Genomic DNA, 144,179 nt, shown 5'->3' with positions numbered 1-144,179 from the left:
GTTCCAGATAAGTGGAGCACCTGTTGTTGTTATTATTGTACCTGTTATTGTGGCTGTTTCCTCTGTCTGAGCCTGGGACCTGAGTTGTAGTCGGGGTTCCAGTCGGGATTGCCCAGGTATTGTATTTCCCTCACCCCTGTCCACTGTTTGGTTCTCCTGTCTCCGTGGGAGTTTGTGGATAGAGTATGAGACCTCTGGAATTCCTCCTCTGCTTTCTGGAATCTCGGTGGGTTGTAGTAGTATTCCTCGCTGTGGCTGTGGTATGGGGGGACCTGGTAAGAGGGACAAGCTCTGGGGCTCTGGTGGTGGTCGTTGTTCTTGTTCTGGTACTGGTGCTGGCTTTGGTATTGGTGTGGTGGTTGATGTCTGTGCTGTCAATATTGGTCTTCCTGAAGAAACTGGTCTCTGTGATGGTGCTGCTGCTCCTGGTAGCTGAATTGTCTGTGGTCCTGGTTGTCCTGGTAGTCCTGTAATTCGTCCTGTAGAACTCTCTGTCAGTTCTGGTTGCTGCTGTGGCTTATGTTCCTGTCCTGATCCTTCTGTGATGTCAAAGGCTTCTGCGGAGTGTTGATAACCAGAGGGAATTGGGATTGTGGGGAATGAGATGTTGGCGGGGCAGTCTCCTGGTGGTCCTGTATTGTGCCCCTGTCCGGTTTTATGCGAGGATCTCCCCTGGGAAAATCCTATTGAGGTCTGCTGGCATGGTTATATTTTCCCTTATATCCCCTGTAATAACTAAAACCTTGTCTGTTGTTGGTGATATTATTATTGTACCTCCTAGTAAGTCTCCCAGGATCATCTGTGTCCAGTTGATCTTGTTTCATTTTATTAATATTTCTTTCTTTAATGGACTGCTCATATCCTTTCACTCTTTCTTTAAGTAGCTCAAATTTAGCATCTAGGTTATTGTGGTTCTCATTTTCCAATGTTGTTTTTAAAGATGTGATGTCAGCCTTTGTAGCTTCCTGCACACTAAGGTTGTTCCTTACTAGCAAACGAGTACGTTTGTAGCTGGCATCCTCTAAAATATCTTCCCATTCCTTGAAAGTGAATCATCCATATTTTTCCACATTGGTCTTTTGTTCAATCTAAGTCCCCGGGGTAGTCTCTTCTTATCTTTGCTTTGTTGTAAATAAATGTGTTCCCAGTAGAGACCCTGCATGCATTTCAGTTACTTTTCTAGTTTAGAAAAAGTCTCTGAATTTATATTTTCTAGGCCCATTCTTCCCTGTCCATTTTCTGTATCCGTTTGTATCTGATCTGCTTCTGTATCATTCCAGATAGGTACAGTTAGCAAATCTTTTAGCCTGTCATTATCCATGTCTTAAAATGCTGGAATTCCACTCCGATTCAGGGATCCTTTAACAGAACAAAAACCTTGGTCTCAGAAACCAAAGTACCAACAAAAAACAAGTAATCTCCGTGGTATCCCCGAAGTTTCAAAACAACCCACTAAAGTGTAGTGGGTCTAAAAACAAAACAGTGTAAGAAACTTCTCTGTGTGGAAGATTTTCAGTCCATATATGAAAGTTATCAGACCATAAAGCCTTTACAAAATATTTGAAGTCTTTCCAGTATTGAACAACATTTCTACATTCAATGAACATGTGAACCCAGTTGGCCTCTAGTAATTCATCACATTTCCAATATTTACTTTCACTGTTTTTGAGTACAAGATTTATTTTACGTGAAGAATAAAAACTCCTGTTAATAAATTTCCATGTATACAATCTCCAATATAATGAAGAAGAGGTACCATACGTAGATTTCAATCAGTTTTTGAATTCATCAGATATTTGTTCTCCATTAATCTTTACATAGTAATTCCAAAAATCTGAATCAAACTTCAGAGTGTCTTCTCTTAGTATCTTATAGATAGGTGAGATACTTAATTTTTGATCATCTGTCTTTTCAAGACACCTAATAAAAAGCTGGATCAAACTAGGTATGGATTCAGTCTCTAGGTTGATTGATACTCTCATTTTGTTTTCTATAAACTGCCATAATGAGTGTATAAACAACCAACTGTCTTGACTATTATCAAAACTACATAGAAGAGAGTTTAGTGGTTTAATACTCTTATTTTCAATAAACTGATGCCAGAATATCAAGTTATTTTCCTTTAATTTTTGCATCACATTGATGTTGAAAGAATCTAGGCAATCAAGACAGTATGCTATAGGGAATATAAGAAATAGGGATTGTTTAATGTTGTAATTACAAACAATTATATTTTACAGTTATTAAATATTTGATTGATGCCATAAGAAAAATTATCAAACTTCTTAAATAAAATTCATGTAAAAGCCAATGAACTCTACTTATTCCATATTGTTCCTTAAATTGATTTTCTATAGTTCTGACATCACTTATATGAATTTCATGTATTATTTTCCAGCCAGATATATAGGTAGGTGAGATCCTTTGTAATATTACATTAATTATAACTGATTTGGAATAAAGATCTAAGCTAGGAAATGCTATGCCATTACTGTTCCATACTCTAATGTGCTATTTAAATGCAATCCTAGGCTTTAAGGGAAACCATAAAAATTTCAGTAGTGTGGAATCTAATTTTTTAAATATGTTTTTGGGAGGGGGTAGCATCAATGACTGTATATAAAACAAAATCTTAGGTACAATTATCATTTTAATTAAAGAGAGCCAATACTCCATTGTGAAGAACATTTGATTCCATCTTTTGATTAGTTCACTAATGGTGGTTATTAAATTATTGTAGTGTAGTTTAACAATCCGCGTGGTGCAGCAGTAGCATTGTTGCCTCACAGCAAAGGTTCTCCCATTCTATTCTCGACTGGAGTGCGGGGAGTACCTTCTGTATGGAGTCTGCATGTCCTCCCCACAGTTGGGTGGGTGTTCTAAAGACATGCGTAAATGGGTGTGCCTTCGTTGAAGGTTGGATGTTGATCTGGCATCTCGGCATTTATGAAAATCTACTGCCAATCATTAGCGGACCGGAGTTCCGCTGTGGTGACCCCTAACTGGGAAAAGCCGAAAGGCAAACAACAACAAGTGTAGTTTAACAGACTCCTTTCCATGTACACTTTATACTGGCACCCAAATATTCTAATACATCATCCTCCCAATTAAACAGACTATTCTTTCTTAGATTTTTGTTGATCTTTTTGTTAATTAGCACTGTTTTGTATTTATTATGATTAAATTTAAGCCCTGAAATTCTTTCAAACTTGCTTAAGGTACTTATAACATCATGCAAATAACCATCAATATCACCATCAATATCACCCAGTGTTAACAATATATCATCAGCAAATAATTGCATCTTAGGACAATAGTCCTTATTAACTTGAAAGCTTTTTATATTTTACTTGTTTCTGATACATGTAGCAAAAGATTCCATTGAAAGAGCAAACAATAACGGTGATGGACAACCTTGTCTAGTTCCCTTGAGTATTTCTAGTGGTGAGGATAGACATGATCCGATTTACACATATCTCCCACTATAGATTTTCATTAATAAGTTGACAAAATCTAAGGAAAATTCAAAACCAATCAGAATTCTTTGTAGATAAGACCAACTAATAGAATCAAAAGCTTTTCTATGTCTAGGCTGATAATAGTTGTTTTTAGTATTTGCATACTATGTCTATTAATGATAGTAATTTGTTAATGTTATCTTACACTTTTCTATGAAGAATGAACCCTGTCTAATCATTATGTATTAGATTAGGTAAATTTTCTTTATCCTATTAGCTAATATTGTCATGAAAATTTTATAGTCAGTGTTTAGTAATGAAATTGGCCTATATGAATCACAAGATTTGGGGTCCTTACCTTGTTTTAAAATGGGGGAGATAATTGAATATTTCCATGATGGGGGTATTATACATTTTTGCTTAACCATAGTAAAGGCACTCATCATTTTCTTTATTATATATTCAGGAAAAATCTTATATAGATACGCAATACCAGAAGTCTAAACCTCAAAATGCATGCACTCGAGGGACTCCTCAGTATGGAGAAAACTGATATGTGTGCAGTAACAGAAACCTGGTTTAAGGTTCCAGAGAGCACACCAGCACTACCAGGTTACAACTCATACCATACATTTTGGCCACACATCCCAAACCAAAATACAAAAGGCAGGGGCGTATCCATATTCATCAAGGATACCCACACCTCCAGGTTAGTGGCACAGCACGATGCATCAGATATCATCCACGTGCAACTAACAATGGGCAAAACTGCAATTCAAATTGCAGCTTGATTTAGATCACCCATGCCCCAGGACCCCCATTCTGCATTTCTGGAAACACTGGGAAACATAAAGGTCCTACCAAACACCCTAACATTGGGTGGTTTCAATTACCCAAACATTAACTGGGAGAACTACTCAAGTACAAACTCCTTGCCCAACTTTTCCTAGAATTTATAAACTCAAATGCCCTGGTTCAACTGGTCAACACTCCCACCAGAGATGACAACATATTAGAACTGGTGATCACCAACATGGGCGATCGGTGTTCCACACCAGAGGTCAACCCCTCGCTGGTTAGATCTGACCATAAACAAATCACTTTGGATATCCATATTCTGCCCCCTCCCCCAGACAAGAAAGCCACCATGAAAAACTTTTCAAAAGCAAACTTCACATTACTTAAAACCGAGGTGGAAAGTTTCAAAGCCCCCATGCTGAAGGATAACACTGTCCAAGCTGCAAAATCCTTTACTAATGCATTCTATGGGCAGCTACAAGAATGCATGGATCATGCCATCCCAAGCAAAACCAAGACTCACTCCTCCAAGAAAAGGAAACCAGTCTGGTGGACTCCTGCCATAAACAAGCTATACAATAGAAGGAGGAAACTAGTACAGAAAAAAGTAAAATACCAAGAAGGGAAGACATCCCTGATCAGTATCAGCAAGAAACTATGATCCCTCATAAAATTATCCAAGGCGAGCTTTGAAAGAAAAATTGCCAAGGGCTCCAAAGATAACCACAAGGCATTCTTTAGCTATGTCAAGAATCTAAGTGGCAATGCTCAGATCTGCTCTGAGTTAGTGCAGAATGGCACAAAATACACTGAACTGACCGATATCGCCAACATCCTGGCAGACAGGTACAGTGCAAACTTCACCCCCATCTCACCCCCAAAAGGACCCATAACCATACCAGAAGAATGTAGAGTCCCTGAAATCACAGACATTCAGGTTAAAACAGCCCTCTCCAAAGCCAAAAACGCAGCATCAATGGGACCGGTCAGTGTCCCAGGCTGCATCCTTCATGAGCTCATTAGACGCACTAACCCCTCACCTAAACACACTGTTCAACCTCAGCCTCTCCACAGGCTACATACCCATAGAGTGGCGCACAGCAACGGTTATCCTACTCCACAAAGGTGGAGCCACAACAGACCCTGGGAACTATTGCCCTATAAGCCTGACTAGCTTGGTCTGCAAAGCTATGGAGCGCATCATCATGGAACTCATTAACAGAGACATTGGGAACCTCCAAACACTGGACCCTACCCAGTTTGGCTTTGTTAAGGGCAGATCATGCCTCCTAAACCTGGTGGACTTCTTTGAGACAGTTACCAAGGATATAGATGAGGGAAAGGTGGTACACACAGCCTACCTAGACCTCGCTAAGGCCTTCGACACCATTCCCCATTCTGGTATTATAGACAAGCTCACCAGCCTGAACATAAACCCCTATGTCACAAGATGGGTTGCCAACTGGCTCAAGGACAGAACCCACATGATGACAGTTGTGGGAGCTAGGTCCGTCTCTAAACCGGTTACAAGTGGTGTTCCCCGGGGCTCAGTCCTAGGACCCCTCCTGTTCATCATATACTTCTCAGAGGTACAGGCAAACACAGGAGGACTATGGCAGACCAAGTTCACAGACGACTGTAAACTAGGGGCTATAATTGACTCTCTGGCTGACACAGACATCCTCCAAAAGGGTCTCACTGAGATGGATACCTGGTGTCAAAATCATGGCCTCAAGCTAAATGCCAAAAAGTGCATAGTCATCCCCTTTGGAAAAAACACAGCACCCACAAATGACCACATAGGTGGCAGTCCCCTAAATACAGAAGACGTAATAAGGTATCTGGGGACCCAAGTAGATAGTAATCTCACCTTTGATAATCACATTGTCAAAGTGGTTAGAAAATCCTTCTACATGGCCCACCTAATCGCAAAAGGGTTTGCATCCAGATCAAAAGAGGTCATTGTGCCCCTCTACTCATCACTCATCAGACCCATCTTGGAGTACAATGCCCCATTTCAGATGTACCTTACAAGACACCTGCAACAGCTGGAAAGACCACAGAAGTACCTCACCAAGAGGATCAATGGCCTCAAACAGATGCCCTATGCAGCTCGACTGAAGAAACTCCAGTTGTACTCGGTTGCATACCGTCTACTCAGAGGTGATCTCTGCCTGACATACAAGGCCATGTCCAACCCAGAACTGATGGACATGCTCCACCTAAAGAAAACTTTATCCCCTTGAGCCACACGCTCTAGGGATCTAAACCTTACCACAACAATAAATAGGACATGCTGGAGAGATAGATTCCTGTCCCAGAGACTTCCCATGCTTTGGAACAAGATCCCAATCTACATTAGGCAGAGCTCCTCGCTAACACTCTTCAAAAGAAACCTTGACGAGTGGATGGGAAACAGAAAGTTTACCTCAGGGATCACTTCAGTGGCTCTGCTGGACAGAGGCACAGGGAACTAATCTAAGGGGACGGCGAAAGCCAACACATTCTGGCTAAGCTTATAAATGCCTTTGGGCAGATAGCCTAGTACCCACCTATGAACCTATAGTTCAGGAATTATTCCATCCAGTCCTGGAGATTTATTATCTTTAACATTTTTTATTTGCTCTTTCACGTCTGTTAGTGTCATTTGTTTATTTAGTATGTTATTTTGTTTCATTGACACCTTAGTAGTTTTATTTTCTTGAATAAAAGTATTTATTACATTATCTGTCTCCAAAAGTGGTGTGTTATCATTTATATCTTTATAGTAGTTTTTGAACATCTCTAAAATGCCCATTAAGTTAGATATACTCTTAACTGAACCATCACTTTTATATTTAATCTCATTAATAAGATTTTGATTGTTTATTTTTTTTTTGGATCTTACTGCTATTTTATGTAGATATTTAGGATTTACAGCATAAGATTGTAATTTCAATTTTTTCCAGGTTTATGGCTACCTTATGATTCAGAAATTCTAAGTATTTTTGATTTAACTTAGCAATTTCGTTATGTGCTACTTTATTTGGTTTTGTATCCATTTTTATCTTGCTATGTTTTTTTGTAAGTCTAAAAGTTTTGTCCCATTCTCTCCTTTTTTAAGGTACCAAGATTTTATTCTACCATTTTTTATACATATATATATATATATATATATATATATATATAAACCAATGAGAGACCAAGACAAATTGTTGAAGAACACAAAACGAAGTAGGCAGCCAACAACACCACAGGTCCGGGTAAAAAGAAAACACTTCTTTATTAAATTAAGTGCTTTCGTCAGACACTTCTGACTTCATCAGAATACAAATTAAAAAATGCAGACACTGCTTAAATAACCCAACCCACCTTATACATTAGTTACATCATTTCATCCCAAGGAAATTAAAAATGCATAACATGACAAAGTAAAACATAATTTTATATATATATAAAACTATAAAGGTGTCACATAGTATAGTATCAGTCACTTCACCATTATCATTTGTTTCCATAAACATGTCTATTTCTTTCATTATCCATTCCCTAACGTCTTTTAACTTAGTTATGTAAGCAGGAATTCTCTGTAGAAATCTTATATCATCTGTATGCGTAGTTAATGTAAAGTTTATAGCATTATGCTCTGAAAGTGGACAAGTCATTATACATATGTCACTTATTTTTGAGTATATATTTGATAGAAAGACCTTATCAATGTTTGTGTACCACACTGATATGAATAGTGAGTATAGAATAAGGAATAATGTTGTCTTAGTCCATGTATATCTTTAAGGTTCATCTGGTTTGTAAAGTCATTTAACTTCTTGGCTTGAGATGTTAGTTTTATTTTACCATTTTTAGAAGTATCATTGCCTGATAATAGGCAGTTAAAATCACCTCTTGCTATAATTTAACCTTTTGCATTTAAAGTAATCGGGTCCAGATATTTCTCAACATATTTATTACTTAGCCCTGGTATCCAGTATTTATTAATCAAAGTATAATACTTCCTATTGATTTCCAAAATAACCATTCTTAACATCCCATCTTTATTTACAATTGTATCTATACTTCTTGGCATAGTATAAGTATTTTTCCATAGAATAAGAGTGCCCCTTTTCTTAGTCTTAAAACATGAATCAGCCAGAATGGTATAGTCATTAAATGAGTATTTTCGTAGGTCTTTTTTAACAGATGGGTTTCCTGCAAAAAGATGATCTGGGCTTTACGCATCTTGATATATTTAAGCAAACCAGCTCTTTTGACATTATTGTTCAAACCATTAATATTTAATGATAAACATTTATAAGCCATTGACTATGATGTGTATGTTGCTACTTACTGAAAGACCTTTCTTCTGTGTGGCCTTGAAAACTACTGAAAACTTACTTATCATGGATGTATAATGTGTATTAAGCACTACTTTTAAAAACCAAAAATTATTTACAAACACATACATAAAACAAAGTTTCTGGTTTAGTTAAAAACTTAACTAAACCATCCATCCACCACCTCTCCAACACGAAAAGACACAAATGATCCATCTATGCTTAGAATATAGTATAAGAACAAAAAAAGAAAAGACTTATGAAAGCAACTAAAGAAATCTGAGTCCATGAAATATACATTAAAATGAATGTCCGATATAACTGAGGCTATATGAATATGTCACATATAATAGCACCTCTGTAAGTAGATATGTCAGAAATACACATCAGATCAAAGTATGTATAAACATTAGAAGCTGAAGGTTAAGAAGATTGTCAATATTTCCCAGACTTTTCAAGAAACATCAGATGTCTTAACCATTTTGTCAGTCATCTAACATTTTTCATGTAAGGATCTGCTGAATATATATATATATATATATATATATATATATATATATATATATATATAAAACACTTATTACAAAAAAGCCTCACAACCCTTTGTTTAGTTACTAAAGGTTTTGTTATGTAACATAAGTCTGATGTTAATATGCATAATGAGTTTTCTAATGCAGGTCCTAGTTCATTTGAAGTCATTTAGTTACTAAAAGTGTCATTGAATCTGCAGAATGTATTTATCTATAAAAGAACATAGGTTTTTTCAAAGGAGTTAAACACTTATATCAGAACTAATTATTTACCATTTAAAGTATCTAAGTGAAGGATAACAGAAATTCAAGAGAAAAATATTCTAAATACAGTCATTTAACAAGTTCAAAAGGTCAACTGATGTCATCATTATTGTTTCCTCAAGCTGCATCTCCATAAACTTGTTAAAAAGTATCTAAATAGGCTCATGCACAGCAGATGTTGTCTCTAGTGAGAAAAAAAGTATTTTTGGTGGGAAATCAAATCTTGAAGCTTTTAGAGTTTTTTTTTTTTTTTTGCTTTCTGTAAAAATACCCAAGCTATAGCTCTCAACCTCCCATCTCCAGAATGAGGAACACTAGCCCTCATAATGTGGAACAAATGGGCAAAATGTGGAACACATACTAATGGCTTACTAACAACTTTAACTAGGAAGGTCATATGATGGTTAAAATATGCTGGTTTTACTTATAAAGAAGATCTTTTAATGAATTGATATGATTAATTTCTATTTGCCATGGATTTCACTTAAAAAAATTCCTAACACTGAATGTGTGACAGACTCTTTCAATGTGGAACTTTGAAGAACTTTGAGGAACATGAACTTTTTAAGACTCAAATGAGGTACATTCCTCGTAATAAGGTACACTTGAGAGGTATGACCCAAGCTCCCCTGTCAGTGCATGTCATGAATCTCCACAATGAGAACAGTCACTCAGAGCACCAGTTTCCTCACAAAACATCATGAAACAATTAACTCTTTCATATAAAAACAGCTATTTAGAAGTAGCGGCTACTCAAATCTGAAATAATATCATAAAATTTCATTTACCCACCAATTAACTAGACCAGAGGAAAAAAAAGAACCTAGTATATAACTTATATTTAGCCATCTATAAAACACCATTAATGTACTGTATTAATGTTTATGTGTGTCTAAACAAAGAGTATAAAACATCTAGTTAAAAACACTAATCAGAAACATATTGTCAATGCACCACTGAACGACTAGAAAAATGTATTTTGGTATTAAGTCAAATTATATTATTACTGAAGAATTAGAAGACATATGCCATTTGCAGTTATTTAAAGGGGAAAAGTATGTAAAGTACTTATAGTGGGGAAAAGAGAGAAAATGAACATCAATAGCAAAAAGGAATAGGAAGAGAGAGAGAATGTTATTTAAATACTTAGTACTATATGTAATTAGAAGAAGTATATATAGAAAGGAAAAGAGAAAGTTAATAATAAAGATGATTTACATTACTTTACAGTATATAGATTTTCCAGAATCAAATATATTAGGATTCCTAAAACAAAGCTTTTAAAATTAGAAGGAATGTATTCATTTGTCCTTTAGTTTCTTAGTTTTGTTTGCTCCTTCCTTCACAGACCATCCATTATTTGTTGCCTGTCTCTTCGAACTCTGGGATGCCCATTCCATCTCTTCTATGTCCAACAGTATTTTCTTCTTTTGGATAAATTCTACTGCTTTTTGTAGGGAATCAAAGATCTTCACTCCTTCTGGCAAGGTGATTTTTATTCTTGCAGGAAAAAGAATTTGAGCTTTAATATTGGCTTTTTTCAAGGGCTTAATTAGAGGAATACACTCCTTTCTTCTGGATATGACTGTAGAGGTGTAGTCATTGTCAAAATGAATAACTTTTTCACCCATCTTGATAGGGGAATTAGTCCAAGCTGATTTCAGCACCAAGTCCTTGTCTTGTGAGGAAAGAAATCTAACTATTATAGATCTGGGGTCAGATGAACTCAGAGATGAAGCTGGATTTGCCAGGAAGTGATGAGCCCTCTCAGTTCCAAAAGAGAGGGATTCAGGCATGTTTAGTGCTGATGAAAACCACTTACTGAGGAATTGAATCATGTTAGCACCCTCTTCCTTCTCAGGAATTCCATATATTCTTATGTTATTCCTCCTTGATCTACTTTCAAGGTCTTCCAGTTTCTCAATCAGCCTAGTGTTTTGTTTCAGAAGAAATTCATTGGATGTTCATTTTCTGTCAGTCTAGTATCCAGGTCAGTTACTGTTTCCTCTAATGCAAGAATCTGTTCAGATTGTTTTTTTTTTTACTATTCCATGTAGAAGTTCCAGTTGTTTACTGCATTCTTATCCATTTTGTTTTCAAATTGTCCATTTTTAGTGACAGTTCTTGGATGTTTGTTATTATAAGATGTAGTTCTTTCTTCACTGCACTCTCCTGGTGTGGGTTCTTCACGTTGCTCATGTTTTTAGTGACAGTTCTTGGATGTTTGTTATTATAAGATGTAGTTCTTTCTTCACTGCACTCTCCTGGTGTGGGTTCTTCACGTTGCTCATGTTTTAGTGACAGTTCTTGGATGTTTGTTATTATAAGATGTAGTTCTTTCTTCACTGCACTCTCCTGGTGTGGGTTCTTCACGTTGCTCATGTTTTAGTAACAGTTCTTGGATGTTTGTTATTATAAGATGTAGTTCTTTCTTCACTGCACTCTCCTGGTGTGGGTTCTTCACGTTGCTCATGTTTTTAGTGACAGTTCTTGGATGTTTGTTATTATAAGATGTAGTTCTTTCTTCACTGCACTCTCCTGGTGTGGGTTCTTCACGTTGCTCATGTTTTTAGTGACAGTTCTTGGATGTTTGTTATTATAAGATGTAGTTCTTTCTTCACTGCACTCTCCTGGTGTGGGTTCTTCACGTTGCTCATGTTTTTAGTGACAGTTCTTGGATGTTTGTTATTATAAGATGTAGTTCTTTCTTCACTGCACTCTCCTGGTGTGGGTTCTTCACGTTGCTCATGCTTTTAGTGACAGTTCTTGGATGTTTGTTATTATAAGATGTAGTTCTTTCTTCACTGCACTCTCCTGGTGTGGGTTCTTCACGTTGCTCATGTTTTTAATGACAGTTCTTGGATGTTTGTTATTATAAGATGTAGTTCTTTCTTCACTGCACTCTCCTGGTGTGGGTTCTTCACGTTGCTCATGTTTTTGTGACAGTTCTTGGATGTTTGTTATTATAAGATGTAGTTCTTTCTTCACTGCACTCTCCTGGTGTGGGTTCTTCACGTTGCTCATGTTTTTAGTGACAGCTCTTGGATGTTTGTTATTGTAAGATGTAGTTCTTTCTTCACTGCACTCTCCTGGTGTGGGTTCTTCACGTTGCTCATGTTTTTAGTGACAGTTCTTGGATGTTTGTTATTATAAGATGCAGTTCTTTCTTCACTGCACTCTCCTGGTGTGGGTTCTTCACGTTGCTCATGTTTTTAGTGACATTTCTTGGATGTTTGTTATTAGATGTAGTTCTTTCTTCACTGCACTCTCCTGGTGTGGGTTCTTCGCGTTGCTCATGTTTTTAGTGACAGTTCTTGGATGTTTGTTATTATAAGATGTAGTTCTTTCTTCACTGCACTCTCCTGGTGTGGGTTCTTCACGTTGCTCATGTTTTTAGTGACAGTTCTTGGATGTTTGTTATTAGATGTAGTTCTTTCTTTACTGCACTCTCCTGGTGTGGGTTCTTCACGTTGCTCATGTTTTTAGTGACAGTGCTTGGATGTTTGTTATTATAAGATGTAGTTCTTTCTTCACTGCACTCTCCTGGTGTGGGTTCTTCACGTTGGTCATGTTTTTAGTGACAGTTCTTGGATGTTTGTTATTATAAGATGTAGTTCTTTCTTCACTGCACTCTCCTGGTGTGGGTTCTTCACGTTGCTCATGTTTTTAGTGACAGTTCTTGGATGTTTGTTATTAGATGTAGTTCTTTCTTTACTGCACTCTCCTGGTGTGGGTTCTTCACGTTGCTCATGTTTTTAGTGACAGTGCTTGGATGTTTGTTATTATAAGATGTAGTTCTTTCTTTACTGCACTCTCCTGGTGTGGGTTCTTCACGTTGCTCATGTTTTTAGTGACAGTGCTTGGATGTTTGTTATTATAAGATGTAGTTCTTTCTTCACTGCACTCTCCTGGTGTGGGTTCTTCACGTTGCTCATGTTTTTAGTGACAGTTCTTGGATGTTTGTTATTATAAGATGTAGTTCTTTCTTCACTGCACTCTCCTGGTGTGGGTTCTTTAAGTTGCTCATGTTTTTAGTGACAGTTCCTGGATGTTTGTTATTATAAGATGCAGTTCTTTCTTCACTGCACTCTCCCGGTGTGGGTTCTTCGAGTTGCTCATGTTTTTAGTGACAGTTCTTGGATGTTTGTTATTATAAGATGTAGTTCTTTCTTCACTGCACTCTCCTGATGCGGGTTCTTCACGTTGCTCATGTTTTTAGTGACAGTTCTTGGACGTTTGTTATTGTAAGATGGAGTTCTTTCTTCACTGCACTCTCCTGGTGTGGGTTCTTCACGTTGCTCATGTTTTTAGTGACAGTTCTTGGATGTTTGTTATTATAAGATGGAGTTCTTTCTTCACTGCACTCTCCTGGTGTGGGTTCTTCACGTTGCTCATGTTTTTAGTGACAGTTCTTGGATGTTTGTTATTATAAGATGTAGTTCTTTCTTCACTGCACTCTCCTGGTGTAGGTTCTTCACGTTGCTCATGTTTTTAGTGACAGTTCTTGGATGTTTGTTATTATAAGATGTAGTTCTTTCTTCACTGCACTCTCCTGGTGTGGGTTCTTCACGTTGCTCATGCTTTAGTGACAGTTCTTGGATGTTTGTTATTATAAGATGTAGTTCTTTCTTCACTGCACTCTCCTGGTGTGGGTTCTTCACGTTGCTCATGTTTTTAGTGACAGTTCTTGGATGTTTGTTGTTATAAGATGTAGTTCTTTCTTCACTGCACTCTCCTGGTGTGGGTTCTTCACGTTGCTCATGTTTTTAGTGGCAGTTCTTGGATGTTTGTTATTATAAGATGTAGTTCTTTCTTCACTGCGCTCTCCTGGTGTGGGTTCTTCACGCTGCTCATGTTTTTAGTGACAGTTCTTGGATGTTTGTTATTATAAGATGTAGTTCTTTCTTCACTGCACTCTCCTGGTGTGGGTTCTTCACGTTGCTCATGTTTTTAGTGACAGTTCTTGGATGTTTGTTATTATAGCATATAGTCTTTCTTCACTGCACTCTCCTGGTGTGGGTTCTTCACGTTGCTCATGTTTTTAGTGACAGTTCTTGGATGTTTGTTATTATAAGATGTAGTTCTTTCTTCACTGCACTCTCCTGGTGTGGGTTCTTCACGTTGCTCATGTTTTTAGTGACAGTTCTTGGATGTTTGTTATTATAAGATGTAGTTCTTTGTTCGCTGCACTCTCCTGGTGTGGGTTCTTCGCGTTGCTCATGTTTTTAGTGACAGTTCTTGGATGTTTGTTATTATAGCATATAGTCTTTCTTCACTGCACTCTCCTGGTGTGGGTTCTTCACGTTGCTCATGTTTTTAGTGACAGTTCTTGGATGTTTGTTATTATAAGATGTAGTTCTTTCTTCACTGCACTCTCCTGGTGTGGGTTCTTCACGTTGCTCATGTTTTTAGTGACAGTTCTTGGATGTTTGTTATTATAAGATGTAGTTCTTTCTTCACTGCACTCTCCTGGTGTGGGTTCTTCACGTTGCTCATGTTTTTAGTGACAGTTCTTGGATGTTTGTTATTATAAGATGTAGTTCTTTCTTCACTGCACTCTCCTGGTGTGGGTTCTTCACGTTGCTCATGTTTTTAGTGACAGTTCTTGGATGTTTGTTATTATAAGATGTAGTTCTTTCTTCACTGCACTCTCCTGGTGTGGGTTCTTCACGTTGCTCATGTTTTTGTGACAGTTCTTGGATGTTTGTTATTATAAGATGTAGTTCTTTCTTCACTGCACTCTCCTGGTGTGGGTTCTTCACGTTGCTCATGTTTTTAGTGACAGTTCTTGGATGTTTGTTATTATAAGATGTAGTTCTTTCTTCACTGCACTCTCCTGGTGTGGGTTCTTCACGTTGCTCATGTTTTTAGTGACAGTTCTTGGATGTTTGTTATTATAAGATGTAGTTCTTTCTTCACTGCACTCTCCTGGTGTGGGCTCTTCGAGTTGCTCATGTTTTTAGTGACAGTTCTTGGATGTTTGTTATTATAAGATGTAGTTCTTTCTTCAGTGCACTCTCCTGGTGTGGGTTCTTCATGTTGCTCATGTTTTAGTGACAGTTCTTGGATGTTTGTTATTATAAGATGTAGTTCTTTCTTCACTGCACTCTCCTGGTGTGGGTTCTTCACGTTGCTCATGTTTTTGGTGACAGTTCTTGGATGTTTGTTGTTATAAGATGTAGTTCTTTCTTCACTGCACTCTCCTGGTGTGGGTTCTTCACGTTGCTCATGTTTTTAGTGACAGTTCTTGGATGTTTGTTATTATAAGATGCAGTTCTTTCTTCACTGCACTCTCCTGCTGTGGGTTCTTCACGTTGCTCATGTTTTTAGTGACAGTTCTTGGATGTTTGTTATTATAAGATGCAGTTCTTTCTTCACTGCACTCTCCTGGTGTGGGTTCTTCACGTTGCTCATGTTTTTAGTGACAGCTCTTGGATGTTTGTTATTATAAGATGTAGTTCTTTCTTCACTGCACTCTCCTGGTGTGGGTTCTTCACGTTGCTCATGTTTTTAGTGACAGTTCTTGGATGGTTGTTGTTATAAGATGTAGTTCTTTCTTCACTGCACTCTCCTGGTGTGGGTTCTTCACGTTGCTCATGTTTTAGTGACAGTTCTTGGATGTTTGTTATTATAAGATGTAGTTCTTTCTTCACTGCACTCTCCTGGTGTGGGTTCTTCACGTTGCTCATGTTTTTGTGACAGTTCTTGGATGTTTGTTATTATAAGATGTAGTTCTTTCTTCACTGCACTCTCCTGGTGTGGGTTCTTCACGTTGCTCATGTTTTTAGTGACAGTTCTTGGATGTTTGTTATTATAAGATGTAGTTCTTTCTTCACTGCACTCTCCTGGTGTGGGTTCTTCACGTTGCTCATGTTTTTAGTGACAGTATTTGGATGTTTGTTATTATAAGATATAGTTCTTTCTTCACTGCACTCTCCTGGTGTGGGTTCTTTGAGTTGCTCATCTTGAGATCTCCAGAAGAAAACTTCTTGACAGGAATAATTAAAAAATTCTCTTGACTATGTATTAATTTTTAGAAAATAATAAAGAGGCTATGTTAATCTATCTTTTAATATACTTTTAGTTAGATTTTTCTAAAAATTGAAGTATACTTCCTGTCAGGATATTAAAATCTAAGCAGAGCTATGATTTTTCTGCTGTTATCAGACTGGCATCTTGGCCACGCCCCTCATAGGTAATTTTCCTGCTCTAATGGTCCCTGGCAACACCCCTAGTTGAGTACTATGCACAGCTCTGGAAGCCATGGAACAAAGACATCAGGCGACTAGGAGTCCAGAAGAAAGCCAACAGAAAGGTGTGTGTAGGATGGTAGAAAAAGGGTATCACCTGAAACTAGAGGAGTTATATCAGTTCTCAATTTTAGTACATGGGAGAGGTGAATATAATAATGGGGTATAAGATCATGCTCAGAAGCTGTGAAGACAACTCTCTAAAGAGGAAGGACAGAGGATGAGGGAGGGGCACAGGAATTAAAATGAGGAGACCACTACTTCCTAGGGCTGCAAAGATATATATTCTTACAGAGACAGTTGTAGACCTCCTGGAATGATCTTTCCAGAATGGGTAGTGATGGGAGAATCCAGAGAAGCATTCAACAGGACATGAGAGAGGTGAAAAAAAGGAAAACATGGCATGGAAGGATGAGGAGAAATAAAATGTTAAATGCACTTAAACAATAAAGACACACTCTTGCACTGTTCTCTTGACAATGACTGGATTATAACGTATACTGATTGAATTAATGAATGCATAGACAAATCAGTTCTAATAAGCCAGAGATATACTGGGAAATTTAAGCACATCACTCTTTGGCAGAGCTATGACATGAATAAACATTACAATAGAAAAAGAATATGGTACATAGTTTATAACAAAAAAAACTCAGCAAATTCTAAAATCAGGGTAAAAAAACAACAAAACTCTTGACAGAGTAATTAAATGTTAAAATAAAATATGAAGTAAACCTTACCACAGTCAAAAATCAATATCTTTTAATTCAATATATAAAATTTAAAGGTAAAAATGAAGATCAAAGATCAAAAAAATAAGCCACCATGGTGGAATCACAAAATCAATTGGATGTATAGCAGGAGAAAGAAAATCATGGCAAAAATTAGGCGGTGCAGCACCCAGCAGGATAAAAGCACTCTCATTAAACTAAAACAACTCAGAGGACAAATAAAGTCTACCAAAGGCAAATTTGAAGTAAGTTTGGCCTCAAAGGCCAAGGACAACTACAAAGCATTCTTTGGTTGTCCGCAACCTCAAAGGCAATACACAATTGTGTGCAGAACTCATGGTAAATGGAGCCACCTATGCTGAGCCAGAAGATATAGCAAACTTCCTGGCTGATAAATTTAGCTCTAACTTTACTCCTCTCTCCCTCAACCTTCCCTTAGGAAATATCATCAAATATAACTCCATCTACTAAGATTAGGGAACAGGTCTTTAATGCTGTCTCTAAGACCAAGAACACTGCATCTATGAACCCAGACAATATCCCAGGATGCCTTCTAAATAGCACAAAACATGACCCATCAGAGCCTCTGGAATTACTGTTTAACTATAGCCCCCAAACAGGGTTCATGCCTCATGAATGGAGAAAGGCAGCAGTCATCCCTCTGCACAAAGGTGGGCCATCTACAGACCCTGAAAACTACAGACCCCCCAAGTCTCAATAGTCTTATATGTAAAGCCATGGAAAGAATTATCATGGAAATGATCAGCAGAGATATAGTAAAGTTAAGACACTGAACCCAACCCAGTTTGGTTTCGTCAAGGGCAGATCATGCCTACTCAACCTGGTGGATTTCTCTGAGGTCACCAAAGCAATGGATGAGGGCAAAATCATTCACAGTGCCTACCTTAACCTGGCCAAGCCATTTGACACAATACCCCATATGGGACTGAAACTCAAGAGGTTAGGTACAAACCAGTATGTCACCCAGTAGATAGCCAACTGGCTCACAGACAGGACCCAGTAAGTTAGAATTGGGGAGTCCACATCTACAAAGAGGTCAATCACAAGTGGAGTCCCTCAGGGATCAGTCCTTGGACTGCTCCTTTTTGGCATTAATTCTCAGAAGTTAAGGCCAATGTCAGTGGTTTCTGGCTTACTAAATCTGAAAATCATTATAAATTAGGAGCTGCCATTGGATCTCACACTAAAAACCAAAAAGACAAAAAAAACCCAACTGATACGAAACAAACAAAGCCAGTGGTAATCTCCAAAAGAGTTTGTTAACGCTTTCGTTGAACAAATAATCCAACTTCTTCAGACACAAAATAAGGATAAACCATTCCATTTAAAATGTTTCAGCAGGAAATGACATCAGCAGGAAATGACAACACAAGTGGTCAAATTACTCATAAAAGATATAAATGTAAGATGCTATGTTTATACAAAACTAGTATAAATAATTTCATATAAAAAACAATATAAAATGTGACAATCAACATGTGGAAAATTATATAATATATCATCATTACCTCCCAAACAAAAAAGTTAAAAACGACTTTTTACCTTTGAAGTGTTTTCAGCCTTAAAATGCATTTCAAGGAGCAATGTTCATTGAGACCTGGAAAAACAGAAGCATTTAATTTAAGCTGCCAATATAATTCTCTACTTTTTAAGAATAATTGCCATGGACCACTCCTTTTATTGTTTACTTGCTCAACAACCATATATTCAAAGGAATGACCTTCATATTCCATGACATGTTTGGCCAGGGTGATATTACCATTTTGCCTGCCTATGCTGTACTGATGTTCATAAATTCTGTCTTTAACATGCCGATCAGTCTTTCCAACATAAAATGCAGCACAGCACTAACATAAAGCAATGTAAACAACCCCAACACTCTCACAATTAAATCTGCCTTTCAAATAATAAATAGTAACAGCAATAAAAAAAAACTATTTGACACTTTAATGAGATGGCAGCTCCTGCAACACCCACATTTAAACATACCAAATCTAGCACTATGGTAAACATTCAGATTCTCTAATAAATTTTTAAGATTAAGGCCACATCTAAATATCATACTAAGGCCATTAGTTAAATTCTTTCTAACTGAAGCATCCTCTGTAAATGAAACCCAATTCTTAATGAGTATATTCCTTAAAGTCCACAGAGGTTCTTCACCAAAAGAATACAGGGCAGAAGTAATATGTCCTATGCAGACCACCTCAAGGCCCTATCCCTGTATTCATTCTACAGGCTTTTGAGGGGAGATCTATGCACAGCATACAGGGCATGTCAGACACCACTCTGATGGACCTCCTGCATGTCCACAAAACAAACAGTACCAGAATTACCCATTCTAAAGACGTAATCATTGCCTGTGATATAAATAGGACCTGCTGGAGAAAGAGATATATATTTCAGAGACTACCCTGTCTATGGAACAGGCTCCCCATCCATGTGAAGCAGTGTTCCTCCCTAACCCAATTCAAGTGCAGCTTGGACATCTGGATGGGAAATTCATCCCTGGTTTGCCACCCATGTCTCTAATGGAAACAGGTAACCTGTAAATGATTAATCTCACAGGCCCATGCATATACATATCAAGGGTATCAGAACTTGTCAGAGATTTGGGATGCATGGCGAGGCTTAAAAAGGCACTTGTGGATGTAAGCCTAGTAAACATCTATGAACTAAGAACATAACAGTATGCCTGCCTGCTGCCCGTACCACTAATGTGAGTTGCTGGTTAAGTAGAGGTAAGAGGGGGGTTTATGACTCATGTTGGACCTTAATTACGTGGGGATGAAGGATTTCCAGGTCTTTACAGATATGGTGAAAAGATAAAAACAGATAAAATAAAGAATAGAAGTTAAGGCCAAGTATGCTTGTCCCTTGCATGAGTTCTTGGATGCATGTTGGTAAGAGGGAAATAAATGCTCCTGACGAGTACTGAGTCAGGATGGTGACCCTCAGAAACCATTATCATGGTTGCCTCAGTGAGAGGTTTGGTCATGAGTATGCAGTACAGAAAGGTAGTTACACCACAGGTGAGTATATTACAGAGGTTTAAGAAAGAATGGAGACAAGGACAGCAGGGGAAATTACAGAATTTTAAACTAATGCTGAGGACAGTGTAGTTAAGAGGAATGCTTGATACAGCATGGTGGCGGGCTAATGCCATAAAGTAATACAAACAATAAAGACACTATTCAAAGGTGCTGAGGAAAGGAAGATAAGCGGACCGCTCGTGCGACCATAGTGAAAGGGTAGAATGTGTCCTGATCTTTGAGTGGTAGTCATAGTCCTAAACAGAAGAGTAGACGAATAAATATAAAACACAGTAAATCAAAATCAAAATCACTTGAAAAAGCATGAAAAAAATGAAATAATGAAAAACATGAAAGAATTGAGTGTTTGAGTTTTAAGGGTGAAGTCACAGCAGGGGTTGTAATTGTAGTGCCCTACAAGGGAAATACGGTTTTGTTGAGAATTTCTTAGTCTATAGCTAATCTGAGGGTCCTTAATAGAAGAGATTGGAGTCAAGTTTTCTCTGGTTCAGAATGTAGTTGATGGACTGACTGATGTTGGCCAGGTGTTCTTCCTGTTTGGAGCCTGAGCTGCCACTCAAGTTCTTTATTTTTGAGTTTGCCATTGGTACTTCCATTCAGAAGTGTGGCTTCAATTTTGTCAATGAGGTGGAATGTAAAGATGCACTATTTCAGTTTTTATTTAGTGTATTTGGCCACTGACATGGTGGGTGTGCAGTATCTGATATCAGGATAGTGGCAAGCAATCTTTGTTTTGAGTTTATTGATAGATTTTCCCAAATAGAAAGCCTGGCATGTAGTGCACTGTGCATGGCAGGCAACTTTGTCATTGTTACAGTTGCTGCAATGCTGACTTGGGTATATCTTCTTGTTGTTTGAGCAGACAAAGCTGTCTTGGCTTCTCATATATTTACAATAGCTGCATGGGGGAGAACTGTAGGGGACGGTTTCTCCCTGAACGTTGGGTTGCTGGGAGGACTCAGGGTGTTCTATGTAGCTTCTGATTTTCCTGCTTTTGTGGATGGCAAACTTGGGTTCCTGTGGTAGTATGCTGTTCAGGTTTTTATTTTCCGTGAAGTTGCAGCAGTTGTCAAATATGAAAGCCATAATCTTGCCATAATGATTGAGTTGGAAAGGGTCATACTGAGGCCCCCAGTTGCTGCGGAATGTTGATGTACCAGAGTTCCCTGAGCAAGTTGTGGGTCCTCGATGAATGAATTGTTGATCATGGGGTTCAGAATCTGAATTAAGAGCCTTTGGCTATTACCCTTGTCCTTTTAACTTATGCATGTTCCTGGTGAAGGACTCCAGCTCTTAGAAGACTCTTGCAATCTATAAGCCCTGTGATTTTAGGGTGTTCCTTATAAGTCTATAGAGGTGCATGTTAAGTAGGAGGAGGTTGATGTGGGTGGTTTTTGATAAAGATCATTGGCAAGTTGCCATGTGTTCACATTTTTGCTGATCATAAGGTCCAGAAAGTTTACTTCTCCTAGCTGTAGTATGTTGTGAATCTCAAAAAGTTTGTGGAGTTGTTGATCTGGTCATACAACTTCTCTAGTTCCTCCAAGTTGCTGTTTCAGATTGTTAAGATGTTGTCAATGAACTGAAGGCAACATCCCATGTGTGAGTAATGTTGCGAGTCATAGATAAATTCAATTTCCCATTTTCCAAATTATGTGTTCACAAGGCTTGGAGCTATTGTGGCTCTCATGATAATTCCTGTTTGACAGAAATAGTGGCCTTCAAATTGGAATTCCTGTTTGACAGAAATAGTGGCCTTCAAATTGGAAGTAGTTGTTCTTGAGCAGAATGTTGAGGAGTCTGCCAAGCAGACTAGTTTTACCAGATAAGAAAGCCCATTCCTTACTGTACAATAAATAAATTCTCCTCACCACTACTAAATACACCGAGGGTAGACAAATGAACAAAGAAAAAAGACCTTGGGTGTCGTCCACAGCTTCAGGCTTCAGACCGTTAAAACACAATTTATTAATCGCTTAAAAAGTGAAGCTGACAAAATGCAAGCTTCACTGAGATGCTGAAATAATTAGCCTAGTAATTAACATCCTCAACTTCAGGCTTCAAGTTGTTAAAGCACAGTTAATAGATGCTTTGTACATGTATTATTGCAACTGAATTAAATGTATATGTTTTAATAGAGGATAATGGCACAGCAAAGGTTAACTTTAAGAAAAATAAGGGAAATGCAAATAAGCTGTTAAGCCATTAAAACAGCACACCACAGTGCTGAATAGGATCGGAGATGATAGGTCTGCAAAAGAGCCTTTGTTCATTCACTAGTGAAAAGAGGGGTGGTCCCAGGCACAGCCATAAACATTTGGAGGTGTATTGTGGCAGTCTATGCTAAATTACTGTGTCAGACTCAAAGGAGAATATTATGAGAACCTAGAGTCTGGTAACCAGATGAGGTTATTCTGTCAGCACTCTTGGAAATTATATTTTACATATTAAAAAGATAAATCACAGAGTATGCTGTTTGGGAAGCCCGACTAGAAAGACCCTCACCCACAGCATCTTGCCTTGCTGTAGTAAGTAAGTTAATTAGGGAACAGTAAAATTCTTCTAGATTCAGTCAGGAATATACTGAAGCTTAGTTTAGAGATTTTTTTTTTATTTGGATGAGTCTGTCCATCAATGTTAATTTCAATATTTTCTGCAATTTGAACTCTGAGGTTTACAGCAAATATATAATCAATATTTTCCTCTTCTTTTATTTATTATTAAATATATTTAAACTTTTATTGTGGCTGTTACTACACAGTATAATTGGACACCCTTTGTTAAGGGTCTTGGAGTAGCTGACTGGTTGTCTGGTGGCAGTGATAACTACCTTATAATCTGGGCAGAAGGGGGGCATAGCTAGTAAACTTTGCCAGCCTTTCCCAGAGGGTGTGTGTGTGTGTGTGTAAATCAGATCTCTCAGAGTGTGTGTGTGTGTGTGTGTGTGTGTGTGTGTGTGTGTGTGTGTGTGTGTGTGTGTGTGTGTGTGTGTGTGTGTGTGTGTGTGTGTGTGTGTGTGTGTGTGTGTGTCAGCTACTTGGGGCAGGGACACTAAGCACTGGGTTTACAGACAGGGTGCTGGATGACTTGGCTTGGACACTCAACTGAGAAACCAATCCTACACCTGTACCAGTGGGAAATCTTACTGGGGACTTGGAGGGAAACAGATATACAGACATCCAGACCCCAGGCTGAGTATGTTCCCTGTGTGCTCTTAAGGGAAATCGTATTTGATGCAGAGAGGTCTGCATCTGGAAATATTGAGTTTATTTGTATTCCAAGTGCATATCCCTCCCCAGTGTCAGGGATGAGGATTCAGGCTCCTTGATTACTGACCCAGCATGGGGATGATGCATATTGGTGGCCATCACCCCTACCTCCAAGTTACATGGCACTGATGAACAATGAGTACTGTTGCTGGAGTTTTTGTGCTAGAGACATTTTAACAGACTTAGTCTGTGACAAGAAATATACTCTGACATTCAACTTGATGCCTCTGATGCCTTGGGATCTTCCATCTTAAATAGCCAAAAGGTTCTTATCTATAGTTTGGGTGAAAGCGTGCTGTCCACAATGACTACAAATTTACCTGTTCTATGCAGACTCAACTAGTGGGTGATGCTTCAAAAACTGTATCACCTAGGAAATAAGCATCTGTAATATTCTAGTGCAAATCTTAATGGCTGACATGTCTATCATAGCCACTGTATCTGCAGTATTCAATGTATAGTGGGCTGTGAGGAACTCCATCATGGAAACTATTGACCAGATCATTTCCATGCTCTTATACCTAACAGACATAACAAGGAAGGATAACATTCCCAAGGTTTGCTTCACTGAAGAAGTCCAGAGATGTGACATACTAAACACAAGATTAAGGGATGTAAAGCCTAAGGTAACCAAGGAGGAAATCTTCTGGTGAAACTTGTCCAATATCTTGGACTCCTTATCCAGAGAAAGAGTTACCATATGGCTACACTTCCAAGCCTTATGTTAGGCTAAAACAAACGCATATGTGTAAATGTGTAAATGTGTTGCATTGTGTATCTAGAAACGAAGTATAAACCAGTGAAGGTTCTTCCTTAGTTAAGGTGCTTGCAAAATACAATACAGCATTACTTCAGGGCAGATTTCAAGGACTGAATGCCAAACTGTTATGTCCCTACAAGCATTAAGCAGACATACACTGGTGATGACCTAGCATGCCCTACAGATGTTCATGCAAATGTAGTACCTGAGAAAATAGGCTAGTGATCATTTGGCAGTCTTTATGAAGTAAATCGGAAAAAATCCTGTCCAGTGCTCTGTTACACACTCCCGGTTGTCTGCCACTATATGGTGAAGAAGTTCTCAAAGTCCACTATAAACATAGTCAAACCAAGACCCCTACTCAGGTAGGGGAGTGCCTATAGGGATAATCTCCATGCTCACTGCCTAGAAACAGACTGCTTGGGGGGAAGATTTGCAGTGATGTAGGTCAGACAATTTCTACTCCAGATCCAACTCTGCACAGTGAGCAACTGTCATGACATCATCTAGCTTTTCAATCACATGTATGTCTGAAGATATAAACTTGACTGACAGCATGTCAATGAAGTGCACTTGTCTAGTCAGGTACAAAAACAACAACTTACTATAAGCCTGATATTCCTATAAGCCCTCTGCTGGGTCTATCTGCTGGCTTCTTCCATTGTTGACAGCAATATGGTATTAATACAGGCCTCAGTTTTGTGATGTCAGTGTTATCAATCTGCAGTCCTGAGAAGTTGAAGTGGCAAGAACCTTTCATGTTGTGTGAAATAACATCTCTGGTTACACTGACCTGTGAGTTGACGACCACAGTTACAGTTAGATAGCCTACATTTTTTTCAGCCATTGAATATGAGAATGTGCCAAATGCCATGTTGCAAAGATATTTGAATGGCATTAGCAACTGAAATTATATCCATAATCAGTGGGTGTATACTTCCCTTAAATCAGATGTAGAGGATGTTGTACATAGCTAACGAGGAAGATCAGTGTAAATTTGGAGCTAAATATTTTTAGAACAGGGGAATTAAAAGGCACCTATTGCTTTTGTCAATGTATTACTGCTACTGAAGATGACAATCAGTCCCATGAATTCAGACGATGCACAGCTGGTTGCCTGCAACACTAGCATTTCAGAGCCATCGAATCCCTGTCTCTGAGGAGCAGTGGAACAAGAGTTGATTACTATTAAGGACAGTAAGGGTCTCTCTCTCTCTCTGTAGCAATCATAGCTGAAGGATGAACTCCCCCACATATAAAAGAAAGGTTATCTTTTTTGTCATAGTAATTTCTTTCAGATTGCCTCACACTTGGTTTCCTAGGATCAGTCTTCATAAAACAGTCTTGTAATAGAGTAGTCTTTATATACCCTCTATCTTGTATTTTCATAATCTGTCATAATTTACTACTTAAGCAATAACCGATGATGTGGTGTAGTATATTGAAGATTTACCCATGGCTGGTGTGGTTTAAGCACAAGGGTGAAGCCCGAGTGATTAAAGACAAATGTGGGTAAATTTCAATAAACCACAACCACGGAGTCAGTTATTGCTATTATACAATGACATTATTTAAAAAAAAAAATACTTTTCTTAAATAATGTCTTTATAATACGGTGCATTACTGTTCTTCCACTGGTTGTGGTATACTGCTTCCGTGTTTTGATGTACTGAGCATGCGTATGGGACTTGCATCCCATGCATACCCAGTACATCAATGTTTTGAAATGGAAGCAACACAGAAAAAGTCTCTGTTGCTACGTTTTTTCTTTTCTTTCTTTTTTTTGTTAAAAAAAAAAAATGTTTTGAGCACTTTATACCAACAGAAAAAAAGACTGGACATTTTTCCATTGGCATATCGTGGGATTTACAATGGGTACACTTTTCCAATCAGCATGCATGTTTTGGAATATTAATGGGGGGGGGTCATTGTATAATAACATGTTTATATTTCCTTATGGCTAGGATAAATCTGAAGCAGCACAAATAGGAACTAAAAAGGTGTGGTGTGAACATTTCAGACTTACATGGATATTCTACAACAGCAATAACTAAGCTCATTTATTAGTTGTAAAAGTTTTACATAAGCAGACAGTAGAAGACAGCTGTAATTTTAATCATTTGGAAAATAATTCATGGTATTTGGCAAAAAAAAAAAAAAAAAAAGTAATGGTGCACTTACTTGTATTTAGCATACTGTTTACTTTGTCCTTGCAGGCTCACTTATTCGTACAACGTAATTTCCATAAACAGTCTTAATAAACCTGATCATCATACTAAATGATTAGGTCTCCTCATGATAATACATTCAGTTTAACAGTTTTCTACTGTTTCCAAACAATAATATGCAGAATATGTATGCGAAAGCTATACAGTTTCCTTTAATCGTACCGTCAGTGAAATATACATCATACATCTGATATACAACAGAAAAATAGAGGGAGATCTTTCAAAAATTACCCTAAAAGACCATTTTAAATGACATACAGCACTTTTTACTGTTCTTATCAAATGTTTCAAGTATAAACATAAAATCAGGTCAGTGTTAAAGACTGAAAAGTAATAAAGCATTATTTAATTACATCAGAAAACTGAAATGAAAAATTTGTGACTGTAACTTATCATTAATCAATGGTATGATCATCCTAGTCACAAGACATAGCAAATGCGCTTACAGAAAAACCTCATACAGATGTCACAATAAACACATCGCTTACAGAAAAAAAATATGTAAATGTTGCAAGAACATATAAGTATGTCAGTGTGCTATATAGATAAGGAGTTATATTCCTTATACAAAAATGTGTGATTCGGCACACAGCATTAGTATACATTTTAGTTATGACCAATATAACACAATGTATTTTGGAAAGACAGCACTTCATTTGCTTTTGTACTTACTAGAACACCCAGTAAAGGATGTTATCCAGTATAAAGAACTGGGAATAACCATGACTGCTAACCTTTCCTTTGGCACACATCAAATAGGATCCATGTTTAAAATTCTTAGCATAAGAAATTAGATGCATCTTACACTACTATACAAAACATATTAGGCTCATCTTGGAAGTACAAAAACATGTTTTATATATACAACACAGGTCAGTTGAATTATCTTGACAGAGTACAAATAAAATTCACCTAGAGGATTTTACTTATAAAAGATGACAGTTAAAATCATAGCTGCAGACACCTCAGTTTATTTACTGCTCATTATTCTTACATCAGTGGTAAATGAATATCTGCCTGCAAAGTTTTTCATGACCCATATCTGCCTACAAAGTCTTTCATGACCCTAGTTTACAACTATCTTGGACATAAAAATGTACAACTGTTGTTTGACAAGAAGACATCAGGCTGTAAAGATTGATTTAGTTAAAAGGAGGGCAATTACATCAATCTTCTTTTACACAAAGTATTGTTATGAAATAAATTATCACTTCATATTAGAGACATTAAGAACTTAGACTGCTTAAAAGACAGCTAGATTTGGGGGCTGGTGACAAATTGGTTAATCCAGAAACCGTGGAGTGAGCATTACTAGATGGCCATATGAACTTAATTCTGGTACACAACTTATGATATATATATATATATATATATATATATATATATATATATAAGAGAGGGTCACCGACAATAACTGGGAAAAGTTCAAGAGGTGAATTTTAGTAGCCATGTCAAAAACACATAATAATGCCTTGTGATCAGTGACTTGATTATAATTCTTTCTGGGCATGGAGCTTTACCTGTTCCATATACTGCTAGATAAAAAAAAGCACTAAGTGTTTTGCAAGTTCATGTCTCGTGCAATAGAACAACTCAACTGAGTTGTCTTTTTCCAGATATCGGAGAGTAATCATAGTGCCCCGTGCACTATACAGCTATTATAAATAGACAGCTATATAACTATAAGCAGATAAATATAGAATATGAATATGAATACAGATGCAGATATACGAGATACAATTTCTAGAACAGATATAATAAACCATTACAAAATATCTGTAAGAAGCTACTGTCGAAAGCGCATCCTGAAATGCAAAGCACAGAAATACAACTTGATGGTCAGTTATGAGCTAGGAAATGAGGCAGATATATCAGTTGTGCTGCACTATTCATACTTGGTTGTCCAATAAGTAGATTTGTTTGCTAATGAACTGGAAGGTAAATGGATCCTATTGCAATTGTTAGTGGCAGCCCAGAAGCTTAAAGAGTTTGAAAATTATACTGAGACATATGAAGAATGCAAATCCAGAAAATCTGTGAAAGGCTGATGGTGAACAACTCTGTAGAGTCTACATTTAGTAAAGTTATGGGCCTATGTGAAGAACAAAATTTTTCATCTTTACCAGATTTTATTACTCAGGATATTAATGAGCATTTCCAAGGGGGGGGGTATACTTATGTCTTCTTTGACTGTAATGTATACTTGTAAAAGTAAAGATTGACCTTTATTAGTACACGAAGATCAAACAGGTTTTATAAAAGGAAGAAATACCTATGATAATATTAAAAGAGTCCTAACATTAATTGATCATAAAACTTCGAAGCATACATCTGATTATAGTCTCCTTAGATATCAACAGTGCCTTTAATTTCGTTAACTGGAATTACCTACTTTTAGTTTTAGATGAATATAAATTTTCAATAGCTTTCAACACACTAATCAAATCCTTATATGAAAACTGTCTAGCCTATGTTAAGTTAGGATCCCATAGATCTGGACCTATTACAATTATGAAAGGAACTAAACAAGGGTGCCCCTTGTAACCTTTGTTATTTGCATTACTGATAGAACCTTTTGCAAATAGTACTGGATTAGATGCTAGTATTACAGGCATACAAATCACTACAGCCTTAAACTTAAAACTTCAATTGTTTGCTGATGACATACTTTTGACCTTATCTAATTCAAACTATTACTTGTAACCACTATTTACTCTATGTCTACTTATCAAAACATTTCTGGATTACAGTTTAATGAAAATAAAACAAAAGTTTTACTTTCAAATTGTAAAAGAAATTATATAAGCAAAAAGTTTTCTAAATATGTTGTAATGGATGGCAGACTTAATTATCTAGGTATTTACTTATCAGATGGCTTAAATGAGTCACTCTTATTCAACTATAATATAGTATTAAATAAAATTGAATTAATGATGTCTAACTGGAAAAACATTTATTTACAATGGAAGATATGTTATTTCCGATCAAATCAATAGTGTTACCTAAGGTATTATACCTCATACAAGTGTTTTCTCTCCCTCTTCCCAGACACATTATACAAAAATGTAATAAACTGATATTAAATGTTCTATGGTTTCCAAATAAACCTCAAATTGCCCTAATTACTTGATGGACTGGGAGGCAGAGTAACTAATCTATCAGATATAGAGACATATGTCCACTTTTCTGTTGTTAAAAATATAACATTGTGGTTAAATATATCTTACTCTCCTATATGGAAACAATACATGAACAGATCTGGTTAGAATCTATACAATCTCAGATTCATGATTGCTTTTCTATTTTATCAAATCCCTTCTACTGGATGCTTAAAGATAGTATCCTAGAAAATAAAAACTGAATTCCATTTCATTCTATAAATCTTACATGTAAATAATCCTAGAGTCAACTCTTGGTTCTTCTTACTTCTTCCTATAGCCTTTACATCTAATAATCTTGAAATATTTCAAACCTACAACATGGATACTCTGAGAAAAGAAATTTATTTTTGGCATCAATTAATAGAATTAAGCAGTGTCTACCCTATTAACCAAATCATGAACAAATACAATACAGACAAGGACATGTGGTTACTTCTATAATCTCTAAGGCAATATATCATAAACAAGATAGAATTAATGCAAATTTCTGTTAGACATGACAATCCTAAACCTAATTGAATATGTTATAATTACTACTAATCAACCTTTTCAAGGAAATAATTATTTATCTAACATTTATAAAAATTAAGAAAACAAAAATATATCATACAAAATCATACTGGAACTACCTTGCATCAGTAAATGGTCATCTTCTAACAGATAATGATAAAAATATATTCTTAAATCCTCAAAACACTCTACACTATCACTTGGAGACTTTTACACAGGAGTTTTTTTTATACCTCAAGCTAGCCTTGATGTTTGGTAATGAAGACATATGCTGGAGATGTGAGATAAAAAGATTAAATTAAAATCAGATTGGCAATATATTTTTTATGAATGTAAATGCCTCAATGTATACTGGAGTAATATTTTTTTTCAGACTGTCTTCGATGATAACTTTCAATGAACTAAATCAATGGTTTTATTTAATTCTCCTATACGCAAGTGTGTTCCAAAAAAAAAAAAAAAAGATTTTCAATTATTTGGACTTAGCTATAGCTCGTAAGATCATCACCATCAATTGGAAAAGTGTGCCTTCTCCTTCCTAAAATGAATTTAAAAATCTTGCTTTGGTGGTTGGTCGCATGGAAATCACTCCTTTAAAGAATAGAACTACTCTATACTACAATATCTGTTTGACAGTAATGGAAATATCTGAGAAAATGGACAAGAATATTCATTAATATGATTTATATTCAATACGGTGATAAAGTCATTACATAATCTGTTTAGACACCAGTGTAAATAGTTTTACTATGTTATGATGTTATATAGTTTTATGGTTGTATAATTTGTTCTCATTTTTCCATTTTCTTTTTATGTATATATGATCAATGATATATTGTATTCTGCTTTCTTCATTTATTGTTTGAAAGATGTTAATTTAATGAAAATCAAATAAAAATATTTTAAAGTGAAGATCCCTATAGAAAGGGAAACAAATATAGACTTACTTTCTATTAAAGGGAGCAAATAAGAAATTAACTGCATATAAAGGTTGATTTCCAAAGCAGGTTAACTCAGATTCTAATCTTATATGAAAGACATGGTAAAAATGTATGTCCCATAAATTGCATTGTGAAGTTCAAGGAAAAAACATGAGATTTCTTATTCTGACTACGAATGCCAAAACAAATAGAGAAGTTCATAGATGTGCTGTATGTAATGCTTATAATACTACTAATAATAATAATAAAGAAGCTATATAGTGTCATATTGATTGCCACAACCACCATGGAGCAAAGTTGGAGCAGACTTGGTTTAGTGACACAAATCAATATATCTAAATCTGTATTGATTATCATATGCCCTGTAGTTGTGAAAGTACCAGATACTACAAATAAATTAAAATCTGGCCTAGCTTTTGGGCCTTTCTCCCCATTGTTTCTTGGTGTTGTTTTTGCTTTGTGAGCTAAGAAACTGAAAGCTATGCAGTGATATGGCTTGTTTAACTCTGCATGTATACATAGCTCTCAACCCAGACAAATTTAAACAGAATCAGGGACAAATCCATAAAAAATCAGGGACATTTAAAATGTTAACACTATTACCTTGAGACGCTGATAGACTAAGAGAATATGAATTAATATACATTTTCTGAAGTTAAATAAAGTATATAACTCTTAATTATTGTCATTATTTATCAAGTGTAATTCACCACCATTTCTCCAAACATCACCAGGTTTAAAAGGGACAAAGCTAAAAGGTCAAAATCAGGGAGGTCCCTGAAAATCAGGAACAGTTGAGAGGTATGCATGTATATGATAACATATGGAAATACATTACTGTGACCATTATTTACTGTCTTCATAAATCAGAAAAAAGAGGACATAGGAAGCTGCTATCTCTGTTTTTTTTTCCAGACGGAGGCAGGAAAATAGGCTGTGCTTACAAACATCTGATCATCACACTGGCTTCTTGGGGTAGAGAGAGAGAGACTGTGTGTGTGTGTGTAGGTGGGAGGTGGATACAAGTTAGTTGGATGTGTGTGAATAAACTATTATTTTGGCTTTTGTTTGTCAGCATTTTATGTAATCTTTTCACAAAGAAGATGTACAGTATCCTATGAGAATTAACACACATGACTGTGACAGAATGCAAAGGGCAGAAAATGTCTGTATTTTTTTTTTAATGATCATAGGGAAAACAATCCATGCCTTGACTTCTAAAAAGTTAAATTATTGCAATTTCAAAGTATCCTTACCAATGATGACTTTACATTTATTTCACTGTAAATATGGTTATTTCTTTTGTACTACACAGACAAATACATATGATTTAAAGTTATAAATACATTGTCACAGTCCCAAAAAATTGCATTGTATGCAGTTTTTCACTGGAAAAAGTGCAGCATATGACTTGTAATCATTTCACAAGTTAAATTATGGTCATGAATGAATGGTACATATTTGTCATTGCATCATAACTAATATTCATATACATTTCTGAAAGGAAAGTATATCTCAGCTGACCTACTACAGTTTTGTTTGTGTCTCTGATCAAAGCTTGTCACATGGGTTGGACATTTATATTTTTTCTGATAAAATCAGAGCAGAAGCTGCTGGTAACTTAGCTCTCATTTTCCTCTCCATCAACAACTGCAAAGGCAGAGCCCCTGTGGGTTATTGTGGTATGTCTATGTATTCAAAATGTGAAATATAACAGTCCTCCTTTGAGCTTGCAGCAAAATGTTATCACTGATTTTATTCACAGATTTAATACTAGTCTCCGCTCTTCAACATTTAATTGAGGACGTCTTGATGAAGTTGTAATGTACTACAACTCCCACCTGTTGTGAGGAAGCTTGAATTTCTTGAATTATAAAATACATATTAAGGAAAAAAATAACTTCAATAAGGATATAACAGGTGAAAAAGTATATTGTAATTCAGGTTACTTATACCTGTATTCAAGCCATGGGAATAAAAGAAATCTCAAGGCATTTTACTCCATGGTCAGTCTGGAATTTTGTGAGGATCACTGCATTTTGAAATTTGTTTTTTTGTTATACGTGTTACATATTTGACATTTTGTTTATTTTTTTACTTTTATTTTTTTAACCATCAGCTCAATCTATTTGGAATTAAGGCAGATCTGAATATCACATGCCCTTTCATTACATTTTGCAATTCTCTTGTATGTCTTGGATATTGTGTATATTAGATTATGGGGCTGCTTTGGCAAAATCTTTATACTAGATTTGAACATTGGTTTTTGTGATTCGACTTTTGTCAAAATAGATGTAGTGAATCTAAATTAGTAAAGGAATTTTGTTCATGTTCCTTACCACCTTGTCAGCATTGTATTCCTTCAATAACTGTATGTCTAAGTCATTTATTGCATGATGAAGAAATTCTACAGATGTAACTGAATCAGCATTATGTTTCCTATGTCTACTTATAGTTTATCTCGGTGTTTTGTGATCCTGTACGACTCACACTGCATTCCATTCCTGAGGCTGTTCACTCTGAACCGTATGATGTGTAAATCACTGTTGCTGCAACACACGTGGATCACACATTCTGCAGTAATGCAAATCACGATCCCTTTGATTATGAAATAATGATCTCTGCCTGAACTGCACTCTCTAGTGCACAACTGAATTGTCTAACTCCTGCCCATTATGACAGATACATACACACACATAGCTTCTTAACATGTTAGGTTGCTCAACTGATACAAAGAGAAATGTATTATTTCAGGATGTATTTATATATAACACATATTTAACCTGATCATAGGTTTCATTTTATGCCAGAATTAGTCAGTCATGAAGTTTTTGACTCAAAACAAGAATTTTTTCAACCCCAGTTGACTGCATAAATTAACTATAATGATGTTACACTGGGCTCTGGTGCGAACTGTAAATGTAACAAATGGGTTACAATTACATGCAGGAGAATCTGAATGTTGAGTTAAGCCATACCAAACCCTCAACACAGACACTCGGAATGCTGAATACCAACATTTCCAAATTATATGAACTTGCCTGCCTTCAGTACCCATGTTAGCACTTGATCTTGCGTCTGGTGTGATAGGGAGTTTCTGTAGTTGGTGGGTTTTTTTCCAGGCATGCCAGTATTTACCGTCCTACTTTTGGCAGAGGGTTTCAGTTATTGGTTGACTCGATATTCCGAGTCTCGTGCATGTAAAAGTAAACAATGATAAATATGCTATTAGGAATACCTTTGCACTGCACTGGCATTTGCATAGGTACAACTGCTGACTTTGAGGTCACTATATTCACAAATCACATTCTGCTTTATGTGGCTCAGTGATGGTACTACATACAGAATCTGAATAGCCATTAGCTTTGTTGGCTTCATTCACTTGTAAAACTGGTTTCTGTCCATTCTTTCTAGACTTGTATGGCTTAAAATGGTTGTCTTTACCAAATTTCCTACATTGTCGATCTGCATAAAGCCACAACTTTTTATAAGTTCAGGTCTCTTTCCCTTAATAGCCTGCCCCTTGTTTAATACTTTCTTATACCACAAAATGTTCTGTTCTTTATTAATGTATCATGCAGTACTCTATAACTTTGCTTAGATTCGTTAGCTCAGTAATAAATAACTATTGTTTCTGATACAACCAGTACCATTTATAAATGGCAAGTTCTTTCTGGGCTGATGATACCTTCTTAGTAATTGGTTATTTTTTCCTCCTCAAGAAATACAAAAAAAAAAAAAAAAAGCATCTACAAGACTTCCAGCAGCATATAGAAATATAGTACACTGTACTTTTCTCACATGTTTCCTTTATTAAACTGACAATGAGGGAAAATCAAAATTTTGGTTCAAACTTCCCATTTTCTGCTACTTTGCACTGAAGGGAGAAAATTCCTGGTAGATATACATGGATATTTTTCCACTGTGAACTATATTCCAATACTTCCAGACACACACACATTCTTAAAAGCAAATATATTTCTTCATTCCTACAGATATACGTTTGTTCTGATGCCACATAATATTTAATTGTTTTAGTTGATGATGGCTTTAATCAGCCTGCCTTCTAGAAGACATGTGCAAATTGACATACCAACTCCCTGTAGCAGGTTATCAACATGTTTGAAGCTCTGTACTTTCTATGCTAGAGCTACCTTGGGATAATGAAGAGCGATAGCAGTGTGCACTAATGTTGTATCAGTGGTTTAGCTTGTGAGAACCTGCTTAACTGATTTGTTTGTCAAGGAAGTTGAGCATATAAAGTCTGAGTGCTGTCTTTTATTGTGGGACATTTAGGGTAGCAATTAGAGATCAATTAAGGTCCTTGCATGCTTGTCTTCTGGCAGAGGAACCAGGCAGGGATGACCTCTTTCTATTTTGTCATTTTTTTACATTTAGAATCATTAGCAAAGTAAAATAAGGGACTCACCAATTTGAGGAAATAAATGGTATGGTAATCAAGAATTTGCAGATAATATTTTACATTTGATAAATCCAGAAAATGACATTTTGGTGTTGCAGAACCCTTTGAGACAGTTTCAAGTCTTTTTAGGATATGAAAAATGAAGATAAAACAAAATTTAATGCAGTAAAGTAAGTACCTTTATATGAATTGTTTCAGCAATACCCATTATTTATGGAGACAAGACTAGAAGTATCATTTATATGTATGGATTAAAAAGGATTCTGTTATCGCAGCCAAGGATATTTGGTGTGAGATTAAGGAAAAGTTAATCCCAAAACTGAGAAGCTGGAAACTCTCGATTATGGAAATGGATAGTAAGATACAAGCAATGAAAATGTTTTTAGTCCTCTTAGTTTTATATACAGGTCAAGGGTATTTTATCAACCAAAGAGAACTTGTGGAAGGTAATAAAGAGTTGAAGGAGAAGTTGTGGGTGGTAATTAATAAAGAGTTGAAGGAATTTATTTGAAGGGAGGGCAAGTGTTCAATGGGAAAGGTTGATTCTCATCACACAAAAAGGTGGTTTAGGATTACCTATCTGAAGGGATACTTTAGAGCTATGTAAATAAAACTGTTATAAATAATCAATTAGGAGGTTAAAAATAAAAGTGGAAAGGAATGACAATGAAACAGGGCAGGAGTTCAAAAAAATAAGGCGAGAGAAGAATTTTGAATGCAGGATGAATGAAGGAGTATAACACTAACCATACAGAATATAATAATCATAAAGTAGCAGAACATATTCTAAAAACTAAGCCAAATCATGAATGGAGAAAATCGGTAAGAGAGGGAATGGAATTTACTGTAGAAAATTAAAGGAACCTAGTAATTTAGAACAAATAACCAGGGAGAGGAGAGATAATAGAGTCGAATGAGGCCAAACAGAAGTTTGGGCTGCAGGCCAGAAACAAGCTTCTCAACCACGGATTGATATATAGGCAAAGAGAACTGGATAGGGGCATGCTATGTGAAAGACAAACCATGGTTGAGTTTTAGTTGAGTCTAGAACAGAAGCTACTGTTCAAATTGGGATAATTACTAGGGCATATAAAATACTGCATGTTCAGTATCAGTCAATCAGATGATGTTAAAAAGCATTGAGAGACTAGGTTCCTTTTGGGGGGGACATTTTTATGGCTTCCAAGTATGTAATGAAGACCAAAAGGCTTAGCATTTTTGCATGTAAGTGTTTGCATACACAGACTTCAGAGAACTTTTCCACAGGTAGGTGGCAAATACTGGAGGTGTAAATTGGAAAGAAAGTGGTAATTAGGAGCATAGGTTTTGGAACATAATAAGATAATAAGTTGAACGATTTTAAAAATTCCCTGTAAAGTACTTTATCAGAAATGTTGGCGGCCAAATGGTTGTAACTAAGAGATGTATTCCTTGGAGCTGGGATAAAGGATCTGAAACACATTAAACATTATAAGGCTTTACTAAGTTTAATGCTATCAACTGCCAAAAAAAAATAATTATTTGAAAAAGGAAATCAAATAACTCAGTATTGTACAAAAAGATAAAAGATCTTTAGAAAAGGGCAGGAGCTAATTATATACAATTAAATGGAACTAATGTGAGCAAATCATGCAGAGTAATGTTCAGGAAAATGAGAGAAATTTAAGGAAAGTTGGAGTTAAGCACTTTATGTATGTATGAAAGAATTAATATTGTTGAAAACAAGTATACAGTCTTAAAATAACTTAGGAAATGTTAAAAAAATATATCTACCGAACAGTTTAAATCAAGTGATCAAAGCTAAAAGCTGCTAATAAGTTTCACATTGAGGCTGTTGGTTTGATTCCCTCTAATTTCACTTGTAAAGTCTACAAGTGAGCAAGTTACTTAACCAAACAACTCTATCAGTTTAGCCCTGAAAAGAAGCATATGTGCCTTGTAGGCTTCTATAGCTTGGAAAAATGAGGTGAAGTTCTTGAATTAATTTAAGGAACATATAATAGATTGGTACTTATTGGAAACCTAATTATAAGCTTCTGTATTATGAGTCTGAGTATAGACAGTTACCTGGATGGGAAGTATGGGAAACCATGCTGCTAATAACACTTGCTTTGTTAGTGCAAAGTTTAATATGTGAAAATGTGGAAGAATCATGTTTTGAGAGGTCAGCAAAACATAGTTTAAGAAATATTTGTTAGATAGCTAGATTAGATAACCTCTTTATGCATACTGTTAACACTTCATATTTGCTCATGTATCCTTATACTTTATTGTATTCATTTTTTTTTTTTTTTTTTTTTTTTTGTCCTAACTTGGAGCTTAACTCCTCGGGCCTCTACTGAAAATGGACATGTATCCAGTTGGACTAGCCCGGTTAACAAATGTAAAATAAATAAAATAAAATATTTTGGCATACTTACTCAGAATCTTTTTTCCATTATGTTCTGCTTTCTGTAGTCCAAGAGTCATCACTGATCATAAGTGGTGCTTATTTCTGTCATTTCCTTCTTATATTTACTCATCAACCTCATTAGACATTTGAGTCATATTCTGCTTCCTGTGACATACAAGACTGTTGCATCATCTTTCTGCCTAATTTGTTACAGTAAGTGTAGACGATTACATACATTCAAGATGAACTTTCAAGCATATTAAGTGGATGTACCAACTGCATAAAGGTTGTTTACTGCCAAAAGTTCACTAGTTCCAATTTTATTGAACAAAGCACAGCAAATAAGGACTGTTTTTTTAGAAGTGCAGCAGCCTACATTGACATAACATGTTTACTTTGACATCAGTAACTGTAAAAATGGCAGTCTTACAGTTTCTTATTCCATAGAGTGGAAGGAGGCATAGCTTCCTGGAATAGGGATGGGGGTAGCATTCCCTTAAAATGGATTTTTAAATTAGATTTATTTTTTTAATGCATTTTTTTATTGTAAACAAGAAAGTGGCCACACTGTTGGAAGCAGAAAATGAATGTGAAAGGTCCTTGACACAATTGGAGAGATGAAACTGCTTAAAGTGAAGGAATGTCTTCTAGGTTAGGTTCATCTATGTAGTTTAAGATGCAGATAGATTGCCAATCATTCATCTAGCTTCCCAAAATATTTCCCAGCATGTGAGGAGATGTATGGTCTGAAACTAGGTCTCTACATGGTTGTCTGCCTTCACTGACGGCCTATACTGATATAACAGATATGTGCTCAATCGGGTCTACTTCATTTCATCACTGACAGTTCATTTGACTGACAAGTATTATTAGCAAGAAATGAATGTGCTCAATCATATTATTTGACTTCTGGGAGGGCCCACTGTATTTGGTGGATCACATGGGTAATATTTTATTACATATTCTCTCACAGCTCTTTTTAAAATGCTGCACTACCACATTTGGGATTTGTATGTCTCTTCTGAATATTTGTGCCAGCATTAAGGCATATAAATGCCCTAGGGATATATATTTCATGGCCAACACATCAAAACAGGTTACACTTGCAAAACAATGCTACCTGAAAGAGACGCAAAATTATTGTAACTGCAACAATCAAGACAAGAGGGTAGATGGGTGGAATAATGCCTCCAATGTGGTAGGCCATGTTTGAAGGCAGCTGAGATACTACAAAATAACCTGCGTTACACATTACTTTATGGGACATTTTGCTATTTATTTTTGTAAAGTCGCAAGCAGTGTTCAAAAAACTGAAAAAGAGGTGGAATGCATCTAAAAGGCAGGAGGAAAACATCAGCTCTAAAGGGAACCCTTCACAAATACTAGCCCATCGATGCTTAGTTTCAAGCTATTGTGCTTTGTAAAGGCATATACTAATGATCAGTTAGCCAAGGTACAAATCACCTCTGCAGTCACTTTCCTGAAATGTGCAGGAGACAAAAACAGACAAATTCCCCCATTGACAAATTCTGCAAAGGCACTGGATGGTGATCTGTTAGGCTGCTTGGAGACAAAGCCAGTACCGCAGGCAATTCATTTTGACAAGTTTAGCTTGGCCACCGCACAAATTTGTCAAGGACAAGGGAAAAATGGCTGCTTTGTTGTGTATATTCTCATAGGCTCTGCATAGTTAAAACTATAAATGACAATTTTTGGATATTGAGATTATTTTCCTCATTTTAAGTATATGGAACTCAGAAATCTGGCCATTACAGTCTCTGTGGTGCAGAGGGATACAGACCTGTCTGCAACCCAGGTGACTAGGGTCGTGATACTGAAGAGGTCAGGGAGGGTGGGAGAGGAGTGAAGGGGCTTAGCTTGCTCACCTCACCCAAATGGTTTAGGAGGGTTGCTTCTGCTTGGGGTGGGGGTGGAGGGGGTGGGGGGATATGGTCATTATGATTTCCATAGTGGAGAATGGAGAAACCACCTCGTACACTTTTGGGTTGGTGGGCAGGGCTGTTTGATGACAACATCCCTTGAGAACATTGGAAAACTTAGTGAAACTCTGTGACTGACAACCCAATGCACGAGTGCTCCTTTGCACAGATGAATGCAATTAGGGAAGTAGGGGCTGCAAAAAATGAAAACTCCTTGAACCACTACTAATTGTTGCCTAAATAATGGCCCCTCTCAGGAGAAACCTTCCCGCAGTGGAAAGAGAGAGAGAGAGAGAAAATGAATGGGTCAACTGGCAAAGAGGAGGTTGATAATCAACAGTCATATACGGCAAATGAGAAGAAAAAAAAAAAGATTTATAATACCACAAATCATGTAAGGACTAGGAAACAGAATATGAAATGAAGCACTTTGCCAAAGCATCAGACGGCTTAAGAAAGCCTTCAGAGGAGTTCACAAAGACTGTCTAAATCAACCAGTTTGCAAGGTAGGCAAGACAGAATGTCATTTATAAAGTTTACATCTCAAGGTCCAGATTCTGCATTCACATATTAAGGAGCTCTTTCAGGAAATGGTCCACCTGGCTAATATGGGATATAGTAGCTATCTCCATCTGAGATGATACAACCGAAACAGAGGTTAAAAGAGATGCTTGATATAGGCCAGATAAATTGGGAAGTTTACAGACGGGGGGGCAGGAAATCTCCCACTCAGATGGAGATCTTTTTCCCATACACCCCTACAAGCAGCCCATCAGTAAGGTCTCTTAGCAGACTCTCAGATCACCAAGCTCTCTCAAAAAAGGTACCTAGTTCAGGAAATAAACTTTTGCAGCAGAAGCACTTTCGGGTAGAAAAGGTAATCTTGTCACAGCACGGGGGTCTACAGGATTTGAATTAAACTTGCATTTATAGAGATCAGGATCTGAATTATTTATACGCAGGCTTTTCTCAAATACCAGGGGATGATGAAATCAAACTGTGGCATTTCAACATAAAGCTTCAGCAGCAGGGAGAGATGAGGGTGAGTAAGGAGATGTATACAAAAAGTTCTTATTCCAGAAAAGAATGAATGCACTCCCCCCACACCCACACATATCCACACACACACACACACACACACACACACACACACACACACACACACACACACACACACACACACACACACACACACACACACACACACACACACAACCTTCGGAACTTTGCTAACACTGCAAAATAACTAAAGTTTATCAGTGCCTCTACTTCACTTGCTGAAAGCATTTCAAACATTATCTTTCTGAAGCTGCAGCTCTAAAAGGAGTCAAGGAAGGTCATGCTGCAACTCAGTGTCCATAGGATATTTGTTCCTCCAAGATACAAATAACTATCAGGTCGATACCATGGCTTTAGGTAATCCCCTACAAATCACAAATAAAACTGCCCCAGAAAGTTAAACTGCTAAACATAAAAATACCAAAGATCAATGCACATTTCACATTTGTTGAAAGACAACATGTTTGGCAAAATAAACAGCCCAAATAAAACTTCCCATTGAATACTATATCCAAGCATGTCACTTTAGAGTGAAAAAAAAAAATAAAACATGCATCAATTAAAACACACCGATGATGTTAATTAAAATTGAATATGCCTATTCTTTAAAATAGGGACTACAGAATATTTTACATTTAGCCCAGGGAGTTTGTGACTCTGATTTTCTGTGTGCGCCCTTCATATACTTTCCCTTAACATACTATTTCCCTGGGGGGTACAGAGGAACAAGACATTTGCTGTATGTTCAGATGTCAACAAACCATCTATTTGATCTCAGAAGAGATACTCATTTCTTAGGAATGGTTCAAAACCAGTTGCAAAACCCTTAGCTTAAGGACATTGAAGTGGAGGTGTTTCTCTAATAAATTATAGTGATCATGGATGAGGACAGGCTGAAAGAGGTCCACCAACAGCTTCAACAATTCATTTGATATGAATGGCTGCATCCAGGGTAGTGGAATAAATGAGTTAATCAGTCTCTGGGATGTCTGCTGAGACTTGTTTATCCAGCACATGGTGGCAAGCCATTAAAATGGAGGAGTGTCTCATGGCACAAGAAGGACTCTTCAGCCACACTTTGTGACACCCATGTGTAAGTGGTCATGTAGACACTGAACAATGTAACTGCAGAAGCCTCAAAAGATACAACAGAAAGAGATTATAGATCAGCATGAACCAGAAAGCCAAATCTAGGATTTCCCATTCTTCAGGGTACTCTCCAAACAGATGGTAGTGTAGCCCCAGACAGCATAGCTCCTACTAAAATGAATGCACCACTGCAGAAGCAGAGAAGGCTTATTTCAATTGCAGTGATGCATTTTAGTGATGGCAACAAATACAAAATCCAGGCTAGTCTCATCACAAAACTATTCCGGTGAGGTCCAGGACGACCTGTCATTTTAGGGAAACTCCAAAAGTGTCTTCTTCTTCTGGGGCATTGCAGTGCCTGTTCTGCCACAGATAATACTCTAGTAAAATGCTAGGTGCCAGGACAAAGTGTATTTGGCCATACTCATGCTGCCACAGAGAAAAACACAAGGAAACCATGAGCCGTATCCAAAAAATAATAATGAGTCAATAACATTTTATATATGGGTCTGCTTCTAAATTTTTGAAGTTTCAAACCTTCAAATTTCTTTGTTTATAACCTGTGCAATATAGAAGGAATTTCATATAACAATGGACACATGTTGGTCAAAAAAGTTAGGTCACTGTCCACATAAGTTCACAAAACCTGAACTGAGTCAACTCTTACTGGCTTATTGTCTATGTAGTAATTCTCTGGGGTAGATGACTTCCCAAATGATAGAGTAAACCATTTTTGGCATTTAGTTTCGGTCTATGATTTTGGCACTAGTTATTTATTTTGGACAAACCTTCCTGCATGATGGGTAAGTCATCTGAGGAGTCTTTGACTGCTCCCAGCTTGCAGTCAGAGCACTTTGATATTGCCTTTTACTTCAGAGTAGTAGATGCCAAACAGGATGATCAATGGAAAGAAATGATGACCAGTAGAAAAACATGTTTCACAATGTGACTACATTACATTTTTTTAATTCTAAGGTCATGTCAGAATACCAGGTGCTGAATCTATCTAGCTCTTATTGTAGAATATATGAATCTATGGGGAATCAGCAATGGCACCCAGTTTGCAGTCACGTGCATATCTGGTTAACCAAAAAACATGCCTATAAATCTTCACAGCAAGTGGATGCCAAAATGAAGAGGATCCAGCATAGAGCTCTGACGGGCTCCATTAGTGTCCATTCTATGTAGTAGTGTCCATTAGTAGTGTCCATTCTATGAAATGGAAGACAACACCACATTCCCACCCTGGGTGTAAGATCAGAGAGCCAGTTATCATGGGAATCACAGGAGATACAAAGCTATTTGGCCAAAAGCTATGAGCGCCTTGCCAATAACCAACCTTAGGCTGTACAACCCCTTTTAAAAGAGAGCAAGGCCCAAGTCCCAGGGTAAATTTTAGGCTACCAGCCAAAGGGTCAGACAGACAAACCAACTGGTAAAAACTACAAGAATGACTCGTCAAAGCTAAAGACTTCAATGTGTAAAATGTAATTAGGTCAACTACATAAGGGGTTGAGGCACAGTCACCTATAAACCAAGTACTAGATCACAAATTATAAAACATACAACTTACATAACCATCTGCACCCATTGAGCTTTTATGAAGGGGGATTCACCTACTGTTGCACAAAAGTTGTAAAGGAGAAACTCGTATACTGCAAGGTAGTCACTCACAGTGACTTACATGCAAGTGTAAATTTAACCAGATGTGATCAAGCAGCAGGAATCCAATCAAACCATTAATGATCACTACAAGGGAAACCAGTCATCAACACCATAAAGTGTGAACGTCTATTCACCAGCTATCTAGTCCTACAACTAACAGTTTCATTATGTGCACATATCCCTCACTTCATAAAGGGAATTTGCAATACTTGCCTGTACCTAACTTTCTCTGCATTACATTTTTTGATCCATGAAAGAGACAATTAACCTGTCTAGTCTGCCCTTCAAGTGCATTTAAAATTTTACTCCCCCTCCAAACCTTGCTTACTCTTTAAATCTTCAACCCCATCTATTCCGCTTTGGAAAGTCTACATGAATTTCCTTTTCACTACCAATTCTGGAAGAGTATTCTATCAGTCCTCAATCTTTGCTGTACAAAAAAAAAAAAAAAAAAGAAACAAACTTCAGAGGTCAAGTCAGCAGTTAGTCCATACAATCACTTGGTGCCCCCCCCCCCAATTTTCCTTCTTGCTCATAGTCACACCTTCACATTTTCACATCATGGTATCGTGCACCCATATCAAATTCCTAAGACCAAACTTAGACCAACTGGACCTACCTGGCCCAATAGAGTCTCATTCCTTCAGGGGGGGACTCAAACCAGGCTATGACATAGTCATTATGCCTTATGTTGCAAAGAAATTTGCCTGAAAGATGGTACAGCAAAGTGCAAGGCATTTTTTACCCTGGCAGTCTTGTACCAGTAATGGTTACAAGTCTCTGTAGTGGAAGGGACAACATTTCCAGTCATGCATTACACAAGTGGGCAATCCAGTATTGGAAACGGTAGCATCTTGCCTCTTGTATGACTTATAGCATTACCTGTTTATGCTGCAACAGTGGTCATTTGCTGTTGCCAAGTGCTCAGCAGGGTCTTCAACCCAAAACTGGTTGGATCAACAATCAGAAGACAGTAATATCAAACTTAATTTGAAGACTGACAGAGGTACTGTGTTTTCTTTTGCTTCTCTTGCTGACATGAACTATGACTGACTGCTGCTGAATACAATCACAGGGGGCAACAGTAAAATAGTCAGTCTCAGACAACATGAAAACAAATAGTAGTAAGCATTAAAATAAATAAAATAACAGATACTGTATTGTACAGTAATTTCTGATCACTAAGACTTGTGACAGAATATTACCAATTCAACAGTATGAGACAGAAATGTTGCAGTCACAAACAGAAGCAAAATAATTTCATAGAAGTGAAGCACCAAGTGAAGTACCTCGCAGGATGCGCAGTAGCAAAGCCCGCCCCGGACACGCCTCCTGGACTCACAATGTCATGTAATTGTCGAAAAACAATAGCAAAGCCCGCCTCCTAGTAACCCTGACAGCTGTCTGCTGTCACATTTATTTTGAACGCTGCAGAATGGAATGATTCAATTGTATTTGAAATAAACGCAGTTTAACGTAATTGTTGAAAAAAACATTCCTTTGTATTTGAAATAGTTTGTTTAACGCATTTTATTTAACGTAATTGTTGTAATTGTCGGTAAATCAATCAACAGCATTTGTTCAGTTATGTGTCTGTAAAATATACAGTTGGAACCGAGAAGTCATAGACACTCTATCTACATTTTGAGAGGTATCCTGTTTCCTGGATCACTTCACTTACAAATTATTCAGAGCTTCACATTTTGATTACTTCTGGGGGAACCCAATATATACAATTCTGTTGATCGTCTTCATACGTTAATAGCATACAATACATAGCTCTGAAAAGGGGAAGCCCAGTTATGTCCATGACAAGTACTTAGTAATGCAAATATTCTACTAGCGTTTAACGTTGGCTTTTAAGCTATTTCATTCATGGCTTGTAGCTTTGACGTGCCTTTAGAGGAAAGAGTTGAGAGTATGAGTGTGGCTCTTTACATGTCAGTTTAAAGTTATTAACCACGTTATTTGTGTTTAATTTAGCACCCTCTTGTGTTTGTACATCTTTTATTACAGTGCAGACTGTGCTTGTGTGTCTATAACTAGACTAGATCTTTAGGTCGCGTTTGAAAGTATTGTCTCACAGGCATACAGAAAAATGACATAACTAGACTAGATCTTTAGGTCTGAGAGTATGAGTGTGGCTCTTTACATGTCAGTTTAAAGTTATTAACCATGTTATTTGTGTTTAATTTAGCACCCTCTTGTGTTTGTACTTGCGGACTGTGCTTGTGTGTCTATAACTGGACTAGATCTTTAGGTTGCGTTTGCGAGTATTGTCTCACAGGCATACAGAAAAATGACATAACTAGACTAGATCTTTAGGTCTGAGCTCCGCGCTCACTGTCACTCAAATGTGCCAATCTATTTGGACACGCCCAAAGCTGCGCAGTACCGCCCGCGAGGTACTTCACTGGGAGATTACCCAAGTTTGTGTGTGATAAGTGGTCAGAGGCAAAGGTGGACAGAAAAATTATTCACTTGGCTAAAAGCAGAAAAATTATGTCAGAAGTAGCTGTCTCATAACGTACTGCAGGAGTATGTCAGCTGCAGAGTCACAATCAAAAGCAATATTATAGAAAGCTTTACAAACTGTGTGGTTTTGCTTGTCCCCAAAATATACACAGATTCCATGAATGCTTTTCCATGAAAGCATTCTGATTTCCTTCCACCTGCCAAACCATGATGCCTGCATGTAATCCTTACTGTTGTCCTTGTAACTGGTGATTTAATTTGAAGAGACCTGCATGCATCAGTCCACCTTCCCAGTTTGACAAATAAATTAATAAAAATAAACTTTCAGAAAGAGTTATAAACAGAGTGGTATATGAGTGATGTAATGTGTCCTATATCACTGTTGCAGTATTCTAAACAGAAGGGATCTCCTGCCCTGGGCAGGCTGATGCTTGGCCAGTATAGCAAACACTATTCATCTTGTATGTGCCATACATTGTCACCCATGCTCCCCACATAGAACATAGGTAATAAAAGGGATGTACAGCCGCAGCTACCCAGAACTTCTTTGCCACCAGTTCAAACTTCATTACTGCTACTTGGTCTGAACTCTTTGTTGCTGTGCTGAATACCTAGCTGCCAGATAAGTGCCCCATTGTTTTTTTTTCTCTTTCTTTTCTTAGCCTTGTATTTTATTTTGCTACCTAGAGTTCATCTCATCCAAGAAGGGAAAATGTCATTGTGGGAGGCAAATTCCCCAAAAGGATCATCAAGGACAGTGTTTTTTTTGTTTGGGTGATTCCCAGGACCATACCTCTTGTAGTATCTGTAAGGGATTTGTGCCCAAGGCACTCAGAAGCAGTTTGTCTTCCCTGGCTATTTATCTTGAAAACCAGTGGCTTAAACAGTTAAACCAGGGTACCATAGCAGAATCCTTTAAACCCAAGATACTCCGCTGAGTAAGAAGGCGGCCAATAAGTCTCTGCCAGATTCTTTACCTGTGCAGTCTCCACTGGAAGCCCTCTAGAAGTGGGTAATAGCTCTGTAGTTCATTTGGCTTCTACATCGGATTTCTCTGCAACGACCCTGGAGGCCGGCATAGATCCATCTTTTTGCACATCCTCTGAAGCTTTGCAGGTGCCTGCTCCAGATGTCAAGGGAGAACCATGGTTGATTATCTTGGAGGCTCCTTCAGGGAATCCACAGATGCTCATCAGGGAGGAGGTTCTGGGTTCTCTTATTGAATCTTGCCAAGGGTCAAAATGTCCAGCATTTGTTAGGGCTGATGTCCCTTCCAAGAAAAGATGAAGCAAGATTCAGCCCATCCTAAGGGTCCTCAAAGAGAATGGAAAGAATTTACTCACGGAGTGTTTTCTGCCTTAATGGCCCTGAAGCTTCAAGGATTTTCAGTACCTGCTCCTTCTTGGACTTCTACCCTTCTAAATGACTTGGGGAACCAGATTCCTCAGATGAGAAGTCAGAGTCTAATGAGAGGTCTTCATCCTGTTCTTCACAGATGCCTTCATCTTTGGCTTATGGTTTTAATAAGGAGGAGGAGTCTGTTAACCCACAGTTTCCTTTTGAGGAACTGTCCTTTGGGGACACAATCGCTACAATGGAACACTTTAAGTGGGATTCTTCTCAAGTGTCTGATATTTAGAGAAGAAATTATGAGTTGCTTCAGGTGGATACTCCTACACTAAACTATTGGCAGTTCCTCTTGTGTTCATTGCCTTGTTAGACACTTTCATTGCTGCTTTCAAGTCATCAGATTCTTAGCCTCCTGCTCCTAAGAAACTTTATAGGTTCTATAAGGTTCTCGAGGATTGTCAGTTTTTATTTAAAATGTCCTTCTGCTGATCCTGCTGTGGTGTCGGTCTCTTTTGACACACTCTCCAAGCTCTTATCCTCCTCCAAACGTTTGCCTTCTGATAAGTATAGTAGGGCAATGGAGAAGATTGGCAAGAAAGTTTACACTGCATCTACTTTGGCCTTTAGGGCTGTTAATTACCAGACTGAAGTAACCAGGTATGTTCTGACCTTGACTGCACAGGCTTGTCAGGTTATTTCTGACCTCCTTGATTCAGAAGGCAAAGCCTTCTTTTACATTCTGCTTCTAAAGTGAATCACCACTATGATGCTGCTGATGCCTCTTCCAGGGCGCAGCTTTGGGTCTGTCATGAGGCATTATTCTTGGCTTCATCTCCGGTCTCTGCCTCAGGACATTAAGGCCAAGTTGTTGGATGCTCCTTTGGATAATAAGCATCTTTTTGGGACTGCTGCTGCTGACCTGTTTAAGTCATTTCAAAAGAAAGGCAAGCCTTGCAAGACAAACATTTTTCTCTCTCCTGTTCCCAGGTTCCAGAGGAATTATCCTTATAAATCTACTTTTGCTCACAGGCATTCTTGCCAGGCCTGCAAGGGCAGGAAATTTGGTAGGCGGGTCCCCTCTACTAAAGCTTCTCAGATTTATGTAGCCCAGAAGCCTCCTTTATCTGATAAGCCTGCTTCTCTTTGACAATTTGTTTCTCCCACTCTCTCAGACCAGGTTCTTTTGTCTATTTGGCTTTTCCTTTGTCTTCCAAATTGGCATCTTATCACTTCAGACTCTCGGGTTCTATCTGTTGGGGTTACTTCATGGTATGAAGTCTCTCTCCTTTTTCAGGGATTCCTCAACCTCCTCTAGAGAAAATTATTTTCCCAGAGGTTCTAAGGCCTGGTGAACCAAGGAACCAATAAACCTGTTCCCCCTTCCCAAGTGGGAAAGGGATTTTATTCCAGGATGTTCCTGATTGCTCAAAAGGAGGGCATTTGGAGACCTTTTCTGGATCTCTTCCTGCTCAACACCTTTCTCAAGGTCCTTTCTTTTTGGATGCTTACTTTTTAAATCCTGTTTTACTACCTCAGACTTTTTTTTGGTGTCCTTGGATCTGAAAGATGCTTAACTTCCTATCCCTAGTCACCGTCTTTTCAGGAAGTTTATGTTTTTCTGTTTCTTACTTATTTTTCAGTTCTCTGCTTTGTCCTTTGGCCTCTCTACTGCCCCAAGGGTATTCAAAAAATGCCTAGCTCCTGTCATAGCTTTCTGCAGGCTCCAAGGCATTGAGATTTTTCCTTATCTAGATGACCTGCTGCTTCATGTGCCTTCTCCCAGTTACCTATTACAGTATCTGGAGTTCACAATTTCTCTTCTTCAAAGTCTGGTGTTCACTATCAATTTCTATAAGTGTGTCCTGACCTCCTTTCAGGATCATGTGTATCTGGGATGCAGGATTCACAAAGGGCTGATGTTGATCTCTCTTCTACCTCCAAAAGTCAATGACAGCCTTCTTTCATTATCTTCTACTTCTGACCGTCATGTCAGCCAGGGAGTTTTTTTTAGGCCCTGGGATTCATGACCTCTTCTATTCCAATCCTCCCTCTTGCCAGATTGCATACGCAGAAGCTTCAGTGTTATCTCAAGTCAGTTTGGCTGCAGCATTTTCACCTTCTGGATTTCAGTGTACCTCTCATATCCAGTCTAAAGACAGAATTCAAGTGCTAGATTCAGTCTGCTCTCAACCCAGGCCTGCCGTTTCAGCCTCCAGTCCCTTCTCAAGACCTGTTCACCAATGTCTCAGACAAAGGGTGGGAAGCTTCTTTAGATCACCTGAAAGTTCAAGGTCTCTAGGCACCCATTAGATGTCAGACTATATTAACATCAAAGAGAGAAGAGCTCTGATTCTGGCACTTAAAGCTTTTCACCCAATGTTCTCTCCAGGCCCCAAGAAGGTGTACATAAACACTACAGTGATGTGGTATGCGAACAAGTAGGGAGGCATAAGACTTTACCTCCTCTGCAAGATGCCTCTTCAGGCTTGAGAGGTGGCTATCAGTTATCAGTTAACTCTTCAGACAGTATACATTCCTTCAGAGCATAATTTAGTGGCTGACTAACTGAGCAAGTCCAAAACACAAGCTCATGAATGGATGCTTCACAGAGACATGTTTCTGGACATTGTACATTGGTGAGGTATTCCAAAAGTAGATCTTTTTGCCTCCCTCTGAAAGTACAGTTGTCTACACTTACCATAAATATAGATGTTCGAGTGTATTCACTGTTGCAGTAATCACATTTGGATTATCCTGCCAGGGGTAGGCCTCAGTCTGCCCAAACAACAGAGGCTTAGTATTTCTGCGTCAGTTTCTGTTGCTTCAGGAGTGACATCAGGTTGTCAGTAGTATAAAATCAGGCAGCCAATGCCATTACATCAGTTTTTCTTGCCCCAACTGTCAGGATGGTGGAAGAACACCATCAGTAGAAAGTAAATACCAAAATGTCCTTATAAGGAGAGTGAGAGAGAGAGAGAGAGAGAGAGTAAAGGGGATGGAGGGAAACCAGGACTGCAACAGTGAATACACTCGAACATTTACATTTATAGTAAGTGTACACAACTGTACTATGTTCTTTGTGTTTTACTGTTGCAGTCATCACATTTGGGTTGATTCCCAAAGCTGAAGGAAAAGGGTGAAGGCAGTCAAAAAGACTAGAGGCTGGCTAGGATGCCCTGAAAGACTGTGGTGGTAAAACCTGCCCTGGATTTGGAGAAGATAGGCAGGTGGTAATGCTTGGTGAAGGTATGAACAGATGTCGATGTTGCAGCCTCCAGGATGTCGCTGGTGGGGACCCCTCTCAGAAAAGCTGCAGAGGTGGAGGTTGCTCTGTTGGAATGTGTCCTGACCCCTTTGGGGGTGGTTTCCCATGCTGTTTGTAGCAAAAATGGATGCAGTGTGCTATCTATTTGGAGATTGTTTCTTTGGATATGGCCTTGCCCTCTGATCCTGCAGCGAAGCTGACTAGCAATTGATCAGTTTTTCTTAAAGAATTAGTCCTGTCCAGGTAGAATCTGAGCTGTCTGTGTACATCTAGAGAGTGCAGAATCCTTTCCCCCTTGTTTTGTGGGTTAGGAAAAAAGTTGGGCAAATGAATGGATTGGTTGAGAGCCACACTGGACACCACTTTAGGCGTGAAGGATGGGTTAGTCCTGAAGGAGACCCTGTCAGCTTGGAAAATGATGAAGGGCTCTACAGCCATAAGTGCTTGTAGCTCTGATAATCTTTTAGCTGAAGTGATGGCCAGAAGCAAAGCGGTCTTCCAAGAGAGAGACGTTTTAACTCTGCTGAAGCTGCAGGTTCAAAGGGGAGCAGGGTGAGTTTTTCCAATACAAAGTTAAGGTCCCAAGCTGGGTAGGCACTCTTCTGGGTGGCCTCACATTGTTAGCTCCTCTTAGGAACTGTTTGATGAGAGGGTGTGAGAAAAGAGGTGGCTCTGTGCTGAAATGAGCAGAGATGGCTGAGGCATGAATTTTAATAGAAGAGAAGGATAGACCCCTGTGTAGTAGGTCTGCCAGGTAATCCAGAATAAAAGGTAGGGAGGGCTTTGCCGTTCCGGCTCCCTTAGCCTGGATCCAGGTGCTAAACCTTTTCCACTTGTCAGCATAAGATTTTCTAGTGCTGGGGCATCTGGCCTCATGTATAACATCTAGAAGTTGTTTGCTTAGGCTGGCAGCTTAAGGAGAGGTCAGGAACTAAGCCAGGTTGAGGGTCTGCAATTGGGGATGAATGAATTCTCCATTCCTGTGGGGCAGGAGTGTTGGTATCTGAGGTAGGTGCAATGGTGGCAGGGGTGACAGGCTGTGCAGCAGTGGGTATCAGTGCTGGTGTGGCCAGTTTGGGGCAATCAGGATTGCCTTCAGTTTTTCCTCCCTTATTTTGAGTAGTACCCTTGAAATGAGTGGTAGAGGGGGAAATGCATAGACCGAGAGGTTTACCCACTGAAAGGATAGAGCATCCACTTTCCTGGCCTTGCTGTGAGGTTCCCTGGTGCAGAATTTGATGAGCTGGTGATTGGAGTGGGAAGCAAAGAGGTCGACCTTCGAGGTGTCCCATTTCTGGGGGAGAGTAGGATTCTGAAAGCTGTCAGGGCATGCTGAACAGCTAACATCTCTTTTTGGTTGATGTGCAGATGTATTTGATTTGGGCTCCATTGTCCCTGAATGCACCTGCCGTCCAGGTGAGCACCCCAGGCATAGTCTGATGCATCTGTGGTGAGGGTCTGGGTGGCATGGGATTGTGAGAAGGGAAGTCCCTTTTTCTGGTAGCATCCTGCTACCCAGCAAAAAAAATCTTTCCTTAGACAATGTATCATTGGTATAAGAGTTTCCAGGTCTTGAGAGTGCTGACACCAAAGGCTTTGTAGGTACCATTGTAGTTTCCTCATATGCAGTCTGGCATATGGAATGATTAGAATGCAAGATTCCATGAACCCTAGAGCTTTCAGGATTTTCCTTTCGGATAACTGGGTTCTGGTGGCTAGATGAGAGAAGTAGGCTGTCAAGTGGGCTTGTTTTTCTGGAGTAAGGAATGCCATCTGGGATGCTGTGTCCAGGCTTTCTCCCAGGAATACAATTTTTTGTGTGGGGAATAGTTTTGATTTCTTTTCATTGATAGTATACCCCAGCGAGGTCAGTAGGTCCTTTACAAAGATCAGGTGCTGTAGCAGCTTTTCCTGACTGTCTACCTGAATCAGGCAGTCATCTAAGTATGGGTAAATTTGAATATTTCTTTGTCTGCCAAAAGTAATGGTGGGAACCAGAAATTTTGTGAAAACTCTGGGAGCAGTAGATAAGCCAAAGAGAAGTGCAGAGAACTGAAAGTTCATTGCTCCTGCCCTGAAATGTAGGTATTTCCTGCATGATTCCCTGATTTGGATGTGTATGTAGGCCTCTTTTAGGTCTAGAGTGGCTAACCAAGCATTCTTGGAAAGCATAGTTAGAAGCTGCTGGAGGGTGAGCATTTTGAATTTTGGTATCACCAGAAAGGTGTTTAGAATGGATAGATCGAGGATAGGGACCCATGTGCCCTTTTTTCTGGGTACCAGGAAGAGGCTGGAGTAAAAACCTTGTCCTATCTGTTCTGCAGGAACATGCTCTATTGCCCTCATGGAGAGCAGGGAAAGGACTTGCTTTTTGGCCTCTGCCCACTGGTTTGGGGGAAGATCTGGGAACCCTTTTGGGGTTGGTAGAGTGTGGAAATAAAATTTGTATCCTTGGGACACTATGTTGAGGACCCAGGGGTCATTGGTAATGGTGGCGCAGTTGCTTGCTTGGAAGGAGAGTTTTCCTCCTAGGGGCATGAGCAGGTGGACAGAAGGAGGGGGTGGAAGTGTAAAGTCATTGTGAGTTCTTACCATAAGGGGATGGCTTTGCACTCCATTGATTAGATCTCTGCATTCCCTGGGGCTGTTGTCTGGGGGGTCTGCTTCCCCTGGATCTGGGCTAAACTGGCCTGGACAGGTCAGGAAAGTACCAGTGCTTGGAGGGGCAAAGCCTACTGAACCTCAGTCCTACTGAACATCAGTGGCTGGACCTGTAAGAAGTCTTTAACTGCATAGATTTAGCTTTTTCTTCTATCTTTTTTAAGACCTCTTCTGCCTTGCTGCCAAATAAGTTGTCTTTGTTCAAGGGTGTGTCCAATAATTTGGATTTGACATGATCTGGCAAGGTATGTTCCTTAAGAGCATGCCTTCTAAGGACAGACCCAGTGACTGCTGCCCTGCAAGATGCTTCTAGGGCATCAAAACTACATTGTAAGGTGTGCTTAGTCACTTGACTTGCAGAATGCATTAACTCTTGTAACTCTTATTTTCTGCACAAGCAGGAAAAGAAGATTTTTTTTGTTTGAGGTGTTCCATGGTATGTTGCTGATATTTCAGCATGTGGAACTGTTCTAATAGCAAGAGTAGCAGAGGTGCATACTTTTTTACCCCATCTATTTAATGCTTGGAAATCCCTATCTGAGGGGGTGGGATTCTTAGCTGAAGTTGCTTTGATTCCTTTAGGTCCTTATGAGATGACCTTGGGGGCAGTAGGATTTTTGAAAAGAAATTTGTGAGTCAGGGACTCTAATACCTGTCAGGTTTCCTGGGAGCAGGTGGGAGGGTGTCAGAGGTCAGATTGGATTCCATAAAAACATCATCCACAACATCCAGGACAGGATGAATTGCCAGAGGTCTGTGCTGTGGAAGATCTAAGAATTCCATGAGTCTCTTTTTTGACTGAGGATAGTCCTGACATTCCCATTGGAAATGCTCCCTTAAAGTATGTAGGGTTTCCCAAAGGAAAAGTCCTTGGGTGGAGAGGCTGAAGGGATGGATTCCTCTGCATCAGAATCCTCATAAGCAAAGAGGGGTTGCATATCTTCATATTCAGAGGCATCAGAGTCATTGGACTTTTGTTCAGACAAAACTACTGGGGACAAGTCTCTTTCTTTTGAGAGGGGTAGGCTGGCTTCCCCTAATAAGCATAAGGTCTTTCGCCATTTTAAGCATTTGAGACTGAGGCAAGGAAGTTGGTGCCTGTGCTTGGGTTGTCATTTTTTTGGGTGTGGTTTGTACCCTGGGCCTTAGAAATTCGATTTATGAAAGAACTGACGATGTGAAAGAAGCCGTCAGTCTGTGTCGAGTATCGGTAGTGCGAAGTACTTCCTCAGAAGCCAGTGCCTGCTCAGCGGCTCCAGACCCATCCAAGGTAGAGACATCCGCAGGATCCTTAGTCGAAGAATCTCACAGCATACTGGACTCTGAAAGGGTCTCGGTAGCAACCTGTGAATCCACAGAAGTGGGTATCAGGGGCTGCAAAAGCGCCTCATTGAGGACAGGAGAACTGACGACTAGCTTTATGGAAGCATCATCGGCAGTTTTGGACCTGTGCAGTCTCTTTCTTTATCCTTATGTTTTTTCGAAAGATCAGTAGTCAGATGGCTTACTGAAGCCATATCGGAACTCGAGGACTGAGAGCGAAAATATCTAGCTACAATAAGGACCCGATGATGTATAGTTCTGGCGTAAGTGACAGCAAGGGATGTCATGGTCTGGGCCTAAACAGGTGACGCATTTCTCAAAATATCAGTAGTCAGATGGCTTACTGAAGCCATATCGGAATTCGAGGACTGAGAGCGAAAATATCTAGCTACAATAAGGTCCCGATGATGTATAGTTCTGCCGTAAGTGACAGCATGAGATGTCATGGTCTGGGCCTAAACAGGTGACGCAGTAAGAACTGAAGTCTTGGTGTGGCATTTGCTTTTCACAGGTGAGACAATTGTTAACTTTTTTTGACATCGGTTATAGCAAGAAAAAAGGATCCCCAATGGGGTACTTAGATTTAGAAGACTTCAACTTCAATTCGGAAACGAAAACTCCGGTAGCAGCCGACCGGCACTAGTATGAACTGCTTCTGTTTTGGGCTCCTCAGCAAGAAAGACTAATGTAATGGCATCGGCTGCCTGAATTTATACCACTGATGACCTGACGTCACTCCTGGGGCAACAGCAACCGATGCAGAAATACTAAGCCTCTGGCATTCGGGACGACTGAGGGCTACCCCTGGCAGGATAACCCAAATATGATGACTGCAACAGTGAAACATGAAGAACATCAGGCAGCTTCCTCTCTTCCAGAGTGCCATGCCATCTGGCATGGAAGACAGATGCCCTTTCTTTCCCTTGGAAGTGGATGTTTCTGTATGCCTTCTCTCCTCTTCCTCTACTTCCAAGAATCCTGCAGAAGACTCAGCTGGACTCCCCAAAAATCTTGCAAGTAACTCCCTTTTGGCCAAGACAGCACTGGCTCCCTTTCTTAATGCATCTGGCCAGGAGCAATCACCACAACCTTCCTCACCAGTTGGATCCTCTCACAAAGGAAAAGGGGTGTCTCATCCATTCTCACTTGCCCACTCTTCAATTGACACTATGGGTGATCTTGATCACTTTGAGGCACCTCTTTGCTTAGGACGTGCAGACGGTTTTACAGTAGGCAAGGAAACCCTCAGCTAGGAAATTTTATGTCAAAATGGAAAAGATATTTTGTCTGCTACCATACTCATAACCAGGACCCTTTTTCAATGGGGGTTCCTTTGGTATTCCCTTATTTGTGTGAGTTACTCCAATCTGGCATGGACCATTCTTCTGTGAAGGCCCATTTGTTAGCCATTTCTGCTTGTCTACCATTTAATCCTCCTTTGGCTTCTTGTTTTGAGGTCAAAAAATTTCTTAAAGGCATCCTGCATACTAGACCTCCAAGGAAACCTATTTCTCCTCCTTGGGGTCTTAATTTTGTTTCGGAAAAATTGATCCAGGCTCCTTTTCAGCCTATAGATTCTGCTGGTTTGGATCATTGTACCTGAAAGACTGTTTTGCTGCTGGCTCTAACTTCTGCTCGTAGGGTTTCTGAGCTCCAAGCCCTTATAGCCATTCCTCCTTTTTTGGTTTTTCACAGGGACAAGGTGTCCCATCAAACTAATCCTTTTATGCCAAACATAGTAAATCAGTTATCCTTGAATCAATTGGTACAACTCCCTTCCTTTTCCCCTTCTCCTCAGTCTGCTTGTGAGACAGTCCTGCATACCTTATATTTGAACAGACAGCTCAGGTACTATTTGGAATAAAACTAAGGCCATTCATAAGTCTGACTAGCTTTTTGTTTCCTTTCTTCCCAGGATATTGGGTTTGGCAGTTTATAAGCAAACCATCTCATCCTGGATATCTCTGGCCATTTCCTTTGCTCATACTTTTCATGGCAAATCTCGGTCTACGTCTGTTAGAGCTCATTCTACTAGGGATGTTTCTTCTTCTGGTGCCTTCTTCAAGGGATTGGACAACAATTGCATTCCTGAAACTGCTACTTCGTCTTCAGTGTAAACCTTTTCTAAGCATAAGTTAGATATGGTCTCTAGGGCCAGAGCAGGTTTTGCTAAAACCATTTTATATGGTTTATTGAGGGTTCTTCTCAGCCTTCCACCTCCCATTCTGTTTGAGCTGTTTTCTCTCCCTTCGGTCTAGAGTACTGCGACAGTGATATAGAAGGACCTAGTAGAGTTGTGTAAAATTTTACTATGACAGTAGATGTCCTTCTCTTCACTGTTGCAGTATTTGCTCCCTCCAACCCCCTCTTGTTTGTTCTGGTTTTTGTATTAGATTCCTTTCTGGCTGAGGGTTCCCCTTTTTCTTCTGCATTTTTCCTTCTAGATGTGTATGGACTCTTTTTGTCCTATGGAGACTGTTCTCTTCTGGAGCAATTCAGTTCTAGGTAGCTGGATCCGTATACATCCAGTTTGTGCCCTATGTTCTGTGCTGGGAGCACAGGTGTGACATATGGCACATACAAAATCATTAGATTTTGGTATACTGGCCGAGCATCAGGCTGACCTGGGCGATAGATCCCTTCTGTTATAAAATACTGCAACAGTGAAGAGAAGGACATCTAAGATTTTACACGATTGTACTTTCTATGGAGAGGCATGCGATTATTACTGTTATTATTAATGTTATTGAGCATTTTGAGGAAGTTAAACAGTTTTATGTGGTTTTATTGAAACACGCTGTAACAGGGTATGAAAATTAACTGTGTAAGATATTCTAACCATTCAGATTAAGTGCAGATGATAACTGGAAACCCATGAATGAAGAAAAGGTACTATGAAATGGGAATGTACAACACAAGTTAGATATTTTTCATGTTCTTTTTGGTTCCTCAGTCTTCCCACAAACATTAAGCATAGACCCATTGACTCATTTGTCCACTACTTCCCAACATCAGAGGACATTTGGTATGGGAGGGGAGAGATGGGGATTGTGATGTCAGAAGATTTTACCAGGATTTGTATTTCAAAATTAGCTTTGCCTTTGGTAGCACAGTCTGTTTCGTGCTGTCTGCATCATCTCTCAAACATGCTGAAGTGAGTAAAGTACTTACTAAAAAAAAAAAAAAAAAAAAAAATAGGGCCGGATTTGCGAAAGCTTGCACGGAGTTTTAGAGTTGTGTAAGATGTCAAACAGGCAATATGTCTGCCTTGCGATACAGGAACAGCCAGCAGGGGCGTGCACGGGAGCTGCTAAAGCTAGTCTTGCACGGACAGCATCATGGCATGCAAATTACCTCATTTGCTGCTGAAAGCTATGCAAATGAGGTAAATTTGCAATCCAGGAAACACTAACCTGTCCGTGGAAGATTAGTGTTATCTGCAGAAATGTACTCCATTGGTAACGGAGTACCGTTCTGCAAATAGCTAAACGGAGCTATGACAGCTCCAAATAAAGGATGCATACAGTTGAGGAAGCATGCCAATGGCCAAATATAAGGCCATTGGCATTTATAAATGTTTAAAAATATAAAAATCTAACTTTTTTCCCCGATCTCCCAGGTTTAAGCATAGCGCAGCACCGCGCAAACGTGCAGCGCTTTAAAAAACAAGAAAATAATTTAAAAATAGCCAAAAATAGGCATTTTCACTAAAAAGCTTATCCTGCCATGCAGGTGAATTGCAGGCTGAAGACAACATGGCAACTGAGTAGTGGTTGCTAAGGGGGGAAAGCTCAGTGTGAGAGATGTAACCATGCATTAGTAGGCAATCCTATGCAAATGAGGATAAGGATAGTGAATCCCAATTTTCCCCAGCATGTGAGCCATGTCCCAAGAGTGTAAGAGTAGGAGTAGGTGAGTAGTAGAGTAGAATATAGGTGACATCATGAGAGGGTGTGTCAGAAAGACTGTAAGATAATTGGAGCACAGTGTCTTGTGTTTACCCTGAGTTGCTCAGGATTGCAAGAAGCGTGCCTACAGTTGTCCTATTTGAAAACCTGAAACCAAAGGTGCACACTGTTAAAAGATCGGAAATTTCTTACAAACATGCACACAGCGTGTGTACGCGTTTGCGCTTGTTTGCGCGGCACTGCCCCAGTGGAAAACAGAAAGGTAAAAGGAAGGAAAAGAAGTAGTAGGAAGTTAACCAAGGAGAACTAGCAGAGCTGCCAGGTGAAATATATCAGAATCAGACAGTTACACAGGCAGCAGAGTATCTCAGCCCAGCCCAACACTTTAAACTCTGCAAACAGCACCCCCCCTGTTTTTTCCTAAGAAATCTGCAAAACCGCAGTATACAAAGAGGAAAAGCTTAAAAAGCTTAAGTCAGACAAAATGTTAGGGGCTGCTCTTGCTATCATAAACCAACATGTGCAAGGTGCTGAGGGTGGTGATGTTGTGAATGCTGCTGAGCAACCCACAGTGAGAAGACGGAGAAGAGTGTACAGATGCAGGGTAACCTACCAGGGGTTACATGAGCTGGAGATAGTAGAGCGCTATAGGGTGGACAGAGACCTCCTGCAGCAAATTGTTGAGCTGTGCCGGCCATGCCTCACACACAGAACCAACAGAGGGGAACCCATCCCAGTGGATACCAAGGTATGTGTTGGCATAAGAATACTAGCTACAGATACCTTCCAGAGACCAACTGGTGATATGATGGGGATTTCACAGGCATCAGCATCCAGGGTGCTCCACCAGTTCCTGGATGCCATGTCAGCACATGTCGGTGAGCACGTATATTTCTCCAATTCCCGTGAGGCAATGGCCAGCAATATGCGTCTTTTCCACCAAATAGCAGAATACCCTGAGGTAGTGGGTGCAATAGACTGCACGCACATACGCATCAAAGCACCACCCGGTGAGCAGGGTAGGGTCTACATCAACTGCCAGGTCGTGTGTGATGCCCAGGGCATAATAATGAATGTGTGTGCTGGCTGTCCTGGAAGCTATCACAATTCCCACATCTGGCATCTGACGCAGCTGTACCAGAAATTTGCCAGTGGGGACATCCCTGATGGTCACCTAGTGGGGGATGCTGGAAACGCACTGGAGCCGTGGCTGATGACACCCATCAGAAATGCACACATACCTGAACAAGAACTCCATAATGAGGCACACGCACAAACAAGAAACATAATTGGGCGTGTGTTTGGGATGCTCAAGTCATGGTTCCAGTGCCCGGACACATCTGGTGGAGCCTTGCAGTACTCAACAACTACATGCACTCAAATTGTTATGGTATGTGCCATGCTACACAATATGATCCTGCGGAAACAGCTGCAGCAGGAACAGCACTGGGCAGGGCCAAACAGCCCCCCACCATTGCCAAGGCCTGCACAGGCACAGCGTGACTCGGAGGAGGAACAACCTGAGCCTGCCCCAGTAGACAGAAGGAGGCGTGCCCAGTATGCCCTGGCCTTGGCAAAGAGGCAACGCATAGCACATACACTGACTCAGTAGGAACCCTGGAAATGACACCTCTCTCTGACTCGCACATACAGTAAAAGGGATACCTAACTTGACACTACCTGTTTTCAAACATGTATAGGGAGTGTACTATGTGCATCCAACATAGGCAGCCCTGCAGCACCACTTGAAGCATGAGTGCCCTATTTTAAGCAATATAAAGCACTGATAAGCACATTTTACCAGTACTGAGCATATTTAAATATTGCGTGTAGCTGCTCACCGTGCTAACCAGCGCAATGTCGGGCAATGTTGAGCAAAGTCGAGCAAAGTTGGGTAAACACGCTCACACCTGCTTTACTGTTCCTTAACCAGTTAGGTCTGCCCAGCAGAAAAATAAAAAGCAGTGACAGGGCTCGAACTCAGAATACTATGCACTGCAGTCACAATAGTGAACCACTAAGCCATGACAGCATTTCACTGGCACAGACACAACTTAAGTCACTCACACATACCAGTTGGGGGGGTCACATACCTAAAAGTCACAGCCAGCAGGACAATTGTAGACAAACGCAAACACAAACAAATGCTGCATCATGCCCTCTGAAGAGGCATATGAGTAACCTCCCCCCAGGCCTATGCAGACAGATAACAGCAGGCCAGGCAGTGTGATGTGGGTTGGGTAGGCTATGAAGTCACAAACTAATATGCGTGTAATTGGAAGCTAAATCTGTAGTACAGTGGTATGCCTCAAGCCAGTACGATAGGAAACAGTACAGACTGAAACGGAGTACCTGACATAGCAGTGCAGGTCTAGCAAATGTGTATAAGTGTCAGGTGTACCCCTCATTTTATGTACACCCACAGTAACAATCAGGTGTGCCATCCCCCGGGTAGAAATGTACAAATAATAGCTGTCCCCCCTGTATGTAGAAATGTTGATAAGTCTATGCAAATTGACTCATGGGAGCCCTGCAGGCACAGTGTGCTTCCTGTTCATGTACAACATAAAGGTGAGCCCTGAAGTAAAAACCAACTTGATTTTTCACACACATATAGTATATATGCCCATAGTGGGCATGCTCACACACACAAACAAATTCAGCAAATTTCAGTCAACAACATACTGAAAGGTCATGCTGGGCATGCTCACACACTTAGGCCATGTCTGAGTACAGCAGTGGGCCACACATATCTGGCAGTTGCAGTTCTTACTCCAGACACTTGTCACTATTCACCAATCCTGCCTTGCGCACACACGGATATGAAAACAGACCCATATAATATATTGGACTCCTGTCATAATCAAACTATGTACAAGTACTGTTCAAAGAAAGTGAAAATCCAAAGAAGATCAATAAATCTCTGATCAGTATCATCAAGAACAATGAGCACTCCTAACATTATCCAAGCCACATTCTGGCAAAAATATTGCCAAAGAGTCCATAGAGAACCATGAAGCTTTCTTTTGCTATGTCATAAATATCAATGTAAACTCATATATGTTCTGAGTCAGTGCAAAGTGTAAATGAATACATGTACATGACTGACATTGCCAACATCTTGTCAGACAGGTTCATACATATTTACTCCCCACTCACTGACAAAAGGGCCCATTACCATACCTGGAGATTGTGAAAACCCAGAAATCACATATACAATGGTTAAACAGCTCTATCCAAACCTAAAACATGGCGTCTATGGGATAATATGGTTTCCCTGGCTGTGTCATATGTGAACTCCAAAACAGACTCTGCACCTAAACAGTCTGTTGAGACTCACCCTCTGTACAGGATATGAAACTGTTGAATGGGTTACAGCAATGTTTGGCACACTCCACAAGTGTTAGTGCACAACAGACCATGGGAACTATTGTCTTATAAGCCTAATAAGCCTGATCTGATCTGCAAGGCCATGGAGTCAATCATTATGGAACTCATAAACAGAGCTATTGGGAGCCTACAAACACCCAACCCTACCCATTTTGGTTTGGTCAGGGGCAGATCATGGTTCCTAAACCTGTTAGACAGTTTTCAAGGCAGTAACCCAGAACATACATCAATGAAATGAGCTATACACAGCCTACATAGACCTTGAAAAGCCCTTTTCCAACATCTCACACACATCGCATCCACAAAATCAACAACCTGTGCATAAACATGTATGTCATCTGATGCATTGCCAACTGGGGCACAGATAGATCCCACAAGGTAAGAATTGTAGTCTCCCTGTCGGACTATAAGCTGTTAACAACTGCTGTCCCCCATGGCTCAGTCCTGGGACCCCTCCTGTCTAGTGTATACTTTTCAGAAATACAGTCAAACACATGAGGACTATGGTTAGCAAAGTTTGTGGGTGACTGCAAAAAGGTTGTCATAATCAATGTTTGGGACAACAGAGACATCCTTAAAAAGGGTCTCAGTCAGACAGATGTGGTGTCAAAATTATGGCCTCGAGCTACAGTCATACAAATACCACATAGGTGCCAACACCCTAAATATGGAGGTAATAATAAGGGATCTATGGACACATGTGGATAGTCATCTCTACTTCCAGAAACACATTCACAAAGTGGTTAGAAAATCATGCTATGTGTTCCCACAAATTGCCAAAGTCTTTGCATGCAGGTCAAAGGAGGTTTCCTGTACTCATCAGTCATCAGACCCATCAGAGAGTATCACGGCACACTTGCAATGAATCTGACTAGGCACCTTCAGCAGCTGGAAAGACCACTGAAGTACCTCAACAAGAGGATTACTGGCCTCAAACAGTTGCTCCATGCAACAAGACTGAATTTAACTCAGTCTGTACTCTGTTGCATACTGTCTACTCAGGCGATCTCTGTCCAACAGACAGGTCCATGTCCAATGCAGAACTGATGTACATGCACTACCTGAAGTAAACCCAAGCTCATTGTGCCACATGCTCTAGGGATATCATCATCACAACAATAAATAGAACATGTTGGAGGGATACATTACTAACTCACAGACTTCCCTTGCTTTGGAACAGGCTCCCAACCTACATTAAGCTGAGTCCCTCACTGACACTCTTCCAGAGGAGCCTTGATGAGTGTATGTGAAACTGAACTGTCACACCATGGATCACTTCATCAGCTCTACTACACAGAGGCCTAGGGAACTAACCCCATGTGTGGTGATAGCTGCACACTCTGGCCATACTAATATATGCCTTCAGGCAGATAGCCTATTACCTACCTATGTGGCTATATATATGTAGGGGGAACACCGTATAATAAGCCAAAGATGGATGGGCAGAGATGTGTGCAATAGGGTGACCATGACAGGGAGCCATCCAGGACTGTCCCACCCAGCACACATCTCAATGGCACAAAAGACATGAGGTGCACATCTCACCCACTGTACATAACAGCCACCAGTATCTGTAAGCATTACAGTGTATGTGATCCATGTGCCTGCTGTACAACATGACTGTACAATGAAGTACACATCTACTATCTGTAGACATGTACCTGTCACATAGGTTCATAGGTATGTAGTAGACTATCTTCATGAAGGCATATATTAGCCTAGGCAAGTTGTGCAGCTTTCACCACCCCATTGTGTAGTCTCCTAAGCCCTAGTTCTAATAGTTAGTACCCTAAGCCCCTTTGTAGTGGGACTACTGATGTGATGCCTGGCATGAATTGTCTGTTTCCCATCCACTCATTAAGGTTCCTATTGAAGAAGGGTTCTGTCTGATGTACATTGGGACTCTGTTCCACAGGAAGGCAAGTGTCTGGGATGGTACTCTATCCCACCAGCATGTTGTATTCATTGTTGTGATGAGGTTCATATCCCTGGAGTATGTAGTGTGACTCGATTTTATTATCCGTAGATGGAGCATGTTCAACAGTTATGTGTTGGACATGGCTCTGTATGTTAGACAGAGTGTGCCTCTGTATGCGGTATGCAACGGAGAACAGATTTAGTTTTACCAGTTGTGTTGCATAACACAACTGTTTTGAGGTCAGTAATCCTCTTGGTGAGGTACATCTGTGGTCTCTACAGCTGCTGGATATGCTTAGTCGAGTACCGTCCAAAATGGTGCATTGTACTCAATGATGGGTCTGATGACTTAAGAGTAGAGGGCCACCACTACCTCTTTTGATCCTGATGCAAACCCTTTGTTGATTAGATGGGCCACATAGGATTTCCTAATCACGTTGACAACATGGTTGTCAAAGAAAAGATGACTATCTACTTGTGTCCCCAGATCCCTTATTACCTTGTCAGTTTTTAGGGGGTAACACCTATGTGGTAGTTTGTGGGTACTTTGTTTTCACCAAAGGGGATTACTATGCATTCTTCCACATTGAGCTTGAGGCCATGATTCTGACACCACACATCTGTCTCATAGAGTCCCTTCTGGAGAATATTTGTGTCATTCGGGGAATCTATTATGGCAAACACTTTACAGTTCCCAGCAAACTTAGTCAGCCACAACCCTCCTGTGTTGGCATGTACTTCTGAGAAGTCTATACTAAACAGGAGGGACCCCAGGACTGCACCCAGGGGGACAGCAGTTGTTACCGGTGTAAAGTCTGACATGTAGCCAGCAACTCTTAATTTGTGGGATCTGTGAGACAGTTTGCAATCCATCTTGTGATGTATGGATTCATGCCCAGGTTGGTGAGTTCATCTATGATACCGGACTGGGGAATGGTGTCAAAGGCCTTAGCAAGGTATAGGTAAGGCTGTGTGGAGCTCATTTTAATCATCTGTAGCCTGGAAATCCACCCAGTTCAGGAGGCGTGATATGCATTTGACGAAGCCAAACTGGGTGTGCTCAACTTTGTGAAGGTTCCCAATGTCTTTATTGTTGACTTCCATTATGATTGGCTCCATTGTCTTGCAGATCAGACTCATCAGGCTCATAGAGCATGAATGCCAAGGGTCTTTTGTGGCCCCACCCCTGTGGAGTGGAAAAGACTATGGGTATATATCCTGTAGAGAGAGGTATAGGTATCCTTAATGACTATGGATACATCCCCACCTTATGTGCTATGATCAAGGTTTTGATGCTGGAAGGTATGGAATGAGTAGTATCCAGGTAGTGCTGGTGTGCTCTCTGGAGCCTTGAACTAGGTTTCTGTTACTGCACAGATATCAATATTTTCCATACTGAGAAGCGCCTCGAGTGTGTGCATTTGGAGACTGAGACTTCTGGCAATGAGTAGCATTTAGCTCACTTTGTGGTTATTTGTGTTGGTTACGGGGTTTGGTTTGTCCTGAGTGACCGGTGTTCCACACCTGAAGTCAACGCCTCATTGGTCCGATCTGACCATAAGCTAATTACCCTACATATCCACATTCTGCCCCCACCCCCCATTAAGGAAACCATGTTAAAAAATTTCTCCAAAGCCAACTTCATGCTTCTTAAGACAGAAGTGGCAAACTTCAGGACACCCATGCAGATGGACAATACAGTTACGATTACTGAATCCTACACAATTCCACTTTATAAGCACTTACATGAGTGCATGGATCATGCTATCCCAAACAGAACCAAGATGCTATCCTCCAAGAAAAGGAAGCCAATCTGGTGGTCACCTGCCATAAACAAACTGTACAACAAGAGGAAGAAACTGTTGCAAAAGAGGGTAAAATCCCATGAGTGGAGGATTTCCCTGGTCAGCGTCAGTAAGAAGCTGTGATCCCTGATAAAATCCTCCAAAGCTAGTTACAAAAACAAAATCGCCACTGATTCTAAAGACAACCACAAAGCATTCTATAGCTATGTCAAGAATCTCAATGGCAACACTCAGATCTGCTCTGAGTTACAGCACAATGGAACTAAATATACAGACCCAACTGATATTGTCAACATCCTGGCAGATAGGATCAGTGCTAACTTTACCCCCCTCTCACCCATGAAAAGAGCCCATCTCTATACCAGAAGAATGCAAAGTTGCTGTCATCATGGCTGCACAGGTAAAAACCACACTCTCCAAAGCCAAGTTGTTTACAGCCTGCTCAGAGGTGATCTATGCCTGACGTATAAGGCCATGTCCAACCCGGAATTAATGGACATGCTCCACCTCAAGAAAACCAAATCTCTTAAAGCCACATGGTCCAGTGAATTAAACCTCAGCACAGCAATAAACAGGACATGCTGGAGGGATAGATTCCTATCCCAGAGACTTCCCTTGCTCTGGAATAGAATTCCAGTTTATGTTAGGCAGAGCCCCTCGCTGACTCTCTTCAAGAGGAATCTTGACGAGTGGATGGGAAATCGTAAATTTACCCCTAGGATCACTTCAGTGGCCCTGCTAGACAGATGCCCAGGAAACTAATTTAAAAGGGAGGCAAAAGTCAACACAATCTGGCTAGGCTTATAAATGCCCTTGTGCAGATAGCCTAGTACCTACCTAGGAACCTAGGAACCTACACACTCTAGGGACCTACACCTTGTCACCACAATAAACATAACATGCCAGAGGGATAGATTCCTGTTCTAGAGACTTCCCATACTCCAGGATAAACTACTTATCTATATCAAACAAAGCTCCTCATTAGCACTCTTCAAGAAGAATCTTGATGATTGGATGGGAAATAGGAAATTCACCCTGGGGATCACTTCTGTGTCTCTGATCGACAGTGGCAGAGGAAAATAAATGTCTTGTGTGGCAAAAGCCAGGGTACCTTTTTGGCTGGGCTTGTATAGGTCCCAGGGCCGATAGCCTAGTACCTACCTATGAACCTTTGAGCCTTGCCTAAAAAAGGTAATATGAGGACAGCAAGAGCCTTGGCCAGTATTCAGAAGCATAGGGGCGACAGGTGCAAACCATCTATAGTGAAGCAAAGAGGCTTGTCTATCATGTCATCACAGGCAGGCAGAGACTGGATCCCCTTTGAATGACACCAGAAGCTCAGCCAATTGTTGAAATTTATCGTCTTTCTGTTATATTGCAGTATCATGTAGGTGAATGTAAGATGTTACTCAAGGTCAGGGTCATACCAGCCTGGGCTACATGATCATAGAGCTACTATATATCTCTTGTCATGTTGTCCTGGGAGGTATGTCTCAGATCTATCACACTGACATGTACAAAGAACACGTTATATATATATATATATATATATATATATATATATATATATATATATATATATATCTGTTCTGGAGTGATGTAAGTGCTTGTGTTATGTGGCGGATCAGAGCACCTGACAGACAACTGATAGTAACCTTCCCCTTGTCCAGCCGAGTGAGTGGAACATCTGTGTGCCTGACTATGAAGTCACCTATTACTAGTGTGTTGGGTATGTTGTTTTGCCTTAGGGCCTGTTGTGAGGCACACTGCTTTGGTGTATTATGTGTTTTCTGGCGTGTGCTTGGAGGTGCATGTTGCTTGCTTGTCTGCTTAGGAGGACACTCTCTCTTTTTCAGATTAATATCTGTATTCTCCGAGTATGGTAATATGTATTTATGTGTGTGTTTTGCTGGTGCTTATATTGTAGGTCTATGTGAGACAGTTGGTGTGGTTGTATGACCCTACTCCTCCTGACTGTATTGTCCAGTATTGGGTTGACAGAGCTTAGCCACTGGTTTGACCCTGTGTGTGCCAGCATGTGGTGCATCAAGCCATATATGATATGGTCACGGCCGATGCATACAATACACTCACAATACACCTAGTATGATAAGCCTGCTGAGGTTAGCAAATGTGAAAAAAACCTTTGGGCAAATTGTCAGCAAGTAATGTCTGCATTGCACCCTGTAACTCCATATTGCTTGCTGAAGTGTAAAGACGTACTTAGTTTGGATTAAGAACCCCGCACTTGCCAACTGTGTGTGTGTGTGTGTGTGTGTGTGTGTGTGTGTGTGTGTGTGTGTGTGTGTGTGTGTGTGTGTGTGTGTCTCTCTCTCTCTCTCACCCTGGGGAGAGAGCAACCTTTTTGGAGACTACTCACACCCCTTAAAAGTGGTATACTCATCTTTGTCAAGTCTGATGATGTCACCATCCTACAAATATACCTGTGGAAAGGAGAAATCCCAGTAATGTGTATAGCACGTCGTGTAAATGCGTACTGCTGTAGTATCATAATGTCGCCCTGGGGAGGACTTCCTACTTAGGAAGGAGTTTGAATCTCGCACTTGCTGACTGTGTGTGTGTTCCAGGTGTGTGAGAGTGTGTGACACTGTTGGTCAATGTGGAGTGGGTTTGAATTTTTCTAGTGTATGACATATCACAATGACAACTGTATGTGCATTACACATGTAAGGTAGCTGTGGGGCAAAGCCATATACATACATGTGACCTCAATTATTTCATAGGTGGGTACTCTGCTTTCTCCATGAATGCATCTGTTATCTTTGCCAGAGCGTGCTGGCACTTTCCAGACCTTAGGTCACTTCTGTATGCTAGTGACAAGCTTAGCCACTGCAGTGATCCCTGGGCTACGTCTTCTGTTTCACATCCACTCATCACGGTTTCTATTGTAGAGTGTGAGTGAGAGTTTGTGCTTGAGGTATATTTGAATCCTGTTCCAAAGCAAGCAAAGTCTGGCAAAGATGACTAATCATTATAGGTGTGCAACAACCTCTGTGGATCTGCATGCAAACCCTTTATTGCTTATGTGCTCCACAGAGGGATTTCCAAAACCCTTTGGTAATGTGAGTAACAAAGGAGAGATGACTAAACACATGGCTCTATGTATACATTAGTACCTGTTCCACATTTTGGGGGCTACTACTTATGTTGTACTCTGGGGATACTTTGTTTTCTAAAAGTGGATAACTATGCTTTCTTTGGCTTATAGCTTTATAGCATGAGTTTGACACCAGGTATCTGTCTCTATGATACCCTTTTGGTGGATGTGTGTGTCACCTGGAGAATAAAGTATAGCCCACAGTATGCATTTTCATCAAACGTGGGCAGACATATCCCTACTGTGTTTGCTTGTACCTAAGAAAGCTATATGCCAAACAGGAGTGGTCCCAGGACTGAGTGTAGGGGAATACCATATGTTACTGACATAGAATTGTACATGGAGGCTGCAAATGTTACTGTGTGTCCTACATCTGTGCGTCGGTTGTCAGTCCATCATCTAACAATCATTTATGGTCAGTCTGTTGAGGATATGTATAATACCAGAATGTGGGATGGGTATGAATTGCTGGTGAGCTATATCTTGGCTGTGTGGACCTCCCCTCCCTCACCTATAGCCTTAACTGGCTTGAAGTCTACTAGGTGTAGGAGCCATGATCTGGCCTTTAGAGAACCTAAGTGGGTATGGTGCAGTGTTTGCAGGTTCATAATGTCTCTGTTAATGAGTTCCATAATGCTGTGCTCCATTGCCTTCCCAATAACATTTGTCTGGCTTATAGGGTGAGAGTTTCCAGGATCTGTTGTAGTTCTACCCTTAATCAATTTATGTTAACATTTGCACTGGGTGTGACGAGGGTGGACAGGTTTAGGAATAAGTATATTAGAGGGTCAGCCCAGGTTTGAAGGTTAGTAGACCAAGCCAGATAGGCAGGATTAAGTTGGTTTGTACATGTGCTGAGGAGGGATGCAGAGTATATTGTGAAATAGATGCTAAGGATGAAGCCGCCAGGTAACAGGAAAAGAGGAATGTCTAAGATGATATTTATGGCTGTGGTGAGAGAGGACATGCAGGTGGATGGTGTGACAGCGCAAGATGCAGAGGGCAGGAAGAAATGGAAACAGATGATCTACTGTGGCGACCCTTACTGGGAGCATCCAAAAGGAGAAGAAGAAGATGTTGTAGCTCAATCCTTGTGGACTGTGAACACCATTACCGTGCGTCATTCCACAAGTATGTAACCTGTATAGAGGCTGCATCTGGACAGAGTGTTTAGGTGAGTGGTGACTTCATATGTCAGCTTGTGTATGACACAGCCAGGGACAATGTCCACTACCATCGCCACTGTGGTTTGGACTTTGGTAAAGAGATGTTTTAACTAGAGTGTCTGTGAATCATCATGTTTTACATTCTTCAGGACTGGAAATGTAGCCCTTGTGTAATGACAGGGTGGTGAAATCCGCATTCAAACTGTCTGACAAGAAATTGGTAATGTCAGTCAGATAAGTGTACTTTGTGACCATTTACATTAACTGTGACCCGATCTGAGATTTCCCCTGTAGATTATACACAACACTAAAGAAAGCTTTAGTGCTGTCTTTGGAATCCTTGCCATTTTGTATTTTGACGCTTGCCTTGACCAGCAGTGCTCTGACGAGAACCCCTGAACATCTGCCTATGTGGTACTGTTCCAGACATATGGCTATGGCTGCTGTGTCCTGATATATGTGCCATAGATACCACACTGTCCTGGCCAGTGCCAACTGTACACTGTCCCTCAGCTAAGGGCAATGGTGATGATGGATGTACAGGCAGTATGACTGTGTGCATGGATGGGGGTGGAGACTTGTGTACTGTCAATTGGTGGCCCAACAACAGACCCCGACAAATCTGCCTGTGCCTCAACACACCTATCCTCATCATCACTGTCTGTCTCAGTGACATTAGGTTTCCTGCTGTATTGAACCAGCCCCACCTCGCACCTGTGAGAGGAAAACAGGAAACACACTTTAAGACCTGAACATGACTTCAGACCTCATGCGCACATGCACACATGCACACACACAAAAATACACTCCTCCCTAAAGCAGACACACACACCTTACCAGCAATCACAGAACATACACAATAGCAGGTGATGGTGGGGTACAGTATCACAAGAAAAACAGTCATATCACACATGTCAGCATGCAGGACATGTGTTGCTCAACAGCATGCAGTGCAAGTGTAGTCAGTCCTTGTTACTAACAGTATACATGGCTTTGATGCATGTGTTTTGTTATTAGGTGATGGCCCTCCCCCTGGAACACAATGCATACATGGACACAACATTGCTGTGCAGGTATTCTTAACCCTGTAATGTACTGTGCACCATAACTCACAGGTGTACATACCATTGACGGATGTCTATCTGAGTGTCAGAGAGGTATCCAATGCTGATTACAGCCTCTATGTCTTTAGCAAATAATTGTGGACACATTTTAGCACATGCCTGATGAGTATTCACACAACATCATCAGTGGTGCATAGATAATTGATGGAATACCATTTGGCCACATACCCAATGTACAGTACTTATGGTGAGTGTAGATCATATTGTGGACATGCCAGTCTCATCCATGACATGGCATGCTAAAACACAACTGCATATTTAAACACTACACATACCCAATGTGTGTCATATGACCTAGCCACTCAATAGCATCACAAGACATATATGTGTCGGTTGTGCAAATGGTGATTGGTATGCATACTGTTTAGAGGTGCATATGTGTGCACACATGCAACATTAAGATGTATAGCAATGAAAGCTATGTGTAGTACTGTGGTTACAATAACTGGATGGGGTATAGTACCATAGGCCATCATCATGAACCATCAGGTGGTCACTCAAGGCTACAAATGTGTCCCAAACCAGCACTAATCATGCTGTGCTGGAACTGTACTACCTTGGCTAAATTCACCATTTCACCAACCAGTTGTTACATGAGTTTGTAAGGAGGCCAATAAGGAGCATTCCCTGACATGAATGTGTAGTGTGTTGCAGAGTGTTTAAATGCCCCATGATAGGCCTCTACCCCTCAGGTATATTATGTGTAATGTGTGGATGAGAGTTTGGATACTGGAGTGTGTCTTTACAGAGGGTTTGGGAATGCTTTATGTGTAGCATGTTAAAATGCTCTGTGTACAACATAGATGTGTATGTTATGTGCATGTTGAGTATCAACTGTGCCTATCCAATGGTCACTACAGTCTAGCCACATTTGTTTGAGATGGTCTGGGTATTGCATGTGTTTGAGGCAACTAATCACATTAGTGAGATGTGCGTGCTCTTACACCAAACCTGCACAGCATGCATTATGGGTAGGTGTGTTACATGCGTACATGGCCTACACCTTAACTATGACATGCACTTTTTATTTACAATAATAAATGTAGAACACACTCATCAGCATCTGTCCGCTGCCTTGATGTCACCCCAGAGGGACCTACATAGAGATGAGACAGTTTGTCAGTGGCCACAACTGTGGCATTGCTACTGTGTGTTTGCAATCTTACAGTACAAAAACAGTTTACATTCACAGGGCTACAGATTATGTTCCAAATGATCAGTTTTGCACAACAACAGGCTCTACATCTTTGAACGACACACTCCACATCTCACATATGCATGATCTACCAATACAGATAACAGTAGTCTACAGATATGCCATGTTACCTGCATGCTCCATGTGTGCTTGTTGGGTGGCTCCAACCTCCATTATGGTGTATGTCTGCTGCTGTTGTTGTTGGGAAGTGCCACCAGGCTCAGGAGCAGCTCCTTCACTCTGGTGAGGGGGGGGTGGATATTAACACCACCTCCTGTTGCAAGCTGTTGTTTACGCACATCAGCAGCACGCTGACGGACATGTCTGAGAAGATCACTGCAGTGGTGGTGTACCTGCTCATATGTCCAGTTATGCAGGCCTACCTCATTGACCCTGCGGACAACATCTTGTCACATTGCAGTATGCTCCTGCTGGTCCTGGCTGGTTCGTGGGAACATGAGACGGTAGTGCTGAATCATACTGCTAGTAATGATATCATCTTCAGCACTACTGTAACTGGGGTTCCTGCAATGGGCCATGATCCATGGAAGACAAATACAAAAATATGCCTGAGTAAGTCATATGGCACATTTAACATTATACAGTACAGATATCACTGAACTGCCATATATAGCAACCTATAAGCTAACAGAGAGTGAAACACTGTAACTGCCACTTATCACTGCTCACCCCACAACTGCTTGAAAGTGCCTTGCTCACTCTCTATCTAATGAGCCATGTTCTGCACAGCAACAAAATAAAATCACTATATAAAACTATACAAGAGTACCTGGCACACTGTATGCAACACGATGCACCACCTAGCCACAGCAGATATACATCAAGCTGATGTGTAAAGAAATATATCATTCATCACAATCACTGTAAGGTCCAGTAAATGTATTACTATTACACCACACAACTTGTTAATGGCAAACCCGTGGCCAAAATATGTGCACAATTGGGAATATAGGTCACATACTGCTGTAGTACACTATGAATGTTGCCAGATATGCAGTTATATGTTTTACCACACATATGTCAAAGGACATGTTACAGACATACCCACACACATCAGACATAATTACAGGACACAAAGGTATGACAACCCAGATAAGATTACATTGTGTACTGTACAGTACTGTGTGTCAGTACTTATACAACCTTAATCTTGAGAAATGTAATCTGTAATGAATACAGGGACCACACAAAACAGTGGATGCAAGCAATGTGGACATACACCATACTTTGCTGTATAGGCCCAGAGCTTCAGGTAGTACTACAGTACACACAGGATTTGCATTCAACATCGGTACCAATCAATAATTATAGATGTAGTGCTTTAGCCTCCAATGACACACCCTAGTTAAAACCAAGGGACTTAATCACACTGTATGCAAGTGCACTTGTTCTGCCTAGCAACAGAATACACAGCTTTTGCTAGGATCAAAGCAAGGACCCATAATACCATGACATAAACAGTTTCCCACTAAGCTATCCCACAGATACATATCTTTGATGTACTCACAAACATACTGACCATCACAGTCAGTCAACTGTACAGAGAATCTATTGCAACAAGTAGATGCAGGTGTGTATGAGTATATATAACTATATATATATATATATATATATATATATATATATATATATATATATATATATATATATATATATATGTATATATACATATACACATCCATTGGTCTACATATGCATATATATGTAGGCACATATAAATTTAACCTTTCATAGTGAGAATATCAATTATACAAAGGATATAAGGTGTTCAGTAATGTAATAAAATCGCACAGTCTTAGGATAAATGCATTGAAGGTGTTCACAGCCTAGGTAGCTTTAGCAGGCTTTACTGGCTTCAACATTGCAAACTGAACAAACCACCCACAGTGTTTAACCATCACATGTCATATACCAGAACTGTATGCTGTCTTGATTGTCACACACTAAAACCTACATACAAATATGCGCATACTAACCTTCAACAACATATATATCTCCCCCTTCACAAACAGTTGCAATATGTCCCCTGCTCTATGCACATATACAGATGTGAATATATATGACACATATATATTTCTCCGTATGTGTGTGGTATAGACACACAAGGTCCACAACTAAGTCCCTGGACTTCACAGCTGAACTGTTGGGCCTTGCTGCAACACAAACAGGTGTCACATATGAACACACACTAACATTAGGGGGGGATATATGGCAACAGATGCTAGATAAGCATACTAGACTGCTACAGCAGTTGCCAATGCTAAGCTACACTTCAATATGACTATCATGCATGTGTTGTTCTGTCACACCCATGTTTATATAATGTCAGCACTAATCCCCCCCAACAGCCATTGGGCACACTACTGTACAGAACACAGATAATATGGATCAGATCTTTGACATTTGATGCTGAGCTACACATTTCACAGGTATGTCTCACTGCCCACAGGTACACACAGTATTGTCCATAGCAGTAGTTAAGCAGAACATCTGTGCAGAGCATCTGTGCATAAAGTACTGCTGCCACATATGAATGGTTCACATTATGTAGACTATTCTTCAATAACATCTACTACATGCCAGTAAATGCATATGTGTCACATACCTTTCCTTTGTATGATTTGGTAATATTTAGTCTTCCTTTTTCTCTGTCTCTCTCTGTCTCTCTCTCTCTCTGTCAGTCTCTGCAATAGAGTGATTGAGTTTGTTGGTAGAGACTGCAGTCTGTTTTTGCAGGAATTTGCACATGAGCATGTAATGGCCTCTGCACCAATTAGTGGCCACCATTTGCTAATTGCATGCAGCCTGCTGTGTAGTAATTGCAGTAATCACTGTCATAGCAACCCAGTACTATAAATTGCTGACTCATGTAGGCATGGCCCTTTCAGCTTTCCAAGATGGAGATCATCCTTATTTGCTGTGGACATCATTGTTTAACACAGAAGGTTGGTATAGTTTATAGTTCTTATATCAGAAGCCAGGGGTGTAGCCAGAGATTTACATTTTGTACTCAGACCTAATGTTGCTGCTTCCAGTACCCACTTGGTCAGTGTAGAAATGTACTCACTCCTCAAAGTGCTACCCCAAGATACATGGAAAGATGTACTTTCTTTTCAACTGTTATAATTAACTGGCATGCAAAGCTAGTTATTGAGATGTATTCATTTGGCACAAGAATTGTTTGTGAACTGCTATACTGTGAATATTCATTTACTCAGTTCTAAACAGTTTGTGCTTTTTTAGTGTAGACATTAGCACAAGCTGCTCAGAAAAACTGGACACATTTCAGTACTGTGAGTATGCTTACCTACATCCTTGGTAGACCCTGCACACACAGGTACATTCTTCATTTGGGTAGGGTTGCAGAAGTACACAGAGCATAAGTACTATTCTGTGGATTTTATCTTGCTGGACTTACAGGGTTGCTGTGTACATGTTAGTTTATCAAGGCAAGTAGTCTGTCTGCGTAACTCCCAACTGTGGACCTATCCACATGATAGCCAGAGAATAGCCTGTTATTTTTTGTCTGTGCACCACACAGGTCTTTTCAGCAATAGAGCAATGGCATTCTTACAGTTGGTTGCTACCAGTAAATGGCTACATCCATTTGTATTTCAGTGTTGTATTCTTACATAAAGGTATGCTTCCGAAACTCCTTCCAAAGCTATTTGCACAGTGTGTAACAGCAGAAAGGCTGATATGCCTCTGTGTTTCTGCCTCTGCCAGACCTCTCAACCACTCAGGTACATATTTGAACAGACTCATGGAAAAGTCAAGAAAAAGTCAGGGACAATCGGGGACACCTTTAAAATATTAGTGTCATTAAGTTGAGACATTGAGAGAATCAGAGCATATGAATTAATACACCTTTTCTGAAGTAAAAGAAGTGTCTAACTCTTAATTATTGCCATTATTCATTAAGTGTAATTCACCACCTTTCTGGCCAAAGTCAGTAGTTTTCGGAGGGATTCAAAGGAACAAAGCTAAAATTTGTTTCAAAATCAGGGACATCCCTGAAAATTAGGGACAGTTGGGAGATATGGCCTCTGCCCTAAACAGATATGACAGTGTTTGTCCTGCTGTGATACTGTGTGGGGTTGTAAAGTGATGGTGTAACATTATTTTCTGCTAGAATGGCTGCTTCTCTTATCACAGTCATGTAATGTAATCCCACAACAACTGTTGGTCAACATTCACAGAACAAGATGTGTGGTATGGTATTCCTATTTTTCCTTTACATTCACTCATTCCGATGCATGATATATTTATTTAAGCACCAACTTGATGTATATCTACCGTGGCTTAATGGTACTTCATGTTGTGTAGTGTGTGCAAGGTCCGAGGTTTGAGACTTAGAGAGGTGTTTTATTTTGCTACGGAGCAGAACAAGGGCCCTCACATACAGAGTGACTAAGGCACTTTTAAGCAGTTGTAAGTGGGTTTGTGTGGGTTTGCACATTGCTTAGCCAAGCGCAAACAAGTGCAAATTCGCGCAAACCTGTTAACTACCGCTTAATAGTGCTTAATCCCACTAACTCCCGCACTCATTTCTTTGAAAGAAAAGAAAAATGGGGAGATAGGAAAGTGGTGAAAAAGGAGCACAAAGAGGGAAAGACAGTATGGAAAATAGCTTGGGGTGTGTAGGATGGGTGTAGGGAAGGTCCATAGCTGCCCATTTCTTCAACAGCAACAGCTGTGCATATGCAATACAATTGGAGGTAGATATGAACCCTTCAACCCCTGAGAGAGGGGTGAGGACAACAAAGTATGTTGTAATGCCAAATGAATAACATTTCATGTGTCCAGTGGACATGTGTGCAAAATGGGCAGCTATGTATGGGACGTATTTTTTTTTGGGGAGCAGATTGCCCCTTTTTTTTCAGGTGGGAGTGGAATGTGGTATAGAGGAAGTAGGTATATTTGGGGAGGTAGGTTGGGGAGGTAAACAGACAAGACAAACAAAATGCATACAGGGGTGGTATATGACACGTGGTGGGTGAACACCTTTGATGGGGAAGGTTGCTGGGAAATCACAAGCCCATGAGCCCCCAGATGGAAACAGTGAGACTGAGGTCCCCACCCATAGGCAGTCACCACTGCACCTTCACGGCCCAGAGGGTGGCTGTGCTGGGGGCTGTGTAGGAGGGGCAGGCTTACCCAGGAGTTGCACCACTCGGGCTTCAAGCTGGCATAGAGGTTCTGCAACAGAACGTTCAATCTCTCTATGCACCACAGCCCGGACCGTTCGAAGGGTGATAGGTGGCCCTCCTCCGCCCATGCTTGCATGGGGGGCCGAGCCCCATCCCCCGCAGTGCTTCCACCCAAAGGTGGCACAGGGCCAATGGAAGAGGAGGTCCCAGGCTGGGCACCAGATCTGTTGGTGCCAGGTGCCATGACCAGCTGAAGTGGGACAGGTGGGTCCGCTGGGACCGGCCTTTCCATACGAACTATGTTTTGGAGAGTTTAATAAAGATATGGGTTAGTAACAGTCAACAGCATTCCCAATTAGTTATAACAGCATGCAGAAGTATTCCCATTAACCCTACACACCAGATTTTCAACAGTTGAAAAGCAAGCATAACACATGCATATATAGAACAATAGTGGACATTACAACAGCATGCAGGTTGAATTGATGGCAACAGGCCACCAATATTGTGGTATTTTAACAGAGCACATGCATAGAAATAAATTCAAATATTTATAAACCAATAGCACATATGTCCTAACAAATGTTTTGAGATTAGACATATCGATTGAGGTGTGGAATTCCATTTTTTATGCACATACAGTAGGGTGGAAAAAGATAGCTCAATTAACAACTTATATATCCTTCTAGTTTTCACTACATTCCTATTAACTGCAGTTACATGTCCCTTACATGTACCCAATGTACTTATATTGTGAAATTGGATTTTGCTAGATCATTATATACATAAGCTGTATCTTACATACAAACTGTCCAAGATGCAGATGTTACTGCAACATATTTTGAGAGTTGCTCACACACACTACTGCTAAGATGGTACACAGACAGCTCTACTTTCATATAATTATCTAGATATGTTCAGGTGAAAGTATCAGCTATATGTTAACAGCTCCCTACATTTCTGGCAGCACACTGACATTTCTGGAGAACACAATACAAAGCTACTCATGTGCCAGATTAACCTGTACATGCTGGGCATGAACCAACAGTTGAGGGCTATAAATATGCATAAAAGCTACTGGCACTCCCCTTCATCCATGTTATATGGGCCTACCCAAGTGTGGGTTGACACTGCTTAATACAACACTACTATTTGTAGAATGCAACAGTACAACAACATATCAAAGAAAATGACACAGACGCACTCCAGGAATTATACATTTATTAAAGGATTATTACACCTTAATTTATTGGGTTAAACACTTTTTCAAGGCTCTCTCATTTATTTTATATAACAGTACAGGCAGAATAATTACTAACCTGCCTGATGACGCAGCCTTTGTAGCCTATCTGCAGCTGTGACGTAAATGCAGTGATATTGAGACATACCTATCCAAAGTATAGACAAGCATAGCAATTCTTAACTACTTAATACAATGGCTACTTACTCACTACTGGGGCATTAGGCATCGCACGGGATTCCTGGATCCACTGGTCTAGCTGATCATCTCTACATCACTTCAAGTCAGAATAATGGTGCCTGACCTGCTCACCAGTCCGAGGAACACCAGTGGCACTGGTGAGATCATGGGCAAGACTGTTCCAGGTCTCGATTTTATATTGGGTACCCCGGTACTGGCCCCGCAGGAGTCTTTCCTCATGATTGTGGACAAGCAGCCAAACCATTACTTTGGACTCCTCAGTGCCCCAGCATTGCACTCTAAATCGAGTGCCTTCTCCAACACCAGCCATGCTGACTGCAGAAGGAAGCTACAACCAGTTATAGCAAGTATTCCCACCTGTGGAGCTTAAATATGCCTCATTTCCCGCACTTATTCGTGACTGGCCAGTTTTGGAAAAACTCAGCTGTAGGCACGCCTGCTTAGCTGATGTTGGCAATGTTTAAAATTCCTTTGATAGATATGTGTCTGTTGAAAGTGCATGTTTATGAAATGCTGTCATGGCTTAGTGGTTAAGTACTGTGACTATAGTGTACAGTATCCTGAGTTTGAGCCCTGTCACTCCTTTTTATTTTTTTACTGGGCAGACCTGACTGGTTAAGGTACAGTAAAGGAGGTGTGGCCGTGTTTAACCAACTTTGCTCAACTTTGCCCAATGTTGCTCGATGTTGCCTGACATTGCACTGGTTAGCGCGGTGTGCAGCTATGCACAAATGTGTTGTGATTGCGCTGGTTAGCATGGTGCACAGCTACATGCAAAGACATTGCACTGGTTAATGCGGTGTGCAACTACGAGCAATTGGATTTAAATATGCTCAATACTGGTAAAATGTGCTTAGCAGTACTTTATATTGCTTAAAATAGGGTACTCATGCCTCAGAATGCATAACCATTTCATCTTCAAATATATATATATATATATATATATATATATATATATATATATATATAAATAATTTGTTCACTACTACATTTAACCTTTCAATGCTTTTTACAAAACTTATACATAAAAAATGTCAGGAAATATTTTTGTATACAGATTTCCAACAGAAAATGGGACGTGCAAGTAGTGGGACTCGAACCGGGAATGCCTCCTCTTTGTACGAAGGCTCTAACCACTACTCTATCGCTATTTTGTTTAATTTGCATATATTTTTCTTATTATCCTCTTCTGGTGTCTAAGCTGCTAACTGTAACTAAGCAATGGGCAAACTCACGCAAATATGGGCAGCCATATCGGATGAAATAAAAAAAAATTAAAAAAATCTTTCTATTTTTAATTTTGTCAGTTGTTTAACATATGGGGGAGTGTAGTATTACATTGTGCACATGTGAGCAGACTCGCTCATGTAACTTGAAATTGCAGTGTTTCTTCATTGCAGGGGCATGGATTTTTGGACTGCTCGGCAGTCCGACACACCCCTTACACTCGTCCACGCCCCGTGTAAGCTTTAGAGTTGGGGCAGCGCGCCCTCATTAATATGCATGATGCACTGCCGTCTTACTCTTAGGCTGGCTCTTCCGTATAAGACTAATCTAGTCTTGCACTGAAGATTAGTAAATCCTGGGGATAGTGTTTTTATTTATTTTATTTACTTATTTAAAGTTTGGCAAACAAGTCAGAGCACCGATCCACCAAAACCATTTTCAGACTCAGTGTAGTAGAAATACAACAGTATTTATACAGACAAACATTAGCCAATATCATGCATGTAAGAGCAAGTATGCAGATAGGTATAAGTCAGGATAATATGTTGCATTAATGAAGTTTAATTATTTCATCACATCTACTTATGATTAATCTATGAAATAAGTAAGAGGATATGTACACTGTCAACATCATATTATCCAATGTTTCTGTACACAAAATATATTCTAAGTATTTACAGTATTTACTGTTGTTGGGCATGAGATGTGATGGAGAATAAAGCATGAGTCAAATGAAGGGAAGGGAAAGGCATGAGACAGAACAGAACAAATGAAAAAGAAGTTTGGGAATAAGAGACATGGGAGTAGTGTGCAGCTATCTCTGCTCAGGTTCAGGAGACACAGACAGTACTACAGGACTTTGGGGACATGTTTACAGATAAGCCAGAATGTTCACACCTGATGAATCACAATGTAGACACTGTGCATCAGTGAAAAAACAGGCCTCCTTATGTTATGCCTGAGTGAGTTAAGCAACACTGAGAGAGGAAATAGAGGAGAAATTTGATTTGTGAGGCAAAACAGGAGGCCAGTAGTTCACTTCTCTTATGACAAAATATAAGCTAATAAGTAAACACATTTTAATGCTTAGTAATAGATGCATTCATGATATTTAATTTGAAATTATCAAGTCCAAGAAGTCAGCATGAGGAAGGACTGGAAAGGTGGGGAGGGATCAGCTGAGGGGCCCTGCCAAAATGGTCCAGATTATGCCGAATAATTGCAAAGCTTGTCCCTGCAAGTTCCTTTCTCTCTTCTGTTCTCACTTTGGAAGAGTTCCAGTTAAATTGGTCTCATACTTTCTCCCTCTGTCTCACAAGAACCCTTCAGGGGGTTTCCTCCAGACTCTTTTATCAGCCTATTCTAGTTCTGCATTTATGTCCTCTGTAACTCCATGTAATTCACTAGAAAGCCTGCAAAAGGCCTTTGCAGTCAACTGTCACATCCACACTATTATGTCATTCCTTCATCTTGTGGCTTCTATGTCCTGTAAATCATCTAGGATATGAAATGCAGTTTTGTCCCCAGTTCATTCTTTACATGAACTAGATAACTCCTTTCACCATGTGAAAATAAAATTTTGAATCATGTTCCTTTCTCTATTCCTGACCCACGGCCTTTAAAGTCACTTAATGCCCAATTAAAGGAGCACTTTTTTATTGAGTAGATGTCAGTCCTTTGGGACTACTTAGTCTCACACTCCTGCTTGACTTCAAATACCAGTGTATCACTGTGACCAGGATGGAAGAGTAGTATGCTTTTAGTAAGTCTTGCTGCTTAAGTGTATTTTCATTTTACAGTTTAGTTATTATTCCTCTAGATTTTCTTTTGAAATGCGTCACACTTGAGTCTGTCTGTCTAATCCATCTACTTGTAAATACATAAATGCCGTACTCAGTTTATGGCCTGACCAGACTTCAGCAGCACAGAACCCTTGTTTATTTTGGAGTTTAGCCCATTAGCAAGCAACTTAGCATTCTTGGCCAGGAAGATTTCTGGGAACTTGCAATTCCAAGAAATCCCATTCCAGTAAACCATCCAATCAAAGAAAGTATAAATAACTTACAGCCAGTTGCAGTCTGCACCATGTCATGTGAGGTTGTCACGGTCAGTTTAAGATGCAAATAAAAAAAAAGCCAATGGACAGTATTCTACCTTCTACAATCATGAACAGCAAAATCTGCTTATTTTTGGTCACAAGGCAAATTTGTCCACAACTCCATTATCTCTCAGGCCAGCAAGTAGGAGATGGATATCACCTAAACAGAAAGATGACAGGCTGTATATGAGCTCTGTGCATCTTACATAATACCAAGCAGTCTGTTGAGTAACCCTGCCCCCACTAGAGGTAGAGATTTGTCTAGTATTGGGAATACTATCATATGGGACATTTCATAACTACACAGGTGAAAATGTCTGCATGTCCCAAACAGCTACATTTCATATTCTAGATGATTTCCAAGACACTGAAGCCACAAGATGAAGGGATTGTTTCTATCAACAACAGATGAATTGTATGCATTCATTTCACTGGGCATTTCTATGAAACAGCACAACTCCCCATATGTCTTCAGTGCTGTCTCTATCAAGACCCTTTCTGGTTCTGATGGAGAAGTGCATTACAACTCCAAGGGCACGCCGAGAGTTATGTAGCTATGTGAGCCACACATCCACTCATCCTAAATGTCACTGCTTCATATAAAGACTCTGCGCATGATGCACTGTTATGAAAAATGTATGGACTCAGGCAAAGGTTTCTAGACTCAAATATACCTTAAGGTCACTTAGTAGAGGCTTACATACACAACAGTACAAATATAGGTGTACCTAGACAATCCCTTACAATTAACATATCACTACTATATCTTATTTCCATTACAAGTGACAGTGTTTTCCCTTAGAACCATCATTAATAATGTCACCTGTCATATTTCAGTGGCTACAGAGGACGTTTATGACAAAATACAACTTGGGACTGATATAGGTTCATAGTCTGGTACTAGGCTATCGGCCCTATGGCCTATACAAGCCTAGCCAAACAATTCCCCAGATATTTCTTCCCACAATATTTACTTCTCTGGGCCTCTGTCTAGCAGGGCAACTGACGTGATCCCCGGGGTGAATTTCCTATTTCCCATCCAATCGTCAAGGTTCCTTTTGAAGAGGGCCAAGGAGGCTCTCTGCTTGACATGTATGGGCAGTCTATTCCAGAGTATGGGGAGTCTCTGGGTCAGGAACCTATCTCTCCAGTATGTTTTGTTTATTGTGATGACAAGGTTTAGATCCCTGGAGTGTGTGGCTCTGAGGGATTGGGATTTCTTTAAGTGGAGCATGTCCAACAGCTCAGGGTTTGACGTGGCCTTGTATTTTAAGCAGATATCGCCTCTGACTAGACGATATGCCACAGAGTTTAGCTGGAGTTTTTTTAGACAGTCAGCATAGGGCATCGGCTTTAGGCCTGTGATTCTTTTAGTGAGGTATTTCAGTGGCCTTTCCAGCCGTTGCAAATGTCTTGTGAGGTACATACTAAATGGGGCATTGTACTCTATAATGGGTCTAATGAGAGATGAGTACAGTGGGACAATGACCTCCTTTTTTCTGGATGAAAAGCCCTTAGTGATGAGGTGTGCCACCTACAAGGATTTCCTGACTGTTGTGGTGATGTGGTTATCGAAGGTGAGACCACTGTCTACCAGTGTCCCTAAATCTCTCATCACACTTTCGGTGTTTAGTGTACTACCATCTATGTGGTAATTCATGGGTACATGTTTTTCCCCAAAGGGGATAACTATACATTTCTTGGCATTCAGCTTGAGCCCATGGCCCTGGCACCAAGCATCTGTTTCTTTAAGGCCCTTTTGTAGAATATCCACATCATTTGGGGAGTCAATAATGGTTCCCAATTTGCAGTCATCTGTGAACTTTGTTAGCCAGAGTCCTTTAGTGTTCGCCTGTACTTCAGTGAAGTAGATGCCAAACAACAGCGGTCCCAGGACTGAACCCTGAGGTACTCCACTTGTCACTTGTCTGGAGCTGGGTTTGGAGTCGGCTACTTTTAAAGTCTGGGTTCTGTCAGTAAGCCAGTTGGTAACCCATCGAGTGACATAGGGATTTATGCCCATCTTAGTACGTTTATCTATGATTCCAGAGTGGGGGATGGTGTCAAAGGCCTTGGCAAGGTTCAGATAGGCTGTGTGGACCGCCTTACCCTTGTCCACAGCTCTGGAGATTGATTTGAAGAAGTCAATCAGGTTCAGGAGACAAGATAGGCCCTTCACGAATCCAAACTGGGTGGGGTCCAGTGTTTGAAGGTTGCCAATGTCTTTTTTTATAAGTTCCATGATAATGCGTTCCATGCCCTTGCAGATCAGGCTCATCAGACTGATGGGGCGGTAGTTCCTGGGATTCAAAGTGGATGCCCCCTTGTGGAGTGTGATAACTGTAGCTGTGCACCACTCAGTGGGCACGAAGCCTGAGGTGAGGCTATGATTAAACATGACACTTAGGTGAGGTGCCAGTTCATTTTGTAGTTTATGTAGTACACAGCCAGGGATGTCATCTGGTCCCATAGATGCTGTATTCTTAGCTTTGCAGAGTGCGGTTTCTAGCTGTGTGGCTGTGATTACCAGAATTTGGCAATCTTTTGGTATTGAGATGGGCCCTTTAGGGGGTGAGAGGGGGGTAAAGTTGGCACTAAATTGATCTGCAAGGATATTGGCAATATCCTTGGGATCAGTATATTTAATGCCATTCTGTTGTAGCTCAGAGCAGATCTGAGCATTGCCATTTAGATTCTCGACATAACTCTAGAATGCCTTGTGGTTGTCTTTGGAATCTTTGGCAATTTTATTTTCATAACTAGCTTTGGAGGATTTTATGAGGGATCTCAGCTTCTTACTGAAGCTGGTTAGGGAGTATTTTGCATCCTGGGATCTTCCCCTTTTCTACAACAGTTTCTTCCTTCTGTTGTATAGTTTGTTTATGGCAGGGGACCACCAGATTGGCTTCCTTTTTAGGAGGAGTGAATCTTGGTTCTGTTTGGGATGGCACGATTCATGCATGAGTGGATGTGCTCATACAGTGCCTTAGTGTGGGATTCAGCAGTTGAACTTTCAGCTCCTGTTTGCATGGTGCCATGAAGTTTGTCACTTCTGACTTAAGTAGCATGAAGTTGGCTTTGGAAATTTTTTTTTTTTTTTTTTTTTACAGAGGTTTCATTACTGGGGTTGGGGATGGGATGTGGATGTCAAAGGTGATTTGCTTATGGTCAGACCTGATCAATGAAGGGGTGACCACTGGTGTGGAGCATCTATCTCCAATGTTGGTAATGACCAAGTCTAGGATATTGGAGCCCCTGGTGGGACAATGGATTAGTTGGTCCAGAGCGTTGGAATTTATGAATTCCAAGAACCGTTGGGAAAAGGTGTTGGTACCAGAGTAGTTTTCCCAGTTAATGGCAGGGTAGTTGAAGTTGCCCAGTATTTAGGTGTTTGGTTGTATCTTAATATTTTCCAACTTATTTACACGCTGTACAGTTTATATTCAGTTGTTTAATGATGTATTAGGATTTAAATAGTTTGATTACATGGAATGGAAAATCTAGCAGTTGTATATAATCTGGATTATATTGTATTATCTTTAAATCCAGTAATATTACTCAACTGATGGCAGTTTCTTCAAGATATTCTCCCACTTTGTATTATGATATGCATGGTCATCCCTCCACCCAGCCAATAGTGCCAATTTGTGCTGATAAAGGGCTCCAGGAATATCAGATTATCTGGCTGAAAAAACTGCTGCCATGGCTGTCATAAACATACATGCATGGTTACATAGCTATTGAACAAATAGTTCATTTAAGCACAAATAAATTTATAATACACAAGTAGTATTGATTACTAACAGCATGTACAATATCCTACAGAAAGGCCTGAACCATATACAACACATTTAGCAAGTAACATGCACATTTCTTGGGCGTTTGCACAATGGCTATTTAGAGCAGAGATGGATCTGATCATCAACGGCTGCACAGTGACAGCTACTGCAGTCAGAATCAAAATAATGCAAGAACATCTATCTTGGCTCTACATCATCATATACTTTTTATTTAAGTATTCATTATTTTTTACATCATGTCCTATTTCTAGTTTTTACCTTATTTTGCGACTCAGGTTTTATTTTGTACATCACCCTTTCATCATTTAATGCTTGAATACAGGTACACATCCTCAGCTTTTGATAAGGTCAAGTCAGTTACTTAAACTGTCCTAACCCTTGCTTCATCATTTTTATACCTCGTATCTCTTATTAAAGTAAGAATATATCTCTTATTAAACAAAATCAATAAGCTCACTGAATTCACAGATTTAAACCTTATTCTTTAGCACAACAAAATGTGCAGCTAAGTCTTTGTAGAATGTTGTACTCTTGTAAAGAACAAAGGCAAATATTGTCTGGGCTGCTAATAATTTCTGATTTTTCTCCCAATACTATTCTCTTTTTATCTTACGCATGAAGAGTAAAAGAATTAAATACATTATGGCCTTTTCTCCAGCAACATTCAGGAAAGCAAGTCTGTGAACTTCTTTTGATATTTCAACTAATCTACTGGCAATGGGAAATAAGTCAAATATCAGGAACCAACTTTCTGTTTTCTGACAAATTCTCTTGTAATAAAAAAATCCAAGTAGCTACAGATGAGACATATTTTTACCGAAAACTCTATTTTACTTTCAGATAAACTCCTGGCAAAAGCACTTCTATAGATATATTTATTCAGTTTTAATAGATATTTTACCACCATGTCAAAACAAGAAGCTTCATAACTGACACACAGTAGATGTGGTCTGATGTCCATGAGGTCAATATTAAAAACTGGTTTATCTAGAACATCTGTATACTATATGATGTGGTAATCACTGAATCAGTGCACAATTATTTAAAGGTATATGCCTCACATCTGGCAATAATTATTCTCTGCTTCTTTACTCATAATGCTGAAAAGATTTAATACATTTACATTTAAGTACCCACTCATTTTATCTTGCATCTATTTCAATTCATGGCCACTGGGAATTAAAGGATATCCTAGAATACAATGGCTATAATGCAGGAAGTCAGTCTAGGATATTATGGAAGTCTGTCAAATGACAAACTGCACACAGAAACACGCAGACACATAGGAAATCTGAACATAGGTTCATAGGTTGGTACTGGGCTATCTGCCCGAAGGCATATATTAGCCCAGCCACGTTGTGCGGTATTCATCGCCCCTTTAGTAGTTCCCTAGACCCTTGTACTAGCAGCTAGCACCCTTGGCCCCTATCTAGTAGTGCTGTTGGTGTGATCCCCAGTGTGAACTTTCTGTTACCCATCCTCTCATCAAGGTTCCTCTTGAAGAGTGATAGTGAGGGGCTCTGTCTTATGTAGATCGGGACCCTGTTCCATAGTAAGGGAAGTCTCTGCGAAGGGAATCTATCCCTCCAGCATGTTCTGTTCATTGTTGTGTTGAGGTTTATATCCCTAGAGTGTGTAGCTCGAGTAGATTTGGTTTTGCTAAGATGGAGCATGTTCAGCAATTCTGGGTTGGACATAGCTCTGTACATTAGACAGAGATCGCCTCTGAGAAAGCGGTATGCAACAGAGAACAGTCTTAGCTTTTTCAATCGTGCTGCATAGGGCAACTGTTTGAGGCCAGTAATCCTCTTGGTTAGGTACATTTGTGGTCTCTCTCCAGCTGCTGGAGATGTTTTTCTAGTCAAACATAAAACATTTTTCATACTGGTCTCTTGGAATAAGACAATATCTTGTATCTTAGAAAACCTCTACAATGGTCTAATTATTTCTTTGGAAAAGTTTATAAAAGAAATAACAATCTTTGGTTTTTGAGATTCTTCGTAACAATCCCATTATCCCAATTAGCATGAAATGTTATAGAGGAACCCACCCCCAAACAGATTCTGGAAAAAGTCCCTCAGTGGGTTTGGGCGTGGTTTAGTCATTGCTGAAAGAACGTTTGTGATAATTTGGAAGTCCTAAAACTAATGAAGAAGCTATTAACTGCTTCAACCTGCAGAAAGCCATTTCTGCTTCTCCTTTTTCTGGATGAAAAGCCCTTAGTGATGGGGTGTGCCACCTACAAGGATTTCCTGACTGTTGTGGTGATGTGGTTGTCGAAGGTGAGACCACTGTCTGGTGTCCTAAATCTCATCACACTTCGATTGTTTAGTGTACTACATATGTGGTAATTCATGGGTACATGTTTTTTCCCCAAAGGGATAACTATATACATTCTTGGCATTCAGCTTGAGCCCATGGCTCTAACAACATCTGTTTCTTTAAGGCCCTTTTGTAGAATATCCACATCATTTGGGGTCAATGGTTTAATTTGCAGTCATCTGTGAACTTTGTTAGCCAGAGTCCTTTAGTGTTAGCCTGTACTTCAGTGAAGTAGATGCCAAACAACAGCGGTCCCCAGGACTGAACCCTGAGGTACTCACCTCCCTTGTCTGGAGCTGGGTTTGGGTCGGCTACTTTTAAAATTTCAGGTTCTGTCAGTAAGCCAGTTGGTAACCATCGGTGACATAGGGTTATGCCCATCTTGATACGTTTATCTATGATGATTCCAGAGTGGGGATGGTGTCAAAGGCAGCAAGGGTTCAGATGAGCTGTGTGGACACGCCTTACCCTTGTCACAGCTCTGGAGATTGATTTGAAGAAGTCAAGTCAGGTTCAGGGAGACAAGACAGGCCCTTCACAGTCCAAACTGGGTGGAGTCCAGTGTTTGAAGGTTGCCAATGTCTTTTTATAAGTTCCATGATAATGCGTTCCATGCCCTTGCAGATCAGGCTCATCAGACTGATGGGCGTGGTTCCCTGGGATCCAAAGTGGATGCCCCTGTGGAGTGTGATAACCTTGTGCACCACTCAGTGGGCCGCGAGAAGCCTGGTGAGGCTATGATTAAACGACACTTGGGTGAGGAATTCACCAGTTCATTTTTATGGTTATGTAGTACACAGCCAGGGATGTCATCTGGTCCCATAGATGCTGTATTCTTAGCTTTGCAGTCTGGGTTTCTAGCTGTGTGGCTGTGATTGCAAATTTGGCAATCTTTGGTATTGAGATGGGCCTTTAGGGGTGAGAGGGGTAAGTTGGCACTAAATCGATCTGCAAGGATGTTGACGTATCCTTGGGATAATATATTTAATGCCATTCTGTTTATCTAGCTCAGAGCAGATCTGGAGCATTGCCATTTTAGATTCTCGACATAACTCTAGAATGCCTTGGTTGTCTTTGGAGATCTTTGGCAATTTATTTTCATAACTAGCTTTGGAGGAGATTTTATAGGATCTCAGCTTCTTACTGAAGCTGGTAAGGGAATATTTGCATCCTGGGATCTTCCCTTTTCTACAACAATTTCTTCCTTCTGTTGTAGTTTGTTTAGCAGGGGACCTGAATTGGCACCCTTTTTAGGAGGTGAATCTTGATTCTATTTAGGATGGCACGATTCATGCATGAGTGGATGTGCTCTTCTGGTGTAGTGTAAGTTCAGCGGTTGAACTTTCAGCTCCTGTTTGCATGGTGCCATAAGTTTTGTCACTTACAACAAAATGTAAGTTGCTTTAAATTTTTTTTTACAAGTTTCATTACTGGGGTTGGGGATGGGATGTGGATGTCAAAGGTGATTTGCTTATGGTCCAGACCTGATCAATGAGGTGACCACTGGTGTGGAGCATCTATCTCCAATGTTGGTAATGACCAAGTCTAGGATATTGGAGCCCCTAGTGTTGGGATAATGGATTAGTTGGTCCAGAGCGTTTGGAATTTATGAATTCAAGAACTGCGTTGGGAAAGATGTTGGTACCAGAGTAGTTTTCCCAGTTAATGGCAGGGTAGTGAAGTTGCCCAGTATTTAGGTGTTTGGTTGTATCTTAATATTTTCCAACTTATTTACGCTGTACAGTTTATATTCAGTTGTTTAATGATGTATTAGAAGTTTAAATGGTTTGATTACATGGAATGGAAAATCTAGCAGTTGTATATAATCTGGATTATATTGTATTATCTTTAAATCCAGTAATAGCCTCAACTGATGGCAGTTTTCTTCAAGATATTCTCCACTTTGTATTATGATATGCATGAGGTCGTCCTCCACCCAGCCAATAGTGCCAATTTGTGCTGATAAAGGGCTCCAGGAGAAATATCAAGTTATCTGGCTGAAAAAACTGCTGCCATGGCTGTCATAAACATACATGCATGGTTACATAGCTATTGAACAAATAGTTCATTTAAGCACAAATAATTTATAATACACAAGTATTGATTACCGCAGCATGTACAATGTCTACAGAAGGCCTGAACCATATACAGCACATTTAGCAAGTAACATGCACATTTTCTTGGGCGTTTGCACAATGGCTATTTAGAGCAGAGATGGATCTGATCATCAGCGGCTGCACAGTGACAGCTGCTGCGGTCAGAATCAAAATAATGCAAGAACATCTATCTTGGCTCTACATCATCATATACTTTTTATTTAAGTATTCATTATTTTTTACATCATGTCCTATTTTAGTTTTTACCTTATTTTGCGACTCAGGTTTTATTTTGTACATCACCCTTTCATCATTTAATGCTTTGAATCTGGGTACACATCCTCAGCTTTTGATAAAGGTCAAGTCCAGTTACTTAAACTATCCTGCCCTTGCTTCATCATTTTTATACCTCGGTATCTCTTATTAAAGTAAGAATATATCTCTCTATTAAACAAAATCAATAAGCTCACTTGAATTCACAGATTTAAACCCTTATTCTTTTAGCACACAACAAAATGTACGTAAGTCTTTACAATAGAATGTTGTATCTTGCTTATAAGAACAAAACAGGCAAATATTGTCTGGAGCTGCTAATAATTTCTGATTTTTACTCTCCCCAATACTATTTCTCTTTTTATCTTACATGAGAGTAAAGAATTAAATACATTATGGCCTTTTCTCCCGCTCAATAGCGCATTCAGGAAAGCTTGAGTCTAATGAACTTCTTCTTTTGATATTTCAACTAATCTACTGGCAACGTGGGAAATAAGTCCAAATATCAGGGAACCAACTTTCTGTTTTCTGACAAATTCTCTTCTGTAATAAAAAAATCCAAGTAGCTACAGATGAGACATGCATTTTTTTACCGAAAACTCTATTTTACTTTCAGATAAACTCCTGGCAAAAGCACTTCTATAGATATATTTATTCCAGTTTTTAATAGATATTTTACCACCAATGTCAAAACAAGGAAAGCTTCACATAACTGACAGACCCAGTAGATGACGGTCTGATGTCTCCATGAGGTCAATATTAAAAACTGGTTTATCTAGAACATCTGTATACTATATGATGTGGTAATCACTGAATCAGTGCACAATTATTTAAAATTATATGCCTCACATCTGGCAATAATTATTCTCTGCTTCTTTACTCATAATGCTGAAAAGATTTAATACATTTACATTTTAAGTACCCACTCATTTTATCTTGCATCTATTTCAATTCATGGCCACTGGGAATTAAAGGATATCCTAGAATACAATATGGCTATAATGCAGGAAGTCAGTCTAGAGATATTATGGAAGTCTGTCAAATGACAAACTACACACACAGAAACACACATGCAGACACATAGGAAATCTGAACACTTATGCAGGTTCATACGGTTGGTACTGGGCTATCTGCCGAAGGCATATAATGGCCAGCCCGCGTTCCGTCTTGATATTCGCCGCCCCTTTAGTAGTTCCCTAGACCCTTGTACTGCTTGACTAGCACCTTGGCCCCTATCTAGTAGTGCTTGTTGGTGTGATCCCCAGTGTGAACTTTCTGTTACCCATCCTCTCATCAAGGTTCCTCTTGAAAGAGTGATAGTATGAGGGCTCTGTCTTATATAGATCGGGACCCTGTTCCGCCAGTAAGGGAAGTCTCCTGCGAAGGGAATCTATCCCTCCAGCATGTTCTGTTCATTGTTGTGTTGAGGTTTATATCCTAGAGTGTGTAGCTCGAGTAGATTTGGTTTTTGCTTTAAAGATGGAGCATGTTCAGCAATTCTGGGTTGGACATAGCTCTGTACATTCAGACAGAGAGATGGACCTCTGAGAAAGCGGGTACATGCAACGAGAGAGAACAGTCTTAGCTTTTTCAATACGTGCTGCATAGGGCAACTGTTTGAGGCCATGTAATCCTCTTGGTGCAGGTACATTTGTGGTCTCTCCAGCTGCTGGAGATGTCTAGCCAGGTACATTCCAATTGGTGCATTGTACTCCAATAATGGGTCTGATGAGGAAAAGAGTAGAGGGGCACCATTACATCCTTGGATCTTAGATCACGAACCACTTTCGTGATCAGATCTGGGTCACATAGAAGGATTTTCTAACCACTTTGGCAACATGGTTATCAAAGGAAAGCTGACTATCTACTTGGGTCCCTAGATCCTTATTTCTTCTTCTTCAGATTTCAAGGATTACCTCCTGTATGTTGTAGTTCTGCGGTACTCTGTTTTTTCCAAAGGGATTACTACGCATTTTTTTGCATTTGGCTTGAGACCATGGCCCTTCCGAGCATCATCAGTCTGTCAGCTGTCTCAGAGACATGTAAAAACTGGAGATCACCAACAAAATCCCATTCATACACAGAGGAACTAAGTAGCTCCTGAACAGAAGACACTCCGTCCAGGAACAGTTGAACAGGAAAGTCACTGTGAGGCAGAGGCAATAATAATTGCCGATTATTATGGCTTTCCATATTTAATAATGTTCTTTTTAGAAAAGAAGACCTTAGCAAGTGAAAGGTGATTCTTCCTGTATGAACTTACCTGGTATGTCTCTAAAAGTCTACATATCTGTCACATAAATATACCTGCCAAATTCTTACTTTATTCAAGGTGCTTGTAATGGTCCAACTCATCTGTATGGTTCATGTTGCATGAATAATAAAAATATACTGCCAGTAAAGGCTGATCCCATTCAGAAAAGTGAGATTCTGTAAAATTAAGCAAGCCTCTTTGCGCGAAGACATTTGCAGAAACTGGAACAGCATTATTTTTAAACGTATCCAAAGGAATTTTGGTAGCCTAGTTTTAAAACCATCTAGATTCATCAGAGATACAGACAGAGTATATTTTTGCTACTGCATAATTTCATATCTGCTGAAAAAGTATTGCAATGTTTAAAACTTAAACTCCAGTTGGTTAACTTATAGCTAGCAAGGGTAGAAATTTCTCCCATTTTTGCAGTGATTTCAACATGGTTTATTACAATGACCCTCAGAAAACTTGACTCTTGTGGTAGTCCTGTGGCAGCTCTCTCATGTACTGAGGTAACTCCTTATTCTAGGTTTATGACTTGCATACAAAAGCATCCATAATGATTTCCTGAATCATTTATGCTATTTATTATCCAATCCTCAATCACTGCTATGCTAAAAGCTATACAAAGTACCTTTAAATACTATTTCCAGCACTTCACAGACTGCTGGACAGCTGTGAAATATGCCAATACCAATCTTATGTTGCCCCTTCTCTTGGTCATTATTACCTGAGCCAGATAATGGGCACAACCTTGTACTAAACGCTTCAGAGTAGCAACAACTAGTAGCCTGCTTTGATACTACTGCCGATATCTGAAGTTCTGGGATGAGTATTAGTTTTGGTTCTCCCAATACCTATAAATCTTGGTTTGTTTGTGTCTTTCGGCTTTTCCCGGTTAGGGAGATGCGCCATACAGCGGAACTCCGGTCGCTAATGATTGTCGAGTGGATTTATATGTGCGGGTTACCAGCCCTGATGCACAACCTTCATGGCACGCCCCATTCACATATGCCTCCCACACAGAAGGCGCTCTAGCTGAGAATCGAATGGGACGTCTTGCTAACAGGTGACAACGCTACCGCCCAGCACCACCACCGCCCAGTATATACCTATGAATCTTGGTATTTCTCGCTTAACAATAATTGTGTTTTTCATTGATACGTACGTACCACGTTCCAGATAATCAGTGGTGCACTCTCAATAGCTTAATGTAGCCAGTGGACCTCTCCTCCCATATACAAATGTCATGCTTGCGCTACTAGAGTCTTTAGGCCCAAACCTCCATGTAAGCTCTCCATTGAGAAAACAGATCCATGGTCTACTTGATCGCACTTCTCCTATTAGCAGTCATTATAACGCCTGCCTCATGAAAAAAGAAAAAAAAAGAAAAAAAAAAACAATGACCACCAAAAGTACAAGCAAAACAGTATTTATTAAAACTAAAGCGCTTTCAACCAACTTTTGCACTGGGCTTCAGAGTAAAACAGTGTTCTGTAATGGCCCATTTAAATACCATTTAGTCATGTGACCAACTCATTTTAAAAATACTTGGAAACTTATTTTGAAACACTTACATATTTAACTTTACAAAAAATATACAAATCCTCTGTTAAAAATGTTAAAACATTGACCAAAACCAAAAAGTTCTTATTTTCTTTACTTGTCCACTGTAGACTGCAGAGCTTTTAACACATATATGCTGTCTACCTGCTTTATACACATAAAGTGTTTCTACCTATTATGGCAGCCCCCAATAGTGAATGTAAATCTGAAGTATTTACTCTAAACATACAAGACCAGATTCCTTAATACTACATATAAAATCAGAAAACTTTAAAGCTTCACAGATCCAAGTTTTCAGGAGAACACTCTTGAGGGAACAAGTCTCGTTTAAGCCCTGTTTTTTCCAGTGGCATCTAACCTCAGCTGCATTCCGGCTCTAGGTTTTCTAGGTGTGTTTGTTGTGATACTAATGCCATTCTGATTTCTGGGATGACTATCAGTTTTGGTTCTCCCATACCTATGAATCTTGGTATTTCTCCTTAGCAATAATTGTGTTTTTACCTGCCTGCCTGCTGCACATACCCACGTTCATGATAATCAGTGCACTTCCACTAGCTTGACAGCCAGTGGACCCCCTCCTCCCATATAAAAATATTATGCACACCACTAGAGTCTTTAGGCCCAAATCTCCCATGTAAGCTCTCCATTGAGAAAACAGATCCATAAGGCTACTTGATCTCTTCTCCTATTAGTAGTCATTATAACCTACACCTCCCCAACACTCAGCCTGTCTGCAATCTTTGTCTAGCCCCCATTGTTCTCTCACACACAAACACATATTGTCAGCAGTAAAAGCGCATCCCTTATCTTATCACATTCCCAGAGTTTGTGGTTCAGCTTAATCAGTTCCCTTTGACTCCATGCTGCATTAATTCCCAAATCCTAATACTCCATGCCACCACTGTTTCATTCAGCAGTATGCTAATGTAGAGTGCATAGAGTGCCTATGACTGCATACTGAATGCACAAAATAACAAATCAGTACAAGAAAAAATATATAGCCCCTGCAATAATATACAATATATACTCGTACTGAGAAAAATACCAAGAAGAGTAAGATCACAGTTAAAACTCTTATATAATCTCACACCTAGTCTCCCCACTAACACACACTTAATTCCCAAAACTGAGTAATTTATTTATTTGTCTTTGTTAACTGGGAGAAAAGTTGGATTGTGCCTATGCCTTCCCTCTGACGGCCTTCACTAGTAAAAAAAACTCAAATACTACAAATAGCGTTAGATAGAAAGCGGAGGTTTGCCCTTCTAGCTGACAAGAACAGCCACTGCATGTGTGTGCAGCATACAGCGATACCGATTACTTACAAGGTTATCCAATGAATACATCAATATACAGCATTATTACATCTTACACGAGGCTACCTTACTCCCGCGCAAAATTCTCCATATCAGAGATCAAAAAGCATTTCTCTGCGATCAGGAAAGCTGTGCTCTAGCAACATCTAAATTAAATCGGCAATTGAAGAAAAAAAAACTTCAAAAATGAGGAGCAATTATGGAATCCTTTTACTAACAGGGAAATAAAAAACAATGAAGCACCAAAAATCTTTGATCTTGTAGAAGTGAGAAGTTTAAGTGCCAAAACTTTTGTGACAACGGATATTCCCCTCAACCCCTTGACTTGAAATGATTGTCACAGTAGTGAAACCCTAGACCTCATGTGTGTGAAATGGGGAAAAAGAGGGTTGAGGATATGCGTGTTGATAATAAACATGTCACACTATCTTGATTGCCAGTTTGCAATCTTTATTGCCAAAATTTGAAAGCGTTTTAAAATGTGCCCAATGTATTTGATTTTCCCTACTATCTGAAAAAAATTAAAACAAAAAGTTTATCTAGTTTACCATCAAATTCATATTTGTTAACACATTTTGTATAATATCTCACATTATCTGCTCACTGCAATTGCATATACTTCACATTATCCGTTAGGGGCGGATCTAAGTGATCTCTCAGTGCACTGATTTCCCATGTCTTAAAAAAGACTTACGTAACCCTTCTCTTGTACCACGTGGTATCTTCTTCCCTGTATCCACAGTAGTGTCTAGAATGACCGTTTACTTTGCTCTGTTTTCCCTGATCTATGACCAAATATACAGTACTTCAATACATTCTCGACCTGCTATCACAAATCTTAATAACAGTACACTGTAACCTGGTCCCTGATCTAAAACAAAGACAAAGAGGGAAATTCTTCTTACCTGAGCCTCCCGTTTATGACTGCATATTTTTCTTCTTGGGGCCCAGTCTTCCGCTCTTCAGCCACAGATCAGAAAGTGGACAGCCTCTTTACACACAACAATTCAGTCGGAGGTCTTTTCACTTTAAGAAGAACCATTTTGGCAGCTTCTCCTGCGCAGATTTATTACCACCCATGCACTCTGACCTGTAGCTTACCAAGGGAATTCCGGCTTAAGAAGGACCAAAATGTCAAATAAATTGCTAAAATCAGACTGTAAAAATCATTAGGCTTTTCAAAATGACAGTCAATAACACAGGATCATGAGTTCAAATAAAGTTTCTTTACTAATGTACATTAGGAGGCAAAAAACTATACAAAACAAGTATAGAGTTTTGACTGGCTCTATACAGGAAATACCTTCAATTATATACCATTTGCAATCAGCTTTTGCCCACCTTACTGACGTGGTCAGTCACAGGGCATTTACATCACTATAGTCCACAATATTTCATTCATAAGAAGATGCTGAGGTAATGCTTTTTAAAAACTTTCCCATGAGAATAACACAGCCTTGCAAGGCACCTGGTCAATTACAATGTCTTCCTGTAAATGCTGCTTCTTCCAAGGTTTTGGATTAGTTTGAATACAATAGTCAGTTCATCTCTTAATACGTTCCTTTGTCTCTCTGGTAAGCAGCTGCACTCTATCTTTGATAGTGTTCACAAGGCCATCCTTCTCGGTGGAAGGAAGAAAGATATACATGCATACATATTTATTTCTCTCTAACCCAGCAGATAATAATTGCTGAAAGACATAAGCCTGCTGAGCTGGCTACTGACAGGGTCAGAGGTTAACCACACTGCAGCTAAGTTTCAAGCAATTACATGCAAGATCATTTCTACTGCCATATTGTTAAATAGAATCAAATGCATTACATATTATACTGTTTCTAAACTTTGCACTACATATATGTTTAAGTACATATTTTTCTAACACTCACATCTGGCAATAATTATTCTCTGCTTCTTTACTCATAATGCTGAAAAGATTTAATACATTTACATTTAAGTACCCACTCATTTTATCTTGCATCTATTTCAATTCATGGCCAATGGGAATTAAAGGATATCCTAGAATACAATGGCTATAATGCAGGAAGTCAGTCTAGGATATTATGGAAGTCTGTCAAATGACAAATTGCACACAGAAACACGCAGACACATAGGAAATCTGAACATAGGTTGGTACTGGGCTATCTGCCCGAAGGCATATATTAGCCCAGCCATGTTGTTGTATTCATGCCCTTTAGTAGTTCCCTAGACCCTTGTACTAGCAGCTAGCACCCTTGGCCCCTATCTAGTAGTGCTGTTGGTGTGATCCCCAGTGTGAACTTTCTGTTACCCATCCTCTCATCAAGGTTCCTCTTGAAGAGTGATAGTGAGGGGCTCTGTCTTATGTAGATCGGGACCCTGTTCCATAGTAAGGGAAGTCTCTCTGAGGAATCTATCCCTCCAGCATGTTCTGTTCATTGTTGTGTTGAGGTTTATATCCCTAGAGTGTGTAGCTCGAGTAGATTTGGTTTTGCTAAGATGGAGCATGTTCAGCAATTCTGGGTTGGACATAGCTCTGTACATTAGACAGAGATCGCCTCTGAGAAAGCGGTATGCAACAGAGAACAGTCTTAGCTTTTTCAATCGTGCTGCATAGGGCAACTGTTTGAGGCCAGTAATCCTCTTGGTTAGGTACATTTGTGGTCTCTCCAGCTGCTGGAGATGTCTAGCCAGGTACATTCCAATTGGTGCATTGTACTCAATAATGGGTCTGATGAGGGAAGAGTAGAGGGGCACCAATACATCCTTGGATCTTGATGCGAACCCTTTCGTGATCAGATGGGTCACATAGAAGGATTTTCTAACCACTTTGGCAACATGGTTATCAAAGGAAAGCTGACTATCTACTTGGGTCCCTAGATCCCTTATTTCTTCTTCAGATTTCAGGGGATTACCTCCTATGTTGTAGTTTGCGGGTACTCTGTTTTTTCCAAAAGGGATTACTACGCATTTTTTTGCATTTAGCTTGAGACCATGGCTTCATGACATCATCAGTCTGTCAGCTGTCTGAGACATGTAAAAACTGGAGATCACAACAAAATCCCATTCATACACAGAGGAACTAAGTAGCTCCTGAACAGAAGACACTCCGTCCAGGAACAGTTAGACAGGAAAGTCCTGTGAGGCAGAGGCAATAATTGCCGATTATTGTAAACACATATTTAATAATGTTCTTTCTTAGAAAGAAGACCTTAGAGTGAAGGTGATTCTTCCTGTATGAACTTACCTGGTATGTCTCTAAAAGTCTACATATCATCACATAAATATACCTGCACCAAATTCTTACTTTATTCAAGGTGCTTATGGTCCAACTCATCTGTGGTTCATGTTGCATGAATAATAAAAATATACTGCCAGTAAAGGCTGATCCATTCAGAAAAGTGAAGTTCTGAAATTAAGCAATATCTTTTATAAAGACATTTGCAGAAACTGGAACAGCATTATTTTTGAAAACGTATCCAAAGGAATTTTGGTAGCCTAGTTTTAAAATATCTAGATTCATCAGAATACAGACAAGTATATTTTTTGCTACTGCATAATTTCATATCTGCTGAAAAAAGTATTGCAATGTTTAAAACTTAAACTCCAGTTGGTTAACATAGCTGTAGGAGTAGAAATTTCTCCACATTTTTGGTGATTTCAACATGGTTATTACAGCCCTCAGAAAACTTGACTCTTGTGGTAGTCATGGCAGCTCTCATGTCTGAGGTAACTCCTTATTCTAGGTTTATGACTTGCATACAAAGCATCATAATGATTCCTGAATCATTTATGCTATTTTATCCAATCCTCAATCACTGCTATGCTAAAGCTATACAAAGTACCTTTGAGTATTTCAGCACTTCACAGACATGGACAGCTGTGAAATATGCCAATACAATCTTATGTTGCCCCTTCTCTTGGTCATTATTACCACAGCCAGATAATGGGCACAGCCTTGAAACCTTCAGAGTAGCAACAACTAGTAGCCTGCGATACTACTGCCATTCTGAGTTCTGGGATGAATATTAGTTTTGGTTCTCCCATACCTATAAATCTTGGTTTGTTTGTGTCTTTCGGCTTTTCCCGGTTAGGGGTCGCCACAGCGGAACTCCGGTCCGCTAATGATTGGTAGTGGATTTATATGTACCGGGTTACCAGCCCTGATGCACAACCTTCAACGAAGGCACGCCCCATTCACATATGCCTCCACACAGAAGACGCTCTAGCTGAGAATCGAATGGGACGTCTTGCTATGAGGTGACAACGCTACCGCAGCACCACCACCGCAGTATATACCTATGAATCTTGGTATTTCTCCTTAACAATAATTGTGTTTTCATTAGTACGTACCCACGTTCCAGATAATCAGTGCACTCTCAATAGCTTAGTAGCCAGTGGACCTCTCCTCCCATATACAAATGTCATGCACGCTACTAGAGTCTTTAGGCCCAAACCTCCATGTAAGCTCTCCATTGAGAAAACAGATCCATGGTCTACTTGATCACTTCTCCTATTAGCAGTCATTATAACCTGCCTCAGAAAAGAAAAAAGAAAAAAACAATGACCACCAAAAGTACAAGCAAAACAGTATTTATTAAAACTAAGCGCTTTCAACCAACTTTGCACTGGGCTTCAGAGTAAAACAGTGTTCTGTAATGGCCCATTTAAATACCATTTAGTCATGTGACCAACTCATTTAAAAAAATACTTGAAACATATTTGCCCACATATTTAACTTTACAAAAATATACAAATCCTCTGTTAAAAATGTTAAAAACATTGACCAAAACCAAAAAGTTCTTATTTCTTTACTTGTCCTGTAGACTGCAGAGCTTTGTAACACATATATCCTACCTGCTTATAACATAGTGTTTCTACCTATTATGGCAGCCCCAATGTGAATGTAAATATAAATGGCCCCCCTCCCTAAACATACAAGACCAGATTCCTTAATACACACATATAAAATCAGAAAACTTTAAAGCTTCACAGATCCAAGTTTCAGAACACTCTTGAGGGAACAAGTCTCGTTAAGCCCTGTTTTTTCAGTGGCATTTAACCTCAGCTGCATTCCGGCTCTAGGTTTTCTAGGTGTGTTTGTTGTGATACTAATGCCATTCTGATTTCTGGGATGACTATCAGTTTTGGTTCTCCCATACCTATGAATCTTGGTATTTCTCCTTAGCAATAATTGTGTTTTTACTAGCACATACCCACGTTCATGATAATCAGTGCACTTCCACTAGCTTGACAGCCAGTGGACCCCCTCCTCCCATATAAAAATATTATGCACACCACTAGAGTCTTTAGGCCCAAATCTCCATGTAAGCTCTCCATTGAGAAAACAGATCCATGGGCTACTTGATCTCTTCTCCTATTAGTAGTCATTATAACCTACCTCCCCAACACTCAGCCTGTCTGCAATCTTTGTCTAGCCCCCCCCCCATTGTTCTCTCACACAAACACATATTGTCAGCAGTAAAAGCGCATCCCTTATCTTATCACATTCCCAGAGTTTGGTTCAGCAATCAGTTCCCTTTGCTGACTCACATGCTGCATTAATTCCCAAATCCTAATACTCCATGCCACCCACTGTTTCATTCAGCAGTATGCTAATGAAGTGCATGGGTGCCTATGACTGCATACTGAATGCACAAATAACAAATCAGTACAAGAAAAAATATATAGCCCTGCAATAATATACAATATATACTCGTACTGAGAAAAATACCAAGAAGGTAAGATCACAGTTAAAACTCTTATATAATCTCACACCTAGTCTCCCCACTAACACACACTTAATTCCCAAAACTGAGTAATTTATTTATTTGTCTTTGTTAACTGGGAAAAGTTGGATTGTGCCTATGCCTTCCCACTACGGCCCTTCACTAGTAAAAAAAACTCAAATACTACAAATAGCGTTAGATAGAAAACGGAGGTTTGCCCTTCTAGCTGACAGGAACAGCCACTGCATGTATGTGTGCAGCATACAGCGATACCGATTACTTACAGAGTTACCTATCCAATGAATACATCAATATACAACATTATTACATCTTACACGAGGCTACTGCCCTCCCTTTAAAAGATTACTCCATATCAGAGATCAAAGCAACTATCTTACGATCGAAGAAAGCACAATAACTCTAGCAACATCTAAATTAAATCGGCAATTGAAGAAAAAAAACTTCAAAAATGGGAGCAATTATATGGAATCGGCTACTAACAGAAATAAAAAACAATGAAGCACCAAAAAAATCTTTGATCTTGTAAGTGAAGTTTAAGTGCAAAGCTTTTGTGACAACGGATAATTTTGTCAACCCCTTGACTTGAAATGATTGTCACAGTGAAAGTGAAACCTAGACCTCATGTGTGAAACGGGGAAAAAGGGGTTGAGGATGTACGTATTGATAATAAACATGTCACACTATCTTGATTATGATTTGCACAATCTTTATTGCATATACTTAAACTTACTTTGTACACAGAATTATTTGCTAACTATTTATGTAAACTAATACATTATACAACTAACTGTACTGTAATCTAATCTCCACTGTTTAAATGTGCCCATATTGTGGCTTAAAGATGTTAGCAGACCAGCTTACTATCTGATTATCAAATGGCAAATAAATAAATACATACATAAAATGTTGAAATGCATTTACTTACTGTTCATTAGCCATCCATTAGTCCGAGGACAATTTTCAGTCACGTTGTATACTACAGGCAAAACATAATACAGTTAATTAGTAATCGTACAGTATACACACTATTAACAAACAGTGTATACAAGAGCAGATTAACAGGATAAGGTAAGGCAATTTTGTAGTACATGTTTCTATAATATATACAATATACATATAGCATAAAGATAAGTAAATCTATACATAGATCTATAAACTTAAAATTCTAGCTAAGTAAAAGACAGATGGTGATGTTTAATTACAAGGATAATACTTAATACCAGAAGTTAGTATACTGGTAGAATTCATAAACATTTAACTCTTACTGATTTCATGCAGTACATTTCATTTTGCATTCAACATGTATTCACTGGTAAATACTAAGCAATCAGTTGACAGACAATTACAGGCCTAACCAACAAACCATATTCAGAAGTTCTCACCAGTGTCAAGGAGTGCAATACAAGATAGACTGAGGACTAAGGATCCCCATCTAATTATGTAAGTTTTCATAGCAGGTGACAACAGTGCTACTCTGACTGACAAAGAAGTTTGTTCCAGAGTTAGGGGATACATTAGTCTATGAATCTATCATGTCAACATGTCTTATTCATTTGTTGATGAAGGTTTGCCTTATTTAACCAGGTAGTTGAGGAACCATTTGCTTTGTGAAAAAACAGTAGGTCAGGAAGGACTAGATCTTTCTTGTCTTGAAAGGTTAGACACAGACCACTACGGAGGAGTCTTTAAGATAACAAGTATAGAGAGAGCTCCAGTTTATCCAGATAACCGACGGTTTGAGGATGCTGACCTTTTTAGTTAGGAATTTCTGAGGTCTCTCAAGCTGAGTGGAATGTTTAGACAAATGTATGCCAAATGTGGCATTACATTCAATAATGTCTGATGAGCTATAAGGAAAGGGGTGTTGACTCCTTAGGATCTTTGGTGCATGACTTCGAAACCTGCACAGGCCAGATAGCCTTCTGGATGACTATGGAGACTTAATGGTCAAAAGATATGAAATTAATGACAAGAATACCTAGATCCCTTATGAAAGTATTTGACTGGGAAGGGATTGCTGCCTATATGGTATGATACAAAAAAGGTTTGTTTACCAAAATAAGCATTACAACATTTTTCAGATTCAGTTTGACAGGAGTGTCCTTGCATCAATTGTTAACACAGCCTAACCCATGCCTGAGCAATGACGAGTGAGTGGAGGATTAAATTATAACACCCAATTTACAGTAATCTGCAAACTTAGATAACAGGAGTGTTGGCCTGCAGGTCTGTGAAACAGATGCAAAACAGGAAAAGGCCCAACACTAAGCCCTCTAGTACACCGCTAGTAACTTTTTGCTTTCAGAAGTGGCATCTGTGACTCTAACCAAAAGAGTTGCCAGAAAACCAGTTACCTCTCTACTGCACAACATACTGATCTTTATTCAGATTTATAAGTCTGTCAATAATGCTTGCATGGGGAATAGTTTCAAAGGCCTTGAGCAGGTTCAAATGTGCTCTACATATTATATAACCTGCGTCCACTGCTTTTTTTTCAAAGAAACTAACAAGGTTACAAATGCAGGATCTTCTTTGCAAAGCAGAACTAAAGAGGATCTAGAGCTAAAGGACTTTTAATGTCCAGACTAATGATGTCAGAGATAATTTATTCTGTAGCTACATGTATGTATGTACATATATGTATATAAAAGTTAGACAAATAGGTCTACAATTACCAAGGTCCATGTTTCTGCCATCCTTGTGTTATAGCATTACAATGGCTCTTTTCAGGCCTTAAGAATATAACTAGTTAAGATTTTAAGAGGATAAGCAGTTCATATAGGCCATTTTTGGTACTGATAATCAGGAACCTAGTATAATATCAGGGCATGTGGATTAGGAGTGCAAAAATTAGCCATATTTGTGAGGATAAGTTCACAGGTATTTGGTTCCATAGTAGGTTGGGTTAACTGTTTCTACAAGGGAGTTGTCCCAGCCCAGTGGCACCACAGGATAAAGCTCTGACTGAATACAATATGACCAAAGTTCGAACAGCAACTCAGACACTGTTAGAGCTGGGATGGGAAGGAATGGGAAATGAATGGCTATGGCTCACCCATACTGGAAGGAGGATGTAGTGGTTTCCAGCAATCTGTACTGCTCCTCCAGAGCTAAAGGTGAATGTCCAGGAACATGTAGAACAGGAGCCGCTATAAGGAGGCATGTATCCTGCCTATTCAAGCCAGTAATTGCAGCCCATCTCTGATCATGCAATGCAGCATACATACTCAGATAAAGGGGCATTTGTATTACCTGTGGCAATGCAGGTATTTTGATCACCAGCAGTAGAGGGATTAGAGCTTAAACAGAAACATTCCCATGGTGCGCATCTTTGGAAGTGAGACAGGACATAAGCACTCTTCATTGTAGCCTGAAAGATAGGCTGCTCTGGACACCTGGACTGCACTGTACTGGATACATCATTAGTACAGGGAACAATGAGCTTGTATATGGTGAAGCTTGATGGGTGAATGACATGGGGGGCAAAAAGCTTATGGGGGAAAAAGCTATTTGTACAAGACACTGCCCATTTATAGGTTCATAGGCAGGTACTAGGCTATCTGCCCGAGGGCATTTATAAGCCTAGCCAGAGTGTGTCAGCTTTCGCCACCCATTGATTAATTAACTGAGCCTCTGTCAAGAAGAGCCAATGAAGTGATCCCAGGAGTGTATTTTCTGTTACCCATCCACTCGTCAAGGTTTCTCTTGAAGAGTGTTAGTGAGGGGCTCTGCCTAATGTAGTTAGGAATTTTGTTCCAAAGCATGGGGAGTCTCTGTGACATGAATCTATCCCTCCAGCATGTTCTATTTATTGTTGTGGTGAGGTTTAGCTCACTAGAGCGAGTGGCTCGTGGTGACTTGGATTTCTTTAGGTGGAGCATGTCCATCAATTCTGATTTGGACATGGCTTTGTAAGTCAGGCAGAGATCACCTCTGAGTAAGTGATATGCCACTGAGTACAGCTGGAGTTTTTCCAGTCGGGCTGCATAGGACATATGTTTGTGACCAGTAATCCTCTTGGTGAGGTACTTTTGTGGTCTTTCAAGCTGTTGGAAGTGTCTTGTGAGGTACATCCCAAATGGGGCATTGTACTCTATGATGGGTCTGATGAGTGACAAGTAGCAGGGCACTATAACCTCTATTTCTAGATGCGAACCCTTTAGTAATTAGATGGGCTACATAGAAGGATTTCCTAACTACTTTGGCAATATGATTGTCAAAGGAGAGATATGATTGTCAAAGGAGAGATTACTATCTACCTGGGTCCCCAGATCTCTTATTACCTCTTCTGTATTAAGGGGGCTGCCACCTATGTGGTAATTCATGGGTGTTTTGTTTTTCCCAAACGGGATGACTATGCATTTTTTGGCATTTAGCTTGAGCCCATGACTTTGACACCAGGTGTTTGTTTCAGTAAAGCCCTTTTGGAGAATGTCTGTGTCAGCTGGTGAATCAGTTATGGCTCCCAGTTTGCAGTCATCGGCGAACTTGGTTAGCCATAGTCCTCTTGTGTTTGCCTGTACTTCAGAGAAGTATATGCCGAACAGTAGGGGTCCCAGGACTAAGACTTGTGGGACACCACTTGTGAGTGGTTTAGAGTCGGACCTGGAGCACACTATTCTTACCATGTGAGTTCTGTCTGTAAGCCAGTTGGCAACCCATCTTGTGACATAGGGGTTTATGTTCAGGCTGGTGAGTTTTTCTATAATCCTGAGTGCAGAATGGTATCAAAAGCCTTGGCAAGGTCAAGGTAGGCTATGTGAACTACCATCCCCTCATCTATGGCCTTGGTGACTGTCTCGAAGAAGTCAACCAGGTTTAGTAGGCATGATCTGACCTTAACAAAGCCCAACTGGGTCAGGTCAAGTGTTTGGAGGTTCCCAATGTCTTTGTTAATGAGTTCCATGATGATGCGCTTCATAGCCTTGCAGACCAGGCTAGTTAGGCTTATGGGGGCGATAGTTACCTGGGTCAGTTGTGGCCCCTCCTTTGTGGAGTGGAATAACCATTGCTGTGCGCCATTCTATGGGCACGTAGCCTGTGGAGAGGTGGAGGTTGAACAGTGTGTTTAGGTGAGGGGTTAGTTTGTTCTCTAGTTCATGCAAGACGCAGCCTGGGACACCATCTGGCGCCATTGACGCTGTGCTTTTGGCTTTTGAAAGGGCTGTTTTCACCTGTGTGCCTGTGATTTCCAGGACACTACACTTTTCCAGTATTGTTGTGGGCCCTTTTGGGGGTGAGAGGGGGGTGAAATTTGCACTGAATCTATCTGCCAAGATGTTGGCAATATCAGAGGGTTCAGTATATTTTGTGCTATTTTGCACTAGCTCAGAGCATATCTGCGAGTTGCCACTTAGATTCTTGACATAGCTAAAGAAGTCGTTGTGGTTATCTTTCGAAGTTAGCCTTGGAGGATTTTATGAGGGACCTTAGTTTCTTACTGATACTGATCAGGGATGTCTTTCCTTCTTGGGATTTGCTTTTTTTCTGAACTAGTTTCCTCCTTCTATTGTATAGCCTGTTTATGGCAAGGGTCCACCAGACTGGTTTCCTTCTCTTAGGGGAGTGAGTCTTGGTTTTGCTAGGGATGGCATGATCCATGCATCCTTGTAGGTGCTCATAGAGTACATTTGTAAAGGTTTCTGCATCTTGGGCAGCGTTATCCTTTAGCATGGGGGCTGTGAAACTTACCACCTCTGTCTTAAGTAAGGTGAAGTTTGCTTTAGAATAGTTTTTTACTGTGGTTTCCTTAGTTGGGGGTGGTGGGGTGTGGACATCCAGCGTGATTAGTTTATGGTCTGATCTAACCAGTGATGGGTTGACCTCTGGTGTGGAACACCTTTCGCCCATGTTGGTGATGACCAGGTCCAATATGTTTTCACCTCGGGTAGGGGAGTTTACCAGCTGGTCCAGGGCATTTGAGTTGATAAATTCCAGGAAGCGCTGGACCTGGGAGTTTGTACTTGAGTAGTTTTCCCAGTTAACGGTAGGGTAACTGAAATCATGATTGGTAGGGTAATTGAAAGATGATCAGCTTTAACAATTGGCTCAAGTACTGGTGTCATTCTAAGGGGATCCAATGTCTGTCTGCCTGGGATGACATGTTGGACAAGCCACGCTGCTTCACAAGGGATGGCTTACACCTGTCACCACTGGGCTTCCGGATATTGGCTAAGGCTCTTGCCACCCCCATAGTGCCTTTTTTAGGCAAGACTCAAAAGACAAACCTACCTCCTTAGAAAACAAAAATGGAAAAAAACTAAGGGTAATGCTGCTCAACGCCAGAAGTCTAAATCTCAAGATGCAGGCACTTGATGCACTCCTCAGCATGGAGAACATCGATGTCTGTGCAGTAACTGAAACCTGGTTCAAGACTCCTGAGAGCACCCCAGTGCTACCAGGCTATACCTCGTATCATGCTTTTCGGCCCCAAAACCCGGGCTGAACCACAAATGGAGGGGGAGTGTCCATATTCATCAAGGACACCCACACCTCCAGGTTAGTAGCAACACATGAAGCATCAGAGACCATACAGGTGCAACTAACCATAGGCAAAACTGCTATACAACTGGTAGCATGTTACAGACCACCCTCCCAATCTCAAGAACCCCACTCAGCCTTCCTGAAGACATTGGAGGATATGAATGTATCACAAAATAGCATCATACTGGGAGACTTCAACTACCCAAACATAGATTGGGTACATTATTCTAGCCCTAATACCCTAGCCCAAAGGTTCCTGGAATTCATAAATTCAAATGCACTGGAACAACTAGTCACCTCTCCCACTAGGGAGATAATATACTAGACATGATCAACACAAACATGGGGACAAAATGCTCCACGACAGAAATATACCCCTCACTAGTGAGATCTGACCACAAACTAATCACCCTGGATATACATATCCCACCTCCACCCCAGCACAAAAGACCACAGTGAAAAACTTCTTAAAAGCAGACTTCACTCTTCTTAAGACTGAGATGGTATCCTTTAAGCCCACTGTGCCAGTGGATACCACATCCCACAATGCCGAATCCTTCACAAATGCTTTCTATGGACATCTCCAAGAATGCATGGATCATGCAATCCCAAACAAATCCAAGTCCCTATCCACCAAAGGTAAGCATCCTGTCTGGTGGACCTCAGCCATAAACAAATTGTATAACAAAAGAAGGAAGCTACTGCATGTCAGAGCAAAATCCCATGAAGGGAAGACATCTCTGATCAACATTAGCAGAAAACTACGTTCTCTCATAAAAACATCCAAGGCCAACTTTGAGAGAAAAATCGCTAAGGACACTAAAGATAACCACAAAGCCTTCTTCAGCTATGTTAGAAACCTGGGCAGAAACCCTCAGATGTGCTCAGAGTTGGTTCACAACAACAAAAAATACACTGAACCCACGGATATTGCCAACATTCTGGCTGACAGGTTCAGTGCAAATTTCTCCCCTCCTTCACCCCCAAAAGAAGAAATACTTATCCCAGCTGAATGTAATCTCCCTGTCATCTCAGATGTCCAAGTGAGAACCGCCCTAAACAAAGCAAAAAACACAGCATCAATGGGACCTGACGGTATCCCGGGTTGCGTGTTACGTGAACTCCAAGAGGAGCTAAACCCATACATAAAAATGCTATTTAACCTTAGCCTTACTTCGGGATATGTACCTGAACACTGGCGTACAGCAACAGTGGTCCCACTCCACAAGGGGGTGCCTCTACAGACCCTGGAAACTACAGCCCCATAAGCTTAACCAGCCTGGTCTGCAAAGCTATGGAAAGAATCATTATGGAACTCATAAACAGAGACATAGGGGACCTACAGACACTTGACCCCACCCAGTTTGGCTTTGTAAAGGGCAGATCCTGCCTTTTAAACCTGGTTGACTTTTTCGAAACAGTCACTAGAGCCATTGATGAGGGCAAAGCAGTCCATACAGCATACCTGGACATGGCTAAGGCCTTCGACACAATACCCCACTCAGGCATCATAGATAAGCTCAACAGCTTAAAAGTAAACCCTTATGTCACTAGATGGGTTGCAAACTGGCTAAAGGACAGAACCCATAAAGTTAAAATCGCTGGAGCAATGTCAGACTCAAAGCCAGTCACAAGTGGTGTCCCACAGGGATCTGTCCTGGGACCCCTCTTGTTCGGCATTTATTTCTCAGATGTTAAAACAAACATGGGAGGGCTGTGGCTGACAAAGTTCGCAGATGACTGCAAACTAGGCGCCATAGTCGATACACCAGCAGACACACACATCCTACAAAAGGCCTCACAGAAATGGACAACTGGTGCCGGAGTCACGGCCTTAAACTAAATGCCAAAAATGTATAGTCATCCCCTTTGGAAAAACAAAGTACCCACAAATTATCACATAGACAGCAACCCACTGAGTACGGAAAAAGTAATCAGAGACCTAGGGACCCAAGTCGACAGCGACCTCTCATTTGACACCCACGTTGCCAAAGTGGTTAGAAAAACATTCTACCTTGCACACCTCATCATGAAGGGATTCACATCCAGATCCAAGGATGTCATTGTACCCCTATATTCCTCCCTCATCAGACCCATGATTGAGTACAATGCCCCATTTTGTATGTACCTCACCCGGCATTTGCAACAGCTGGAGAGACCACAAAAGTACCTCACCAAGAGGATCAAGGGTCTCCAACATATGTCTTATTCTGCCAGACTAAAGAAACTTCAGTTCTATTCAGTAGCATACCACCTGCTCAGAGGTGATCTCTGCCTGACGTATAAGGCCATGTCCAATCAGGATCTGATGGACATGCTCCACCTCAAAAAATCCAAATCCATCAGGACCACGAGAGCTAAAGACTTAAACCTCGGCACAAGTATGAATAGGACATGCTGGAGGGATAGATTCATAACCCAGAGGCTTCCCATGCTTTGGAACAAGATCCCAGTTCGTATTAGGCAGAGCCCCTCACTGACTCTCTTCAAGAGAAATCTTGATGAGTGGATGGGAGATCGTAAGTTTACCCCAGGGGTCACATCTGTGTCACTGCTAGACAGGGGCACAGTAAACTAATTCTATTATATAGGGGGACCTTCATTGTGTCACTACTAGACAGAGGCACATTATTCTAAATTTATTCTGTACATTTTTTGTACCATTTCATGGGGTGGCAAAAGCCACATCACTATATCTAGGCTTACAAATGCCACAGGGCAGATAGCCTAGTACTATACTATGAAACTATGAAATCGCCCAATATCAGGGTGTTCGGTAGGACCTTCATGTTTTCCAATGTCTCCAGAAAGGCAGAGTGGGGGTCCTGGGTCATGGAGGGTGATCTGTAGCAGGCCACAATTTGCATTGCAGATTTGCCTGATGTTAGCTGCACATAGATGATCTTGGAGGTATCATGCTGCGCCACTAACCTGGTGGTGTAGGTATCCTTGATGAATATGGATACACCCCCTCCTTTTGTGTTTCGGTCCATGTTCTGTGGCCGAAATGTGTGGTATGAGTTATAGCCCAGTAGTGCTGGGGAGCTCTGTGGAGCCTTGAACCAGGTTTCAGTTACTGCACAGATGTCGACATTCTGTATACTGAGGAGTGCTTCAAGCGCATGCATTTTGAGATTTAAACTCCTGGCATTGTGTAGCATAACCCTCATGTTTTTATTTGTGCTATTTATGGAGGTGGGTTTGACTTTTGAGCCTTGCCTAAAAAAGGCACTATGGGAGCAGCAAGAGCCTTGGCCAGTATTCGAAAGCCTAGGGGTGACAGGTGCAAGCCATCTCTTGTGAAGCAACGAGGCCTGTCGAGCATGTCATCCCAGGCTGACAGACACTGGATCCCCTTTGAATGACACCAGAAGCTTAGCCAATTGTTGAAATTGATGATTTTTTCTTTATACTGCGGTATTATTCTTAGACTGCGGTGGTGGTACTGCGGTAGCATTGTCGCCTCACAGTTAGACATTGCCCGTTTGATTCTCAGTTAGAGCGTCTTCTGTGTGTCAACATGCGTGAATCGGCGTTCCTTTGTTGAAAGTTGTGCGTTAGGCCCGGCAAGCCAGCACGTAAAAATCTACTGCCAATCATTAGCGGACCAGAGTTCCACTGTGGCGACCCCTAAACGGGGAAAAGCCGAAAGACACAAACAAACTGAGGTATTATTCTTGGTGAGGGCAGGATGCTACTCATGGTCAGGGTCATACCCACCTGGGCTACATGGTCAGAGAGATCTTCCATGTCTCTTTTCATGTAGTCCAGGGAGGTACATCTCAGGTCATTCACACCAACATGAACAATGACAGAGTCATACTTGTACTTGTTCTGTAGTGATCTGAGTGCTTGTGTTATGTGGCAGATTCTGGCTCCCGACAGGCAGCTAACAGTAACCTTCTCCTTGTCCAGCCTAGTGAGTGGGAAGTCAGTGTGCCTGACTATAGAGTCACCTATTACTAGTGTGTTAGGTATGTTAAGGGCTGTAATTGTGCGGCACACTGATTTTGTGTTTTATGTGTTGTCTGGTTTGTGACGGGAGGTGCAGGTTTTTTGGGTGTCTGCTTTGGAGGTCTGTGATGCTTTTGCAGGTTTTTATTTAGAACCTCCGAGTATGATTTTGTGTATTTATATGTGTATTTTGCCAGTGCTGGTTTAGTATGTCTATGTGAGGCTGGATGTGTGGTGCAAGTGTTAACCTTTGCCTCATGACTGCTTGTTCCAGTTTTGGTTGGAGAGAGCTTAGCCTCCATTTTGGCTATATAATTGCATCTCTCGCATATGTTAATGTCTTGTGGTAGGAGGAGAGGGTTGCCTGTGTACATGAGGCAGTTGTAACATTGCCTCAGGATACCCAGGTTCACCAGCTGGACTGGAGAGTATACCTGAAATTGCCCTTTGGTCATGTCTGAATAGTAGGGTGAGCTGCTTAGTCGCTTGGTTGGTGAGGGGTGAATTATGAGCCTTGCCCTGCTGGGCAATCAAGTGTCGGGGTCTATTAGTGCTTGCTATTAGGTCTGAGCAAGTGCTGGACTGTAGGATGCTTTTTAGGTGCTTAGGTTGAGAGTTAGACTACTTTCAAGGGAAAAACTGAAAAGGAGACTTGGTGGAGCCATGATAAATTTAGCCCTAGCTAACTGGCACTGCCCAGATGTGCAAAACCGTTAAAACATTGTTTTTACAGCAGGGAAATGAAAGAGATAGAAATTAGCCCAAAATGGCCCACAAACTACTAACTTCTGGGCTGGAACCACTCCTCCAGGGACAGATGGCTGCTCAAAGTTCCCTCTCTCACAGATGAACAGAGAAACCTCCCTCTATCCAAGTAAGGTATGGGCAACTCAGAAAATTGTAACAGCCCTGAATTCAGCACTAGCCTGAAAACTGGACTATACTAGCTTAGAAAGGTGGGAAACAAGGATTTTTTTAAAGATAAGGCAAAAACAGTAAAAATACACTTAAAACAGCTTTAAATGACTACAAACAGTAAAAAATATACTTAAAACAGCTTTAGATGACTACAAGCAATCATAAAAGGCTTTTAAACAAATTACCCAATTAACCAGTAAAAAAATCTCAAAACTGAGCCCTGTTCCTGTAGTCTTCAATCAGACAAGTTCTAACTGCACACTCCTGCCACTGGGGTGCAGGGGAACCTTCTCCAATAAAAGAAGGCCTGGATTAGTGCTCAAGTTATACAAACAAAGCTAGATTCAGCAGGTCTGGCTCTATAAGCCTTTAACCAGAAATTCCACGCTCAGAAGGGCAGAGTCCAGCCTCTCCTCCCTCAAGAGTGCAGACCACGAACCTTCTTAATGTAAAATAACTGGCCTGAAGCCCAAGTGCTTAAACCAGAACTAATACACTTTTAGAATTACAGACACTGAGCCCTCAATCTGCAGTTCCCAACTTAGAAGGATGTAAGCTACCTGTCCTGCCACAACAGTGCAGACCACAAACCTTCTTAATGTAAAACAACTGGTCTAAAGCCTAAGTGCTTAAACCAAAAGACTTAGAATGATAGCTACACTTTAATCAGGTTACTACCAAGCAGTAATAATTACAAATGAATACTTTTAAGAAGGCCTGGATTAGTGCTCAAGTTATGCAAACAAAGCTGGATTCAGCAGGCCTGGATCTAGTCTATGCTACAGCAAACAAGGTGCACCAATTTCAGTAAGAAACAGTTCAAATATGCAGGCTCTATAAGCCTTTAACCAGAAATTCCCAGCTCAGAAGGGCAGAGTCCAGCCTCTTCTCCCACAAGAGTGCAGACCATGAACCTTCTTAATGTAAAATAACTGGCCTGAAGCCCAAGTGCTTAAACCAGAACTAATACACTTTTAGAATTAAAGACACTGAACCCTCAATCAGCAGTTCCCACCTTAGAAGGATGTAAGCTGCCTGTCCTGCCACAACAGTGCAGACCACAAACCTTCTTAATGTAAAACAAGCAGTAATAAATACAATTGAGTACTTTTAAGATGACGCAAAAGCTAAATAAAGTAGGAAGAAACACAAATACAGTAAAAGCAGATGAAAAAAAGTGCAATTTTTTTTGAGTGAGACAATGAGATGGCCCCAGAAGGAGTATCCAAATACAAATTTACAAGAGGGGTGGGCAGTTTCAAAGCCACCAAGATTAACACCAAAACAAAAGCTGAGTGGGTGGGGAACTAACTGAAAAAACAGAGCCACAACTTCCAGCTAGATAGTATTCAATGCAACACAAATAAGCCAATTTAAATGCTGTATTATTTGAAAAAAGTGCAGATAAAGATTTACTTAAATTCACTTATATGTCCAGTTGATTTGATTTCATGTAGGTCTTAGCAGTCCAAAGCTCAGAGTTTAATCAGAAAATAATTCAAAATGTACCACTTATATAAGGCAGGAACCGAATAACAATGAAGTAAACTACCCCCACTTATCACTGGCTATTCAAGAATTCTAACAAGCACTAACTGAAAAAACAGAGCCACAACTTCCAGCTAGATTGTATTCAATGCAACACAAATAAATCAATTTAAATGCTGTATTATTTGAAAAAAGTGCAGATAAAGATTTATTTAAATTCACTTATACGTCCAGCTGATTTGATTTCATGTAGGTCTTAGAAGGCCAAAGCTCAGAGTTTAAGCAGAAAATAATTCAAAATATACCACTTATATAAGGCAGGAACCGAATAACAATGAAGTAAACTACCGCCACTTATCACTGGCTATTCAAGAATTCTAACAAGCACTAACTGAAAAAACAGAGCCCCAACTTCCAGCTAGATAGTATTCAATGCAACACAAACAAATCAATTTAAATGCTGTATTTGAAAAAAGTGCAGATAAAGATTTACTTAAATTCACTTGTACGTCCAGTTGATTTGATTTCATGCAAGTCTTAGCAGGCCAAAGCTCAGAGTTTAAGCAAAAATAATTCAAAATGTACCACTTATATAGGGCAGGAACTGAATAACAATGAAGTAAACTACTCCTACTTATCAGTGGCTATTCAAAAATTCTCACAAGCACTAACTGAAAAAACACAGCCACAACTTCCAGCTAGACAGAATTCAATGCAACACAAATAAAGCAATTTAAATGCTGTATTATTTGAAAAAAAGTGCAGATAAAAATTTACTTAAATTCTTTTATACATCCAGTTGATTTGATTTCATGTAGGTGTTAGCAGGCCAAAGCACAGAGTTTAAGCAGAAAATAATTCAAAATGTACCACTTATATAAGGCAGAAACTGAATAACAATGAAGTAAACTACCCCCACTTATCACTAGCTATTCAAGAATTCTAACAAGCACTAACTGAAAAAACAGAGCCACAACTTCCAGCTAGATAGTATTCAATGCAACACAAATAAATCAATTTATATGCTGTTTTATTTGAAAAAAGTGCAGATAAAGATTTACTTAAATTCACTTATACGTCCAGTTGATTTTTTTTCATGTAGGTCTTAGCAGGGCAAAGCTCAGAGTTTAAGCAGAAAATAATTCAAAATGTACCACTTATATAAGGCAGGAACCGAATAACAATGAAGTATACTACCCCCACTTATCACTGGCTATTCATGAATTCTAACAAGCACTAACTGAAAAAACAGAGCCACAACTTCAAGCTGGATAGTATTCAATGCAGCACAAATAAATCAATTTAAATGCTGCATTATTTGAAAAAAAGTGCAGATAAAGATTTACTTAAATTCACTTATATGTCCAGTTGATTTGATTTCATATAGGTCTTAACAGGCCAATACCAAGGAAACATTTGGCATGAGAGACATTGGCAGTGTAGCTCAGCCAGTTTACTGATGGATAGTAGAGGTCTCCCAGTTTAAAACTGTTGGAATAGGGATTTCAACTAATTCAGGAACAAAACAGCAGGCAAAGGAAACCAGGAGGTAAAATCCAATCAATTTATTTTGGTAAGCATTTTCGTCTGGTGTATATCACCAAACAACTTCAGACCCAAGCATACAAGCCTAGGCAAGTGATCACAGAGACCGTACAATGCCTAGCAATTTAGATCCTTAAGACATTAAGGATCAACTTTCTTAACCATGGTGTTAAGACTGCTATTACCGTCAGAAGGGGCATAAAAGGACTTGCTTAGTGTGATATGAACAACTAGGAGCTCAAATTGTGTCCTCAGGAATTAGTTTCTGAGGTGATAATAGCCTTGAAAAATATTGATACTTCAGTGCAATTAGTGGTAAGTTTTGAGATGTAATAGGCACTAAACTCAGAAAGACAATAAATATTTTCATTGCTTTGAAAACATGTCTCTGTAACTACATGTATATGAATGTCTTCAAGCTGCAGGAGGGTTTCAAGGTTAGACTTTACTTTTTTTATTAGGACCCCTAGCACAGAGTAGAACCACCTTAAAGTATTTTGAATTAGAATTTATTAGGTTGCAAATTCTGGCAAATTGTTTCTGCCTAAAATTCACCATGGAGACAGCAAAGGCTTAAGCCAGAATATGGAAATCATAATGAGAAAGTTGTACAGCATCCCTGGCAATGCTGAAAGGCTTGTTTGCCATTTCATCCCAAGCTATAACATAGTGGATTGCATCCACCTAAAATAATACTAGCTACACAGTCAATTTTTAAAGCAGATTATCCTGTCTCTGAACCTCAGCATCATTTTGGGTGATGACAAAATACCATTCCAGACCTCTGTCTGCCCTGCATGAAACAAATGCACAGCAAGCACAGGCAGAATATTCTGCATCTCCCACTAGGTAGTGCACCTAAGGTCATTCACTCTCACATGACCATTACCATGTCATTTTCATAGCTGTCAGGATGTAAACATCAAAGAGGCCCTGTTGCATTCTGGATCATGGCATGGACATATAGCTGTCAATCTATTCTTATCCAACCAGTGATGGTGGTGTTGCTATGCCTAACAGAGTTGCATACTAAAACACTGATGTGGGTGGATGCAGAGCCTAAAGGACTTAGAATTAGCATCCTTATGACTCTTACAGGTAAGCCTAAGAAGAACACAAACTAATAAAAAACAAAAAAACAAAGAAACACACCAAGCCAGCAGGAATTATAGTTAGCGCTTTCGTTTACTTCATAAGCAAACTTCATCAGACCTGATGAGAGGTATGCCTGCAGCTAATGAGGAGAAATAAAAAAAAAAGTTTGCAATCAGGCACATGAGACACCTGAAGAACAACAGTCAATGAGGTCCCATTTCTGTGCGCTGCCCCCGACACCCACCTTCCTCAGTAGGAAATAAATTATACACACACATATATATATATATATATATATATATATATATATATATATATATATATATATATATATATATGGGTCTACAGTACATAACCAATATACCACTTACCCGACTTTTAAATTGCTGAGAGGAAAGCACAGAAAAAGCACTTAAACACTTATATCACTGACAAAACACTACAGTAAGTAACCATTTGGCCACCATGGTGAATGTTGCCCCTTTCCCCACTGTAGTGCAATCTCAGTGTTGGTATATTTAGTTATGGGGGTGTGGGAGGCACAGCCACATGGTGGGTTTCATGTGGTTAAGTTTTTGTGTTTTGTTGTGGTGTGGCCAAATGGTTACTTATCTGTAATTCTTTGTCGGTGATGTATTTGTTCGTTTAAGTGGATTTTCTGTGCTTTTGTCTTAATGATTTAAAAGTCAGGTAAGTGGTATTTCAATTATCTAAAGTAGATCCATAAATATTATACATATAAATACACACACACACACACACACACACACACACACACACACACACACACACACACAGACACACATATATACAGATAGATATTAAAACTTAGCAAGCAGTTGCTAAAGTTGATACCATGCATGGAGCACCACAGCACTTCGGTTTAAGTAAAAAAATAAATAAATAAATAAATAAAAGAAAAAGATGCATTTTTTTTCCCATTTAAACTGAGCAGTTACCACAGTTTATTATGCCAGTCAGAGAGCACTATAGCACTCAGGTTTTAATTAAAGGAAAAAAAAAAAAAAAAAACAAGCAAAACCTTTTTTTTCTTTTAAATTGTAGCAAACTACTTGCTATAAATGTAACTATCATTTGCTACAGTTTAGACCACAGGGAGTGCTACAGCACTCGGGTTTTATGGCAAAGGCAATACTGTTTTTTTTTGTTTGTTTTTTTTTTAATCCAGTATGCAATTAAAAATGATTGGTATCAGCCGATTGCACTTTCTAATACTTTGCACAAGGGGCAATTGCCCCCTTTGCCCCACCCTTATTATGGTGCTGCCAGTAAGCCACAAGGAACTTTACTTGTTAGTCATGTTTAATCTAAGATGTGATAACTAGCAATAAAAAACTTCTGAATTGTATTAGCTATTTTGTTAGTTAATTTTTTTGGCACACGCCTCAAGTATTAGTGCAATATATATAGCAAAGAAAATCAAAATATTTTGTAAACTTACGGATATCTGTAAATGACAGATAAAATGAGGATGTATTAAAATCCTTAAAAGAATATTCCACCTTTTAAGGATTTCTGCATGGCTTCACCCCCTGTACCTTATACTAACATGTGAGGCTATCTCTTCGACATCCCAGCTTATGTCACGATGTATGTATCAGTGTAAGAACACTGCAAGTTGCCACAATATTATACATTCATTTTGTTGGGTTTTTTTGCTCCCTGCTGCAGGATCTTGCCTGATGGCTCTTCTACCTGCTCCCAATCAGACCACCTGGTTTGAGGAGGGCAGGTGAGATAGGTATTCCTGGGCTAGAGAAGAATCCTATAGCCCATTTTTCCCTTTCCTCAGAATCCCAACTGACTCTCCCTTTTCCAATGAGAGAGTTAGATTATGGAAAGTAGGCCAGTTCCCTGGTCCCGTGGAGTAATCTATCCTCTCCTCCTGGGAGCAATCCTCTCATCCTTTGAAAGCTCTTATAAGCTCTGGTATTGATCGCTCAAGAAGTGAAGCATATCTTCTCATATGGTGTACACCTTGGCCAAGTGTGATGCACTGGGACAGCACATGATTCACTGGGAATAACATCTAGTGCTTCTGTTAGGTGTCATTCACATGGCAAGTCAGAACCCCACCCCCCACCCCATGAGTGCAGTGGTTGGAGTAACTCAGTCGACTTCTCCTCAGTTACTTCCTACAGGCAACCAATTTCCTTCTCAAGCTCAGGTGGCCTGCACTGTAGTCAGGGCTTTAACCCCTATGCCATGGAGCTGGTTAATTAACCCCCTATGCCATGCAGCTGGCTAAGATACTATACATTCTCCACATTCAGACTTGTAATTCTACTACTCTGAACATCATATTTATGGCTCTGAGAATTTCAGCAAGCACTGATTTTGCACACGCCTCATGTATTAGTGCAATATATATAGCAAAGAAAATCAAAATATTTTGTAAACTTACGGATATCTATAAATGACAGATAAAATAAGGATGTATTTTTTTTTAATAGGAAATTACTGAAGCATATCAACATCTGGGGACACAATCTGCTCCTTCCACACATCATCTACCAAACTGGAGTATTTCTCTTTCAGAAAGGTTATAAAAATGATTCCCTGTGCAGATAGTTATAATTGTTGGACTGGAGGAGTAGTATATCCTACTACATGTTTGTCTTTTAATGCAGTTTAGGCAGGCAAGACAAAAAGAAATTGAAAAGAATTTATGAATTCTTGTATAGCATATTTAAACATGACACAATTAAATATTACTTAAAATATTCATTTCTTTGAAAAGACCTTAAGAAAAGTTTTATTTTTTATTGTTGACAATGTTCACATAGTTACTGGGAGTGGTTGGAAAATGCCGGGACATTTCGAGAGGCACTATGACAAATTAAATTGAATTCCATCTGCCCCTAGCTAAATTATTCTCTAACCTTAGGTAATGTTTTAAATATTAGGGCTGCTAAGTTATAATCTATTATTGGTTGCTTTAAAAGCATCAGTTATGATTCTTTTAGCTTTTATTAAAAATGTTTACTGTGAACAGTTTTCCTAGCCAACAAGGCCTGTTTCTTATGTATATTTTATTTCCAGTTAAAAGAATAAATAAATTGTTTTCTATTTTACTTTGATATTTTATATGATAATGGGGTGGGAGTTTTATCACATGATTAATTTTATTTTGCAGTTTAAAACACTGAATTGTTGGACGGGGTCACTCGATGGGTTGCCAACTGGCTTACTGACAGTTTAAAACACTGAATGCTATTAGCTTGATATTCTGATGAAGTCCAGTTTTTGGCAGAAAAAAAGTACAAAATAAAGCACTTTAAATTATTGCTCTTGCAATTTTAAGCATGCTGGTGGAACAGATCAAAGACTATAATGGCAGTTGAGTTTGTTGAACATTTTTATTTTTCCTAAACTTTTTCACTATACCACTATGAGGATTTTGTTGATAATATGAAAGCAGGCACAGTTAGTGTACAGCTCCCAAAATGGTAGATATATGGTTTACCCCTCTGACAAAATAGGTGTTAATAATTCCTAACAAAAACTTATATAGTTGTTAGAAACATTCCTTCATGGTTGTTGTTTCATACTTTCTATCAGATCTTGGGATGTGACTGCCACTTTTCCCATTCATTTGTAAGTAGACTGTGAATTGGTTCTTTTTTTGGATCACACTTCATTGACATAGTACAAGCCAACTGGTTTGTATTAAATCATGATGAACTGCTTTATTTCTGGGTGGACACATTTTCTAAGACTAGTTGTAAACAATGAAGTTACCCTATATTAGACCATTTTCACTGACACAAGATTCATCTTGTACTCCCTGGATATTTCTGCCCGAGATAAAGTATCATTTTCTATTTGTTTATGATAAATAGGCAGCATACACTTTGATAGTGAAGTTATCATACAGCATAAACTTTGATAGTGAAGTTATCATAATCATAGAAGTTGTTAGTATGCTTAATAATTATACTATCAGCAAAACTGGCTTAATATACTGCAGTTTCTGAGTCAAGCACATAGTAGCTTTCATTATCATAGAACTTATAAACAAAGACATTAGCAACCTTCAAACACTGGACCCCACCCAGTTTGGGTTTGTGATTGGACTCCACCCAGTTTGGGTTCGTGAAGGGCTGATCTTGTCTCCTGAACCTGAATCAGTCTCCAGCGCTGTGGACGAGGGTAAGGCGGTCCACACAGCCTATCTGGACCTCGTCAAGGCCTTCGACACCATCCCCCACTCTGGAATCATAGATAAACTTACTAAGCTGGGTATAAATACCTACATCACTCAATGGGTTGCCAACTGGCTTACTGACAGAACCCAGACTGTAAAAGTAGCCGACTCCAAATCCAGCTCCAGACAGGTGACAAGTGGAGTACCTCAGGGTTCAGTCCTGGGACTGCTCTTGTTTGGCATCTACTTTTCTGAAGTACAGGCCAACACTAAGGGACTCTGGCTAACAAAGTTCGCAGATGACTGCAAACTGGAAGCCATTATTGAATCCCCAAATGATGTGGATATTCCACAAAAGGGCCTTACAGAAACAGATACTTGGTGCCAGAGCCATGGGCTCAAGCTTAATACCAAGAAATGTATAGCTATCCCCTTTGGAAAAAAACATGTACCCATGAATTACCACATAGGTGGCAGTACACTAAACATCAAAAGTGTGATGAGGGACTTAGGGACACTGGTGGACAGTGGTCTCACCTTCGATAACCACAAACAACAGTCAGGAAATCCTTCTATGTGGCACACCTCATCACTAAGGGATTTTCATCCAGAAAAAAGGAGGTCATTGTCCCACTGTACTCATGCCTCATTAGACCCATTATAGAGTATAATGCCCCATTTGGTATGTACCTCACAAGACATCTGCAACAGCTGGAAAGGCCACAGAAATACCTCACTAAACGAATCACAGGCCTAAAGCAGATGCCATATGCTGACCATCTAAAAAAAAACCCAGCTATACTCTGTGGCATATCATCTACTCAGAGGCGAGCTCTGCTTAACATACAAGGCCATGTCAAGCCCTGAGCTGTTGGACATGCTCCACTTAAAGAAATCCCAATCCCTCAGAGCCAAACGCTCCAGGGATCTAAACCTTGTCATCACAATGAACAAAACATGCTGGAGGGATAGGTTCCTGACCCATTGACTCCCCATACTCTGGAATAGACTGCCCATACATGTCAAGCAGAGCGCCTCCTTGGCCCTCTTAAACAGGAACCTTGACGATTGGATGGGAGATAGGAAATTCACCCCGGGGATCATGTCACTCAGGCTGCTAGACAGGGATCCAGGGAAGTAAATATTGTGGGAAGAAATATCCAGGGAATTGTTATGGCTAGGCTTGTATAGGATAGACTAGTACCAACCTATGAACCTATGGACATTCTTTCCAAATATTACAGTGTAGGATGTCAGGAAAACTTAACAAGCATACTTTATTTCTTAATTAATAAAAAAAATGAAATAGCAGATAGAAATAGATTCCTAAACCCAGCTTCAGTCAGATAACTATAATAATTAAACCAACCCCAGCAGGAGGCTGGAAATGAAAACAGCCTCAGATAATGATTCACTTAAGCAGTGGTTCAACAGTATTAATGTAGAAGATAATATTCTGAACCTCACTCTTGTTAGACTCATGACAACTCAGAAGTTTCCCTGTCTTTTTTTCCTTGCAATTACTGAACAGAAATCAGTTTGCCGAAAGGAAAAAATAGCAAGTCCTCTTGTAGCACACATGTATGTGTCTTTCTGCAGATAGGAAATTGACTCAAAATGGGTCTGTAGCTGCATGAAGTGATACAAGGACCAAATATAGTACAATTTGTCACTCAGACTTAAATGTTGCATAACAAATAACCGCTAATGTAATATTAGCAAACGACTCACTGTGCGATTTAGCGTAGTTTGTTTACAGGAAATTTACTCGTATACAATGCATGCTATTTGCAGTGCCACCATATTATAAAGTACTAACAATTTAGTTGAGGTAAATGATTCAATATTCAAAGCAGGTTAAAAAAAATCTCAGTTCAATTCCTATTTAGAAGAGGGAAAATGTCATTTTTTTTCTGAGCTCCCCCAGGGCCTTTACTAAAAGTCCAAGCCATCTCCAACTTGATGGCCCAACATCTGTAGTATTCACCCCCCCACCTCTCCCTTCTCTACTGTACTTGCTATCTCAGCACAGAGGCCATAGCTCATTCACTCTCTTTCACCCTCTCCTTTCTCTCCCCTGCCTCACACTCTCCATTTTATAAAAAGGGAGTCTGGCATCTTCCACACAGGGTAGGTGTGGATCCTCTTCCTAGACTGTTCCAAAAAGACTGCCCCAAAATTGCAGCGCCACACAACCAACATTACGGAGCACTACTCCCATAGACAATAGCTAGCAATAGTCCCATGACAGGTAAGTAGACATTCACCATTATTCATATACCATTATAAATATATAACATATATATCATATATTATTTATATCATTATTCAAAATAAAACATCATAACTAGGCACTGTTGGTTACATCAGCTGTAAACTCACAGTATAATGCAGTTTTGTGTTCAAGTCTGAAAGCTAGAACTAGTTTTCAGTGTAAACTGGAAAAAATGGTATCAGGTCCAGGCATAACATTACTCAACTATACAAGTGAAATAAGCATACAAAGATACTTAATGTTTTGAAAGAGACAATTTCTTAGTGGACAATATACATTACCACAGAACAATACAAATGTTTTAAAATAATGACTCAAATGCAAACAGAAAAAAACACTAGGTATGGGGATGTGCTTCAAAGTTAAAGAATTTTGAACACTATATGTAGTGGCAGAGTTTTAAGCTGGAATATTTGGTTCATAAAAACAGTTGACATTCTTTTCACCCCAAGGGCCAAGGTTCTAACTGATGCCAGAAAGCAAATGTTTTTATGCAGAAGCATAGAGTACCAAGCCAGGAAAACTGTCAAATACAGGAATGAGGGCAGAAACAAATTTATAAACCTCATATTTTCAAGACATAGGATATACATAAACTAATGTAACATATACGACTGAGGACAAATGGTAAAAATGCTCCATGAGGCATAGGCATTTAATGATGTAATCAAGCCCAAATGTCACACTCATTCATTATGACTAGTGTTTTATTATACTGACTGCTTTTCAGTATACTGTAAGTGAAAATTGGTGTGTGTTCTAAAACGTTTATATGATAAACGGCAGATGTTCTCATTTACCTCAGGGCAAGAGTATTAATTAATAATGGAAACAAGACATCCCAAAACAGATGCACAGTGGCTCCAGCCAGTAAGTAAAATGAGTGAACACAGAAATAATCCCAAGTATATTCTGACTTTTGTATTTACTTCTCCAGGTGAAATAACCTAAATTAGAACTGAATGGAAAGGACAGAAAAGGCTAAAAAAATTCTAGTCAGCTTTCTATCACAGCGCAGGCATTTGTCTCTATACTCGGAGATTCAAAAATCATCTCTGCTAAATGGTCAATATAGGTTTTTCAGTTAAGGCAACATGCAGTCTCTCTAATTCATAGATATGGTAAAGCCACAGACACATGGAAACACCTAATTAGCAGCTGATTGTTATGCATCGATATCTAACACTGCACCGTCAGACCTGAGAGCATTAGTGTTTTCTGAACCTGCTCACACAAAGTAGTAGCATGTGCAACCTTCTATGTGTATGCACACACATTCAGAAAAACAATGAATATAAAACACAAAAAATATATATATGCATGGCAGCAAGGCCCCCTGCAACTTATATATATCAACTACAAGACCACACACTATCGTGGATTGGGCAAATTCCAACACCTCACTGCACAGAGATCTCGCACACATGCACATCAACAAAGGCAGCAGCAATAATGCACGCAACATTCGATTTTCAGAATGTTTAGCATTAGTGATTGAAACTATACATGCATGAAGGAAAAATTCTGACTTTCAACCATTAAATCTACCCTAAACCAGGACCTATCATACATAATACTGTCTTTAATATTAATATGCCTTTCTGGAGCATCCATTTTGTATCAAAACTATGTTATTTAAATGCCCATGGTATGCAAAATAAAGTAAAAGGCCTGCCTGCATAGCGGAATATCTTTTTGCACTCTTGACATAATTATAGTAACAGAAACCAGGCTTAAATCACACAATAAAGATGAAAAAATACTGCCTCCTGCCTACAACACTCTCTGTAATGATTATACTAGTAAAACAGCTAGGAGCATATCCATTTTATTTAATAAAGTTTTTGTATGAGTTGCATGGTCAGGTCAAATGTCAATCACAAAGGTTGAAATCCTAGAAAATACAACTAAAATTAATTCTAATAAAACACATATATGTAGATATATATATATATATATATATATATATATATATACATACACACATATATATATATATATATATATATATATATATATATATACACACACACACACACACACACACATACATATATACATAGACATATAGATACAAGGACTGCCTGGATCCACATGGGTGGAGCAACACGAATAAAGAAGGAGAGGCCATTCTAGACTTCTGTCTAGAAAATGGCTTGACAGTAGCCAGCACATGCTTCAGAAACAGAGACAGCCACAAGATCACATACAAGAGTGGCCAACATGCAACTCAGACAAACTTCCTCCTAGTAAGGAAAAGGCACTGGGGTAGAATCAATGATTGCAAAATCATCAGCCCACAGCATGCACCACTGGTTACACAAGGCTCTAAGGTCAACAGAGACCAGGCTGAAAACCTGGAAGTTGACTGGACTGAAAATACAACAGTTCAAGAAATCACTCAGGGCTCTAGCACTCCAAGAAGAGGAGGAAATAGGTGGAGCTGAAGAATGGCAGCACCTCAAAACAGCATGTGTGAGGACTACAGAACAGATATGTGGCCAAGTCAGGTATGGAAATAGGGTACATAAGGAAAGCTGGTGGTGGAATGCAGAAGTCCAGGAAGTCATCAAAAGAAAGGAGGAGTGCAGGAAAAAGTAGGGGAGAGAAAAGACCAACCAGGCTAGGAAGGAATACTGGTTGGCTAACAAAGAAGCCAAGAAAGGAATTGCAATAGCAAAGAATAGGACATCAGAGGCACTCTACCAACTTCTAGAAAGTGACTCATTAGGTGGCACAAAGAAAGTATATCAGGTTGCAAGGCAAAGAAAGAAAGATAAAGATGATAGACACCTTTCATAAGGGATGCCAGCAACAACCTGCTCACCAATCCACAGAACAAAGACAGATGGACGGAGCATTTCCAGCAGCTTCTGAATGAAGAAAACTCCAGAGAAGTTGCACTGCCCCAGAAACAGCCTATGATGAGAGAAGAGGAGCCTACCCTAGAAGAAATAATAGTACTAAGGAAAATAAAGTCAGGGAAAGCAGCAGGCTCAGATGAAGTCACAGAAGATATGATAAAGATGCTAGGTGATATAGGGGAAATATGGCTCCTGAAGGTACACATAGCAGATGACTGGAGAATAAGCATACTCATGCCAGTGTTCAAGAACAAAGGAGACATCCACAACTGTGGGCAGTATGGAGGCATCAAACTGCTATCACACTGCATGAATATTCTAGAGAGGGTGATTGATAAATGGATAAGCATAGTAGAATGTAAGATGGGAGATGAACAGTTTGGATTCAGATGAGGATGCAGCACAACTGACCCAATGTTTGCAGTGAGACAGATACTTGAGAAGAAGCCAGAGATGAGAACAGAGTCCTACTGGGCATTCCTAGACTTGGAGAAAGCATACGAGAAGGTCCTAAGAAAGCTGATCTGGGCAGTACCGCGGTGGTTCAAAGTCCCAGAAACATTTGTAGAAATAGTTCAGACTATGTACAAGGACCCGATGACTCAAGTACAAACAGTGTTCGGCCTCACAGAAGGGTTCCTAATGGGAGTGGGTGTACACCAGGGTTGAGTTCTGTGCCCACCGTTGTTCATAATGGTGATGGACTACAATAGCAAACAGGTTGGAGGGGACAGAGCAACAAAGTTGCTGTATGCAGATGATTTGGCATTACAGTCAGACTCTGAGAAAGAATTCCAGCAATGTATAGAGCAGCGGAATGTAAAACTGAAGGCACATGGGATAAAACTAAGCACAGATAAGACGGGTAATGGCAGTAAACTGGGGAAATCAGAAGAAGCTGAGAATTGAGATAGATGGGAAGAAATGGAACAGGTAAATAGCTTTAAGTATCTGGGAGGGGTGGTTGAGGAGAAGGTAAATTTGAATGAAGAGGTCAAAGCTAGAATCAGAGGGGCTGCAGCTAACTGGCATTGAGCGTTAGGTGTAGTCTATGACAGAAGAATGCCAAAGAAGCTGAAACATAAGGTGTACAGGACAGTGGTGTGACAAGTACTACTGTATGGTGCAGAAATCCGGCAGTAAAGGCAGAGCAGATGAAGAAGCTAGAGGTGATGGAAATGAAGTGCCTGAGAAGGGTGGTAGGATGCACACTGTATGACAGATGAAGAGATGAGGACATAAAAGCAGAAGCAAAAGTAGCTCCAATTGCAGAAAAGATCAAAGAGAACAGATTATGGTGGTTTGGACACATGTGCATAAAAACACAAGACAATCTGGTGAATCAGATTTGGGACAGACAGGAAGAAGGTAAGAGGAAATGAGGACATCCAGCAAAGAGATGGATGAATTTTATGAAAGAAGACCTGTGACAATAAGGCAGGAGTGTGGCATTGAATTGAGAGAGATAGCGAGATGGCGACAGTTAACACAATTCTCTGACCCCATGTAGAAAATGGGAAAAAGGGGGCTTTATTTATATATACCCATACTCTATATACCACCTAGTGCAAATAAATCAACCTCTGTGGACATATTATAGGTTCATAAGTTAGAACATTTATAAGCCTAGCCATGTTCTAACTTTGTTCCGTTACTGACCAAATTATATGGTCTATATTTGCAGTGAGAGTCTATGAACAGCACCAAGTGCCGAACATTTATAAGCCTAGCCATGTTCTACCTTTGTTCCATTACTGACCAAGTTGTATGGTCTATATATGCAGTGAGAGTCTATGATCAGCACCAAGTGCCCCTATCCAAGAGAGACATAGGTGACAACCTGAGGTAAATTCACGGGCTCCTATCCAATTGTCCTAGTTAGGCTTAAATAGGGTCACTGAAGAGCGGTTTTACATGAATTGAGAGTTTGTTACAGAAGAGTGGCAATCTCTGGGAGTCCTATCTGTTTCTCCAGCATTTCCTGTTAATGTTGCAGGCTAGGTTAAGATCCCTAGAGCGAGTGAATCTTGTCCCATTTGATTTGTGGATGTGCAGCATTTCTATTAGGGCAGGGTCCAAGAATGCGCTGTAGGCCAGGCACAAGTAGCCTCTCAGCAGCCTATAAGATACACAGTACAGTGACAGGGCCTTCAGTCTGTCCATGGAGGTCATGTGTTGAATGCCCTGGGTTTTCCTGATGAGAGACTGCAGAGGTCTCTCCAGCTGCTACAGGTGTCTGGTGAGGTACATATAGAAGGGAGCATTGTACCTTATTAGTAGTCTGATGAGGGATGAGTACAGGGGAGTTATAACAACCTTAGCTGTGGATGCAATGCCCTTACTTATGAGATGTGCAGTGCAGAAGGTTTTCCTTACCACTGCGGACACATTGTGATCCAAGTTAAGGCTGCTATCAACCTGTGTTTCCAAATCTCTCACCACAAGGCTTGAGCCAAGGGGGTACTGTTAATATTGTAATTTGCAAGGACTTCCCCTTTACCAAAAGGGATGACAATACATTTTAAGTCCATGGCTTTGGCAGCAGCCATTTGTCTGAGCAAGCTCTTTTTTTAGTATGTATACATCACTGAGGGACTCAATGATTGCACCCAATTTGCAGTCAGGAGCAAACTTGGTAAGCCACAAGCCATCTATTTTCTCCTGGACTTCTGAGAAATATATTACAAACATTAGGGGGCCAAGCACAGATCCTTGTGGTATACCACTGGTAACTGATCTGCTGGTAGAGGTGGAATCCACAATTTTGACTGTATGCGTTCTGTCGGTGAGCCAGTTGGCTACCCATCTAGTGACACATGGGTTAATTCCTAGCTGGGTAAGTTTCCCAGTGATGCCTGAGTCAGGGATTGTGACAAAACCATTGGCCAAGTCAAGATAGGCTGTATTTACTGTTTTGTCTTCATCCAGGGCTTTGGGGACATTACTGAAGAAGTCCACCAGGTTTAATAAGTGTGATCTACCCTTAATGAAGCCAAATTGGTTTGGGTCAAAAGTTTGAAGATCACCTACATCTTTGTGGATAAGGTCCATGATAATTCTGTCCATGGCCTTGCAGATAAGTCTGGTTAGGCTTATGGGTCTATAGTTCCCAGTGTTGGTTGATGGACACCCTTTGTGCAAGGGAATTACTGTTGCTGTTTTGCACTCTGCTGGGATAAAGCCAGTAGTTAGACTGTGGTTGAAGAGACTGCCAAGTGGTTCCACTTGGTCCTGTTTTAGACCATTTAGTAGGCAGCCTGGGATGTTATCCGGTCCCATAGAGGGTGTGTTTTTGGCCATGGAGAGTGCAGTTATGACCTGCTCTTTGGAGATACTAGGTAGAGGACTGGTGACAGGTATGCTTTGGAGTATTTTTGGCAAGGACAGGGGGGTAAAGTTTGTGCCACATCTGTCTGCTAGCAGGTTGATGATGTCCTCATGGACAGTATGAGTGTTAGCGTCGACTACTACTACTGCACAAAGGTGAGCCTTCCCTTTTAGATTTCTGACATAGCTAAAGAATGTCTTGTGATTATCCTTGGTTAGGAATGTTTGTTTACCATTGTAATTGGCTTTACAGGACTTTACAAGACATCTTTCGTCTGCTGAGTCAGTTCCCTCTTGTTCTTAGACACTAGTTTCTTCCTCTTTTTGTATAACCTATTTATGCTTGATATCCACCAGGATGGTTTGTTTTTCTTTGTGAGGACCTTGTTTTGATCCATTCAGGGACAGCTGAGTCTATACATTTGCACAGGTATTTATACAGGGCATTTGTGTACACCTCTATATAGAAGTCATTGTTGACAGTGGTAGCAGGGTATTTGAAACTATTTATGCCATCGCTTTCATCACTTTTGCTTTTGAGAGGAGGACAGGCATGATTGTTACTTTGAATGAAACTTATTTATGATCAGACCTTACCAAGGGAAGACAACACACAGGTGATAGTGCAGAGACCCCCAATGTTGGTGATTACTATGTCTAGGACATTCAAGCCTCTTGTGGGTGTGCAGACTACCTGTTCCAGAGCATTTGCATTAAAGTCCAGGAACGTTAGGGCGAGCGTATTTTTGCTTCTATATGAGTCCCAATTGATGGAAGGATAGCTGAAATCACCCATGACCAAGGTGGTTGGCTGTGCATTAAGTGGCTCAAGTAGGTCCAGGTAGGCAGAGTAGTTCTTGATGTTCATGGTGGGGGACCTACAGCTAACAATGATATGGAAGGGGGTTTTACCTACAGTTAGTTGGACTTAGAGTAGCTCTAGGAAGTCTTACTGTTTGACCAGTCTTGAGGTGTATTGGTCTTTAATGAAGATGGATACACCTCCGCTGTTGGTTCGTTCATGCTTGTTTTGAGGTCTGAACATGTGGAAGACATTGTATTCTTGCATGGCCAGGGTGTTTTCTGTAGCCTTGAACCACATTCTGTGACTGCACAGACATTGGCATTTTCCAAGGTAAGAAGTGCTTCCAGTGAGTGCAGTTTCTGATTTAGACTCCTAGCATGAAGCAGCATAACCTTGAGTTAGTCTCTAGTGGATTTCTTTACGCCAGGAAATTTTGTTGTTATGACATTGCCTAAAAAAGGCACTATGGGGGAGGCAAGTACCTTTGCCAGTAACCAAAAGCCAAGAGGTGACAGGTGAAAAGCATCTCCGGTAACGTGGTCTGTTGACCATATCTTCTTAAACTGACAGATACTGGATCTCCCCCTAGATTAATATCACAAGCTAAACCAATTGTTTAAGTCAATCATGTTTTGTTTATACTGAGGCATCATCCTGGGTGAAGGTAGAATGCTCCTCAGGGCTAGGGACCTATCTGCCTGGGACACAATGTGAGAGCTCAGTCATGTCTCTCTCCATATAGTCCAGTGAGATATGTCTTAAGTCATTCACTCCAACATGGACTATAACAGAGTCATAAAGGTACTTGTTGAGAGACTTGAGTGCATGCGTGATCTGATGGACCCTGGCACCTGACAGGCAGCTGATTGTGACCTTGTCCAGCCTGGTGGGGGGACATCTCTGCGTCTCTCTATGGAGTCACTTATGAGCAAGACATTTGGTTTTGAAGTGTTTTGCCTGAGGCACTGGTGTGTGTAGTAGATTCTGCTGGGTCTGCACTTTGTGCAGTAGGTTTGTGCTTGAGAGGACTTTGATCTTTAGGAAGGCTTCTAGTGAGTACCTCCATGTATGTGGGTTTATGTGTTGTGAGTTTGTTACGTGCAAGAGGTGAATTGTGTGTGCTAACTTGTACGATATCTGGTTTGTTGTTATATGAGAGAACTGATTCTAAATTCATAGTACAGGTACAACTCTCACATGTTGTACGGGTTTGTTTTAGGAGTAATTGGTTGTCGGTATACATGAGGCTATTGCTACATTGCCTCAGGATGCCCATGTCAATCAGGCTGGCTTGAGAAATGGTGGTTAACTGTTTATCCATTATGGCAGGTATATACTGCAGTAACTAGTGGGGAGTGGGCTAGATGGACCAGATTTTACTGTAAGACTAACAAAAAGCAGCTAAACTATGGAGGGCTAGAGGGTGAAAACTGCACCAATGTTTCACAATACATAACTGAGTTGCTTGCAGGGCAGCAGTGCACAACTGTGTTGCACACAGTGAAGTAGGGGAGCTTAGGAGGGTTCCCTAGCAGATATCTATGGAAAATTGCCTTTCTATGCATTTGCTTCTATGCACGGCTATACATAGCTGTGCTAAACCCTGCTGAGAGATGCGCAGCTATGTGCAAATGCAAGACTTAAATACAAGTGAAGGTAAATGATTTTAAAACAAAGTACAAATGGGAAAGCCCAAGACTGAGCCTTATTCCAGCAATCCCAAACTCAGATGAGTCCTAGGCTGTACACGTCCGCCACTACAAATATATCTTTAAACAATTATCCTAGGTGTCCTTACAATGGATTGGACCAAGAGAACTTAAAAAAAAAAAAAACTAAACTAAACTATTCACCCTACTATCAATCGGGTCTATATTAGATTAACAAAGTTTTAGAACTTCGAATATCATATGGTCAACACCATATGATCGAAGTTCTGAAACTTCAAAAATCTAAAACCCCAAAAAAATAAAAGTAAGTGCTTTAAGCAGGGAGGCTGCATCCCCACCCCCTGCTACTTAAATATACCAACTCAGAGATTGCGCTACAGCATAGAAAATCTCTGTTAAAGTGCGATTTCGGATTTGGTACATTTAAGTAGCGAGGAGTGTGGGGGGTGCTGGGGGGCTTGCCCCCTGCTAAAACACTTTTAGTTTACTTTCCTTTGTGTTTTTTTTTAGATTTTCGAAGTTTCAGAACTTCGATCATATGGTGTTGACCATATGGTATTCGAAGTTCTGAAACTTCGTTAATCTAATATAGACCCTATCAATCTATATGGATTAATATACCCAATAAATATGGCCACAAGAACAGACACAGCAACTAGAAAAGAAAGTATTTTGGACAAGATACAGGTATCACATCCTACCAAAATGACGCATGCAGGAAGTATGCCTGACACATTTAACAATTATAACCAAGTCTTTAAAACATAAAAGCACACCAAAATTCGTAGAAACATCCAATAAAAACAGTCAGAAATGAAATCAAATATGATACTGAAACTTTCTTGCCTAGCCTTATGAATAGCAACTGGAAACCTCTAAATATGACGCAGTAACTCTGTTCAACAAAGCCTTCCTGTCCATATTAAACTGTCTTGCACCTCATCATAGAAAAAGAGTGAAATCAAAGCCTGCACTATCACTTACACCAGGTATAAGACAAAAATTGATACACACCAGAGATAAAGTACGGAAACATGGTATTTAAAAAAAACAAGAACAATCAGCAACAGTATGAGCACATGTGAAACCTAACTAAGAATAGATTCTAAAGGCTAAGCTAATCTACCATATTGCCTAAAGAAAAAAAAACACAGTAAAGCTCTGAAACAGTTTTGGCCCACAATCAAATTTATTCCACCTTGTAAAAAATCACAACTCTGCCCGCTTTCACTGATGAAATAAACTGTAACATATCATGCACATTGATTTATTCTACACAGATGTTGCTAACTCCCTTAATAGATTAAGTCCATCCAATGCAGCGATAAGTGACACAGATGGCTATCACACTACTACCGTCTCACTTATCACAGCTCTCACATGCATAATAAAGTTATTCAATGAAGTTCATCTCTAGGCTCTCGTACACCTGACAGCCTCCCAGCAGAATATTTCAAAACAACTGCAAATGAATTTGCATAGCCAGAATCTAGACTTATAAACATTACCTCCACAAAACCATAATCTCAAAACTCTAGAAATAGCCCTACGTTATTCCTTACACAGAGGCTGCAAATGAATTGAGCTGGCAAACTACAGTCCTATAGCCATCTTCTCACCTCTATCTAAAATACTAGAAAATGCAAACACCTACAATTAATTGATCAGCTTCCTAACAGAGAATAATTTTCTTTCCATGATACAGCACAGAGTTAAACCAGACTGCAGCAGAAAAATAACATTACTTTCATAAACTGTGCACTAAGCATTGCTCGTTAAAGACCAAATCAAGATGAAAGGCTTGCATCCTTGTTTCTACACCTAAATAGAACACAAAGTAATTTCACATCCCATATGTATTACACAGGTTCAAAGAAATGGGCCTCATAAACAGTACAGTTAATGGTTTTAAAAGTTAACTTAGCCATCAATCACAGTGCATATACTGGGAAGGTGAGCTGTCACCTACTCACGAAACAAAATTAGGTAAGTCAGAAGGTTCAATATTAGAATCATTACTCTCTATAACTAAAATGCATACATCCTCTAAGCAAATTTAATCCACTGCACAGATGATTCAACACTAATATCTGCAGCCTCTTAAGACAAATCAACATGACATATAACATTCCTTTACAAAAACTAAAAACTGGCTTCAACAAGCTAAACTTCTTCTAAATCCAAAATAAACTAAACTAGTGGTATTTTCACAACCACCCCAGCAATCATACTACTGCAATTTAAAAATATCATTAGTCAGTAATACCAGAAATAAGACAGTACAAAACACAAAGCTATTGGTTATAATAACTGACTACAGATTACTATTGAATCAGCATATCAAATACGCTGTTCAAAAAAACAACTTTATAAAGTCAAACCTGTTCTATCAGGCCATGCACATAAGACCGCAGCTCAAGACTATCTACTTCCCAATCTCTTGCATGCCTCATCAGTTTTGACTAACCTACAGTCCTATGGCTGCAAAGTTTCCAAGTAACCTCTACAGCTGAGCCCAGACAGATGCTCTACCATCAGCCAGTTATTAAACTGGGCTCTACCATCAGCCAGTTATTAAACTGGTACCGTCCCCAAAGAGATCTAGGTTCAGTGAACCAGTGCTTAGTGCATACTCAAAAAATCTAAAAATCATAATGGTGAGTACCTATACAATGTGTACACTGCTGAAGTATGGAAGTCTCTTCCAGCAAACATCAGAAATATTTATTTAAAACTACCTTGAAAATATACCTGTCAACAAAATAATCCTGCATTTGTACCATTACTAATCCCACTTATTTGAATCATTTGCCATCTACATTTTAAAATCCCAATGAAATCATACCCATTAACAAAACAATCATGCTCTTGTTACATCATCATTAAGAAGTTCATTCCTTATGCAGCCAATCAAGTTAAGTATCATAAAATCCTTATGTTCAATTGTCAGTCTAGTGGTGCGATTTACTTGGCAATATGCTTATCCTGCCTAGCTTTTTACATCAGTAAAACTGAGAAAAGTTTGAAATCCAGGATATATCAGCATTGTTATGCTATTAAAATTAAGAAAATATTCTAATGCTTTAGCGAAACATGCTGGTATGTGCACTAGTTTCAACAAATGTATTTTTTGTATGTTGGAGAAAGTTCATTTTAACCCACAAGGCAGTAACTGGTCTGCCTTTTTGGAAACCAGGGAAGTTTTTTGGCAGGTACTATTGAATGCAACACAAGCCCCTGTTTTAAAATGACAGGGTTTCTTTGTCTAGTTTACTGCATATTACAGCAGATAAACTTTAAATGCTACACTGTTTTATTTAGTTTTATTTATATTCCAGCAGTGAGCAAAGTGGTAACATCAGTTTTTCTTAAAAACTGGAGACTTGTTACTTTTTATCAGAGAAACTGTTGCTATTTAATATATTTTTAATGATGTAAGTTGAACTTGAGGTTCTGTTCCTTTAAATATTCAGCCTTCACTGCACCAACCATTCTTATTGGTTTATTCACATTTTAAAAGCCTATGGCTTTTTACTGTGTGTAATCTGAAGAAGTTCTATTTAATCAAGAATGAAAGCGCTTATTTATATACTATTTTTTGGCTCTGTCCTTTGTGGAAAGTTTTTTTTCAGTGTTTTCACATGTTCTCGTGAATTAATGGTGGGATAAAGCCTCCATATGCCTCATCTACAAGCTGTCTACTAAAATTCCAATATGACGTTATGCATAAACTGCAAAATAAATGCCAAATGTGCCTTTGATATGTGTGACTTTAGCATGTTGCAAATAATGCAAGTGTATTTAACATAATGATCAGTTGTTAAACCATATAGGTCTTGGTCTTAGTGTATTTTTATTGTCAACTCATGTTGATTGCTTGTGAAAAGGTATGTAACATGGAGCCTTTCCTCACTGGTCTCCACTGAAAGGGGTCTTTTTGCCCACTTGTACTGTACTGGTAATCAAAGGTTAATAAATCCATCGAGCAATAATCCCCTTTTTCTCAAGTGCCACCCTGACCTTCTGTGCAAAACAGTGATCGTCATTTGGAGCCAATGTTCACACTGCCAGGTGACTCTCCCTGTTGTGGTTCTTCCTTATCACATTCACACATAAGACACACATGCATTTACAACTACGGCCAATGTAGAATGTCCAATCCAATAAATAAGGGTAATAAATAAATACATTTGATTTTGAAATAAGATTACATTATTTGTACTGAACCCATCTTGTTATAAAAAGCTTCACTTAATCACACTAACCAGTGGACCTGGGTGCATACCTTTAAAAAACTTAATCATTAAGGCCCATATGGCTGATCATTCTACAGTTTTAATGTTAAGTGTGTGGCTACAACTTTCCCCTCTGTAGCTGTCTTTTCTTTTTCCAACACTCTGGGCCAGACTTGTCAAACTTGTGTACCTATTCACTCAGCACTTACTTCAGACATTCAGAAAAGCTCGGACCCTGCCACACTGGAAAAAGTAAGGAAAAAAGAGCCATTACTCTGCGACACTGGGTGACTGAGCTATGCAAAAGGCCATGCAGATATACAGGCTTATCAGTTTATCGCTCTTCCAGTGAGCTTAAAATAATACCCCTCAGCCTACAAACATTCTGGGCACTCTGAGGCTCAGCACAGCTCAGCAGTTAAACAAAAAGATCTGATTGCTTCTTCCGGTCATCTAATCTAATGAAAGATAGGGAAAAAAATCAAAACAACTTAATGAGTTCAGGTCTCGGTCAGTGAAATGAAAAACTATTTTTTCCAAATTATGTAACATTTTACCTCAGACCATTTGGGAGTAAAAAGCACCTCTGCACAATTTAACTGCCAATATTAAAATGAAATTTGGCTTTTTTTTGCAGTTTTTCACATTAATGTGATGCTTGAAAAAAGATAAAAACAGTGCATGGTATTTTTCTTTTGCTAAATGTACAATTTGGATACTCTTCAGAAACGTCTGTTAATTAGTTCAGCCCAGCCTTCTGAGCAGTGACTACTTCTGGCTTTATTCAGCATTAATTTCTGACAACACTCCACTGTGAAGCACATTTCAAATTATGCTTCATGCAGTCACTCTGCCAAACAGTCTACCATAGATGCAGTAGCTCCTGTGTTTTATAACATACTTCTCTAGATACTGAGATTTTCTCCATTGGTATTCACTGAAAATGGACTTTGCCCAGTTGCAGAACAAAATTTGTAACTTAATGGGTTGCAAGTAGCCCAGGGTATAGGATATTCAGAGCAACAGTTGCAGACATTTTTATTGCGTGTGTATGGGGGACAAGTAGCTCAAATTCCACTTGAATAATCAGTATTAAGGTATTATAATGAACAAATATTCAAAATATATTTGCTACCTTGTAGCAAGTAACCCAAATATACTGATCTACACCACACATTTATATTTTTCCCGTTCTTCTTCTTTTCTGTTGTAATGTAACTATAAATATAGGTCAAAGTACTGTAGCATTACACAGAAATGCACAGTGTCTGTATTATCTATGCAGAACTCCGATAGGAACACCAAGTTATTTTGCCCAGTATTATTTTATTTCAAATTCAGTATCATCCATTTTGCAAGAGCTACAGGAAAGAATGGGTTTAACAGCTTCAAGTTTAACATATCTCTTCAGTGTAAGATCAATGCTACAACCTTCAGACCTGATTACAATAAACTGCATACAGAATAGTATCAAAAAAACTGCCAACACAATAGTGAAAGTCAAAGGATGGTAAATGAAAGGCACATCATTTAAAGCTATCTGGAAAAACAGGAGGGTGTAGGCAATTCTTCTTCTTTTGGCTTTTCCCGGTTAGGGGTCGCCACAGCAGATCATCTGTCCACTCATGATTGGCAGTGGAGTTTTACAGTGTTGAGTTTCCAGCCTGGCACCCAACCTTCCGCAGAAGACACACACATGCACACACTCACACCTATGGCCAATTTAGAGTGTCCAATCCACCTACTGCATGCCTTTGGGATGTGGGAGGAAACCGGAGCACCCGTAGGAAAACCCACACGACCACAGGGGGACATGCAGACTCTGCACAGAAGGCACCCCAGCCGAGAATCAAACCGGCGAACCTCTTGCTGTGAGGTGGCAACGCTAACCACTGCATCACCGTGGCCACCCAGAAGGGTGTAGGCACTATTAGTTTAAAATCTTACCTTGCCTGGGGGATGTATATGTCACCTCCATTAACTACAAGGTAGGACTTGATTTGCAAAGCAACACAACACAGTTATGCAAAACAGGAATACATAAATATTTAATCCGGTGCTCCTAACAACGCAAAAGGCTGAGTTAGTAAGTCAGATTATGATAGAACATGAAGTATCTGCCCCTACAGCTATTAACAACTTGTAAGGACAGATGCTTAACAATGTTCATCAATAGAAGAAACTGCTCTGCACACTGACCATGCAAAACACTGTGCATACACAAAACAGTAAGCACACACACACACTTGTAACATAAGATTCGTCTCGAGCTGTAACTGTCATACAAAACTGTGTAGCATTGTGTACGATCACTCTGTTAAGAAGTGCTACTTCAGACAACTGTACTATAGAACAAATCCTCATGTCTGATACCCAGCATAAACTAAGGGAAAATGTTAATCATTTTTCTACTTGCATTCATTACATGTACCACAGATTAGCAAGTGCATTTCTTAGTTTAAACTATCCTGGGGAAAAGGAAAACAGATCCCTTCTTCCACTACCAATCTAAAATCACAGAAGACCAGTAAGATCTGCCAGAAGCTAAAATAAGTTATCCTATTATGCTAAACTGTCCTTGTAAGTCCACCTTCAATAGGCCTGAGGCAAATCTTGTGAAGTGTGTACTAAAATCACAACTAACATAAATGTTGACTATGACCATGAAAACGGCAAACTTTCAAATGGAATACTTTGACAGAAATACCAGTGTGGTTTTCATTGGTAGTACTTGTAAACAACTACACTTGCACTGCTATTGTTGTGCAATCAGTTTAAGCAATAATTAGGACTTTTGACACCCAATAAATTGAAATTAAAGCAAAGCAGAAAACAGAGTCTATCTCCTTCATTTTAGTTGTTATGCTTCATGTGTTTTAAGACTTTTTATCTCAGTTTTGTTTGCTTATGATTCATGTTTTTACATTTTCAAACCTTCACTGTCTATTACTAATTCCCCATTTCTTCCCTTCAATGCATTCTACAATTTGCTAGGGTCCTGCTGCATTCTTTTTGCTTTTAGAAGTATTTCTTAACGAGTTCACAAGGTTACTGAATGCATTCATTTTTAATATCCAAGCTCCTAAATTATTAGCTTTCTTTATAAAGCCTCATTTTTCTACTGTGTTAATGGCTGCAGAAGACAAATAATTATAACAGTAGTTAAAAACATTCTTGATTAGCATAGTAATATTTTGTAATACCCAAATATCAGTGCACAGCAAGTGTTCTTCTGGTGTTTCTGTAAATATTAATTAGTGGAAGATAATAAAAAATAATGGTCTTCCAGTATAACTGCAGAGAAAATCTCAGATTATTCTGTCAGTCTAAATAATGCGGTCTTTTGTTAATGAATTATGCACGGTCTGCTTTGCAGTAAGCTAGAAAAGTCAAGAAAATACGATAATATAAGAAATAGACATTTCTCTGGACCAGTCATCTGCTGAAATTAGCTAAAACGTGACATTATATCCAAGTACTTTCCTGATTTTGTTGCCCTGTTTTTTTTTTTCGGTGATGTGTAACAGCCTACATAAGATGATGATAAAACACCTTAGAACGTGTGTACGTGTGTGTGTGTGTGTGTATGTGTATAAACATATATATATATATATATATATATATTATATATATATGTATACATATATATATATATGTATATATATATATATATATATATATATATATATATGTATACATATATATATATATATATATATATATATGTATACATATATATATATATATATATATATGTATGTATACACACACACACACATATATATATATATATATATGTACGTACTATATATATATATATATAAAAAATATATATATATATATATATATGTATATATATACATATATATATATATATATATATATATATATATTACAAACACTGTAGGTAGCGAATCCCAGAAAACATAGGACACAAACACTGAAGCTAGCGCTTTCCTCCACTTTTAATATGTGAACTTCCTCAGAAAAACAAACCTAACTACCCACAAATCATTTATATACCAATTAAATAAATCACATGACATACTTTTAAAATGACGTCATATTTGTCTTAATTAAAAACATAGGTTTATATATAACACATTTCAATACATAAAAGAAAAAAAAATTCAAGCAATGTGCAAACACTTGTATGTTCCAGTCATCCTTTTTTTTTACTTCTGGCATGACAAAAAACATTTCAAATTAATAATCTTGTTGAGACCGGGTGCTCTATCAGCTCCCAAATACAACTGCCAAAAGGCTTCCTTACATTCTAATAAATTATTACTATCACCATTAAATTCCAACCTTTTTACATTGTCTATGACAAAAAACTGGAATTTTTTTATAATTAGTGCAAATCTCTGCATGTCTTGCCAAAGAATTGATACGGTCTTTCTTTTTTATTGCTAGCTGGTGTTCATGAATTCTACGTTTTATGCACCTACTTGTTTTGCCTATATAATAACTTGGGCAAGTGGAGCATAGGGCAATATAGACCACAAATTCACTATCACAAGTGAAGTGATCTTTGCCCCAAAATGTTTTCTTAACATGTTCAAGTTTTACAAAAGATGTATTACTGATAAACCTACATTGTTTACAATGATTGCAGGCAAATGTTCCTAATGTCCTAATTCTTCCATTCCCACTTGTATTTTGTACATGTCCTTGTTCTAACATCTTTTTAATATTTGGAGTTTTCTTATAGGTAAACCACGGCTTAATCCCAGTGTATCTTGTCAAATCTTTGTTACCTAAAATTATTTTCCAATTTTCTAGAATGATGTTTTTAAGGAGCGTTAACTATTGGCACTGGAAAGGCACAAACATATTCTGTAACCTTGGCACTAGACTGGATTTCATCTGGGTTGAATTTCTATCAATTTTTACTAAAATGGGTGATGCAACTCCACTTCTCAGTTTGAATACCTCTTGTTCTATCTTTTTCAACCATAACTCATTGTATCCCCTAAAAATGACATAGATCTTAAAATGTCCACTTCTTCTACAAACACTTTCTCATCTGAAGTGAGGCGACTTAACCTTATGATATGCCCCTTAACAACTTCCTTTTTCATGTGAGGTGGATGTAAACTTTCTTTCTGAAGGTACTGATTTGCAAAAACTGATTTTCTAAAAATTCTACTTGTGAAGCTGTTATTACTTGAATTATATGACAATTACACATCTAAAAAGTTAATAGTCTCACCATAACCACTCACGCTAAAATACAAAAATTCAGTTGTTTTGTTTAAATAATCAACAAATTCATTAAACCTCCCTACATCTCCTTGCCATATAAAAAACAAATCATCTATATAACGAAAATATAACGATCTCATTAATAAAAGGGTGTCTAGTCAAGAATTTATCCTCCCAGTTTTCCATTACTAAATTAGCAAATCCCGGGGCTATCCTTGACCCCATTGCTACTCCAGATGTTTGTTTATATAACTGATTGTTAAATCTAAAAAAGTTATTGTCCAATACTGACTCCATTAATGTACAAATTGTACTGACCTTAGTGTTACTAAAATCTGTTTGATGTGTGAGATATTCCCTTAAATATTCTAACCCTATTTCTTGATCAATGGATGTGTACAATGATTTAACATCCAGTGAGGTAAAATTAAAATGTCCTTGTGGTGCTCTAAATTCTCTCAGTAATTCCAATAAATGCCAAGAGTCTCTCAAGTAATGTTTAGACCTCTGCACTATGGGGTTAAGAATATAATCAAGCCATACTGAAATGGTCTCCATTTTGGACCCTTTCGCTAAAATAATGAGTCTAAATGGTGGATTGACCATGTTACTCTGAACCTTAGGGATGCCGAAAAATATTGCCATTTTTGGATAATTAACTTGTAAATAATTATAACATTCGTCATCTATCTCTCCCTGGCAGTACAAATCAAAAAGTAACGTATCCAATTTTACAAAACTATTTTTGATTTCCCCAAAGTCCACTTTTTTGTAAGTGGTTTCTACTTGTAGAAGGTCATGGATATAATTAGTATAATCTTTGGTATTCATAACTTTTATCTTACCACCCTTGTCCACCTTCATGATTCTTAATTCTCTGTTTTTACTTAGAGAGATCAAGAACTCATAATACCCTTGATTTAAATTATACACATCACGTTTCAACTTTAACTTTTTAAATTCACTTTCACACATATCCTGAAAAACCTGTAATGTAACTTGTAATGGGGGGTTAAACGTGCGTGCTTTTTTAGGTTTAGAGTAACTAGCATTGTTAGTACCACCCCTCTCTTGCAAAAAATGCATACTACATTTCAAATTCAACTTTCTTAAATACAATCTAAAATCAATACTGACATCACCAATATTCATTTTGCAATTGGGTATAAAAGAAAAAAACTTTTTTAACAGTGAGATAACTTTATCAGACAACAGAATGTTAGATACGTTAAAATCTCAATTCCAAAATGTTGGTTCGTATTTTGTACTACTATTTCTTTTTGCCTTTCCCTCTCCCCTTCGTTTGGGTCACATTCGACCATTTTGGTGTCCTTTTGTTCCCCATTTTGTCCACTATAAAAGGACCGTTCTTTTTCCCAAAAGAGAAGTGTCACTAGAAGAAGCTGCTTGTGCATAGCTGTTTGCCCCACAATTGTTGGTGTTATTGCTATTATTATTGTATCTTCCCAGTTTGTTGTTCATTGAACTGGTATTGTTACACACAACACCATTATTATCTTCTCCCAAACTTGTTGCACCTTCATTGCTCGAATTGCCAATCATGTCTTTTCCAGTATTATTATGGTGTACTAAGCTGGGGACATACTCATTGTTAGAAACATTGCTTGATATAGGCATTGCCCTATCCCTCGTGCTTTAATCACTTTGATTGTTATACGATGCTAAGTCTTTCCTATGTTTAGATTGCTTTCTCGATATAATGGAGGCTCTTAGTCTATCAGCTTTGGCTGCTATGCCATTGTAAAGTCGATGGAAGTTATTAAAACAAGGGTAATTCTTTAAAAGCTTGTCCAAATCCCCCATAGTTTCCTTTAGGTGTCTCAGTTCTTCACTGTAGTGTGTCACCAAAATGCGCATCATATTCAGTCCTGTATCATTATAGAGTTCCACCACCTTACAAAACAAAGCATCTCCTGGTGAAACACAATTAGGAAATTTTGCAGTCCTAAAGACCCTGGGGAACGCATTTACGTGATATGCATTCCTCAAGGTATTTTATTTCTATATCCAACGTAATAAATCTAGTCGTTTGCTTTTCTAAATCAAAAATGCATGCTTCTACTGCAATCTGTAGAGTCTATATTACTGTCTCTGTTTTGATTACTTACTGTTCCATTGTTTGCAACTTCATTAACAGTTGTGAAAGGATTGTCATTGTGTTGAAAAATATATTCCAAAACATCGTCGATGATAACGCTACCATTTTCGGTACGCTCCACTTCCTTAGCACCTCCCGTCTATCTGCAAGACTCTAATACACCGTCGTGGTGACATAGTCCGCCAT

The sequence above is a fragment of the Protopterus annectens genome, chromosome 6.part0 (genome assembly GCF_019279795.1).
Source record: "Protopterus annectens isolate FY-2018-M chromosome 6.part0, PAN1.0, whole genome shotgun sequence".
Taxonomy (NCBI): Eukaryota; Metazoa; Chordata; order Ceratodontiformes; family Protopteridae; genus Protopterus; species Protopterus annectens.
The sequence above is the reverse complement of the archived record's forward strand: the minus strand, read 5'-3'. Positions refer to the sequence as shown.